The sequence below is a fragment of the Carassius gibelio genome, chromosome B18, assembly GCF_023724105.1.
Source record: "Carassius gibelio isolate Cgi1373 ecotype wild population from Czech Republic chromosome B18, carGib1.2-hapl.c, whole genome shotgun sequence".
NCBI classification, from domain to species: domain Eukaryota; kingdom Metazoa; phylum Chordata; class Actinopteri; order Cypriniformes; family Cyprinidae; genus Carassius; species Carassius gibelio.
Window position 1 is genome coordinate 23,853,549 of NC_068413.1, and position 144,179 is coordinate 23,997,727.

General features: G+C 36.8%; 3 protein-coding genes and 2 long non-coding RNA genes across 7 annotated transcripts; 2 read left to right on the forward strand and 3 right to left on the reverse strand.

Annotated features, from left to right (window-relative positions):
* Positions 1-18,645: 18,645 nt before the first annotated feature.
* On the reverse strand, positions 18,646-23,585 carry LOC127977294 (uncharacterized). Its single transcript, XR_008158170.1, has 2 exons — positions 23,508-23,585; positions 18,646-19,242 (listed from the first exon to the last, which is right to left on the reverse strand). It is a non-coding gene; the product is annotated as an uncharacterized LOC127977294 (long non-coding RNA).
* Positions 23,586-35,657: 12,072 nt separating this feature from the next.
* On the forward strand, positions 35,658-40,947 carry LOC127976921 (E3 ubiquitin-protein ligase TRIM16-like). The gene is made up of 6 exons (XM_052581501.1): positions 35,658-36,326; positions 36,994-37,089; positions 38,142-38,375; positions 38,549-38,696; positions 38,874-38,921; positions 39,566-40,947. The coding sequence occupies exons 1-6, from the start codon at positions 35,742-35,744 to the stop codon at positions 40,093-40,095; spliced, it is 1,641 nt and encodes a 546-aa protein (XP_052437461.1). The 5' UTR covers positions 35,658-35,741; the 3' UTR covers positions 40,096-40,947.
* LOC127976919 (unconventional myosin-Va) lies at positions 40,934-105,262 on the reverse strand. Of its 3 annotated transcripts, XM_052581496.1 has the most exons (42): positions 105,080-105,262; positions 95,413-95,523; positions 93,326-93,497; positions 93,084-93,228; positions 91,438-91,594; positions 89,238-89,381; positions 84,314-84,395; positions 82,829-82,936; positions 82,259-82,365; positions 80,999-81,264; positions 80,827-80,908; positions 80,571-80,711; positions 79,989-80,114; positions 75,651-75,734; positions 71,703-71,861; positions 71,451-71,548; positions 69,957-70,043; positions 69,751-69,859; positions 69,325-69,536; positions 68,764-68,920; positions 66,355-66,594; positions 63,764-64,012; positions 62,673-62,766; positions 61,641-61,789; positions 61,436-61,549; positions 61,121-61,258; positions 59,668-59,724; positions 59,175-59,402; positions 57,936-58,036; positions 57,157-57,213; positions 56,000-56,080; positions 53,749-53,947; positions 51,757-51,822; positions 51,143-51,236; positions 50,894-51,037; positions 50,559-50,713; positions 50,357-50,446; positions 48,608-48,758; positions 48,240-48,522; positions 47,104-47,278; positions 45,293-45,373; positions 40,934-45,203 (listed from the first exon to the last, which is right to left on the reverse strand). In XM_052581496.1, exons 1-42 carry the CDS (start codon positions 105,110-105,112, stop codon positions 45,051-45,053), a joined length of 5,679 nt encoding a protein of 1,892 aa, XP_052437456.1. In that variant the 5' UTR covers positions 105,113-105,262; the 3' UTR covers positions 40,934-45,050. The 3 variants fall into 3 exon arrangements, with proteins under 3 accessions (XP_052437456.1, XP_052437457.1, XP_052437458.1); XM_052581497.1 differs by lacking the exons at positions 56,000-56,080; positions 57,157-57,213 and having other exon boundaries at positions 105,080-105,261; XM_052581498.1 differs by lacking the exons at positions 51,757-51,822; positions 56,000-56,080; positions 57,157-57,213 and having other exon boundaries at positions 105,080-105,260.
* Positions 75,084-110,316, forward strand: LOC127976923 (uncharacterized). The gene is made up of 3 exons (XR_008158042.1): positions 75,084-75,306; positions 75,711-75,796; positions 109,996-110,316. It is a non-coding gene; the product is annotated as an uncharacterized LOC127976923 (long non-coding RNA).
* Positions 110,317-112,918: 2,602 nt separating this feature from the next.
* LOC127976922 (cAMP-regulated phosphoprotein 19) lies at positions 112,919-120,519 on the reverse strand. The gene is made up of 3 exons (XM_052581502.1): positions 120,352-120,519; positions 116,123-116,242; positions 112,919-114,752 (listed from the first exon to the last, which is right to left on the reverse strand). The coding sequence occupies exons 1-3, from the start codon at positions 120,394-120,396 to the stop codon at positions 114,582-114,584; spliced, it is 336 nt and encodes a 111-aa protein (XP_052437462.1). The 5' UTR covers positions 120,397-120,519; the 3' UTR covers positions 112,919-114,581.
* Between the last annotated feature and the right edge of the window lie 23,660 nt (positions 120,520-144,179).

Below are 144,179 nucleotides of genomic sequence, written 5' to 3' on the forward strand. Positions count from 1 at the left end.
TGGTGGCAGGTGACGTAAGCGGTGGCAGAATACGTAAACAGTTTCCAGCTCAACACACCCCTTGGCACGGGCTACCACGCCCTTGGCAGTATAAAACCATCTTGTTCCGTCAGAATTCGAGTCAGGAGTTGGAATTGCGAGTATTGAATACAACCAGGATAGACTATTATATTATTTATTTAGCATAGCATTTATATAGTTATTTTGATTATTTTGTGTATCCTATGTAGTTAATTAGCATAGTTGTTAGTGTAACGTTAGTATTGTTAGAAGCACAGTTAGTAAGTAGCATAGTATTGCATCAGTTAGGATAGCTTCAAGTTGGCGTAGATTTATCTGTATTTAGTACAGTGGTCAGGATGGTACGTAGGTGTAGTGTTGCTGGTTGCTAGTTTTCCAGCATACTTTAAAATTAGGTGCCAGTAGTTGCATGCACTTAGCCTGGAAGACCGCGAGTGTGCAAACTGCATTTTACGTGGGATTGCTTCTCCAATGCAATGGAGGTGGAAATGGGCTTCTCCACACAGCTCGAGCTGAAAAGCATGCCGATCGCGATGCGGGAGTAGTGTGACCATATGCACCGTTCATACGGGACACGTCCCAGCCAGGATTTTAATATTGCCTAAAATATCCAGGTTTTGGCTATTTGCACTGTGCAGGTTGATCGTTGTGTAACATTCATGAGAGCTATAAAGAGCAGAGCAGACGGCTCCTTATGCTTTCGAATCGCTTTCACGTGTTTTTTTCGTTCATGCCACACGCGCTCAGCCCCACCCTCGGTTCATTCCTTCTATCTCTGCTGTGCTCTGCCCACTTTTCAGCATTTTTCAAATATTGCCAGTGGGTGGAGTCAGGCTCTGACCAGGGGTTTAGTTTCCCTTTAATATGTTGGAACACCCTATACTGTACTGTTTGTCTCTTTCTCTCAAAACTTTCCCCTCCCTTTCTCATTCATCCAGCTATTCTCATCTTTCATGCTCTTAATCGCTCATCTACATAAGACGATACCCCTACTCTGAGTCTCACCGGGCCATCAAATCAACCAAACCATCCAGACGGTTGGATCAACTTGACCATCTTCCCATTCCCAATTCCTCTTCAACCGCTTCCTGCTAATCCTTAAAATTATATTTAACAAAGCTATTCCTAAGAGTTCTTCCAATTCCGAGTATGGGTTACCATACTTGGCAAATGTCACGACTTTCACTTTTCACTTTAACTTAATAAAAGTCCAAAACCTGACTTGAAATAACAAATCTATCGGGACTAAAGTGGTTTCATGAATGACAATTTAAGTTCAAATAATCAGTTAGACTTTTGTTTTGATAGTCCACTTTAGACATTCTACTTACTCTAATTAACTTTGTAACTACATGTCATCTACATGTCAACTAATTCTCATTAATTTGCAGCTAAATGTCTACTAACTCTCAGATAAGACTATTTAACTGTTGGGGTAGGTTTAGGGTTAGTGTTAGGGGTAGGTTTAGTGTTAGTTTAAGTTGACAATAAGTTGACAAAGAAAGTGTTAGAAGATATTAAGCAGAGAGTCTACTAATACTCCACTAGCTGCTAGTTGACATGTAGTTGCAAAGTTACTTACTGTTAGTAGAATGTCTAAAGTGGACTATCGAAATAAAATGTTACCACGCAACTCATTTCAATTCGATCCAAGTTCAATGAGTCAAAGTCCAAGTTCTTGGTTGTGATTGGAAAAACAGCAAATCAAGTTGGAATGTATTTTTCAGTATAATGTACTGTATAAAATATCTGAGAATCCTCAAATGATGTGTGTACTGTATGTTGTGTTATACATTTGTGTTGTGTTTTACTTTCTTTGTTTTATATTAATTTATTCAATAATTTATTCTTCAATAAAACATATGAGAGAATGTTTATGGAAACTCGAGGTTCATGGGCTGTTGTTGTGAAACAGTATGGTATAACAGTACTTGTTGAATCTGTGGCATTGGCATGATTTGGCATGATCTAACGTTAAAATCTCACAACAAATCTCTTGGGCAATCTGGGTTTCGTCATCAGTGGCATGGGGTTTAGGGAAATAAAATGTCAAAATGTTTGTTAAATACATAACCTATAACACACACACACACTTAAGATTTTCTAAGAAATTTGGTTTATGAGGACAGAGGTAGTGTTCAATTAACATTCATTTTATTAATTTAACTTTATTTAATTTCAATAATATTTTCCAAGTATACTTAAAAAAAGAAGCATTCTAATATCAGTGCAGGGCTATCAGCTTTTACTGATTAATTGTGAGACTCAGCATTTGACACTTGACAATTATCACACTTTATAATGACATGTTCTCATACTGTGTAAATGATGTGGCATCTGTCTGCATGAGTTCTTTTTTTTTTTTTCGCTTAAGATTCCTAAAGCACAATTAAAAAAAAAAAGTCTCACTTTGTCAAAACACTACACACAATTTACACATTTACACATCCATACCCAGAAATATCAGAATTAAAAAAAGAAGCATTCTAATATCAGTGCAGGGCTATCAGCTTTTACTGATTAATTGTGAGACTCAGCATTTGACACTTGACAATTATCACACTTTATAATGACATGTTCTCATACTGTGTAAATGATGTGGCATCTGTCTGCATGAGTTCTTTTTTTTTTTTTCGCTTAAGATTCCTAAAGCACAATTAAAAAAAAAAAGTCTCACTTTGTCAAAACACTACACACAATTTACACATCCATACCCAGAAATATCAGAATTAAAATTAGAATGCTTTATTGTCATTGTACACATAATAAAACAAAATTGCAGAGCTTCTGCGTAAGGTGCTTAGGTACATTAAAGAGACTAAAAAGAAATATACATAATACAGAGAGATGTACAAAAATATAATTAAACTCAGACTAGGAGAATAAAGATGGATTATAAAGAGAATGGATTATAAAAAAATGCTTGCAAATAAAAATAAATAAATAGAAAGTAATAGCTTGTTAAAATTATAATTTCACTGATATGAGGTACACTTCTGGCTCTGATTAGAAACATTTCACATTGCACTGAAGGAATGGGGATATAAAAACATTGCACTAAAAATATGATATATTACACTGGAATATAATGCTGCACTGCACTGAATGAATAAAGATATAGAAAACATTGCACTAATAAAAAAATATACATTGCACTGGAATAATACACAACAATACACATATTTCACTGAGTAAGATGGGGGGTGTGATTATTAGTGATTTAGTGATTAGTGAAGTGACATTCAGCCAAGTATGTTGACCCATACTCAGAATTTGTGCTCTGCATTTAACCCATCCGAAATGCACACACACAGAGCAGTGAACACACACACACACTGTGAGCACACACCCGGAGCAGTGGGCAGCCATTTATGCTGCGGCGCCCGGGGAGCAGTTGGGGGTTCGATGCCTTGCTCAAGGGCACCTAAGTCATGGTATTGAAGGTGGAGAGAGAACTGTACATGCACTCCCCCCACCCACAATTCCGTCCGGCCCGAGACTAGAACCCACAACCCTTCGATTGGGAGTCCAGCCCTCTAACCATTAGGCCACGACTTCCCCATTATAACATCTGGAAGATGCTTTGAAGAAGGTTGAACAGGTGGGAACCAGGGTGAGAGTGGATAATGGATGATGGTGCCAAGGAATTTGAATGTGTGAAACTGCAGGTGTGTTAGGGGAGTGCCAGATCTGTGAGTCTGCTGAAGAGCAAACTCAGACTGTATTACCGTATTTTCCAGACTATAAGTCACACTTTTTTCATAGTTTGGCTGGTCCTGCGACTTATAGGAAGGTGTGACTTATTTATAAAAATTTATTTGACAAGAACCAAGAGAAATAAACCAAGAGCAAACATTACTGTCTACAGCCGCGAGAGGACACTCTATGCTGCTCAGTTCTCCTGTAGTCTACCCTCGAAAAACATAGAGCGCCCTCTCGACTTATGTCCATTGTGTCCAGCGCAACTTATATATGTTTTTTCCCTATTCGTGATGTATTTTTGGACTGATGCGACTTATACTTAGGTGCAACTTATAGTCTGAAAAATATGGTATGTTATTGAAGGCTGAGCTGCAGTCAATAAAAAGCATCCTCACGTAGCACTCCTGATGTTCCAAAGGGCTTAGCACATCATGGAGAGCTATGGCTATTGCATCTTCAGTCAGTCTGTTAGCTCTGTAGGCAAACTGCTGTGCATCTAAGGGGGAAGGAAGGCAGGTCATCAGGTGGTGTAGGCCCAGGTTCTCGATGCACTTCATGATGATTGGCGTGGGGGCAATATTCATTGAGGCTATACGTGGCTGATTTCTTTGGTATGGGGATGAATGTGGAAGATTTGAGGTTGGTGAGGACTCCTGAGAATTGGTCTGCACATCCCTTAAGCAATTTCCCTGGGATGCCTTCAGGGTCTGGAGCTTTCCGTGTGTTCACTGTTCTGAGGGTTGGGGGTGCCGTGGCCTGGAGAAGGCTTAGGTTGTGTGGCTTTTTACTGCTTCGGTATGTCAAAACGAGTGAAAAAGCAGTTCAGCTCCTGCCTCTGAAGTTTGTTAGGTGCTGGAATTCCTGCCATACCTGTTGTGGTTTTCCATTTGTGAAGTGATGTAAGTGATATTCTACCTTCCTTTTTTAGTTTCACTTTGCATCCTTAAATAATTAATATAAAAAGCAATATAAAAAAGCTCAATCACCTGACCTAAAGGCAGCATTTCATTATTTGAGGAGCTTGTGGACTTGGCTGGTTATCCAGGGTTTCTGGCTGGAAAAAATTCTGATGAATTTATTCAGTGTGACATTGTCAATGCAGTACTTTGATGTAGGCCAATACTGCCTCAGTGTGAGCAGCCAGGTCATGATGTTCAAAGACTTCCCAGTCAGCATGTGTGAAACAGTCCTGGAGCTGTGAAAGTATATTTTCAGGCCATGTAGAAACAGTCTTTGTGAGTGTTGTTGTTCTACTTATGAGGGGAATATATGCAGGAGAAGGGAGCAGAGAGAGGTTGACTGGCCTAAGTGAGGGAGATTAATTGCTCTACAGTATATGCATGTTTATGAGCTCTCTCTATTTAAAAAAAATGGGCAGCATTTAATAGTCATGAATTCCAGGCCCAGAGAGCAGTGGCTATCTATGATTATACTGTTGTTTGACCAGTCATTGTGAACATACTGTTTATACACACAACATACACTCTGCTCTTACCAGAGTCTTTGTCTGTTTCTCAGCGGTTGAGAATGCAGCCTGCAAGCTGCACTGCAGCTTCAGGGATCCTTGGGTGAAGCCAGGTCTCAGAGACTATCATAATGCAGCAGTACCAGATTTAGCGGTGACATGTAGCTCCAGTTCATCCATTTTGTGTGCCATGGATCTTGCATTGGTAAGAAACATGCTTGGTAGATGAGGCTTGTGTGGTTGTTTACTGAGTCTCTCCAGAAGGCCGGCCCCACTTTTGTATTCTTCCCCGATGCCGTCTGCATCATCTTCAAGGGCTGAAAACAATCTACGGAGATCCTGGTGGTCTGACGATGTCCTTCAGAATATTGTGAGTGTGATGAAAGTCATGTGTGACTGTAATCTTCTGTTGAAATCCGATAGTCCTGGGCACTGTTTAGGGCAGCTATGGCCTAATGGTTAGAGACTTGGACTGGTTACCTGAAGGTTGCCGGTTCGAGTCTTGGTGCTGGCAGGAGTTGTGAGGGAGTGAACGAACAGCACTCTCTTCCACCCCCAATACTCATGGCTGAAGTGCCCTTGAGCAAGGCACTGAACCCCCAGTTGCTCCCTGGGCGCTGGATCTATATCTATAGCTGTAGTTATTGTGAAACACTACACACATTTTCTTACATTAGACACTTTGTTCAAAAATTAAATCATCTGTTATCATTTGGAAAACGCTCTGTTCAAAATGCAAAACTCATCTGGCAATTGTACAAGTAGGCACTTACATACAACCCTGAAAACACTTGGACAGAAAACAGAATCCCTATCAAACATTGTATAGATTTTAAAATATTGTTTATTAATTATAAAGCCCTGAATGATTTAGCACCTCAGTATTTGAATGAGCTCTTTTACATTATAATCCTCCATGTCCGCTGCGTTCTCAAAACTCATGCAATTTGATAATACGTAGAATATCAAAATCAACTGCGGGCAGCAGAACCATTTCATATTTGGCGCCTAAACTCTGGAATAATCTACCTAACATTGTTCAGGAGGCAGACATACTCTTGCAGTTTAAATCTAGATTAAAGACCCATCTCTTTAACCTGGCTTACACATAACACACTAATATGCTTCTAATATCCAAATCTGTTAAAGGATTTTGAGGCTGCATTAATTAGGTAAACCGGAACCGGAAACACTTCCCATAATACCCTATGTACTTGCTACATCATTAGAAGAATGGCATCTACGCTAATATTAGTCTGTTTCTCTCTTATTCCATGGTCACCGTAGCCACCAGATCTAGTCTGTATCCAGACTAGATGGATAAACACCTAGAGAGGACCTCTACAGCCCTGAAAGACAGCGAAGACCAGGACAACTAGATGAGCCCGAGATACAGATCCCCTGTAAAGATCTTGTCTCAGACGACCACCAGAAAAAGACCACAGGAACCAGTTGAGTCCTCTGCACAATCTGACTTTGCTGCAGCCTGGAATTTAACTGCTGGTTTCATCTGACCACAGGAGAACTGGCCCCTGACTGAGCCTGATTTCTCCCAAGGTTTTTTCTCCATTCTGTCACATATGTGCCATGTGCTCTCTCCCGACTTTTTGTCTATATTAGTCTATAGTTTATTCACATATACACATACATATATTCATATGCACTTAAGATGATCATGCATGTGAACTGGTCCCCAAAGAAGCTATCTAAAGCTTATACTAGGGGGCCATGACAAGCCAGGAAAAAAAAAATAAAAAATAACAAAAATGTGTGGCCTACATATAATACATTTCATACATCACATTCATACAACAAAAGGAAGGAGATCCCATTTAACAGATACAATTTTGTTTAACAGTTTATCTTGAGGTTGAAAAATTTATACTGACATACATGCAGAGTGAGAAATAGTACGTACATCAGGAAGATACAAGTTTAGTAATTGTTTCTTGAGGTTTTGTTTAAAAGAAGAAATAGAGCTTGAGTTTTTCAAATTTTCATCCAGCTCCTTCCAGATCTGCGGTCCCCGGCACACTACACTCATACCAGTGCTTTTTAATCTCCGTTTTTTACCAGTAATGATATGCGTGTTTCTAGGTAAGTGTAAATTCGAGGTAAGTGTGCCGGGGATAGCGGATGGGAACAAGCTCACATAGACTGTTATTCAAACAAAAGACCAACTGATATATAGTACATGCATTGTGAAATATATTATATTCAGTTAGTCTTAAAAGACCTTACCTAAAGAAAATAGAATGAGTTGAAGCATTGAAATCAGACCATGATATGGCACGAATGATTCTTTTTTTTTTTGTAGAATTTCTATTTTTTTTAGGTCAGTAGAATAAGTATTGCACCATATAATATTGCAGTAATTTAAATGTGGTTCAAAGAGGGTTTTATAAAGAGTAAGTAGTATTGCGTGGGGAAGCAGGTGTCTAAGCTTAAGGAACAGACCAACATATTTTGATAGCTTTTTGACAAGATATTCAATATGGTGTTTAAAGTTTAGGTGATCATCTATAAAGACACCCAAGAATTAAGTCGTCTTCACTCTTTTTAGTTCCTCTCCCCTTATTTTGATCTTGAAATTTGAATCCTCGAAATTAAGTTGTTTTTTATTTGGACAGAATATTATGTAGTTGGTTTTACTGACGTTTATGGATAGTTTATTTACTTTGAACCAGTTATCCACATTCTGAAGCTCTTTGTTGAGTAGTTGTTGAAGTTCAAATTCATTTTTGTGTGATAGGAACAAGTTAGTGTCATCTGCAAATATTACTTTGTGGAGGGTCTTTAAAGACATTTTCCAGGTCATTAATGTAAATAATAAAGAGGAGAGGACCTAATATGGATCCTTGTGGAACACCATATTTAATGTATTTGTTTTCTGATGTCTGTTTGTGGATAGTTACATATTGTTGCCTCAGGTGTGAGTAGCTCTTGAACCAATTCAGTGGTTGGCCTCTAATTCCATAATGGTGCAGTTTGTACAGTAGTATGGTGAAGTCGATGGTATCAAAGGGCTTTGAAAGGTCTAAGAATACACCAATACCATATTCCCCCTTTTCAACTGCATCATTGATCTTTTCAGTAAGATCAAGGATCGCCATACAGGTGGTGTGTTTTTTCCTAAAGCCATACTGGGATGGGTTGAGTATGTTCAGTGTATTGAGATAATTAATAAGTCTATTATAAACCACTCTTTACAATATTTTGGAAAGAGTTGGTAAGATGGATATGGGATGATAATTTGTTATGTCATTTTTATCACCTGATTTGAAAATCTGAATTATTTTTGCAATTTTTGTCATTTTGGGAACAGTTCCTGTAAGCAGTGAGAGATTAATACAGTGTGTAAGTGGTTTAATTATTTCCTTGGCAATACTTTTTAATATTTTACTGTTAATTTCATCTTCTCCAGCAGAATTTGAGCTCTTCAGAGCCATTATGATATTATGCAGTTCAGTGGTGTCTGTAGGCTTTAGGAAGAAGGAATTTGGATAGTTGCCTGACATATATTGTTTGTAAGAGACACTGTGTGGTTGAGTTATGTTTTTTGAGAGATTAGTGCCTATTGATACAAAGTAATTATTAAAATCATTTGCAAGATCAGTTTTATTCATTGTGTCTGGGAGCACAGTGTCTTTATGGCCCCTATTCAAAACATTATTAAGTTCCATCCTTAGTTCCAGTAGCTGGTGGAGCCAGATTGCATGGTTTGCTCATACCATTTCCACAATGGCGAGTTCATTCTGTAGAAAAATGCAACCACAAATTATTATTGGTTTGGTTACAACATCTTAATGGCACAGTGATACATACTATACTGTACTGTATGTTCCATAAAATTGAATGGATTTGTTACAAAAGGAGCACTAGCCAACTTGCAATACAGTACATGTGATACGGTACAGTACTATAAATACTGTAGACAATGTCTGGAGTGGAGAGTTTTTCCAGTCTAAATGTCCTAATGATGAATGTAACTGTGAAGCAGCTTAGATATGTGTGGACTCTCTTCCAGCTTCCCTCATTTTTGTAGGCCATGCTTTATCACTTGATCCACCAACATTGGTCTAATATCATTTTCACCCCAGAATTTTCTCTTAGTGCTGTCTAAGAGGCCCCTGCAACTGGCATCAAGGTCTCAAAGATCAATGTCACAGATGCATCAGAAGCTTCAGTCATGGCCACAGAGTCAGAGAGCATGATGAGCTCCTTTCTCCACTGTCTTGGATTCAGATATGCTGTCAGGGCTGCTAAAGAAATACCAGCTGCCTCAATGGTTCCTGCCAGTCTGCCACTGATGCATGAAAACCTCTGAACCTTCAAACTCTGCTCCAAAAGATCCTGTCACAAGCAACCAGATCCCAAAGATCCTGTCAGGGCAACTCCAGTGAATGCCATCCAAAAGATTCCTAACACCACCACAGAACCTCCTGATGTAAGAGGTAAGAGTTTACTTGATAGGGTACTTGTTCAGAACCAGATTTTTGTGTGCTGGCTTGAAGGTTCCTGCTGCTGCAGTCCCAAAAATCTGTGTCCCCAGAGCTGCTGTCCAAGCTGCTACAGTCCCAGAGCTCTGTTCTCAGCTTTTTTGGTCCCAGAGGTTCCTGCTAAAGACACTCAGGTCCAAGAATAACTGCTACATCAGGACTGTCCCCAGTTTTCCTGTAACTGGTAACTGCATAAATACAGTACATTACACGGATGTGCCTATTACAATACTTAAAATATAAAATACAGAAAACACAGTATATTATTTTAAAAAGTAAACATATCATATGGAAATAGGAACCATTCTTGCTTCAGTTCTAGAGGTGTTTGCCTCTAATTTAACCAATTTATATTTAACACTTTTAATATTAATTCATATGTAATGGGGTTGCAGGTTAATAGGTTAACGCACAGGAACCAACATTTGTACTTCTGTTTATTCACTTCTCTAAACTTCACACCACCGATGACAAAACAACATCCACAAACCCAAACTGTAAATTCTAAGTTAAGTCTGATTTGAGGAAATTCATTCCACCGGTTTAAACGGTTTTGGGTAATGGTGCCTAACTAAACTTTTATCACCTAATGTGGTCTTCCCATTGAATTAACACAAATATCAGTGAATCTTAAAGGGTAAGTTCAGCTAAACATTTAAATTCTTCATTCCTTCATGTCGTTCTATTTCCTTAAGAGCTCTGTTCGTCTTAGGAATACAACTGAAGATATTTTTGATGAAGTCTGAGACCTTTGTGACCCTCCCATAGACAGTAAAGTAATTTCCAACATCAAGGTCCAGAAACGTAGCAAGGAGATCGCTAAAATAATACATGTGACAATGGGGGTTCAACCGTAATTTTACGAAGCTACAAGAATACTTTTTGTAATATTATATTATTGGTAATATTAAATTTACTTGGTTTTTTTTTTCAAATTTTTATGTTATAAATGAGTGAGTTTAAAATATATATTAATTTTAATGAATTCATTTTGCCAAAGAAAAAAAATAAAATAAATGAAGAAAGCACAGCACATTCTGATTCTGGCAAAATATCAGTAGTGCATGGGGACCAACTGTTCTGCACCCCATATAGCAAAATGTCTTCTGGCCCAGATACGGGCCACACAATGACTTTTCCCTCGGCCCAAGTACCACAAAGAAAGACGGCCCGGAAGTAGCCCAGAAGTGGTTTAAAGACTCGGACACACGTGGGCCATAACCGGCCTGAATCTCAGCCAGTTAATCAGCCTTAGCTGGCCCTGATCTGTGCCAAAACAGGTTTTATCATTGGTGCCAATTCACAGCCTTAAGTAAACCAGAATCCCCAAATCTGAGCCACACCTGAGCCTTATATAGCCCAGACCCAATTTTAATATTTCATATTATTACCTTGTATATTAATATGATCACAATTATTAATTTTGTGACATGCTTTAATGTACACACAATCTATGCCAATAAAGTACATTAAACTTAATAGAAAATCAGACTTAAAACCACACATCATGTAACTGTACAATAAAAAATGTATTGCATTGGTTTTTCTATTTATTTTTATAAAGAACAAGTCAACCAATAAAGAGTGAGTGTATAAAGTATACAGTCTATAATAGAAACGTAACAGATAGAGACATGAAACTTAATCATAATCATTTATTACAGATGTGACAGAGCAGTACCACAGTAGTCCAAATGATGATGCATTGCAGTTGCCGTCCACTCTGGCAGAATATAATAGAAGTGCGAGGAGCAGGGCATAATTTAATTTGTTAAACTTTGTTTTCCTAATGAATGTTGTTCAGTTGCTTTGAAGCAAATGCATTTTGTTTAAAGCGCTATATAAATAAAGGTGACTTGACTTGACTTAAATGCTGAAAATACTATCCCGATCCACTTCCTCAAGGCGCACGTTTCTCATTCAAAACACGCATCACTAGAAGCCCAGCATGTCGCAATCTCTGATGAAACCGATGAGAGCCAATGAGCGTTTGATATCGCTGCCGTAAAACTTGTTGTAAAACTTCTTAACGGCACATTTTTAAATAGTTACTATAGCTACAGAGGAAGGAGATACATATTGCCAATGAATGTGGTTTGAATTTGGATCTGTTCCTCACACCAAGCATCACATGGATACAGGATTTAAATAAAAATAAAATACTTTCATGATAATTTTATTTAATGCTTGTGCATGACAGCATACTAATAAAAATGATGTGCCCCCACTCTCTCTTATAGATCAGTGTGTGCCCCATGGTAAACCAAATAAATATAACATGATAAAGGTTAAATACTCTGTCTCTCTCTTTCTTTTCATGTAATGATTCTAAGATTATTTGTACCAAGAATACTAATATAAAATGTAATAAAATTATAATTAAGTGCAGTTTAATGCACTTGACTGATTTACTTAATTTTTAAATGATAATGTTTCATTCTGTTTTGACTTGCCATTTCAAAGACTACATTTTAACAATACTACACTGTACATTAAAATGTATGTGATCATTTAACCATTATCATGCAATATTGTATTTATCTTGTTTATCATGGGTCACATGATATGCTGCCATATCACTGGACTGATCTGGGCCACACTCCTCCCACCAACAATCGGCCTTCATGTTGTTTGCCGGATCCCCGCCATTCTGTCATTGCCACACATGGCCTGAAAGGGTACATGCCATTGCCGACAGGAGGCCAGCAGTGCCACCTTGAGGCCACATGTGGGCCAAGTCCGTTTGCTATGTGGGACATTTTGTATGACTCCTTAATCTGTCAGTTCAGTACATGCATCTCTCTCCTAAATAACGACTCACAAAATGTGCAGAGCAGTTGATCCCCAGGAATGAAGATTGACATGCAGAGTCCCATAAGGCTCAATTCTTGCACCGCTCTTGGAAACAAGTTTTCAAGGTGAATGCATATCTTGACCCTAGGGGTCAAACAACTAAAAATCAAGTCAAGAATCTTGGTGTGATTCTGGAGTCAGACCTTAGTGTCATTAGTCATATCAAAGCAGTAACTAAATCAAGAAACTATCATCTCAAAAACATTGCAAGAATTAGATGTTTTGTTTCCAGTCGAGACTTGGAGAAATGTGTCCATGCCTTTATCACCAGCAGGGTGAACTATTGTAATTTAAGTCAGGGGGGTGTTAGCATCAATATGTTACTCTTAAAGTTACCTATAAGGCATTGTGCACCAAAACAGTGACAAAATTGGCATCTAGAAGATATAAGCATTCAAAGTTTGCAGTTTGTCTCTTCCACCAAAATGGCTCGTTTTATTTTTTTTGGCATCACATCATCCTTCATCTACTCATCAAATCTTCTGAAGAATCGAGAATGCTCGAGAATCCGAAGTGCAGCTTACTGCAATATAAATTTAGTTGCTGAAGCACCAGCTGAGAGTCACTTTTTCACAGTGTAGTATTTCCTGTACAGTGAATGGCTCGTAATGCACAATGTAGGTGACAAGGAATGATTCAGACAGTGTAAATATGCTTTTGAATGGTGTAAATGAGGTCTGGTTTCATGTTGTTTCACACAAACCACAGCAGTGCACATCCGTTTTTTTAGCTATGGTCCAGAGACATACGATCACACAGAGCAGATCATATACGTGAGTCAGAATTTATTAAAAACTTTTAAAACTAACTTACACAGCTTCAGCATGATCATGACCACAATTTTGTTTTACTAAGGATTTCATATTGAATCTAAGGGGAAATATATTAGACTGTGGCTGTCAAATGTGACTTTACCGAGCTCAATGGTTCTGGCCCGTGCAGATATAACCAAAATGCTATTGATTATTGACTATTTTAAAAAGGGGGTGGTGGTGATCTATACTGTATGTACCCCCCCCCCCCCCTCTCTTCCTGTTTCAGTTGAAATTACGTCACCACATAGAAATAGTGCTGCTTTTCTCAAGGCACTTCAGGGGACCTTTAAGATCGAGTCAGTTAGAAATACCAAGGGTTCATACAAAACAAGGGGAGTCTGTTTTTTGCTATTATGCCGCCCACAGTTGGAACCAGCTTCCAGAAATGATCAGATGTGCTAAAACTTTAGCCACATTTAAATCCAGACTCATCTGTTTAGCAGTGCATTTACTGAATGAGCACTGTGCTACCTCCCAACTGGATGCACTGTATTTTATATATAATCATTTTCTATTCTTAATCATTTTAATTCATTTTAAATAAATGTTTAAATCATTTGAAAAGTTTAAAAATTCCTTGCTTTTCTTGTTGTGATTATTTTTTGATTATTTTACTTCCGTTTATGTATTTTAGGAAAGAGAGGAGAAAAAAAACAACACCCTTTGGGAGCATAGTGTGAGAACAGGAAAAACACCTCAGCACAAAAGCAAATAATCAGTACACCATAAACACACGACTTTGCAACTAGGGACGGAAATTGGAGGGTCAAGGTAATCCAGTGCAGGCAATCAGTCAACCATGGTACTCATGCAAAAATATTAAATAAAATATGTTAAATGAATGTGAAAATATGTTTTCTTTGTTCGGTTAAGAAGCTGCATCTGGATCCCTTATTTGGAACTTAGAAAAGAGCTATTCCTCAAATGTGTTTATGAAATTTCATGATGATTATTCATTATACTTCAGTATACAGTACCATTATATATGTGGTACTGCTCTGTGACATATTTCATTTTATAAAAAATGTAAGCACATGCAAAATTTGATGGTGTACAGTAAAAAAATATATAATTATACAGATTTTAAAATGATAAATTATACTACATGATCTTTATGGATATATAAAAATGTAAAAAGTTTACTGTGATGGTAGGTTTAGGGTGTGATACTGTATAAAAATCATTAATATATTGTAAATATGATTATGAAAGGTTCTAAATATAATGTAGAAACTTAAATTTTCTGTGAAACGTCGTTGCAACATTTTGTTTTGTGAAAAAGTAAAAAAAATAATGTGAATTGAATTGTGCCTATGGTAAGCTTTCATAAAACATGACATGTTGGGATTCGATAGCCCTTATTGTTTGGCCTGTTAAAATAAAATATTACGACTTTTTATATTTTTAGTGATGACTAAAACTACTATAAATGTTTTGTGTTTCGATGTTGTTGAGCTTACCAGTGCTTTCTTTCTTTAAAGTGCTTTCTTTCATTCATTACATATCGATGAATGTAGCCAACCATTGATCTGGCCAAGGTTTTTGCTATCTCTTTTATAGATTTATGTCTCGGTTTTTTTTCACCTTGATGATAGCCTCCTTTACTTTCACTAAAATCTCCTCAAACAGCTTCCAAATGGCAATTTGATTCCTCATATCAACTCCCATTCAAACAGCAGCTTACTGTATAGCATCTCAAATAATGTGTGCAATGAGAGTAAGACTGCCTATAGATATGCAGTCCCGTCATTTTCTGCATCTCGGGCATTACACTGAGTCACACACAGAACACAAAACTGAAGGAAACTGCTCCAGTGCAGTGACTGGATCTAAAACCTTCAGATGATGCACAGCTTATTTATCTGTCAAAATAAATTACACAGTGAAACCACACATGAGCAGCTCTCTCACACTGTTCAGTTCATACAGCTTGTGTTTTCTGAGAATGTTGTTGTGAGTCCTGAAAATATATGGGAAAATATATGGGATCATAGAAAGTGCTTTTACATACTGCTTATTAACGCGCCATATTTTCAAGAATAAAGTTCAACATAATCATATACTATTTAAATACTAATACAGTGAGGTATATGCTTTTATCAGTGTTATATGACAAACGTGACTCGATACAACAGTGCAACTACAGTAAAAAAAAGCTTTTATCATTCTAAAAACACAGATTTGTGTCCATTATTGGAACTGAAAAGGTTCGTCTAACCAGGGACACATGTGATCTTAGTCATGTTGTAATTCTGGCCAATCGTGAAACAGCTGTGTCGTCATCAGCACTCCTGCGGTCGCTCAGGAGAAACTGCAGCGGTTGAGTCAGCCGTCTACTCTCGTAACACTCTCGCGGTACTTTGATGCAACACGTCAAGTCATGTGGCGTTGGCGCCATCTCAAGTCAGACAAAATTTCTAACCAGCATGCACTGCTTCAAGTCAGAGTGCGATCGGTTTGCGCAGTGCTACGTGAAGTCAAACGCACCTAATTTTTTCATAGAGTCTATGGTCAAAATGCCAAACTGCTGAAATCACTTGACTTTGCCGCTCCAAATCACTGATTTGAAACAAGAGATTCAAGTTCAATGTTCAAAGACATTGCTGTCTATAGAGGCCTCACTGAGCCCATGGATTTAATATAAAATATCTTAATTTCTGTTCCGAAGATGAACGGAGGTCTCACGGGTGTAGAACGACATGAGGGTGAGTAATAAACTACATTATTAACATTTTGTTGTGAACCAACCCTTCATCACCAGTCAGGAGGGATGTTATTAGATTCATGAGACTTCATCTTGTCATTAATGACACCCACATGTCATTGCAAACCTGTAAGACCTCCGTTCATCCTCGGAACACAGTTTAAGATATTTTAGATTTAGTCCAGGAGCTTTCTGTCCCTCCATTGAAAATGCATGTACGGTATACTGTCCATGTCCAGAAAGGTAATAAAAACATCATCAAAGTAGTCCATGTGACATCAGATGGGCAGTTGAATTTGTTGAAGCATCGAAAATACATTTTGGGTCAAAAAATAAAAATTACAACTTTATTCAGCATTGTCTTCTGTTCCGGGTCTGTTGTGTGTGCGTTCACAACGCTGGAGTGTAGTGATGTCCGGTTCCCGAAAGAATCATTCGATGTAACCGGTTCTTCTTGAACCAGTTCAACAAATCGAACTGAATCATTTGAAATGGTTTGCATCTACAAATAAGCATTAATCCACAAATAACTTAAGCTGTCAGAACTGTTTTAATGCAATTTAATGGAACTATTTTAACGTGGCTGACACTCCCTCTGAGTTAAAATAAACCAATATCCCGGAGTAGGGCTGTCACGATATTAGATTTTTCATATCACGGTTATTGTGGCCATAAGAATTCACGATGTCGATATATCGTGATATGTATAGAAACCTTGGGGTGGGGAAGATATCAGTCAAATTATTTTTTACTTTGTTTATTGAGTTTTCCTTTTTCACCCAACGAGCATAATATTGATACTGATAAACGCAGGGCACAAGACTCTGGCTTTCTCCGTCTTCTTTGAAGCTCTTATGAAATAACAAGAGAGAAAATACTGTCAAGTTCAACAGTATGATGAATAAATATTAATGGTAACACTTTACAATAAGATGCCATTTGTTAACATTAATGTATTAACGAACATGAATGAACAATGAACAATACATTTATTACACAATTTATTAATCTTTGTTAATGTTAATAAAAATCAAGTTATTCAATGTTCATGTTCATAGTACATTAATGTTTACAAACACAACTTGTGATTTTATCAATGCAGTAGTAAATGCTGAAATTAACATGAACTAAGATTAATAAATGCTGTGGAAATATTGTTCATTATTATTTATGTTATTTATATATGTTAACTAATGTAATTAACTAATGTTAACTAATGAACCTTATTGAAGTATGACCACAGATGAGGCATTAAGTGCATGGCACTGTGACCAACTTAACATTTTACAGAGTTTAATGTAGCAATGTGGTCGCTCAGTTTTTCAAGATCAGTTTTAATCGTGTAACTGTTCATAGATTTGAACATGAAGTTTGAACATCCAAGTCTCGACAAGAAATGAAGTGTTACTATGCACAAGGCCACATTGATTGCAAATACAAAAATAAGACGAGTAAAGAAAACGCGGTACTTATTAAAATAATCATCCTTTACTTAAATATATGAACCCAGAAAACAGCTGTTAATAGGTTATATAATATTTCCCAGTCTATGACTAGTAAAATAGTAACTTGAACACAGCTCTCCTCAGCTCTCGGAGTAGCTGCGAGTACTGCGTCTTCTTCTTGTGTGACATGTGTCAGAGTTAAGGCATGGTACTGCCACCTGGGCACTCAACCAGGTACTGTTACCAAGTATTTACATGTGGTGTCATCATAAGAGAACTATTCATTTTAAATATTGCGGTTATCACTAATACCGGTATATCCTCATACACTAAATTAACACGATATCGATAATTGTTTATTTGAATATCACGGTTATCGTCAATACCGGTATATTGCGACAGCCCTGTCCCGGAGTAATTCATTTACTCAAACAGTACACTGACTGAACTGCTGTGAAGAGAGAACTGAAGATGACACTGAGCCGAGCCAGATAACAGAATGAAAGATTCATTCTTGAGTCAAGAACCGGTTTCATCTGTTTTCAGATCACCGCACCGAGAACCGTTTCTGTCGGACGCATCCAATTCGAGAACTGAGGAGATGATACTGCGCATGCGTGATTCAGCGTGAAGCAGATTGACACAAAGCGCGTCTGAACTGAACTGGTTTATTTGGTGATTGATTCGGAACCGATTGTGTGCTAATGTTATGAGTGCGGATAAACCGAAGGCTTGAATGAAGGGCAATCGTTGCCAATGACGTCGAACGCAAAACAACCAGTGAACAGTTTTTTTTTTTCAACCGGTTTGTTGAACCGAACTGTCCGAAAGAACCAGTTTGAGGAAAAGAACCAAACTAACCATCACTGCTGGTGACCCGAAAACAGATGCAACCAGATCTTATAGTTTTTCCTCAATCGATTTGGTAGATTTCTCCATACTCTGGTAACAGCTCTAAAAACAGTTAACTAAACACTCTTATGCTTGCGAAACTGTTAAGCATTCACTGCATAATGAAATGCAGCATTTTATTCTAGTAATGAATGCATTTGTTAATTCAATATTAACATCCAAACTAAAAGAGTGTTCTCTGTTGATTTTATAACAAATTCAACTGAAGATACACAAAGAAATATGAAAATACAGGTTTTTCATCGAGTTCTTTAATGAGGAGTTAAGGTGTACTGTATAACAAGTTGTCACCCCACATACACAAATATAATGCAAATAAGTACATGGGTAAATAAAAAAAAAAATAAAGTGATAAATGTACTGCATTCATTGAATAAATTTCATGAAAGTCATGCATCGGGGGAAAAACGCCTTGAATGCTGTATCAATCCTTGACATACCCATGCCCCAATATCTCCACAGGCCTCTTCCATCACTTGAAAACTGACTTGGTTGTAAGGGTTGCGATCATGTACTTTCTATCTCCAAGAAAAGAATTCCTCAATTGGATTCAGGAAAGGAGAATATGGTGGAAGAAACACCATCCTGAATTGTGGGTTATTCTGAAAACCACTCTCGCTTGTATGGTCCCAAGAAAGCATTGTGTGCCACAACACCAGTTGTAGAAATTGCTGCACAGAGAGTGAGGTTGCCTCCTTGTTGTTCAGGGACATTGATTGTAGCACAATGGCCAAATCACATGTCTCTCTTTTTTTTGAAGATTGAAGCCTGCTTCATCAATATACAGGTACTCATAAGTTGCACTGCTATCAAACTCCAAGATTCTCTAGAGTAAAAAGAACACAAGATAAGATATAGTAAATTTGTGTTTTACAGTAATAACATTGATTGCAATCAATACTACTGTGCAATTGTTGCTTAAGTTTGAGTTCACACTTTGAAGCAGCAGTATACATAGAGATGCCTAAATCTTTTCACATATAGTATCATGGACACATACTTAATCAGGAAAAATATAGCTTTGAGTTGACAGTAAAATTGCAGTAATTGGGTTGCACGTACTTGAACAAACTGTAATTGCAACCCCATTCTAACGGAGTTCCTCTCATAGGGCACTTTGTATACTTCATTAGATAACATTTCTTCTTAGAATACGGTCAATTGTAGAGTGACTGCACCTTGGCCTCCTCTTCCTCCTTTTCCACTTCTTCTTATATTTTCTCTTCCCACTATACCATTGCCCTCCAATCTATCCATCTCTTCAATCTCTTCTTCTCTTCCTACATCCTCAGCCCTTCCTGCTCTTCCTCCTACATCTTCAGCTCTTTTTTCTCTATCTCTTCTTCCTCTTCTCTCTCTACCCTGGTCACCACCTCTCACTCTTAAACCTCTTCTGTTTCCACTGCTCATACTTCTTTTTTTTTGTCTTACTGTATCTCCTCATTTGTCTTTTGTTCTTTTTCTCTTCCGCTTTTGTAGTTGTTGTAATTACGTAAGACAGCTGTGTGAACAATTAGGAAATTGGCTTTTTTTGTGTGTTGAGTGGATTACTAACTCATCAGATAACAATTTGGCGTTAATTAAATAGTCAACTGACTATTTTACAATTCACAGAGTTTTGTTTGTTGTGTTTTGAAAATGGTACAAAAATGCTTGTGATCTTTATGAAGAACAATGAAAAGTTACAAATGTTTTTCATGATTTATTAAAGATTTTGTTGGCTGTATGAACTGCTGTGATAAGTTAGGGTTTTGATTTGTGATTTGTAGGAAATTATGCTTTTGATTTGTGATTTGTATGAAATGAAGGAGAATTTACTATCTGTTTAGGAGAATTAATAAAGTGTACTGATCACGGTGTTAACTGTTAACTGTTACCTGCTCTCAGATTGCTCCTGAATTGCTCTTAAGCTAAGCCTCATACATAGAAATTTTTAAGCTAAATTAGGAGCTCGATAGGATTCTTAGAATCTTTAAGAATATGGGCCAATATTTTTCATCTGCTTAATGTGTCTTGAAGTAACAAGAGAATGGACAGTGCACAATAAGAGCCAATTAACATCTTAGTCAACTGTCCAAATATTATTGAGCTCCTAAAAATTGATGTACTTTGCTTTAAATCGTGTTAATTCCTAAATGGTAAATGCCATATTTTTGTGGAACCGCTTAAAATAATGCTAAATGTCTGCATTTGAATCACACCTTGATTGATATATTTCAAATCTATTGTAGTTGTGATTAAAGGCAAAAGCACAAAATCTCAGTCAGTGTCTGATTACCTGACTGTCATCTACAATGCCTACTAAAATGAACTAATAAGTGAGCTAGATAAATGGATAGTAAACTATCAGAATACCTTAGTTAATTTGTAGTATAGATGCAAAACTAAAGAAAAATTGGATGTAATCTAGTGTGCTTGAAGTTTTTTGCTGTTACATTAAAGCAGCGGTTCTCGATTCCAGTGCTCGCGCCCCCAGCTCTGCACATTTTACATGTCTCTCTTTGTTAACAAACCTGATTCAGATAATCAGATCGTTAGAAGTGAGCTCCGTGCATGAACTGTGTTCTGATTGACATGCTCCCTACTCCCTGAGCAGGGGAAATTTGTTGAAGTTTACCTCACTTCGGAACATTCATTCATGGATTTGCACTGCACAATGTCTTCAAACAGGTGTGACATCATATACTTCTTTAAATAAATACAATTTAAATTCACGTCTCGCACGTCTCGCACACTTCAATACACTTTGAATGAAACATATACGTTCGCTTCATACTGGAATCATGGCGGAATATCCTCTGATGTTAACTTTGCAGGGCACTTACATTCAAATATAACAAATGTCTGAAGTGATAAGAGAAACATACAAAAAGTGCAGAGCATGGGGGAATGAGGACTGGAATTGAGAACATCTGCATTAAAGTACAGACTTAAAAGTTTATCTAGCCCCGAGAAGTACTGATATACATAAACAATACATTTACAATGATGCCAAATTTTGATTTCAGCTCCTACTCTCGCCACCAAAGGCTGAGCATTGTGATTCACCAATATAGGGTCTGACACTGGGTGCAAGGATTTCATCAAAATGCCTACCCTTACGAAAGGAAAATATATTTACCAATATATTTCTTTAAATATATTGTGATATATCATTTTCCTTTTTATTTTCTAATATTTTATATATTTGAATACATTTAATAATATATTGATGATACATATATTATATAATATATTGCAAAATATGATTGCCGCTTTCAATAGATTGCAATATATTGGAAAAAAATTAATATATATAAGAATATATGCCTAATATATTACATGATATTTTCCAATATACTGCAATATATTTTTGTTTCATAAGGGTAATGGCAGACAGGATGCCTTTGCCTATCCTGTAGAGGTCTGTGCTTCCCTCCAATCAATCAATCAATCAATCAATCAATCACCTTTATTTATATAGTGCTTTAAACAAAATACATTGCGTCAAAGCACTGAACAACATTCATTTGGAAAACAGTGTGTCAATAATGCAAAATGATAGTTAAAGGCAGTTCATCATTGAATTCAGTTATGTCATCTCTGTTCAGTTTAAATAGTGTCTGTGCATTTATTTGCAATCAAGTCAATGATATCGCTGTAGATGAAGTGACCCCAACTAAGCAAGTCAGAGGCAACAGCGGCAAGGAACCAAAACTCCATCGGTGACAGAATGGAGAAAAATACCTTGGGAGAAACCAGGCTCAAGTTGGGGGGCCAGTTCTCCTCTGACCAGACGAAACCAGCAGTTCAACTCCAGGCTGCAGCAAAGTCAGATTGTGCAGAAGAATCATCTGTTTCCTGTGGTCTTGTCCTGGTGGTCCTCTGAGACAAGGTATTTACAGGGGATCTGTATCTGGGGCTCTAGTTGTCCTGGTCTCCGCTGTCTTTCAGGGCAGTAGAGGTCCTTTCTAGATGCTGATCCACCATCATGTCTGGATACGTACTAGATCCGGGTGACTGCAGTGACCCTCTGGTCTGGATACAGACTGGATCTGGTGGCCACAGAGAGGATCCAGGGCTGGTAGTGCCATCAAAATTTGATTGATGAGGGTCATAAAAGCCATCTGTTCTAGACACCTGTTTGTACACCCCCTCCCCTCCCTGTACACCCCGGTGACCTAGATATGAACTTACGAACCTAAGAAGGAATTTCGGTGAGGGAGGGGAAAATGTGTTGGGATCTATGTGCTTTTTTGTTAAACTCTGAAAAGGGCGAAATCATGAAAATGGTATAAGGGAAGTTTTTATTAAGGTTTTAAGTACACAGTGCATTTCAAGAAAAAGGTTATAAACACAAACGAAATGGAAACGATGTAATGATCGTTTTCATAGTTGGAAAAGTGTAAAACGTTGTTATAGTTGTAACAAATAAAAAAAAAAACTAGGTTACTGATTATTTATCTAAAACAACTAAACAATTCAAAAACGAACAGATATGTTTTCGTTAAGCAACACGCGAAAAAGATGTGAGAGCTTGTAGTATTACAATTTAAAAAGGTGTTTTGTTACCAGCTAGAAAAGAAAGCATTTATCACTTATACCTTACCTCAAAACTAAAAAAGAAACGAATGTAAAGCGGCGATACAAACCAGAAACTTGGCGTTTTGTCACAATTTGAGAAAAAGTTAAAACAAAAGAAAAAAGATGGAAGGCATCTACGCTGATCTCAAAGAAAATACATCGGACCCCGTCTTTAAAACACCAGCACAAGATACTTGTCAAAACTATGCAATACTTTACCACTAATTATCATTTTAAAAATCGAGAGTGTTACTGACAGGGAGTAAAAAAAAAAAAAAAAAAAAAAAAGATCTCACAGCAAAGTGTTACGACGTCTCCGGTAACGTTAGATCGATTCAAACTGAAAAAAGAAACGAATGTAAAGAAACGATACAAACCAGAAAACTATGCGTTTGTCATAATGTGAGAAAAAGTTAAAACAAAAGAAAAAAGATGGAAGCCATCTACGCTGATCTCAAAGAAAATACATCGGACCCCGTCTTTAAAACACCAGCACAAGATACTTGTCAAAACTATGCAATACTTTACCAGAAAAAAAGATCCTCCGGCAGAGTTTGCGAAGCCTCCGGTAAAACGACCTCACAGCACAGCTGACACACTCAGAATGCTTACATCCGGTCCCACTCAAACCACTCCTTCTTCCTTTTACACGCAAAGGTTTAGGTGCATTTACCGCCACCTTCAGGGCAGGAGTGTGGAGCATTGACCTTAATGAAAACTAACTAAAACATTAAGAGATAAAAGAAATACAAAAATAAAATGAATGATAATAATAATAAACTTAGTAGTGATTCTTTAAATCCTGTTTATCAACTCTTTGAGATACTTAATCATTGAAACATTTCTATAGTCACATCTTTATTTAACATTTTCTAAAATGAGATCTGATTTATTTCTATAATAAGTGCTTGCGTAAGTTGTAATCTTTCCTTGTCATATCTTTTACATTTTATTAAAATAGGTTCAACTGATTCAGGAAGATCACATTTAACACAAAGTCCAGACACATTTTTTTCCTCTTATAAATAATGACTGATTAAGTGCAATGGATTCAATTCTATGACGAGATCTTCCTTTCTACCCCAAAAATGCTCCTTTCATTTCCAACTGTTCTTTGAATATTATATAAATGTCGTCCTTTATTCTCACCACCCCATTTAATTTGTCACGTATCTTTTTATTTTTTATTTATTTTTGTAATTAATCCTTTTATTTCATATTTTACTCATTGGAGTATTAAATACGATGTCTGACATTTTAATGCTTTTATCTGATCCACTATTCATTACCTTCTATTCCTATATGTGCAGGTATCTATACAAAATAAATATTTGTTTTTGCTTGTATTCTGAACAAACTGTAAAATGACTGACAAATTGTCTTGTTGAAGATTCGCCACACTTTAAACTTGATAGTACTGAAAATGAGTCTGAACATATGACTACTTTAGGTATATTAATGTGTTCAACCCACTGAAGATCCAAAAATATGACAATCATTTCTGTAGTATAAACAGATGGATGATTAGATGTTCTTTCAGGCATTCTATACCTACCCACTTGGAACATATGTGTCCTGTTTCAGGATCTTTAGATACATCTATGTACATGAGTTACTTTAAAACTATATGCTCTTTATTTTTCATCTAAACAAAAGTCCTTGATCTTTTATTTTATTTTAATAAGTCACTCACACTTACTTTAGTGGCCTAAATCATTGAATATGTCTTTTATTTTGTCAATATCAACTTCTGGCACGAAATTCTACATTCATAAATGTATGTTTCTCAAAAATCCCCACGTTTGGTGGTATTTAAAGAGGAATTTGTGATGTATTTGGAGACGTTAAAAGGAATGAAATGTCCCAAAGCAAGATTTTTGTATTCTTCATTAAAGGACTTTGGTTTTTCTTAATGTGAAAATCTGTTACTCCCCTACTTTTTCGTTCTTTATCTTTTTCTTCAGTGTTGTTTTATTTATTTTACATTTATTTTGTTTTATGATGTACAGAGTGTGAACGAAAATTGAATGTAATCTCAGACCGTATTTGTAAATCTACCAGTAAAGTACTCCTTTATGTTTTTAATGTTTAAAACTTTGAATAAAAAAGAAATAAAAAAACACCCACAAACACTTCCCCCTAACACTTCCCTAATAACGTTGGTCGCAAAGGTTTAAATGTATGTTAAAAGAATTTAAACAAAGTAACGTTTTTAATAAAAACACATCATTTCTTATTTGATTAAAATATTCGACATGGTTTCAATATTAGACCGATGCTTTTACTTTAAAATTAGGTTAACCTACACGATTAAATTTTTTCATCTCGACAAAAATTCCTTGTTGGAAAAAAGTGCTGTTTTATTTCATTTTAGTAAGTCACTCACACATACTTTAGTAGTCTAAATCCTTGAATACGTCTTTTATTTTGTCAATATTAACTTCTATCATTGCTATATCGTTGCTATATTAATTAAAACATGCGTTTAGGCATACAAATATTAATCAGGAATGAATTCAAGACAGGCTTTTCTTGCCAAAGAAACTTTAACAACATTACATGAAAGGCTAAATATATAATCTCAAGTAGTGCGTATAAACGCGTCTGGTGTTTGGCATCTGATGTCTGTGTGATTACTGTTACGACCATGTCAGCGAAGATTGTAAAACATCTAAAGGTTTTTGGGGTTTGCAACTCAACTGTAATCTAATTAGTTTTCCGGGGTTCTGGTGTTGTAAATGGTGTGCTGCAGGTCAGCTAAAGTAAAAAAAAAAAATGGTGTGTATTCACTGATCAAAGGGTGACAATTTCAACTTTATGGCTTAGGCCTGTGATCGTGAGGTTAGCTGAAAGTTCATTTACTGGTCAAAAGGATGTGAAATCTTTTAACAAGTCAGACCATAGAAAAATGTTGTTTAACAAAATATTGTTAACCTCAACATAGATGTACTGAGAATGCAAACAAGTACACAAACACAACCATACAATCATAAACACACACACACACACACAAATGTAAACATACAGAAAACATGAACATGTAACCAAACAAATACAAATATACACTCAAACAAGTACATATATACACAAGCAAACAAAATAGGTCACAAACACGAAAATGCCTATATAAGATTGAAAATGAGTTCAAAATCCTTCATCACTTAAATTAGGATTGTGATCATTTCAAACTCAAAAAAAAAATTACAAAAATAAATAAAAAATAAAAAGATACGTGACAAATGAGAATAAAGGAGAATAAAGCACGACATTTATATAAAATTCAAAGAACAGTTGGAAATGAAAGGAGCATTTTGGGGGTAGAAAGGAAGATCTCGTCATAGAATTGAACCCATTGCACTTAATCAGTCATTATTTATAAGAGGAAAAAAATGTGTCTGGACTTTGTGTTAAATGTGATCTTCCTGAATCAGTTGATCCTATTTTAATAAAATGTAAAAGATATGACAAGGAAAGATTACAACTTACGGAAGCACTTATTATAGAAATAAATCAGATCTCATTTTAGAAAATGTTAAATAAAGATGTGACTATAGAAATGTTTCAATGATTAAGTATCTCAAAGAGTTGATAAACAGGATTTAAAGAATCACTACTAAGTTTATTATTATTATCATTCATTTTATTTTTGTATTTCTTTTATCTCTTAATGTTTTAGTTAGTTTTCATTAAGGTCAATGCTCCACACTCCTGCCCTGAAGGTGGCAGTAAATGCACCTAAAGCTTTGCGTGAAAGAGGAAGAAGGAGTGGTTTGAGTGGTTACATCATTTCCATTTCGTATGTGTTTATAACCTGTTTCTTGAAATGCACTGTGTACTTAAAACCTTCATAAAAAATTCCTTATACCATTTTCATGATTTCGCCCTTTTCAGAGTTTAACAAAAAAGCACATAGATCCCATCACACCCCCCCCCCCCAACCAAAATTCCTTCTTAGGTTCGTAAGTTCATATCTAGGTCACCGGGGTGTACAGGGAGGGGAGGGGGTGTACAAACAGGTGTCCAGAACAGATGGCTTTTATGACCCTCATCAATCTAATTTTGATGGCACTACCAGCCCTGGATCCTTTCTGTGGTTTTTTTATGAAAGGCTTAATAACAGCCAGTTTGAAAGTTTTGGGGACATATCCTAATGACAATGAGGAATTAATAATAGTCAAAAGAGGACCTATGACTTCTAGAAGCACCTCTTTTAGGAGCTTAGATGGTATAGGGTCTAGCATACATGTTGTTGGTTTAGATGATTTATAAAAGTTTATACAATTCTTCCTCTCCTATAGTAGAGAATGAGTGGAACTGTTCCTCAGGGAGTCTATAGTGCACTGTCTGATGTGATACTGTAGTTGACGGCTGAATGGTTACAATTTTATCTCTAATAGTATCGATTTTAGAAGTAAAGTAGTTCATAAAGTCATTACTGCTGTGGTGTTGGGAAATGTCAATACTTGTTGAGGCTTTATTTTTCGTTAATTTAGCCACTGTATTGAATAAATACCTGGGGTTATGTTTGTTTTCTTCTAAAAGAGAAGAAAAGTAATCAGATCTAGCAGTTTTTAATGCTTTTCTGTAGGATATGTTACTTTCCCGCCAAGCAATACGAAATACCTCTAGTTTTGTTTTCCTCCAGCTGCGCTCCATTTTTCGGGCTGCTCTCTTTAGGGTGCGAGTATGCTCATTATACCATGGTGTCAAACTGTTTTACTTAACCTTACCTTAAGCGTAAAGGAGCAAGTGAATTTAAAGTGCTAGAAAAGAGAGAGTCCATAGTTTCTGTTACATCATCAAGTTGTTCTGAGGCTTTGGATATGCTAAGGAATTTGGATACATCAGGAAGATAACTTAAAAAGCAGTCTTTTGTGGTAGAAGTGATGGTTCTTCGATACTTAACAAGAAGTAGAATTATATTAGTGTGGGGGGGTGTAAGGTCCTGGGGATGTGGGATCTGGTGGTGGTGGTGGGGGGGGGGGGGGGGGGGGGGGGGTTCATAGTTCAGTGGTGCCTGGGGCAGAAGAGAGGAGGGGGGCAAGTTTGGGAGGGAGTTCAGCTTCCTGACAGCCTGATGGATGAAGCTGTCCTTCAGGCTGCTGGTCCTGGCCTGGAGACTCCGCAGTCTCCTCCCTGATGGAAGCAGGCTGAAGAAGCTGTGTGACGGGTGCGTGGGATCACCTGCGATGCAGAGGGCTTTGCGAGTGAGACCGGTTCTGTAAATGTGCTGGAGGGAGGGGAGAGACAACAATGATCTTCTCAGCTGCTCTCACTATGCGTTGCAGAGTCTTTCGGCAGGACGCATTGCAGGCGCCATACCACACAGTGATCCAGCTCGACAGGATGCTCTTGATGGTGCCTCTGTAGCAGGTGTACATGATGGGGGGTGGGGCTCTGGCTCTTTTCAGTTTGCGGAGGAAGTAGAGACACTGTTGTGATTTCTTGGCCAGTGCTGCTGTGTTTTCAGTCCAGGAGAGGTCCTCTGTGATGTGCACACCCAGGAACTTGGTGCTCCTCACTCTCTCCACAGTCGCACCGTTGATGGTCAGAGGAACATGCTGAGTGTGCGCTATCCGGAAGTCAACAACAATCTCCTTCGTCTTCTCCACATTCAGAGAGAGATTGTTGTCCCCTGCACCACCCGGCCAGGTGGCTCACCTCGCTCCTGTAGTTTGTCTCATCTTTGTTGCTAATGAGACCCACAACAGTCATGTCATCCGCAAACTTAATGAAGAGGTTGGAGTTTTGTGACAGTGTGCAGTCATGGGTCAGCAGAGTGAAGAGGAGGGGGCTCAGCACACATCCTTGGGGGGCCCCAGTGTTCAGTGTGATGGTGCTGGATGTGTTGCTGCCGACCTGTACTGCCTGAGGTCTTCCAGTCAGAAAGTCCAACAGCCAGTTGCACAGCGAAGTGTTGAGCCCCAGCTGGACCAGTTTGTAAATGAGCTGTTGAGGGATGATTGTGTTGAATGCTGAACTGAAGTCTATGAACAGCATTCTGGTGTATGAGTTATTTTCGTCTAGATGTGTGAGTGCTGAGTGGATGGCTGTGACGATGGCATCATCGGTCGACCGCTTGGACCGATATGCAAACTGGAAGGGGTCCAGGAATGTGGGTGGGGGGGTGGGCAGACTTGATGTGGTGCATGACTAGCCGTTCAAAGCACTTCATGAGGATGGGAGTAAGTGCAACAGGACGGTAGTCATTGAAGCAAGATGTAGATTTCTTCTTCGGAACTTGAAAGATTGTGGTAGTTTTGAAACATGTGGGAACAACAGCCTGACTCAGTTAGATGCACTATTGTGCAATGCATAGAAACATTTACATGTCTGTTTTTTTCTTGTTTTTTTTTCAGATGCTGATCCAATCCCACAAGAATTTATCTTCATAGATGAGGCTTGGTTTATCCTGACTAAAGTATAAAAAGAAGGAGAAATATAATTTAGCTATTTTGAATTTTGCCGTCCAATGTGGAGCAACATCACAATGTATGCTGCAATCTCACAGAATGGGGCCTTCCACCGGCATGCCAAGTCTTACAACAAAGCCCACACTCTCACATTTTTAGACCGACTACACAACACTGTAACAGAAGAAGAAAAAAATGGATGCAGATTGTCATGTGGGACAACCGATCTGCTCTGGTCCAAAACTGGTTTTGTGTCATCCACAATTTTCACTCCAATACCTCCCACCATACTCTCCCTTAAACCCATAGAAGAGTTTCTGTTGTTGTTGTTTTTACATGGTGGTGAAAGGTTTACAATCTCCAGCCTTATGTCAGGATAGCCCTCTTTAAAGCCATGGAGGAGGCCTGTGACCTAATGGATGCATGGTCTGTACAAGGATGGATTCGCCATTCATGAAGATTCTTCCTTCATTGTCTTGCGAGAGAGAACATCGCCTGTGATGTGGATGAAGTGCTATGGCCAGATCTAGCTAGGCGAAGAGATGAAGTGTAGGTGTGTATTGTTGTATGTGTGTGTGTGTGTGTGTGTGTGTGTTTGTTCATGCTTTTGTGTCCCTACAAATGTATTTGTTTGAAAATGCATGGATGAATTGAATGCGAGAAATAAAAATTTTCATCAATATGCAGTACTGGTCTTGCATTTATTGTTTGATCAATATTTTCATGTACATTACTCAAGCAATATCTCTGAAAAAAAAAAAAAATCTAACCCAGACTATCATTAGAAAATTAGAAATTTAAAGTGTTTAAGATTGAAAACAGCAATGTCTATATGAATCAAACTAAATCCCATTGTTTGTACCTTGTGTGATCCATACATTGTCAAAATTGTGTTTTGACTGAAGTTTTTCATTTGGCAAGAGAGATGACGCAGTACGGACGCAATGGCTTTCAGCTCTCGCTTTTGCTGCGTTTTTGTTTTCTCAAGTATTTTTCGTTTGTTGCATCTTTGATTTGAAGCATAATTATAGCCACCAGGGGTCTGTTTCAAAAAACAGGTTTACCAAATAAGCAAAGCTTTTTCAGTTAGTCTGAAATAGTCTGAGCTCCTCTAACACTGACCAATAGGGACATATTATCACTGACTCTCTCACATACAGTACAATTATTTTACTTTATTATGAGTCCAAAAATAAAAGTATACAGAAAATGCAAATAATCAAATAAATGACAAATAGGCTACAACAAACTAAATTTACAGGTTTTTTTTACAAATCGCTAATGACAATTTTTTCAATACTTTTATCAATTTAAAAAAAGTAATGTGAGCATGTGGTTGCATATACTTTCCACCGCCACGCTGAAAATAATTAATTGATTGCATTTAGAAAGGGGCTGTAAGGCGACAGGTATAATAGTGTGTAATGGTAATGGTAGTTGAACCAATCTCGGACCAGAGCAGCCCGGTGGAAACTAACATTAACCCAGATGACAACAAACCTTGGCTACTGTGGTCTGTTGCTGTAGTGCATCTAGAAATGCAATGATCTGTCCTGTATTGTAGGGACCTAGAGTGGCATGGTGATGCAGGACTCCTTGGACACTAATTGCAGCACAAAAGGTAATATTTCCTCCACGCTGCCCAGGGACATTTACAACAGCCCTTTGTCCAATTAGGTTACGGCCCCAATGCCTGGTTTTGGCCAGGCCTCATCCACATAGATGAACGTGGTATTTTGGTGGCAGCAAAATCCAGGACTGTCTGTAACAAAAAAATACTGAATAGCGGCAGAATAAACCCTCATTCCCAAATCACAACAGTATGTAAAGTAAAGTGACACATACCTGCACATAATCATTGCACAGATCCTTGTCCCTGACACTGTTCCTCTCAAATGGCATACAGCTGCTTCATTCTGAAATTAGGTTTCTGTAGGATCCGACTTAGTGTAGAAATGCTGACCCTGTTGATATTGTTGAATATATTTCTGTTTGCAATTATGCGTTGTTGCAACTCACAAAGTCGAATTGCATCATTTTCTCGCACCATTTTAATGATGGCAAGCTCTTGTTGTTGAGTGAAGAGCCATTCCCCTCCACCTCGAGGAGGTCGTCCGACCATTCATTTCTTTTTTGAACAAAGTGTCTAATGTAAGAAAACGTGTGTAGTGTTTCGCAATAAGTGTGTTACAGAATTGCAAACAAAGTGCAAAAGTTGACAATATGTTTACTCTATGGTTACACTGTGTTTAAGGCATGCTACAAGAAGTTGAGGTATTGAGGCTTTCTTTGGTCTAAGCAGCGCCGCTGCTCCCACCACGCGCATCACGCACTGTGCTTAGGGCACCAAGTGCTGAGGGGGCACCAAAAATAGCCTAATGATTTTAATTTTTTTTTAGAAAGCTGTATTATTTCATTAGCCTATAGAAATATTAGGCACATTTTAGCCATGTATATGTAACAAAAAAGGGGGAACAAGAAAGATATTTAATAATTGCTCTAGTCTAGTCTGGTCTAGTCTAGAAAGTAGGCTACAGGAAATGTGCTGCATGTGCCTGCTGCTGCTAATCGTAATGCGCATCGAACTTGCTGACGTTAATGTTAGCATTAGCAAACTATGTTATTATAACTTACAATGTAAAGACGTGTTTCCACGCGTCTGGAGGTCTCGCGGCACAGTAGACGCGAATTCAGAGCGTGTCTTCACAACAGCTGGACATATAGTGAATAAAAAACGCTCTTCTCTGGACCCCGAAAATTTTTATCGACTTGTTTTTCTGTCCAATAAATTTGTAATGGCCCTAGTTGCGCATTTCATTATGCCTGCCTAGTGCCGCCTAGCCTAAGTTTCGGTTACGTTCAATAAAAACACACACACACACACACACACACACATGGCCTGTTCTCAAGTCCATTTGAAGTTTTTTTTTTTTTTTTTTTTTTTTTTTACCGTTGTTTGAAATGGATAAAATCATTATTTAAAATAATCTTAGAGATTTTTGAATTGCCTAAATCATAAATGCAGCCAGGTTGAAGCCTGCAGTGATGTTTTTCTTTTGTAATGGCTGCCGTCTCCACTGCATATATATGTTTGTTATTCTGCACGAAACTTCATGCCAATAAATAAGAAATATTGCTGACTTGAGTTTTCCAGCTCTCTCTTTACGTTCGTCCGTTATTTGACGTTGAAAAAGGAAACGTCTTTTTTTAGACATGGAAAATCGATTTTACAATCGATTCAATGAACACTTATGTCTTAAAAATCGAAAAAAAAAAAAAATTCACAAAAGTGACAGCCCTAGTACTTATTGATAATTATTTAATTTAATTTATTCAAAGTGACATTGAATTTGCAAAATAACAAAAAAGTCTGGATTATTTTGATATTTTTTTTATTTTGCTATTCTGTTGACTGTTCACAAAGTCAGCAAAACTGTGAAGATTTTACTTTCTCTTTTTAGTGTTCTTAAGTTTTATACTGTGATGCTGCTATTGTGTGTTATTGGTACTGAGTTATGTTTGGTAATAAAAAGTTAAACTGGCAAATACAGTCTTTCTTTCTCGGGGTCGGGGTGGGGGGCATCATAAAGGAATTATGCTTTGGGCACCAAAATGGCTAGCAGCGGCACTGGGTCTAAGCATTCCGTTTTAGTGTGTTTATAATGGACAAAAACTTATTTATTTTTTAAGTGTGATGGCTATGTGAGTTTTTATATTATGCACAAATGATTAAGTGACTTCCTGATGTTCAGAGCTCGTTAACCGTCAGTTCCTGGATCCTGGATCAGTTTCCTGTTCCACCTCATCCAGAAGGAGACTTAGGTCTCTCCAGAGCAAAAGTGGGCGTTTATCACCATGTGGGTGTTTTCAAACTGCTGGGTGTTTCTGAATCATGCAATCTAAATGATCCCCCTTACCCAACCCCACCCCTAAACCTAACGTCACTATTACATCAACCTATCAGGTATCAAAACACCTTGATCTAGTAACTCCCATTGCTTTCATGCAGAGACCTATACTTGTCCAGAACACCAGAGCTACTTGTGCGTCTAGTAAGGATGAGGATGTAGCTCCATCGTGTGGTAGGTGGGTGTCAGTGACAGTGATTGGCCAGAATGGCCACACTCAATGTCTGGTGGTCATAAAAAAAAAATTAACAATACATTAAATTATTTAATAATATAACTTACGTGATTGATGTGGCCTAAAATATATAATACTAATACAAAGCCAGGATTTGTATTTTATTTTATTTTTATTTTTTTATATTATAATTTTTTTTAATTAATCTGAATTGAATTGAGGAAAGTGGTTGAAGACAGCAGTGGTCATGGCAGAAATATTAAAGTAAGTAGACCTTGGTGAAACAGGGTGGAGTACATCATTTTCCAGTACCTACTTGAGATACAACTATGGAGGCCAATTTTGAATATTATTGAAAGGGTTAAAATATCAGAAGAAAATATATGCCTAAACATGAAAAGTTAAGCTAAACCAATTTAAACAGTCGTCAAACTAATCATTTTTGAAGACCTTAAAAAACACCAGCTTGTCAAAACTGCAAATGCAGTGAGAATACAACCCAGACATGTGCAATGACACCTTTAAAAACTAATTACAAATGTTCTAATAAAAGTATTTAATCCATTAAATGTAATCTACAAATTAATTGATTATTATGACGTGTGTATATATGCAAGAGTTGCATTAAAACTGAAAATAAATAAATAAAAATAAATAAACTGACCGGAGATCAGTTAAAACCATGTCCCCTAATTGCAAACCATCAACATTTCTAAATGGTTTTATACTTTTTACATATTAAAATTTTATTTAATGTGAAATTACATGAGAAACAGTGAAGTTTATGGAGGCCCCAGTGCAACTTTTCCAGATGCCAGTAGTTACAGCATCAGCTGTATAAAATAGGATTAATATAAACTATTTAAAAGTTGATTCATTTTATATTACACAGCTGTAGCAGACATACTGCATAGACCTTTAGAGGAGTTTCAGGCTTGTTTAGTTATGCCATATTTTGAAATGTCTATGCGTTTATATATACATAAATAGACCCTAGGATTGTGTATTAATTCTGAATCTCCCTCCCATAGGTTCGCTCTCTCTCACATATTTTTCACAATTCAGTTTTTGCATTTGTTTTGGTCCATTGGCATTTCATACCCAAGCTGAAATTATTATCTTTCAACAAAGGCAGCATGCCATATTTCAAACCACAAGTTGATCGTAAGTAGATCTAAAATACCTGTCTTACAGGAAGTAGAGGTCCTGTGGGAAAGAACTGAAGCATGTGCAGGTAAAGCTAAAGTTACGAGTAGCCTATGCAAAACACACATTCACAGCATGTATTTTTATCTGCATGACAGCATTTTACATCATCATATATTTTCTGCATATAATGGTAAATATCCTTCCCCCAGTAATTACTGTTCATTATTATGAAAATTTAAACACTTTTCATCTATATCAAACATTCTTGTCTGCTGCTAAACAGTAAGCTTACCGCATAATTTATTTTGATGTGTTTAATTAAAATCTTAATAAACTAAAACTAACCCTCGATACATTAAACATATTAAAAAAATAACAAAAAAAGAAAAGAAAAACCTCAAATGACAAAAATACACATAACTGAAACTGTAACTCAAATTAAAATATGTATAAGTAATTTTGCAAGTATTTCAATTGATTCTACTAATCCTAGCCAAACAGTTTATTAATATTCTAATAAATGTAAATTGACATTGTTACAAAGTAGGACTACCATGGACTAATGTCAGGTAATTTCAAATTATTACCAAATAATAGTATCAGTGAACGGTGCTGTTAATAAATATGCATATGTAAATTCTCTCATTATTTACTCCCCTTAAATTTCCAGACCTGTATGAATTTGCTTTTTGTGTCAAACATAAAAGAAGATATTTTGATCAATCGCTAGTCCCCATTGACTTCCACACAATACAAAATAATTAAATAAATAAATTATTTAAAAAATCCATGGAAGTGAATGGAGATCAACAATTGTTTGGTTACTCGCATTCTTTGAAATATCTTCTCTTATGTTATAACACACACACACACACACACACACACACACTAAGTATATGTTGATGCCAGAATTGTAATTTTTGAGTGAACTATCCCTTTAAATCTGTGAATGTACAGATTAAATAACAAGTGAATCACAGTTTCCAGACACACCTTTTCTGCACACTACACACAAGCAAAGAACCAGGAAACCTTTCAGTTCTGAGATAACGAAACGTATCGGGCGAAGTTGCTGCACTCTTATGTGTTTCTTCTGTTTCTGTGTACATGTGGTGAAATGGCAGAAGCCAGCATTTTATGGACTCGGGAGCAGTTCATTTGTCCAGTGTGTCTTGATCTTCTAAAGAATCCAGTGACCATTCCCTGCGGACACAATTACTGTATGACATGTATTTCGGACTGCTGGGATCATCAGGATCAGAAGATTTTCTACATCTGCCCACAATGCCGACAGAAGTTCACTCCAAGACCTGCTTTAAATAAAAACACCATGCTGGCTGAAGTGGTGGAGAAACTCAAGGAGACTCAAATAAAAGCTGCAGTTCCCACTGACACTGGACCTAGAGATGTAAAGTGTGACGTCTGTAGTGAAACAAAACTCAAAGCCGTCAAGTCCTGTTTAGTATGTCTGAACTCTTACTGTCAAGGCCACCTTCAACAGCATGAGAGTTTTTTTAAGGATAAGGGACACTATTTGATGGATGCCACTGGACGACTTCAGGAGATGATCTGCCCTCAACATGGTCGACTGCTAGAGGTTTTCTGCCGCACTGACCAGCACTGTATTTGTATGCTGTGTACGATGTATAAACATAAAAACCATGACACTGTCTCAGCTGCAACAGAGAGATCGGAGAAAGAGGTATGAAATAAAATTACATATTAGTGCTTAAAAGGGACACTCCACCCAAAAATGAAAATTCATTTATCATTTACTCACACTGCCTCAAGCCATTTGGTTTTAGTTGCATCATTAACATTCACATTCTAGTGCTAGGCTAGTGCTTGCTGTAACAGTTGCAGTGCACTTTAGAAATCCTCCACCTTCCCTAGCTCCACCTGTATAGACCTGCTAAGCAGTGATTTTCATTCTATATATGGGAGTTATTTCATTATTTCAGTATTTTATATGCGCAGCAGCAGTATGTCTGTGGATGTATTGGCAGTAAGTCTCGGTATTGCTCTGCCACAGCAGCAGCAGTGTAGCAGATCTATTCCACCAAGACCAAACAAATTAACTTTGCCATGTATATTACCATTCTTAACTTTCAGAGCGTTTTCATGACAGAAATAAAGTAAGTTCACTCTACAAGTGATGATTTAAGTGTAGTAATCCCAGATTACCTAGAGAAGAGAACGGACATGCAGATAAATCAATGTCATATACAGTAGTTTTGGTAATTGTGCTTGATTCTCGTGCTTCAGGAATGTCCACCAATACTGTATAGAAGTCATACAAGATTTCACATGATGATTTTGTTATATTGAATTTCATGAAACATGTTTGCATTATGTTCTATGTCCTATAGAGACACTTGAAAAACACTCTGCTAAAGTACCAGCAGAGAATCTACGAGCGAGAAAAGGACATCCAGAAGCTTAGAGATGCTGTTGAGTCTCATAAGGTGAGTACTGAGAGGAGAAATCTTTCAGAGATTCAGTCCAAAAGCTTTCTGTCCCTTCATTGAAAATGTATGTACAGTATACTGTCCATGTGCGGGAAGGTAATAAAAACATCTTCAAAGTAGTCCAAGTGACATCAGAGGGTTAGTTAGAATTTTTTGAAGCATCGAAAATACATTTTGGTCCAAGAATAGCAAAAACTACGACTTTATTCAGCATTGTCTTCTCTTCTGTGTCTGTTGTGAGAGAGTTCAAAACACAACAGTTCAATGATATCCGGTTTGCGAACGAATCACTCGATGTAACCGGTTCTTCTTGAACACCGAGCCGAGCCAGATAACGAACAACAGACTGACTCGTTCTCGAGTCAAGAACCATTTCTGTCGGACGCGTCTGATTCGAGAACCGAGGAGCTGATGATACTGCTCATGTGAGATTCAGCATGAAGCAGACTGACACACAGAGCGTCTGAACCAAACTGATTCTTTTGGTGAATGATTCTGAACTGATTATGTGCTAATGTTATGAGTGTGGGTAAACCGAAGGCTTGAATGAAGGGCAATCATCGCCAATGATGCCATTACGTTGAGCGCAAAAGAACCGGTGGACCGTTTTCATCAAACGGTTTAAAACGATTCAGTTCGATTTGGTGAACTGGTTCAAGATGATCCGGTTACATCGAGTGATTCGCGAACCGGATATCATTTAACTGTTGTGTTTTGAACTCGCTCACAACAGACTTTTTTTTTTTTTTTTTTACCCAAATGTACCTAAAACCCTCTGATGTCACATGGACTACTTTGAAGATGTTTTAATTAGCTTAATGGACATATAGACAGTATACCGTGCACACAGTTTCAATGGAGGGACTGAGAGCTCTCGGACTAAATCTAAAATACTGTGTTTAAGATAGAAGGTGAACGTAGGTTTTACTGGTTTGGAACGACATGAGGGTGAGTTATTAATGACATAATTTTTTCAGTGAACTAACCCATGAATACCTTGCAGTCCCACTGAAACCCACTGGATCTGATTGTAATGTGTGTCCCAACAGCACTCTGCACAGGCAGCAGTGAAGGAAAGCGAGATGATCTTTTCTGAGCTGATCCGCTCTATTAAGAAAAACCGCTCTGATGTGACACGGCTGATCAGAGATCAGGAAAGGGCTGTGGTGAGTCAAGCTGAAGGACTCTTGGAGAAATTGGAGCAGGAGATTGCTGATCTGAGGAGGAAAAACGCTGAGCTGGAGCAACTTAGACATACAGATGATCACATCCATTTCCTGAAGGTCATCAGCATTGTGATACAGGACATTTTATATGATTTTCCTTGATAAGCAATTAAAGTAACTTAAATTGTCTTTTAATTAATGTTATAGTAGATTAGTGTGTTAAAGGCAAGTCACTGAAGGTAAGTCAACAAAAGCTACATATATTTGACACTTTTTTGTTTTGTTTGTAGGGATTTCAGTATCTGTCTGCACCTCTTGAACCGACAGAGAGAATTACTGTCACATCACCTCTCTCTGTTAACGATGTAAGACAATCTATCTGTCAAATGAGAGAGGTAATAGAAAAGTTTTGTAAAGAGGAAATCCAAAGGATTTCTGGTAGGTAAAGCATTAAACATTAGTTTACTGCCACAAAAAAAAGTTACATAATATCATTTTGAAAGTCTAACACATTAGAGATATATTTATCACAGATTGATCATTGGATGGACGTACAGTATAGCTGATAATGTCCTCTCATTTATGAAAATGACCCATTTCTATTAATTTTCACAGTTAAACACATCAACATTGTTCTGAGAACCAGAAAGGACTTCCTACAACGTGAGTTTCAAAGAAAACAAGCAAATATAATTTGAATCTGTTCATATTGTTAATAATCAAGATTTCACCACAATAAAAAGCACTTTCTTTAGAAACAATAACATAAAAGGCCCTCTTATTCAAATATGTTCTAAAAACATTTGGCTAACATTCTCATTATTAATTTCTGAAAGTGTCTGAATGTTCTCTGATTTAAAAATATTTTAGTATGGGAACATCACTTAATGATCTCTGGATCTTATAAAACAAGTTGTTACATTATACAAAATGTTAGACAAGCACCCAACTAAAATCTAACTTTGAGAAAAACTGCCAGATCATAAGCCACAGTTATGAGTTATTAATACACGTTAATTTAACAAAAGTAAATTATAGTGATTAATGAAATTTAATCATGAAGATATTTAGACCTGAGTGAATGTAATATTAATTTACTAAACCTTGCCCCTTTAGTTGTATTTATTTTCATTTTTTATCTGTTGGGCTCAAACTACTGACTCTGTACTAACCAACGTACTGTAAAGCATAATATAAATGGCCTTTAAATATTTTGATATAGTTCCAAACTATTCAGCTACAGTAAAACAAAAACGTTAAGATTGAAATGTTTCTTGATCACTCTGATATGTTTAATCTCCCATCAGATTCTCATCAGTTCACACTTGATCCAAACACAGTAAATAAACACATTCATCTGTCGGAGGGGAACAGATTGGCCATATACACGGACACAGTCCAGCGGTATCCTGATCATCCAAACAGATTTGATGTTTATTATCAAGTGCTGTGTGGAGAAGGTGTGTGTGGATGCTGTTATTGGGAGGTGGACTGTCAAGGTGATGTGGGTATATCAGTGTCATATGAACAAATCAGTCGCAAGGGAACAGATACAAAGTGCTTGTTTGGATGTAATGATCAGTCCTGGAGTTTGTTCTGCTCCTCTTCCAGATACTCATTCAGGAGCAATGATATGGAGACTGATCTGCCTGTTTTCTCCAGATACTCTAGAATAGGAGTGTTTGTGGATCACAAAGCAGGAACTCTGTCCTTCTATGGTGTCTCTGACACAATGACCCTCATCCAAAGAGTTCAGACCACATTCACTCAGCCTCTCTATCCTGGGTTTAGGCTGTACAGTGGATCAGCGGCAAAACTCTGTGATTTAACAATGTAGAATATTCCTACATGGCTTTAATCAGTAACAGTAAGATGTCATCGTGTTCACATTCATGAGATTTCCAAGGGCTCTCATTCATGAGGTCTGAGTTTTAACCTAGTTATTTTATTTACAAAAGTAAGAACATAGTAGCCTATGTACATGAGTATCAGGACTTTAAAATAAAGTGCTACCGATATTTTCGATGACCTAAAACCACCCACGCCTCCTTGAATGTGGTCACATCTCTTTCAGAATATACATTTCAACTTTAGCATGTTGCATTTGTGACACACCAATGCCACACAAAGCTAATGACATTTGACCCTGCGTTATGTTATCGACTGGGACTATGATTGAATTTCTGTCTGGTCCTCGCACAAACCAATATTTCTGGACCAAACCATATTTTTTTTATCCACTTGTTCCTTGTTTTATTGTTGAGAAGTAGTTACTGTAGGCATGCATAGGGTTTGGGTTATGTATTCAAAAGTATATCTAAATATCTGGAAGTAGAGTGGTGGAGGTGTGGATCTAGGTTAATTGCCGCTTTTATTCAAATGAACAAAGATGATCTGACAACTAAAGACACAGGATAGTGAGAAATTAACTAAACGTGCAATGTAAATAAACCTTAACCAAGGAAACGTAGTGGGAAACAATGGAACTACTTTAAATTAAGAGTCCTAGGGGGACACAGAATCACGTGGAACTTAAGAAATAATTGTGTAATGTAACAATTTATTTTGGCTGTTCAAACTGAAAATCATCAGCATGGAAATAAGTGTTTGTATGTACTGTATGTTTTTTTAAAATTTTATTCAATTTAAAATAAAAATAAAATAACTCATCCACATAGTGCTGAATTCATTTATTTGACTTGAACAGCTTTTGACATTAGTACAGTAAATCACTCCATGAAATTGCACTGATGAACACATGAAATAATTACAGCTACAGGAACTACAAACTCTCTGGTCCTTCAGTAACAGACCAAGGACCTCAATCAGCTCAATCCTGTACAGAAGGAGAAGCAAACATGAGATGTTCAACTGATCTGCATTACTACAGCAACTATCGATGTCTGCATAAGCTGTTTTTTTTACAAGCATGAGAGCAGGCTGATCTTGATACAATGAGCATCAGACTGTGGACTAGCTGATGTTAATGTGAAAGTCATTTTTTTACTAACCACTTTAGAACCTAGAGCTGAGACTAGAGACTAAAACAGGGCCGTTGGATCGGTGCAACAAATCTGAGTTTGTTTGTTTTTTTATGTGCAAATCAAAAAAAATTTAAGAGGCATTTGGAAATCTATACCCATTTCAACAGGAATTATACTGGTTTATACTTCACAAATGTCAATAAAGCAAATGAACAGAATATGAAACCCCACAGAGAAACAAAAGTGTTACATTGAGGTTGTCCATTCAGAGGTAAGGCTTTATCTAAAATATGACAATGTACTGTAAATAAAACCATGTACAAACATGTCAACATTCAATGATTTTTTTTTTTTTTTTTTTACATTTTCACTTGTGTTCCAGTACAACTTTGTTATTTTCAATTTGAAGTGATATGCATTTTTTTTAATCAAATTGCATTTGTAAATCTTTCAACCATTTTTATTTGAATTCGACAACAACTGGACTAACACAATAAAAAAAAGCAAAGGTCACACACATACACACACACACACACACACACACACACACACACACACACACACACACACACACTCATACACACAATGGTCCCATGATCATAAAACTCCTGAATGATTCCGTACACTGATGAGAACTGAGATGTTGAATGCTGAACTTGAATTCAGCTGTGCTCATCTGAACTGAACATAAATACGCTGCAAAACAGCAACAACAAAAACTAAAAAGCTGATCACTATTTTTGTCTTGTTTTCCAGTAAAAATATCCATATGACCAAAACATTCTAAAATGATGTAAACAAACTTCATTTAACTGAGAAATAAAATAAGACATTTTCAAATTATATTTTGAATTAACTTTCACCCCTTACCCCATTACGTTTTTGATTTTATTTTCAACTACATTTTTCCAAATGCTTAAAATTTGAAAAAGAAAATCACTAACGAGGTATGTAAAATAAATGTAATTCAAGAAAAAAAAAAAAAAACACTGGAAAACAATACAAAATTGATTATAAAAAAGGTCTTATATGTGCGCACACACATTGTTTTTTCTTGTGACATGCATAAACACTGATCTCCGTCAGAAAGCAGTTGAGACTGATAGAATGATACAGAAGCTCTGCGTGATACTGGATGGACTATAACTACAGTAAGGCATGATAAAATCTCAGTGCATTCTAGTGAAATGGCATGAGATTCTCTTTTTAGAACCAAAGCTGTGTGTTAATGGCCATTAACACACTGAACTAGTGAGGAAGATCATGCAGTAGACAGAGGAAACAAAGTATCAACATGCATCATATCCGACCCTAAAGCTTTTATAATATAATATAATATAATATAATATAATATAATATAATATAATATAATATAATATAATATAATATAATATAATATAATATAATTAGGGCTATGCAAAAAATCGAATGCGATTTTCATGCACATCTCATCAGTAAAGACGCTCCTGTAATTAGAAGTATATCTCCAGCACGTGCGTTCAGATCAGGGTTGCCAGGTTTTCACAACAAATCCTGCCCAGTTGCTTCTCAAAACTAGTCCAAAACTAGCCTCCATAACCGACAATTTAACCTCCTGGAAGCATTCGATTCGCATTCGATTTTTTGCACAGCCCTAAATATAATATAATATAATATAATAAAGGTGTGTGAATGTCTATGTGTGTGTGATGGAAAACATGGCTGCACTACAGTGGACTGCTTTAATTCCAGGAGTTACAGAACAAAAACAAATACAAGACAAATAATAGCTTTCCAATAAAAGCTGCCCGACACATTCAAGATAATACTGATATCCAGCCAGATGTGAACACAAAAGACAAACAGTGAAACAAAGCACGCGTGACAAAAAGAAATGTGTCTCTATATATTAACTCATCTGTCAGCACATGCCTTAAAATAAAAAAGCCGTGTCTAACCTTTAAAAACATATAATACTGAAATAAATAACAGCAAGTTTATGACAAACATCTTGGTGTGTTGAGAGTCAGTAGTTTGGGGTTTCGTTTAGCTCTGTTTGGGATATCCAGCGTGCTTTTGTGCATACAAGTCACCTCTATGAATCTAACAAAAACTATTTTCTTATTTATCTTTTCTTTAAAAAAAAAAAGAAAATTAAAGTGTATTAATGTATATACTGAGCAAAACTTTTTTTTTTAACTAAGCACAATTATTTCTCCATCAATTCTCAATACTGTAATACAACAATAATAAATTATGTTTTTGAAATTGTAAAGTACATAAGTAAGGATCACTAAATTACAATAGTGAGAATTTGGGATTAAAACCTGCTTAATTATCCTGAAAATAATGCAACAGTGCAATCATATTCTTCATAAAATAGGCTTAGTATTCTTTGTTATTTCATTTCATATTTCACTGGGACATTTCTTTATGTGATTCACCAAACAGTAGAACGGTGGAGGGCCCAAACCATCTGAAACTTCATTAAACCTCATTTAGGAGTCTAGATCTCGCCTGAACTAGCTCAAGCTCTGCTGAAACCTGTGGAACACGGATCTCATGCTCTTGATATGTTCGTATGATGAAAACCAAAGCAATCCCATCATGCACTGGGTCTGGACTGTACTATCTCTTTGGAAATGATTCCTGAAGATCAGAGATGTAAACTTGAGGAAGCTCTTGAGGAAGAAATAAGCTATGGGATGCAAAGTTTTCTTTCCGGTTACACCAGACATGACTTTTTACTAGCTAATCAACATCACCACACACTACTAACAAATAAACACCTACATTAATGAAGTCAGCTGACATTTTTTACTGAGACTAGGATATTAATCTGTTATGGATGAGAGTAGAGGATTAGAGTATGTTCCGCAACTGGATATCCATGTTAGCTAGCATCTGAGAGAAAAAAAAAAATAGATATATATCTGATAGGGTAAAGCAATAAATAAAATATCCTAGGATCATACATATTCATAGATATTTCTGTATATGATTATACAGCCCTGTGAACGTATTCTTGTTGTGCTCTGGAAAGGCATTATTGTTAGAATTAGTTATTTTGACCTTCATTCTTCCTTTCGTAATGTGAAACATTGCTGAAATATTCCAGTTTAAAAGGTGAATCTCACAGAGATATCCAGCTCCCACAATCTAAAGAAAATATTATAAGAATATACCTTCCATGAAGTAAATGAAGAACTTTATTATTATTATTATTATTTATTTGTAAGGTGCTGCTGTGGATATGTGTTTTGATCATTTCTGTTATTCTGTTCATTTAAAAATGACTTCGTTTTTATCCATAAAAAAAAAAAAATCACTATATTAATTATTAATTAATTCAATTATTTAATTTAATCCGCATATGTTAGCAAACACTGTACAATGTCAATAGTATATCGAGTTAAAAAAAGCATCAGAATTTTTCAGACGAGTTTGCATCAGAATTTTTCAGTAATCTGAATTTTGAGAGGAAGTGAATGAATGTCATTAAAATAGCACCACAATATCAAAATATGAATTGTCCAAATGAGCTTAATTTTCTTCAAGCAAAATAGTTTCTTGTGTTTCTTTTGATTGTGGGGTCAATTGTGATCTGAACACATACTGGACAGGTTTTGTGAGATTAACTCTTTTATTGAATAAATAAAATGATGAAGAAGTGCAAAAAGAAGGATTGATGGCATGAATGATTTAAATTGCATTCTCTTTAAGTGTGTGGGTTAATTACCTACAGTTTTATCATATTTTTCTTTTCATTTATATATTTTGGCTCCCTGTTCCTGCCGTGTGATTGGTTGAGGTGAGGTGATTGACAGGTCTACACACGAGTGAGGAAGCCCACATTGAGGCTGCTGGGTATCTGAATAGTTTCCAGGGCCAGGGAGGAGGGGTTAAATGGGAAGGTCACAGGGTAGATGAGTTTGGTGTCCATCAGCAGCTGAGGCGACTCCTTCCGATCCCGTAAACGTGTCTGGCAGAGGAAACACACAGACAAACATGAAGGAGATTGACTTAAAAAAACACAAGTATTGTGTTATAATGTTGAGTTATGAAACATACCTGTATTGTTCTTATGAACAGTACTGACACACGCTCTTCAAATGCGTTGACAGGTGTATACAAGTTCAGCACCTTCACAATCTGGATAAAAGAGAAGAAATGATGAAGAATGTGTGTGTCAGGGGTATGATAGACTGAAACTAAAACCAAACTAAAACATTTTCATAAAATAAAATGTTACCGAGGCAACATTTTCATTTCGTTAAATTTGCTGTAAAAAATTATAAAGACTATACAGACAACAAAAAAAAATACAAAAATTACGCAAAATCACAAAAACAACATAAACACAAACATTCAGACATGATTCTGTATCTGGTGTGTTTTCCTCTTATTTTGGAAATATTGCCACACTAAAACTTAAAGGGTTAGTTCACCCAAAAATGAAAATTATGTGATTAATGACTCACCCTCATGTCGTTCTAAACCCAGGAGACCTCCGTTTGTCTTCAGAACACAGTTTAAGATATTTTAGATTTAGTCCGAGAGCTTTCTGTCCCTCCATTGAAAATGTATGCAAGGTATACTTTTCATGTCCAGAAAGGTAAGAAAAACATCATCAAAATAGTCCATGTGACATCAGAGGGTCAGTTAGAATTTTTTGAAGCATCGAAAATACATTTTGGTCCAAAAATAACAGAAACTATGACTTTATTCAGCATTGTCTTCTCTCTTCTGTGTCTGTTGTGAGTGCGTTCAAGTGTAGTGATGTCTGGTTCATGAACGAATCATTAGATTTAACCGGACCTTGTTGAACCAGTTCACCGAATCGAACTGAATCTTTTGAAACGGTTCGCATCTCTAATAAGCATTAATCCACAAATGACTTAAGCTGTTAACTTTTTTTTTATGTGGCTGACACTCCCTCTGAGTCAAAATAAACCAATATCCTGGAGTAATTCATTTACTCAAACAGTACACTGACTGAACTGCTGTGAAGAGAGAACTGAAGATGAACACCGAGCCGAGCCAGATAACGAACGAAAGATTTACTCGTTCGCTATCTGGCTCAGCTCTGTGTTCATCTTCAGTTCTCTCTTCACAGCAGTTCAGTCATTACTCCAGGATATTGGTTTGTTTTAACTCAGAGGGAGTGTCAGCCACGTTAAAAAAGATAACAGCTTAAGTAATTTGTGGATTAATGCGTACTGGAGATGCGAACCATTTCAAACGATTCGGTTCGATTTGGTGAACTGGTTCAAAAAGAACCGGTTAAATCGAATGATTCGTTCGCGAACCGGACATCACTACACTGCAATGTTGTGAACATGCTCACAACAGACCCTGAAGAGAAGACAATGCTGAATAAAGTCGTAGTTTTTGTTATTTTTGGACCAAAATTTATTTTTGATGCTTCAACAAATTCTAACTGACCTTCTGATGTCACATGGACTACTTAGATTATGTTTTTATTACCATTCTGGACATGGACAGTATAAAGTACATACATTTTCAATGGAGGAACAGAAAGCTTTTTGACTAAATCAAAAATATCCTTAACTATGTTCCGAAGATGAATGAAGGTCTTACAGGTTTGGAACGACATGAGGGAGAGTCATTAATGACATCATTTTCATTTTTGGGTGAACTAACCCTTTAAATATAAAATATAAAATACATAAATAGCATTTTGATTGATAGTGTAATTATAGTCGTAATAATATATAGTCGTCATTTAAATAGTCATGAACACTGCACTAAAATATCTACTTACACAAATCAAATGGTAAACATGGAAAATGAATCAAGTGGTGTATAACAGATAAAAAGAAATCATGATCATCTGAAGTGCAGTCTGGTGTGTGTGTTACCTGTGCTGTAGAGAGGCTGTTACACATGGAGCAGATGGCCTCAGCATCCTCATCCGTCTTCTTCTTGACCTGCAGTAGTTGTGCAGCCTGAATCAACGGCTCCAGAGTCTCTTTCGCACCACATGTCATGAGGTTCTTATCTCTCAGCCACTCCTCCAGCTGACTCACGTTATACCTGAACACACACACACAACACATATAAACCCTTGTACTGGAGATAAGACGACTAAACTAAAATATGGCTAACTATCTTGATCTAACTGTACATAAAATGTAATCTACGAAAAGATTGGGGTCGGTAAGATTTTTTTAGTTTTGAAAGAACCAAAAAATTCCCCTGTATAAGTTTTTATAAGCAATAAGAGATACCACACGAGCATTATTACACGAGTGCTGATTTTGTCCTGAATATCACGTTTAAATGTGATTTATACAAGTTGATATTGTGTTATATTTTAAATGCAATATTATCTGAAAATATTACCTTTAAAACCATTGCAGAAATACTCTGCTTCTGTGAGCAACACTGCGGTGTTCAGTTTCTGAATGAATTCTCATTTTGAATGAATCTTGTGAACCAATGATTTAAAGGCCCATTCATAGAGGGAGCCGAATCGAATGAATGAATGACTCAAAGACATTTACCACCACCAGCTGGCAGATTCAGTTCCTTATTTGAAGAATAGTTTCATATTTATTATTATTCATAAATTATTCATAATGGAATTTCTTAATTTCAATAATAATAATAAAAATAATAATGATAACTAAAAAAATTAAAATGATAGTTCACCCTCTAACATTAACATCGCCTGTTTTAATATGTAATTTATTCCCATGATGGCAATGCTGAATTTTCAGTAGCCAATACTTCAGTCTTCAGAGTCACATTCATATTTAATATGCTGATTTACTATAAGATTTTAATATTTTTATTGTAACTCATTAGAATGAAATGTTAATATTTATTTTAATATAAAAAAGGATGTTCAATTGCCTTATATTTCTCAATGGTGTCAAAACGATTTTCATGAATTACTGGTATTGACTACTAAAATTTACTAGGAAAACCCTATGTGGTTACAATTGTATTTATCTGGTCTCCATATATTTTGCACTGCTTCATCTGCACACACCTGATCTGCATGCCCTTGCTCCAGGAGCACATGTCTTTACGCAGCAGCAGGTTGTTGAGGGTGACGGCGCCGATGATGTAGAACTGCTGCTTGACCACCTGTTTGATGAGCTCTGGGTCGGTTCCGTGCTGACACATGATGGAGTGGAAGGAGTTGAGCTGCCGGATGATGGAGTCCAACGTGTATGTCCCCTCATCAGCGATACTGGACGTCCTCTTACGGAGACCAGTGGGCTTCACCCCAGACACACCCTGGATGGTTTCATGCTCCAGCATGCCAGAGACTGCAGAGAGCAACATTCGGAGGATTAAATACACAGGAAGAGAGAAACAGATGGATAGAAAGGCACCCAGAGATCACATGCTCACCGATCATGGGCTGCAGGATGTTCTCCATACACTTGATGAGCTGCTGGTAGATCTGAATGGCCAGATCACTCAGAACCTGCCGGTACTCGGCCAGGTCAAAGTTGGAGAGACAGTGATCGTTCTGTTTAGTAGTGTTATGCTTCATGAATTGCTGGAGAGAGGAAGGACAAAGCGTTGATTCTGGTTGAAAAACACTGGCGACAGAGAGAAATTGTGGCCACATATACAACGAAGATGAAGGTCATCACTGGGTAATATACAGGATTCACAGTTTTTAATGACTTTTCCCAGACACTTCCAGCTGTTTGTGATTAAAAAACGGTGGATTGACTAATTCATTCAGTCTGTCTGCTATATTTCTGTTTAGACCAATGCGAAAATCAGACCAAATGTTTGTTGTAAATCTTAATGGTCAATGGAAAATAGACAACCTTGTTATCAGAAGTTGAGTAGACCACAATGTCAGCTGTTCTGACTTACAGTCTGTAAGTACATTTACATATTTCAAGGATTTGCCACTAATGATTTAAATGCAAGTTTTCAGCAGTGTAGAGTTGTTGTTTGTAATTTCTCTGTTCACAAATGCAGACATGGTTTTATGTTACGCGGCACGATGCAACGCAATGCATAAAAAGTCAGTATAAGTCATTATAATTTGTGATTATGTCACCACTGGATACAACAAATGCCTCGTTTGTAATGTGTTTTATGTATTTTGTCTTTGCGCGCTGGTGTTATGACAATTTGTGGTACACTGTCATTAAAAGAGATGGTAGCATAATTTAGAAGCAAAATCCATTATTAACATGTATACCTATCCCAGTGGTTCCCAATTCCAGTACTCGTACCCCCCAGCTCTGCAAATTTTGCATCTCTCTCTTTGTTAACAAACCTGATTCAGATAATCAGCTCATTAGAAATGAGCTCCGTGCATGAACTGTGTTCCCATTTACATGGTCCCTACACAGTGTTCAATGCTCCCTACTCCCTGAGCAGGGGAAATCTGTTGAAGTTTACTTCACTTCAGAACATTCATTCACGCTGACCTACAGTAGGATAAATACAGTGTTGGTAGCATAATCTGATAGGTAGCATTATTTGTTAGAACACCTGGTATGTTAAGGAGCGTAACATTTCTGTCACATGCTTGAGGTATTCGACCAATCACAACGCACTGAATAGCTGGCCAATCAGAGCACACCTCGCTTTTCAGAACGATGAGCATTGTTTCAGAAAAGGCGGGCATAGAGGAGAAACAATGATGTACTGTACATTATGTGAAAAAAAAAAAACTAATTTCATTACACCAAATACACAAAATTATGTTATTTAGCTACATCCTATGACCCCTTTAAAAAAAGTGTGAATAATGAATATGTGATAATTTGATTAAAACAAATGGTCAAAACTTTATTTGAACATGTATGCTTGTCAGTAGATAATATTTTTAGTTAGTTTAAAGTCCATCTTTTTTTATGTTTTTATTTCACTGTTTATGCAAACAAAAAGTGAATATGCGCACATTTTTATTTGTGGGCTATAGTCATAAAACTTGTTAAAATGATTTCAGTGTGTGTATAAGTACTTTTCCAGCACATTTTAACAATGCCGTGTATAACAGTTTGGATTTATATTTAAGAGATTTAAGTATTGTACAACATTGGTACCTCTCAGCTGCATTAATTTTAAAAAAGTTGCCCCCGAATGACATAAGGTTGGAGACCCTTGTTCTAAGGTGTGATATCTTACCTCGTCACCACTGTACTGTTTCAGGCAGTGCAGGAAACGACATGTATTAGACAACCAGAAGGAAACAGTCTCAAAGTCATCACCTCTTTTCTGTAGAAAAACAAAACATTAATGAGAAAGGAAGATAGTATGCCTTTTTAAGAATATTATGAAAACACAGTTATGTTAAGTTATAACATTTTAAAGGTGAATGGTTTGTGACCTTGAGGATCTTCTTGATGCTGTTGATGACGGAGGTAAGTAGAGATCGGACTTTCTGGTCATCATTAATGTAGTCGGCATGACGCAGACACATGAAGAGGATGTATGCCGGCAGACCCGGTATCAGATTCACTGCCACTCCACGAGGCTTTAGCTCTGACAAAAACATACATGCACAAACCAGAGTCACAGTCTGCTTTTTTATTATTATTTTATTTATTATTATTAAACAGAACCAGGAATTGGGTAAGTTGAAGTCAAACTAATGAAATCATTTAATAGATGTTAGATAGATAGATTTAATAGATTTTACAGTTATAGGACTATGTGTCTTACCAAGTATGAGGTTTTTGACCAGTTTGAGTTCATCCTCTTTCTTGTATTCCAGCATTCCCTGGAAGTCTTTCTCCCTGCGTGGAATATTCACTGGATGAACAGGCTCATCAGTCGTCTGTCCTGGAGACACATCCATCTGGCCACCTTCAATACACAGACAAACATCAACGGATATAATCATTAAGGATCGTAAATGTAAATTTAAGATGTTCCTGAACAGAGTCATTAAAGACAGCCTGTGACACGTACCTTCAAGGTCATTGATCTTCTTTGCGAAGACTTTAAGCTGTTTCTTCAGTTTGCGGACGGTCTTGTCCTGTTTCTCTAGTTGCTCCATAAGATCCTGTCACAACAGAGACAGACATCATCATCAGACAATCACAGCAACACTATGACAAATGAGTCTCTTTGGCAGAAGGGTGAAAAATATTGAAATAAAGGGTTTATTTTTAGAGAATCGGGACAAAGCAGGTCAACCGAGCATCTTTAAGCTCTGCAACAATCTGAAGATATCAGCTGACTTTCATCTGTCCATGCAACTCATTAAACAGAGAGAAAAAATAGAGAAATAGTAACAAAGGTGGGGGGTGATCTCACAAAGAAAAGTCACATACCACCTCATCAAAAAAAAAAAAAGGTGTAAAGCATTTTGTTTTTTTTGGGTTTGGGATCACTTTTTTGTGAGATTCACCCAGATATTGAGAGAGAAACATATAAAAAAAAGTGTATTGATTCACACTGTTGTGGGTTAAACACACAGTTAGAGTTCAACGCAGCTCAGATTCTTTGCAACACACACTAGTGGCAGTTAGTTTTCTGATACATGCGCACACACACACTCGTACACACACGATCCTACATACAACCATCCTGCGTAACATGCTGATTCTGTAGGCTTTATACTCCTTTGGATCATCAGAGTGAAGCTCCTGTGAATGAAACATCTCCACATCAGATGCAGAGCACTCAGACCAAAATCACACTCCACGGTTTCATGAGTGAGTAAATCTGAAATCATTTATTTAGAATCACATAAAACAAAAGGGTGAGCAGCAGGATTTCTAAACTTGTTTTTCCAATGTAAATACCACTTTTGATGCTCATATATATTCCCAGTGAAAAAAGGCATCTACATCTGCAGCCACTAACACATATCATATCATATCATATCATATCATATCTATCTATCTATCTATCTATCTATCTATCTATCTATCTATCTATCTATCTATCTATCTATCTATCTATCTATCTATCTATCTATCTATCTATCTATCTAATCTATCTATCTATCTATCTGCTATTCCACTCGCCTCTAAATGTGCTTTCAGCTTATACAGTTTTTAGTTTGAAATGACATCTGTAGTTGGGTCAGGCCCATCCTTCTCATAATTAAAGACACAATAAATTGGTTTGACAAAAGTTTTCTTTTTGGTGTTTATGTTTATGTAGACCAATTCAATGACTTTTTGTGGACTGAGCCTATCTGGTGGCAGAAAATAACAATATCAAGTAGCGATCAATGGAAACCACAGAATAAACAAATAAAAAAAGGTAAATTTGAGTTTATATTTCAAAATTCTGACTTGATATTCGCAATTCTGAGATTATATCTCTGATAAGGAAAAACAAATATTCATTCTTTATGTTCCCCTCAGCTCAGAATATAAATTCATATCCTGACTTCTGGCTTTTTTTCCTCTGAATTGACAAAAACACTACTGTTCAGTTAAATCGAGTTATAATGTCCAAACTAGGAGATATAAACTTGCATTGTGAGAAAGAAAAAAAAGTCAGAAGTCAGAATTGTGAGATAAAATGTTATGTAAAATGTTAATAGTAATAGGTTTAAACAGTATTAAATATCATTCTTATTCTAGAAAAAATATATATAAATCAAGATTCTGTGTATGATTCTTTGTATGCAAATGCAACCCATGTCTGCATTATCTGCAGCAGCACCCCCCCCCAACAAACTTGTTAACCAGAGGGTGAAAAACAATACTAAATAAAAATCACTAAATCTGTGGCCAGAAAAAAAATCACTGTGTAACTGTCCAGCTGCTGCACTGCTGTGTATTCCACGGTAAATGCACAGAGATAGAATCAACCTTAATTAGATAAAAAAATGATCTATTTTAAGAATAGATAATTCTATTCTTAAAACCCGCTAAGAATACTATAAAACTATTATGATAACTATATCAGCGTATACACCAATAGTAATATGTAATTTATGTTTATTATAAGTGGAGCTGCTACTTTAAATGCTCACTTTAATAAATAACTGGTTGGTTTAAAGGCAAAGCACACCAAAGTGCCTCAAATGTCACCATTAAAAAAAACACAACAACAACAAAACACACAGTTTTTACACACCGCAAAAAAATTTGACAGTGTCAAAAATAATTTATATATTAAATAATAAACATTAAAAAAATCGAATATCTGGCTAGTTTTGCCAACTCACTGTACAGGAGAACACTCAAACCTAATATGCAGGGACTAAAAGTCATAATACTACATTTATCATATCACATGATCTAGGACTGTTTCAGACTGTGAGGAGCTTTTTGCTGAGGGCCATCATTCATGAACTCATTCTGTAAAAGGAAGTGGTTCTCAAACTTTTTGCTCATTTGACCACTTTAAGGAACAAAAACAAGGTTGCATACAATTTCATCTTGAAAATGACTGATTCATAATTAATAACTAACAATGAAAAACAGGCAATAACACTACTCTAATTATCAATTGACTTTTATGGGACACCTAATGCTATTGAAAGGAAAAGGAAAGGATGTAGGTTGAGAACCACTGGTAAAGGAAAGTGTTGGTAGTGTGTTTGTACTGACCAGGTTCTCGTTGGTCAGGCGCGTGATCTCGTGCTGTAGACTGGCCTCGATTCGGGCCTCTGGAGGAAGCTGCAGGTTCTGAGCTAACAGCTGCTGCTGACGGTTATTCTCCTCTTTAACACTCTGCAATTCTCCACGCAAAACCTCCACCTCGTTCTCATGAGACCGACGCTGAGCTTGCAACTGAGACTCCAACAACCTACACATAGAGGGAGCAAATAACCAGAAACACAGTTCTTCATTAGAACAGCTTTTGAATCTGTTTTGAGTTTCCTGTTGTGAGGCGTTAAAGGAACAGTTCATCCAAAGATAAAAATGCTGTCATTATTTGCTAATGATCATCATTTTAAACCTAAATATTGGAAAGACAATTTCCAGTGTTTTTGATGCAGCATCTCCACACAATAATATTACACCATAAAAATAAAAAAAATGCAATACATGTGCTATATTCCAGGTCATCTGAAGTCACATAACAGACAGCTTTTATATATATATTATATATTAAATATATATTAAATATATTAAATTATATATTAAAGTTTGTTAAAGTTTTAGTAATTTTTCGTGTTTCTGTAATTTTTTAATTTCTACATAGTTTTATATTTATTTTTATTTCAGTTTTAATTATTTTACTACATCCGGTTAAATTAAAATTAGTAATGTTAAGTAATCTGGGAAAAACAGACAAACAAACAAATAAATACATGTATTTTTAGTTTTTTTATATTTTATTTCAGAGCTGCAAAAAAAAAAAAATCTTTTGTTAAATCAAGAAGAATATTCTAGAACTAGAACTAGAACTATTAAACATTGTCATGTTTTTAGAAAGAAATTGTCAAGATTTTGCTTAGAACAGGCTAAAAAAAATCTGACAATTGGGTAAGCAAAATAATCTTATTTCCAACAGAAAACAAGATTATTTGGCTTGTTTTTTTTTTTTTTTCAAGAAAAAACTCACTTAAAGGTACAGTTTGTAGGGCCTGCCATGAGAAGGCACACTACCAAAACAATAAAAATTGCGTGGTTTGAAGACGCTAAGAAGGAGTGTGGAATGATGGGATTTGTTGTCCTCTACCCAACCGCTGATGGTCATCAATCAGATGGAAAGATAAATGAAGGATTTAACGGATGAGGTAAAGTTTTTATAAATGTTGTGCTTGATGTCATAATTTTCAAACACGAGTTCAACGATTTGCGCGAGTAGATTACATAAAAAGTCAATGCAAAGACGCGATCAGACTATGGATCAGACGCGATGCCCCATGTTTGGCCTGTATGCCCCATAATACTAATCTTGTTGGTGGTTATAATAGCATACGTTTTCTGTAAAAATACGAATCAAACAACTCACCTGTTGAGTAAAACACAAGTTACGGGAGCTGTCCTTGTTGACAGAAACAGTGGCAGACGGTAAACAGTAATTATGTTCCGTACATAAGGAACACAATCCACTATAAAAAGTGCAAGAAGAAGTAAATAAGGAACTGCTTGAAGCTAGTGGTTTTCTGGACACTAGACACTACTTCCGCATTTGTCCACGACACTGTTGTCATGTGGTTTCTACGTCAGTGAAGGCGGTAACAAAGGGTAACTAACGTCATTGATAGGTGACTGCACTGCCCTGTGTCACTGTTTAGAATGGGAATTTTCTCATGATTTACAAGTAGTTGAAAACATTTGAGATATTGTTAGTAATCCACTGGACAAAATATATAACACTAGCTTAGTGGTTTTTGGATATTTTACTGCAAATATCTTACAAATAGTACCTTTAATATTGACTTGTTTTGTAGGTATTTCCACCTAGTTCTCACACAAAACTACTGAATGACTTCAGGCGATTTGGAATATCACACGTTTACAGACTAGTTTTGTAGTTTTTGATATTGTGATTTTGCCATAATGGTGTGGAAGAACATTATTCTTGACATTCAGAACAAGATTTATTATAATGGGCAGATTTTTATTTTTGAGTGAACCATTCCCAACTAAGGCTGAGAAACCGGCCCATTGTTTCTCGCAGTGAAGCAGCATTCACCTTTATCTATAGCTCCTTTATGGCCGTTGTGACTATATGCTGTTTTAAAATAAGAGTTTCCCTATTTCATTTTTGTTAGTCCAGTATTACCACTTTACAACGAATACTTTCTTGCAGGTTTTGATACAAATATGTTAAGGAGAGCATTCTGCAGGCACTAGTGTTAAGTATCACACATTACTACATGCTCTTATCTCTCTGCACTTTAACCTGTTAGTTTCCTTTAACCCTTCATAAACCAGCCACAGTTCTCCATCCTCATTCAGCTTATGATAGTCAGGGAATGGGGATCTGATGGGGTGGAACAAAAATAGAAAAAGTAAAGAAATGGTAACATGGAGGAACGGAAGAAAGATGAGTAAATGATGACAGAATTTTCATTCTTGAGTGAACTATTGTCTGGTTTGGGCGAATATTAATATGGATTATTCTGATTCAATGACTTGTTTAAGATAATCAAAGAAACAAACAAACAATTGGCTAATTCAAGTATTAAGTAAAACAGCTGAAAGATGAAATGCAAACACAATAAATGATCAAATAATTAAGACAAAGAATACTGCAAATGTAGCAAACATTGAAAAATGTAAAAAAGCATTTAGTTTGTCATCTGTCAATTTGCTTTAATTACTGTAGCTATTTGTCCACTGCATTATAAGTAATAATCAGCATCTAAAGCAGTCAGCCAGAAGCCATGTGTAGGTTCATTCATCCAACACACTGAGTCACATGACCAAGCGTTGTCATCGCAGCCTGTTCAAAACTGCAAAGCAATCACCTAAATCTAATAGGCTGAATTTGTTGTTTTGCATCTATTTGGCAGGGTCGATAAAGCCAAGCCCTCATTACTCTTACTCAAATTTTTGAGAAGGCAGCATGGCATTAGTTCAGCCTCAGACACTTGCCCACAGACCAACATAGTGCTGACAATCAGATGCATAATGCACACAAAACTACAAAATTTGTTTTGGTTTTTACCTTTGGACGGACAAAATATCTGATCAAAATGACATCACATAATGCAATTTTTTGGGCTTGTTCTGTAGAATGGTTTGCAAAAATTGCTGCACTGTTATATTGCCATGCTATAAACTATTTCAAATAAACTTTCTTCTAAAACCTTTTCCTGACTAAGAGGGTGGTGCCTGGCAGTAATAAGCTGTAAAGTGGACCAGACTTTCTACCGATAGCCAAAGGTCTGGCTATGTGAAATAATTCCTTTATATTAGAGTTGAAGCCTGGAATTGGACTTTGTTTTATGTTTTGTTGTCTATGTATGGGCTCTGGAATGAGGCTGATTCGCCTCTCTGCTCTGAGCTGCACACACATGCAGTGAGAGCGGCCCATCATGCCCGTCCATCTGTTACCTCAACCTGCTCACAAGCTCGTTCACTTCAGTCGGTCTGCGTGTAAACCTTGGTGATCTGCGCAGGACAGAGATGAGCCATCAACAGACAGACACAGACAGAGGGCTGATCCAAACAGGAAGGTAGGGTAGGGTAAACACACAGGCTTGTGAAAGAAATGTGAGAGTGATAAGTCATCATTTCCTTGGTAGGAGATAGATGTGACACTACTGGGTCTGTGCGAAAAGCTGCAAAGAATTTAACCAGCAGCAAATATTAAAACAAAGATCCACTGCAGAACAGAGGTTCTCAAAATGAGCATATTTTGCTAGAACCTTTAAAAGAATCAAAACAATATGTGACACTGGAGCACAAAACCAGTCAAAAAGGTAAATTGTGAAATCTGAAATCTATATAAATAAGCTTTCCATCGATGTATGGTTTGTTAGGATAGGATAATATTTGGGCGAGATAAAACAATTTGAAAATCTAGAATCTGAGGGTGCAAAAAAATATTTCCTTGACATTTTTCAAAATCTTTAAAAAAGAAAATAATAAAAAATAATAATTCTACCACAAGTAAATACATTGTGACATGAGAAGCATTATCTTTCTGAGGGATGCAAGATTAAGAACCTCTGTTGTAAAAAAGATGGAGGACAGAGGACATCAGACAACATACAGTAAGAGTAGCTCCCAGGTGAGGGACACATTCAGTAGACTCGGGAATGGATTTCATGTTTTGTGATTCAGCATGTGATTGACTGACAGTGAAATAAATGTAAAAAGAAGTAATGTACCTGTTGGTGTCTTTAAGGCCCATGTAGGCCTGGGAGATCTCCTTGGCATCAGTCAGCTTCTGCACATCCTCAATATACGGCAAAGGCTCAGTCATAGTCTCCTAAACACACACAGGAGGTTCACCTTCACAAGTTATAAATCACAGCATCCATCAACTAACTTTGACTTTTATAATACATTTAAACATCAGACAAAACACAAGACTTGTATCTAGTATATCACTTTACGTCATTCTCAATTAATAAAAGTAAAATGTAAATTTTGTAATAAAAAAAAAAAAAAAAAAAAAAAACATTAAAATTGTAAAGTAAACATGAGGACAAATACGTGAAAACATATGACATTTTGATATATGTTTTAACCACAATGCTAATTTTGCACTAGCTCTGCGCCACTTCATGCATTACATAACCATAGTGGAAAGGTCATGCGTAGTTAGTACTACAACTGTGTACTTTGCTTCAAAAAGGTAGGGTAGGGCGAAAAACTCTATCATAAAATCTAATTTTCTCTAACTTCAAAATCATCCAACATCGTTGTTTTACCTTTTTTATAAAGGGTGTTTGACATTTTGTTTTGGCATGTTTGCTTTGTAAACATTGGACAGTGACCTTTCCAATGTGACTACGCAATGCATGAGGTCAAGCTAGTGCACAACAAGCATTTGTGGTTAAAAAGTATATACAATTTTATTTTCTTTGAGAAAAAGTCTAGATAAGACCCTTATTCCTCATCTGGGATTGTGCAGACCCCTTTGAAGCTGCAATGAAATTGCAATTTGGGCCTATGGCCCATTGATCCCCATTGAAGTCCACTATATGTAGAAAAATACTGGAATGTTTTCTTCAAAAACCTTAATTTGTTTTTGAACATCTTGGATGATATGGGAGTAAATTATCAAGGACATTTTTATTCTGGAAACTAAGTAAAGACCATCTTGGCAAGTATGTTTCAAAGTAACTTCTTCAACGTATTTTAGAGGCCAAAACAGAGGTGAAGTGAAATGATTGTTATGCTGTCTGACCAACATACCTTCTCATCCTGATATGAGCGCAACATAGGACAAAAGGAGAAATTAAGTTACAGATGTTAACAAGACTTAATGAAGTCAAATAATGTAAATAACAGATACTGTATTATGCACTAAAAGTGCATAATACACTGAGGTGTCCACATGTTTAGAAACATCTGGAAATCCTGATATATTTGATGTAAGAATGAAAGGTTTTGTTTCTGACCTTGTGTTGCATGGCTTCTTTCTGACTGACGAGTTGAGAGCGCAGGATGAGCACCTCCTCCTTCCGCACCTCCAGCTCCTCATTGGAGGCGTTCAGCTGATCCAGCAGGACCGTGTACGCAGGAGAACCCGGAGCAGCAGAACCAGCCTCAGCGCTGCCTCTCAGAGACTGACGCATCTCATTCAAATCATGTTTTAGCTTTTTGTTCTCGGACTCCAACTCCTGACGCTGAATACACGAGAGAGAGAGAGAGAGATCAATATATGGCTTTATTTACCTCATCATTTATCTAGCTTTATGGTGGAGGCAAAATTCTAGGTGTTTTAACAACTGTGAGCTTGGAGAGAGTTCAGTGAGTTTAATGAAGAATTTTCAAGCAAAAAAGCAACCACTGCTTTTCAAATAACCCAATCAATTCTAAAGACTGCAAACTGAAGTGGTTTGCCACAATGCAGGAAAAAAAAAAATGAAATAAAAGACAGTGTGTGTTTACCTTGAGTGATTCATATTCCAGCTCAGCACTACGAGCTTTCTTGTGTTCCTCATCGTCCTGGTCAATAAAAACAAACAAACAAACAAACAAACAAACAAAAAACACACATTATCAGTAACACAGTATACCAAAAATACAATGCACCTCTTTTTTCACATTTAAAAAATAAAATACAATTGTGTCTACAATTTAAGTAAATATGACAAAATCTCTTATTAGGATGTCCTTAAAAAAATCAATATACTTTTAGTATTTGGGTTGCGGAGAGTCATAACATTTAACCAGAGCCGGCCCAAGGCATAAGCAAACTAAGCGGCTGCTTAGGCCCCCGTGGAAAGTAGAAGAAATGGCTTGAATTTTTTAATAAACAAGAAAGCATAAAACAAACTCCAATTCCAGGCATTAACTCTAATGGGGATTATCTTACATACAGTAGCCAGGCCTTTCTTGTTGGCGAAGGCTATTTACATTAACTGTGAATCGCCTAGTGAACAATTCAAAATACATTTTTTCTCCCTTCTCAAATTCCACATCACATCTGAAAAGCATTTATTTTCAATTAAAATTAAGGATACAATCAAAAAGTTACAATAAAGAATCGGGTAGGGTTAGGGTAGATGTAGGGAGGGATTTATTGTCCCAATAAGGTAGCATTCCATTTAATAATTTAAATTAAAATGATCATTTACACTCAATACGTTATTACTGCATGCTGTTTTATAATGTACTATAATACTGAGGTGCAGATAACTGCCACTTTTTTCAATAAGTAGTATAAATAGTATTTGTCTTCTGTGTAAAAATAACTTTCCTGGGTAGGCTATTTATTTTTGTAATAAACAATTCTGTTTCATAAACTTGGTACTAATAATAGCTTAACATGATTTACCTTTGCCTACCTTTGGGGTCGTTGCTAGTATACTCCAATATCATTACGCCTCAGTTAGCTATAGATTAAGAGTTGTTGTTTTTTAATGTACAGATGGCTTGCTGCTGTTTATAATAATTTATGTTGTGAAAATAACATTATTTTCTTTAAATGCATTGTCTGCTGGTTTATTTAGCTACTTTTCAGTGCACCACATTATATAACACTTAGTACTGTAAGACTGAAGGTTAAAGTGCAAATTAAAACCTGAGCGCTCTTGTGTGTTTGCCACTGTTACAATTAAAAATTACAGAAGGGTAAAAACATTGGTGTGATGTAATGATATAACGAATAAAACTGATAATGGGTGAGTTAGATTTATAGTGTTTGAATAATCAAGCATTGACAATAATCAGTTTTACTGGCGACAACAAGGGGCCCCCAAATAAAATCTGCTTAGGGCCCCATAAAGACTTGGGCTGGCTCTGCATTTAACAGATGGAAAACGATAACAATAAAAACAGATGGAATATCATCATTTAAAAAGTAAATACTGTAAGTGTGTGTGGGTGTGTGTGTGTATACCCTAGCTCTAGCCCGCTGAAACTGCTCTTCTCTCCGATCGAGTTCGTTCTGTAGTGACTGTTTCTCTTGCTCCAGCTCTGAAACTCTCTTCTGCAGCTTTAGGAACAAGGACATATCCAGTATCCCCTTGATAGCGTCCTGAATATAGATGAACATCATCCCATAATTACACATGCAATATATGCTATTTTATGACACTTTTATATTTATGATCTTTGAAAGAGCCAAAGAAAGAAGTGGAATTTAAATTATATCAAAGACATAGATATAGTATAATGTGAATGATTTGAATGATATTCCAAATTCTAATCTCACCTCCCCTCCACGGGTCCCGTCCTCGGACTCGGCAAACTCTGAATTGTAGGTACATTCTGATTCGTTGCTGCTGTGTGTGGAGTCTGTGCGTCTGTGACCAGGTTTTGGTATATTCTAGAAAAAAAAAAAGATTTTTCTACTATTTGAGTAGTCATTCAGAAAACCCACCTGGAGATTTACAATCCGTGAATAAGTGCATACTCACTACAGCAAGTGTGATCTCCTCTTTCAAATCGTCGTATTTCTCTTCTAGTCGGAGGTGTTCGGTAAGAAGGTTCTGGTAGCGAGAGCGTTCCTCGTTTAAATCGTTTTCCAACTGCTCGGTTTCCTCCTTCAGTGCCCTCTGCATTTTCTCTGCAAAACACACACATACATATTATATGTACACCACTAACACACATTCCCACAGCGCAGTCAACCAATATTGAATTACTCAGTCATCTGACACATAATGTTGACATTGTAACAGGACAGGGACGAACAAAAAAATTACAGAAAATGTTCATATTATATTTGGATTTGTTTTTCTGTTTAAGATCTAAGTTGGTCTGGGCATCAGACAGTATATTAAAGTGCCCCTATTATGGATATTTTAAAATGACCTTTCATGCAGTGTGTAACACAGCTCTAAGTGAATGAAAACATTCTGCAAAGTTTTCAATCTGGAAGTGCACGTGTATAAAATTATTGTCTCTCAAAAGAAAGAGTCGACTCTGAATCATTGAAATTAGTCCAATTAATCCCAAGCCATTTTTATTTTGATGCCAACATGAAACATTAACATATTGATGGACTTTTCTCATTGGTCTGAATGAAAATGCTAATTCTTTTCTTTGCCACTAGGTGCTGCTTTTGGAGCGGTAAAAATAGCGGTTTCTCCGGTAAAGCTGTTCACAAAGCAGCACTGCGCTCACAAATGCTGCTTTATTATGCATTACAGGCAAGTTGAAATAAAAATGAGACCAATCGGACCAATCACGTAAAGGAAGGAAAAATTTGATGATTCGTTGAATGAATCATTTGGGAGTAAGTAAGACAATATTGTAAGACAATATAAGTTTTTTTTTTTTTTTTACCTTGCATGCATGTCAACCTGTTACTAGGGACCCCCAAAACCAAAATATGAACGTTTCATTACCCATAACAGGGGCAATTTAATGGGCAATATATTCCACTGTTGTTTTAACATTATTTATAACATAGTGAGTTTTGTGAAAAAAAAATAAAAATAAATTACCTTTCCACTGCTGGCTCTGTTCTTGGATCAGTCGGTTCAGGTCGTTTTTCTCGTTCTTCAGCAGGTGGTTTTGCTCCTTTAGTTCTGAGATCATCTGTTTCACAAATTCACAAAAAATTCACCATTTCACAAACATAATCATTATGACATATTAAACTTTAATGGTTATATTAAAAAATAAACAACATTTTTTTATGTCAAAGATGCTTTGGAACATTGTTTTAACTGCTGAGAAATATGATATTATATACACAACAACACACACCCAGTACTGTGTTTATTTTGGCTTCGTGAATCGTTCTAGTCCTCTACCACCCTAAAACTACAACTACATCTAACATCTTAGCTGAGTTCTAGTCTCTATCTCTCTCACCTGTGTCAATGAACAGATCTCTTCTTTTCCCTGGTTTAAGGCAGTTTGCAGGTCTCTCTAATCCCTGAATATGGAGACACAGAGTATATCTGTGTCTTTAGAGGGTTTTACAATCTAGGAGGACTGTCTAAGGGAGTGAAGGTAACCTATGGGTCTAACTTTACTTTTTTGGGGGATCTGCTGTGGAAATTTGATAATGTAATGCCACATGTTTAGTGAGGTTTTGTATGAACACTCAACACACATATCGAAAACACACTAACTGTACGAGTCCTACACTAATAATTTGGAACATGTTGTTAGAAATGATTCTGTTATGTTCAAAGATTTTGCAAAGTAGTATGAGAGAACTTTGGTGCATTAGAACTATGAATGTGTGTGGAAAATTTAATTAATCACTTTTTTGACTGTCGATATGAGCCATTCAAATGAACTGACTGACTCAGACAACCTTTCAAATGGACCATCTTTAAAGGAACACCAATGGGAGATGACTCTAATGCATCAGCGAATCAGTTCCCTGTTCAAATGAATTGCCTTCTTAGGAACATAACTGGGTGATGACTCATTGAATAAATAAATCTGTTCATTTTTATCAGTTTTTTCAGTGACACAAACAAACTGAATTGTGAATCGCCCTCGACTTTTTGTAAAGTGCTTTGTGAAGCCCGCACCAGTGCAGGCACATCACGTCTGCTACATATCTAACTAACAGCACCTGTTCCATCTCGTCCTGGTAGGTTCGTGCCCAGTCCTCGATTGCTTTCTTCTCCTTCTGTGTGTTCTGCAGGTCTTTGCGCAGTCGCTCCACCTCTTCCAGAAGAGACGTAACTTTGTTGGCGTTGTTTTTGGCGTCCTCTTCTGCCCCTCGCAGACGCGTCAATTCTACACGCAGACGCTCTGACTCTGCAGCATGGCTCACCTCTAAACTGTTCAAACGCTCGCTGAGACCACGGTTCTCCTTGTTCTAGAGTAAAAGCAAAACAGAACATCAATAAATTGTATTTAACCCTACGAAGCCTAGGGCATCATACTGCATTTGATACAACAGTTATTAAGGCCTATAAATTATAAACAGAATCAAAACCTTCTACACTCTGATTGACAGTTCATTCTTTTTAGTATGTAAAATGTAATTTTAACAATCTTTCTTAAAGGGGGGGGGGGGGGTGAAATGCTTTTTCATGCATACTGAGTTTTTTACACTGTTAAAGAGTTGGATTCCCATGCTAAACATGGACAAAGTTTCAAAAATTAAGTTGTACTTTTGAAGGAGTATTTTTGTTCCAAAAATACTCCTTCCGGTTTGTCACAAGTTTCGGAAAGTTTTTTTTGAGTATGGCTCAGTGTGACGTTAGATGAAGCGGAATTTCCTTATATGGGTCCTAAGACACTTCTGCCGGAAGAGCGCGCGCTCCGTATAGCGAGGCTGAGCACAGACATTTCACTGATCAGATCGATTCACTGATCAGAGCGAGAGCGTCGTGAAAAGTCACAAAAGAAGTGTGTTTTTGGTTGCCAGGGCAAGACAACCCTGCACAGATTACCAAAAAAAAAACAGCATTAAGGGACCAGTGGATGGAGTTTATTTTTACAGAGCATCAACGGAGTTGTGCAAGTGTTTTTGTTTGTTCCCTGCATTTCGAAGATGATTGTTCACAAGGCCCAGTTTGACGACGGATTTGCATATCGTTTATTTCTTAAGGATGATGCAATCCCAAGGAAAAAGGGTCACGATCGTGTGTTGGAACCGCATGCGGTGAGTAAAACTGCTTCATATATCTCTGCCTTCTTGTTAGTGCGTCCCCTCCCATTCCAGAGACCCGGGTTCGAGCCCCGCTCGGAGCGAGTCGTTGCTGCTGCTGCTCTCGTTCAGTTTCAGCCTCGGGATCTGATTCTGGATCATAAATAAACGGCTGAATCTGACTGTAAGCCATGGTTTGTTTTGGATGATGGGTTTTCCCTCACGGTAATGTCACAGCTTCCACATGCTCTCAACGCAAAAGCCTACTCGTGCTCGTGATTCTTTAGCTCCGCCCACACGTCACGCCTCCAGCTGGTCGTGTTTTTCCGGGAAAAATCAGTACAAACTATCTTTCTCTTATGAATATAATAAAACTAAAGACTTTTTGGAGTTATGAAGGATGCAGTACTACTCTATAGGTACTCAAGATTAACAGGATATTGAGTGAAAACGAGCATTTCACCCCCCCTTTAAAAAAAAAAAGTTCACTTTCAGGTTGTTGTTCTGTGAAATGTTTACTTATTTTTATAAGGTAATCTTATGTATAAAGTACATAAGATAACTTTTATATATTTAGTTATATTTCAAGATTAACATTTCCATGATCGAAGAAAGTTAGGTTTAGTTGATTGAAAAGTCATGTTAAAAACACAAGTATAACATGATATTTGATACAGGCTTGAACAGGCTTTTGAGTAACATTTATTTATTGATTTATTTACAATCATCATTGTACTGTGTTGCCTCCCACAAAAAAAAACACAGAGCTCTGCTCACAAAACTAAGCACACATATTACATATTACTAAGACATATTATTGTAAAATTACAACTATGCATTTAATGGAACTACTCTGCTATACAATAATCGATCAGCAATTCATCTTAATTTTTAGCCATATACATAAAAACATCTGACCAAATTGCATTATTTTGCCCAGTTTGGGCCTTTAAATTAGAAATTAAATGAAAAAAAATGTCCCCTCCTCATGTGTGAGCTAAATGTTCTCACTATATTATAATATGCAAGCTATAAAAGCCTGATGTATCAAAACATAAAATGCATATGCAAAAACAAAACAAAGCACATGTTTCCAATGTATATATAAAATAAATATACAAAGGATTTTTTTAGACTAAGTATTATTAAGTATTAAGTATTATTTTGGGGAATCTGATCAATAAATCTTAAATATTTCTTTCTCATTTATATTTGCTGTTTTGCATTTTTCAATTCCAAAAGCATGTTTTCAATGTGGATTTAGACTTTTGAATCCCACTGCACAACTCATTTGAATTTGCATTGCTCCTACATACTGTAACAATTACACTTGTCTTTCAAATCAAGTATTATACCGACAGCTACATACATATACACAAAGATTCTGCCCAGGAAAGCCAAGATCTAGATGATGTGATCATGTCCTGCAAATTGATTCTGACTCATTCTAAAGGAATCTAGTTAAAACTGCATGCTTGCAACCTGTTTCTCTTCCATAACTTGAGATACCAATACTTTTTAATGAGGCACAACAAGCCACAGCATCTTAGTGTGAAGTGTGGTACCTGTTCGTCTATCCTGCGCTGCAGTTGCATGATCTTGTTCTCCATGCCAATGTTGAGTTTCTTGAAATGTTCCACCGAACGGGCTTCGATCTTGAGCTTCTTGAGTTCTCGCTTGGCTCGCATGCGGCGGATGCAGCACTGCAGGTAAACGATGGCTCTGAGTGACCGCTTGAACCACTGGCGCGCCAACCAGCCTCGGACCATCTTCTGGATGATGATGGCCTTATGCTCACGCAGAAGCTAAACACAAACACATACAACATGATAAACAGGAAAAAGACAATACACACAAGAGCTAAGAAGAAGAATGCTATGCAAAGTAGAGATCAGTCCAGTGATTGTTTTCAAATCGCTTTTTTCCTCTCACACCTTCTGCCTTTTTAATTTGCAGATATTACACATCCTGCCTCGATAATCCACTGCTGATCAACAGAGCTCTGACGGCAGGAAAAGAGAGGAGAGTAATAATACAGCCGCAGCTGCTGCGGTCCGTCAGTGGGACAGTCCCTACACTGGGACATCCTGCTCCTTGGTTGACTGTACCTTTAACACCATTCAGTTCTCTAAGGGGTGCAGTTAGCAGCTTTCACTGGTCATGTGTCTCATGCCTGAAATAATTCACTTGTTTCCAGTGTGTTAATTATAAACCACCCCGCCAGCATCATATTTTACTCTGATGTAAATCAATATGTAACCCGTGTCAGTGTTACTTTAAATGTTAAGATCAGAACTAAATTGGAAATACAAAAAAAAGATACATGTAAAAAAGCTGTAATGAGACCAGATGAGCAGTGTTTGTGAGTCATGTGTTTTTGACTGCTGCCAATTAGGGATGTTCATTTTAACCGGTAAACCGTTTACCGACCGTTAAGACTTTTGATCGATTAATACAATCAGTTAAATGGTTAAAAAAGTTATTTATTTATTTCCAGGAATTTATCAAAATATTTAAATAGGCTTGCTGCATGGTTAAAATCGGCCAATGCTATGCATATTTTAAAAAGGTGTTTTTAGAGAGAGAGGGGAAAAAAAACCTAAGTCACGTTTTATTATTTCATTCAGAAATAGGCCTAAAGGCCCGTTCACACCAAGCAAGATAACTATAAAGATAACGATAAAGATATAGTTCTAAAAATCGTTCTCAATATTAAAAGAATAGCGGAGTCCACACCACAACTATAACGATAAAGGCACAGAGAAACGATATCGTTGGAATCACTATCAGAATGATTTTTCTTTTCTGATGAACAATAAAAACATTGCCAACCAAACAGACAATCCTGCTTTAATGAGCTCGAGAATTTAAAGCAGCAGATGCGCGTCCACTTAGAATACACAAACAATTTTGTTCGCTGGTGTGAAAGCTAAAATCGTTATCTTTATAGTTATCTTTATAGTTATCTTTCTTGGTGTGAACGGGCCTTAATGCCTACGCGGAAAATGTTTACAAACATTATACCCTAATAAACACTGTAAATATAGCTAGGCTATTTTAGTTACCCTCACTCTACAAAAATACTTTCAATTAACAGCATTCAGAAAAGAACAAGAATTAAAAATATAATAAGTTATAGCAACATAACGACAAGCCAAAACAAATTCATTTAGGCTAAAACAAAACTGAAACCAATGTTGGGTCTCTCATTTGACACAAAATCTAACATTTCCGTATTTGCGATGTATTTGAATGCCAAATTATTATTTATTATAGCTTCACCTGTGTTTCAATATCCATGTAAAACAAAATGTTTTGCATAACATCAGGGCGGTACAGTGATAACACTTAACGGCACAGGTTTTACTACAAATTTAAACAAAGCAGTTTTTTTTTTTTTTATGTTTGACTGACGGTATTTTATTATGATAATGAACAGGCTGAACTGTCAAAGTAGCAAAGCTTAACTATGTGTGCATGCTGCGTCAGCGGAATCACTATTTTTTTCCCCCAGTGAAAGCAACTACTCCTTTTAGTCAAAAAGATAATCTGAATTGTAAACGGTTTGTCTTTATTTGTGTACATTCACAATAAAAGCAAATCTTTATGCTTAAAATAAGCCAAAAAATAAAATAAAATAGGATGCCGCTTTCTGCCGTCTTCCACGAACCGAAACTCTGCATACTAGGCTACTTGTTGCACAGTTTTTGTTCATTCTATTAATTTATTATTTAAGTAAAATATATTTATCATATAGGCCTTTTTAACGGGTCACCGACATTTATCCATTATAATTTAATTCAATTCTAATTTAAAATAACCTTGTTGGTTAACGGTTAAAATAATATAATACTAATAATCGGTTGACGAGCGTCAGATGTCGATTAGGAAAAATAACCAAAATGAACATCCCTACTGCCAATATATCTATAAATGTAAGAAGAGTGTATTAGTATGTCTGGTTTCTTCCTCACCGATTTGTACAGCTGTCTGGCCATGTACGCCCTGAGGATGCACTGCATGGCCAGAGCGGCAGCCTGCTTGCGTTTGTAACATGTTCTCTGGACATACATGCGCTGGTACTTCTGAATGATGATCGCAGCACGTGTGCGACGCAGGAATTTCGCAAGACTGTGGGGAAGAAAGAACAGCTCAGAGGTAACTACTGTACTTGCACAACTGCTCACATAAAAACAGTGCAAAAGTTTGGTTACGGAAATTAAAATCTCTTTGAGCTTCTCAGCAGGGAAACTGATTTTTACCAATAACTTACAAACCCTGAAAAGGTGGATATGCTGTCTGAGCGCCAAGGTTCACATTTTTTCAACCTGTTTTTCAAAAGAATCATGTCTAACGGAGTAATTCTCGGTCAAAAACTACATTCTCAAGATTCTGCAAATCTACATTACCCACAATTCCACCATTTAGAAATATGCAATGACCAAATTGTGCCAAAAGAAAGACCAACTACTTTAATATTTTTCAAAACCTTAGCCAGGCCCCACCCACTATGGGATTAGTCCCCTCCCCCTCACCAGCGGGCCTGGTATCCACGGACGTATCTCTGGATGGTTGTTGCAGCATGTTTCATGCGCAGGTACTTCTTGCGTGCCAGCCAGCAACGGATGGTCTTCTGGATGCGGATACAGGCAGCACGCAGCTTATCTGCACGCAGTTTCTCCAAATACGCAACCTGCCCGGCGCGGAAAAAGATCTTGGTCTTGCCAAACTGGTACTTATCTGGATCCTATTAGGAGGACAAAAAAGTTATCATTATTAAGTCAGCATTAAGTCAAACTTTACTTTCAACTAAATTTTCTACAGAAAATGTGAGTAGTGCCAAATTCTGCTAAGTGACCGAGTAGTTTTAGTTTAACAGCCTGTTATATTATGGTCTTTGCACAAAGTCTATCCAGAGTACCAGTATGATTTCATGAGATGACTTAATTGGCTTGTTGTACCTGCACCAGTTTCTCCAGAACATTCTTACAGGTCATCTTCCTGTCTGTCAAAACATCTTTTTGTTTCATCAGGACACGATACCTGCTAAAGAACTCCTGATACGTCCACCTGACAAGCAAAAGCAGTCACACAAACACAAATATACAGTCAGGTAGTGTTTGACAAAAGGGAGTGCAGTTTGTCAATGTAAAGAACTTCACAGTACCTAGATGGGAAACCAGCTGCAGAGATGCGGATTGTTTCCAAAACTCCACATGCACGCAGTTGCTGCACTGCCCTCTTTGGGTCAAACCTATTAAATGGCAGAAATTAGGTATCAACCTCGCAACACTGTGTTCCTAATTTCATTACTTGAAATAACTTGAACAAAGTACATATACTAACTTAATTGTTGTAATTTATGAACCTAAGGTTGGTATCTTTTAAAAAAGAAAATCAGCAGATTATTTCAAAAGTTTCAAATAATTTAAATATCAAAAAGTTTAAAGATTACTGTAAAGCAAATGCACTCTACTAATTTTATTTTCTATATAATAAATATTTTACGTAACAGGTTTTATTCTAAAATTGGTATAAAATTAAAGCCATATGTCTAAATAAGTTATGTTACAAATTTGAGGTTGATATGAAAAAAAAAATAGGTACTGTGAGATTTTATTTAGGGCGTTTATAGAGATTTTATCACAAACCGCCACCGAGTGAATTCATATTTTTTTAATGAATTTTTCTGTCTCAAATATCTAGATTTCACTGTCAATATTATTTTGATGGAATCCTGAGACTCAGACATTTCCAATGATATGTCTTGTTTTGTCAGTGGGTTGATTCTAGAAGACCATTATACATTGTGTAATATGACACTCAACACATCCCTCTAAGGGGGAGGAGACCGCTAAAATACCTGCAATAATACATGCAATAATAAAAGTACCATTTCCATAGTAATGCAATGTCCGATTTCAAAATGGTTTTTTACAAGATAAATCTTAGGTTTCTAAGGTTTCAAATGATATATAATTTGATGATTACTAAAATATCTGAGAGAAAAAGGACAACAACAACAAAGAAACGCCAAGCTTCCACAGGTGGGACGGTGACCGTTAACGGGTTTTAAAGCTTGCATTCTGATAAAAACCGAGTGTGCCGTGATTGGTCAGCTGGCCCAGCAAGTTGAATGTCTATAATTACAGCATCTCTTAATTTTTTTTTTTTTTTTTTTGCTACGTCTCCTTAACAGGAGAATCACAACAATTTCCACACTATAAGGCACACTTTAATGCCTTTAATTTTCTCAAAAAAACGACTTATAATCGTGCGCCTTATAATCCGGAGCGCCTTATATATGGATCAAAGCGCTAGGTCAAAATGTTGCCATTCCCTTTAGCACAGCTCCATCTAGTGGATGCATAACGCAAACCCAGTCAAACGTTTGACTGCAGTATTTTCTATTCTATGCGCCTTATAGTCCGGTGCGCCCTATATATGAAAACAGTTCTAAAATAGGCTATTTATTGAAGGTGCGCCTTACAGTGCAGAAAATACGGTATTTTTTGAGGGCAGGCCTAATCTACATATTAGAAAACTGACAATTAAAAAAGATCAGCGAATCTCAACTTGTGATCACAGCATGTGTATGCTTAGAGAAAGAGAGAGAGAGAGACACACAGATAGTTCAATTAAAAACAGTAGAAGAACTGACGTGAAGGCATATTTGTAATCGTTGGGTTTGATGCAGCGAACGTAATGTGGTGTAGTCGCATTCAGTGTCTCCATCAGCAGCTGCAGAGAGTTACGGAACTACAGAGAAAGAGAAATGGACACATTCATTTAAATTAGTCTCTTTTGAATCTCATCCACTGTTGGTGCTTATCAGTTTACTTAATGCAAAAATACAAATCATAAAGATATTCAGTAAAAGTTAAAATAAGTAAAGACGAGAGCAGTCTTTCACCTGCAGTCCAACTGTCTTCTTGTGTTCTTTGCTGGCTTGGCCGGGTTTGTTCTTGTCTGGTTTGACGCTGAGGCGAGTGCGTCCTCCTGTAGCAGGAGCAGCACCAGTCGGACTTGTGGCTTTCTCCTCATCCCGGAACAGTTCCACCAGCAGGTCAAACTGAGAATTACAGCCAAGGTAGACTTAACATACAAGCCACGACAAGTGTTCAGATGATCGACCAGAGGCACATTTTGACATAATTAAACTCTATGTTATTTTAATTAAGCTACAATTAAATCTAGTTGTCACTAGAGTTCTTAACAGTGTACTATACATTTAGTTGTTTATGGAAATGGCAACTACATTTTACTAAATCTATAAATCCAAAAAGCCATGGTTTACAGTGGGAAAAACTCCTGATAATGTAAATTCCTGTTAAAATAACTGCATTCCACCCGCAAAATAGCACAGGGCAATGGTAAATGTGACTGAAATACCCTTAGCTTTATAAAAACGCTGTAAACTATGGCTTCACAGGATTGCTGTTATAAAATGGCTGGTAACTACATTTACCTGGCAAGGTTTCATAAAATAAATGTACAAACACAATAATACTGAGGTAGTGATGTCACGAGTATGTGTTTATAGAGTATTTTACAACGGCTTTGAATGCAGCTCAGCCAGGGTTTCACTCCAGAAAAATTCAAGTAAATACAATTAAATTCTCAACCGAACTGTGTTAAACGGTTAGCATTCATGCTTTTGTACATGCATGAGACACTGGAGCATTTATCACTCCCAAAACTGAGCAAGGTGTTGTGGCCTGAATTAAATATCTGCACTCAAAGAATCACTTTTATTTCAGATTAACCACATAGAAAATAACGCTAAGCAATTTTGTTATAATTAAGAATAATGCACATCAAGAGAAGCAAATGGTATTAAGTGGGATAGTAATGAACAGAAAAGTCTATGCGCTCAGATAATGTCCCGAGTCTAGTTTACATTGAATGCCAAGAGAACTAAGGGACGCTAGTGCTGGTAGTAAGCAGCATGCAGCCTAAGCATAAAATAAGAGTCCTTATAGGACCGACAATTTAAACATCAAATCCCAACTCGCAGCAAACAAACAAACTCCAACTCTGTGTTAATTCTGCACTTTTTGGTCTATGTGTAGTACATATCGATGTCTTCAACTGTTGAATTTTTAGGAACAGTTCACCTTAAAATTTAAATTCTGTCATTATTTATTGTCCATCAGATTGTTCTAAACTTAAATGTTGTTATTTTTCAGTGTTTCCCATTAATTACCTAAATTTCATCCAAAAATATTTATATGCTTCACAAGATTCCCAACACAGTGCTTTGCACTATTTCTTTAACAAAGCATCTGTCAATCAAACTAGAAGCTTGACATTTAATTTAATCAGTGCTGTAAAGCTCATCTCAGAGTAAAGTGTGGCACAGTGTACAAATTTATTTTGCATTTGGGAATGCAATTTCCAACATTTTGTGGGCAGATGATTACAACCTAATTTTACAGAAACATAAATAAAAAAATAAAAGGTTTAACAAAGACTTTTAGTAAATAATGACAGAATATTTATTTCTAGGTTAACTGTCCTTTTAAGAAAAAGTACTAAAATGACAGTCCAGCTGATGTCAAACAGATGTTTCATTTTGATGGGGTGGTTGAGTTTGTTTGGATGGTGTTTGGAGACTCTAGAGCTGAAGCGGGATTTATTTTCCAATAGTCGATGCAGTGCTGAGATTGTGTCCTGCACAGCAGAAAGCAAGAGACTGAACATGCTGATACACTCACACACACACACCTCATACACACACACATTCAATCCAACATGCATCCAATCTTAATTTTCAAATAGCAGGACAGCAGTAATTTTGGAGAGAGAGAGAGAGAGAGCGCTAAAGAGACAGAGCTAAATTTTACCTTCTGCAGGGGTACAGGTTGTCATGTTCACAAACAGCACATAGACAACATGACACGATGAGAAAATAGAAACAGAATTAACAAATGCAGAAAATACAGATACATCAGACAGATGTATATAATGTACTAGGTGAACAGCAAAACAGCCCCAGACACCAGCTCTGAAGAATATTGTTATCTCGGCTCCTATTTAATAAACTAGATTTAGCTTGTTTTCTAAATTCCGAACCTATGACTGAACTGCCTAAACAGAATTCCTCTTAGGCTAAGTCCACCTTATCCAAAAAATTGAAAAAGGCCAAATTAATGCTAAATAATTTTGAAATCGAATGCAATTTAAAAAAATATATATATATATATATATATATATATATATATATATGTTTAGCTGGTGCCTGGCTTTATTTCTAACTCGTATGAAAATATAAATGTATACATGATAGATGGTAAGCAAATACACACATGATGATATGAACAGACGCAATGATCAATGACATGAATGTAAATCAAAATGAATATGGTAAAACCAGCTGACCTGTGGAACAAGTGAAGTGAAGGATTTGGATTAATCACTAACAGACTGATCTGGATAAGCACCAGAGAGCCGAGCCTATTACTGATATGAATTGTTAATAACTTTTTAAATAATAGTTGACTTGACTCAGTTTGAGGCATTATTATTATTCTCAGGCAGTCTGGATTAGTACAGCATGTGTTTGCTCTTACCACACACATTTACTGCCTCACGCTGAGGAGAAAAAGCATCAGACAGCATTCAGAAACCCCCAAATACAGAAGAAAACGATTTTACAAGAAGCAAAATCCACTTAAAGTCCACTCACATTATCAAATAATTTTAGTGAATATAAGTCTTGGATTCTAATCATTTCAGTTAATTAATTTCCATGTCTTTGTGCTAGTTTATGAGCCATTTTATTTATTATTTTCAGATAATAAAAAAGGTAAAGCTTGAAACAAGGTAAAAAAAATAAAATAAAATAATAGCATTCTAGGATATACATTGGAGCACAAAGTAAACACCATGGCAAATAAATACTGAAATAATTTAGTGCCATGGTTTTTATCAAAATGTTATGATATTACAGTTTGATATTTTCAGTGCAACACATCATGTGGCCATAAGTTGTAAGAGGTTGGGAAACTATGATCTATGGAGGCTTTCATTCAGCATACCTTCGGCTGCCTTGCCTGTGTCTCGATTACCAAATGTGTTTGAATGAATACCCTCCTGAAAAATCCACAAAACACACCCCTGACCCTGAAGGCACAGCTGATGGCGTGAGGACTGATTTCATAACAGGCAGGGTATGCAGTGGTGTTCTGTCTGAACCTGCCTCATTAAAGAGCAGTCAGAGCACAGAGCTGCTGAGTCATGCTAGAGCTTCAAAACAGCTCTGATCTACAGATAATGCGACTCAAGACTGCGGTGAACTAGGACAGGTCAAGGATATGTCAGAATCCAAACAACTAGAAATATGAACATATACTCCGATGAGTTTTGCAGATATCATGTTGGAACTGTGGCAGTGGACTGCACTAATGCGCCTTGACCAGCAGATGGCATCCTTCCATTGACCTTCTCAGACATTAAGCCTCATTTAAGGTCAAAAATCTTGGACGAAAACACCCTGGCTTCAGCCAACACTGAAGGTTTGTTTGTCTCACCATACAGGAAATAACTTCACTAAAACCTTCTAATGTCAGGTTTATAAACAGTTACATTACAAAGACAATTTGACCCTTCCTGTGCATTTTTTTTACCTAATCATTGCAGCCCTTGTTCATAAGCTTATAGAATCAGTTTATACATGTTATTTGTAATAAAAAAAGAAAATCAAGTGCCTGCACTAGCTACACAATGTGACAAACATACAATGGGAACAGAATGCCAGTAAACTGAATTGCACTGCCTTGGTTTCGTTTTGTTGTTAAGGACATTATTTTTCTGTGAAAATTGACCAATGGCGACATCAGACTGACAGATATGCACTCACCTTACTGGCTTTCAGAACATGTATCTGCTCCTCATTCACTGTGTCTTTATTCTTCTCCAGAAAGCCATCACACTGATACTCCACCTGACAGACACAGACAGACAGACATGTGAGGTTATCCTATAAGAAAGAAAATCCATGAACTGGTATCTGAATAAACTCACAATTCTGAGAACACATCAGTCGTTTTCCACTTCAGGGTTGGAAATTTATAACTTGTTGTGTTATAAAGTTTATATCTCACAATTTTGAGCAAAAAAAGTCAGAATTGTAAGATCACACATGTGAGGAAAAGAGTCAGAATAGGGAGTTTTCATCTTGCAATTTTTACTTTATTTCTCACAATTGCAAGTTTATATCCCACTATTCTGAGGAAAAAAAGTGAGAATTGTGAGTTTGTATTATGAAATTATTAAAAAAGTCAGAATTGTGAGATTAAAAAGAAACAATTACCTTTTATTTATTTTGCTATTCAGTGGCAGAATTGGGCTTCCATAGTAATTACATGGAAAGCAAACAACAACAATAATAAATACTACTCTATTCTTCTTAAATTTTGCCCAAGTCTTTATATTGTAAAATTTGAGAAAAGCTTTACAATAAGGTTTTATACCTACTGTTTTTTTTTATTATTATTAATTATTGATATAAGATTTAGTCAGTCAACATAGCTGACTGATATGAAATAGAAATTAACAATAATGCAGTTTACACCACTTGTTAACCTAGGTTAATGTTAACTTCTAAATATATTAATAAAATTTTACATTTCAAGTACAAGACTGAATAAAACATTAAAGGAATCATATGATGCGATTACAATTTGCTTTTCTTCTTTGGAGAGTTACAAGCTCTTGGTGCATAAAGAAGATCTGTGAAGTTGCAAAGACTTAAGTTTTAAATCATAAGAGATATTCTTTATAAAAGTTAAGAGTCAACCACTCTAACACAACCCCATGTCTACTTCATTATGTGTGAAGATTTGAATAATGCCCAAATGTTCACACAAAGAAAGAAGGCGTAACTTTTATTCTCGCTGTGGCCGCCGCTGCCATTTTGCAGAGACAGTGTGTGTTTTGTAAAAGTGAAACTACTTTCTTTGGCCTTCCAAAAGAGGACACAACTAGTAATCAGCTGTATTACAACACTGTTCCAGAACAGTTCAACCCAAATATTCAGTTATGTGCAGCACATTTTACAGAGGACAAGAACTGTTTCCTGTGAGAGTAGCCTACACTGTACTAGCCTGACTGTTTCTATAAAGTGGGGCATTTCCAAGGACAGTCTGTTACTTATGACTCAGTCTGTAAGTACGTTTTTATATGTTAAAGATTTGCTATTGATGATTCAAACATGAGTTTCGAGCAGTTTGGAGTAGCGCTTGTTATTTGACATTTCTCCGATCAAAAATGCAGACATGTTTACACAGCGTGATATGCAGCGCAATACGCAATGAAACGCAACTCGAAGAAAGACAGTATGTCATTATAATCATTAATTATGTCCCCTCTGGATGCAACAAATGCCTTGTTTATAACTGGTTTTAATGTTTTTGTCTTGTCACTCCGGAACACAGCATCACAATATGGTAAGGGGCGTAACATTTCTGTCACATGCTTGAGGAATTCGGCCAATCACAACTCACTGAGCAACTGGCCAATCAGCGTGCACCTCGCTTTTCACAAAGACGAGCTTTGTAAAAAACAATACATGGATTTCAGAAAGGCAGGGCATAGAGGAGCAACAATAATGTACATTATCTGGAAAATAATGTGCTTTTTGAAGCTTAAACCACAAACACATTGGATTACACTAAATACACAAAATAATGTTCTTTTTAGCAACATCATATGACCCCTTTAACATTGTTAAATCAACAATATATTCTTATTTTTATGTAGTGTTTTTGTAGTGTTTTTATAGATGATTAATTTGTGCATAGCATTATATATATTTTAAACACGTGCAATAATATGGAAAAATATTATCACAAATGTAATTCTTTGCCAACTTAAATGCTGCAAAAAAATCTAAATCATGATATAGTAACTGATTATACAACTTTAATCCACTGAATTGTACTGTTAAGTGTTACCAAGATTTATTTATACTTCTGTAACCTGTTTTATTTCAGAACAAACCTCTGAGATCAATTAGTCATTGTACTTAAATTAAAGCGAAGAGCTCCAGTATTCTATTACATTTAAATGATTCAAACTTTCATTTATATTAGTAATGCAGATTAGAGACTGAAGTTATTTAACCCTGAGGATGTTTGGGAAAGCACCTACTAATGCTCAAACCCTGATCCAACAGTGTGTGTTTACTGAATGTCTATCACACACTCTAAATGTGTCTCATTACACCCACCCCCTTCTCCATCAGTGCTTCCACACAGATATTGAACACCACTTCTAAAAACAGATTCTGTAGCCATCATGAGCTCATGCGAGGACGTATGCAGCAGTTGCTGTGTCATACAAAGACCCGACTTCTGGTGTTAGCATGCTGCTAAGCTAACAAAATTTACTCTAATATCATTTTTAGAAATATTTTATATGTATTAGTGTTTATTGTCTTTAAGTGGTAGGCCTGTTTCACATACAATATAACAGTGGCCCATCTGACAGAGCTTACGCAGAGTTATTACAAACTTAATAATATTATGCGATTTCAATTTCTCCTTTCTCTTTGGAGTATTACAAGCTCTTGGTGAATGAAGAAGATCTGTAAAGTTGCAAAAACTAAAGCCTCAAATCCAAAGAGATATTCTTTTTCAAAGTTAAGACTCTGCCATGCCCCTCAAAGCGGCTCGTTCTAACACGCCTCCATATGTCTACATCACTATGTGGAAATATTTGCGTAATGCCGCCCAAATGTTCACGCAAAGAAAGAAGGCGTGGATTCACTAACTGCAGTTAGTTGTTGAAGCAGCCATGTCAGGGAGATTCTGTGTGTATCTAGGCGAAAGCAAAAGCACTTTATTTTGTGCTTGTGAAAGTAGATGCATTATATACATGTACCGTATTTTCCTTACTATAAGTCACACTTTTTTTCATAGTTTGGCTGGTCCTGTGACTTATAGTCAGGTGCGACCTATTTATCAAAATTAATTTGACATGAACCAAGAGAAATTAACTAAGAGAAATAAACCAAGAGAAAACATTACCGTCTACAGCCGTGAGAGGGCGCTCCATGCTGCTCAGTGCTCCTGTAGCCTACACTAAAAACATAGAGCGCCCTCTCGCGGCTGTAGACGGTAAAGTTTTCTCTTGGTTCTTGGTTCTAAAAAAATGCGACTTATTGTCCAGTGCGACTTTTATATTTTTATACAGTACCATCTTCATCACGGTGTCTGTCACACGACTCTGTTCCCCTTTCAGGCTTGAAATGATGGTAAAACTAAAGACATTTTTAACTGTCGTTACATTTATTTTGAAAGATAAAGCTCGCGAATATGGAGAGGGGCGTTACATTTCCAACTAGTGCTTGCGGTGTTCGGCCAATCACAATGTACTGAGCCAGTTGGCCAATCAGAGCAGACTGCGCTTGTCAGAAGGAGGGACTTTGTAGAAAACAACGCGTTTGAGAGAGGCCTAGGCCACAGAGGACCTACAATAATGTACAGTATTTGAAAAATAATGTGTTTCTTGAACATTAAAGCATGTCAACATATTCCATTCCATCAAATACACAAAATAATGATCTTTAAAAAAGCATCATAAGACCCCTTTAAATATTGTGATCTATTTTATATAGGTTGATAACATGTAAATTCAAATGGTTATCTTTCTCCAAATGAAATGAATAACTCACCTGGATTCAGTCAGATTTACTGAACAGGAAGCATTTGTCTACCTGTTACTGTGCATGAATTTTGACAATGCATGAGTAAATTGGTCCACAATCGTATATTGCTTTATATTACTAAAAAAAAAAAAAAAATATATATATATATATATATATATATATATATATATATATATATATATATATATATATACATAGTTTTAAAGTGCATTGTCATTATTTCCTGCTGAGTTTAGCTTGTGTCACATAGCAAAAAGCTCTTAACTCTCATTGTCATGTCTAGGACACTTCAGGGACACAGCGGCATGTGACTTATGCAAGCGGTGAATGCTGTTAATCTGTTAATATGTTGAAATGATTATGCACTGTTTAGATGAAGCAAGTGTGAGGCGGCTCATTAGGTTTTATGGAACAGAAATAAAGTAGGTCTCTGTTTAGACATTGATATATGAAATATCATACACTGTGTATATCACAGTTGATCATAAATGCTGAACCAGCCCACGTGTGAGGTGTGTGTGTGAATACCTTATCTGCAAAGTGCTGTATAATGAAAGCTTTATTGGACATCCGTGGTTTTTCAAAAAGTGCACACGTCTTCAAATGAGTGTTATACAGTTTCTGAGCCCAGGAGTCATCAGAGCCCTTCGGCATCTAAGAGAAAGAGAAACATAGACGGAGTACAGTATGTGAAGTCTCAATCAGGATTATGCAATTACTGTAAAAACAACAAACAGATACAGTGTTGTGTAACTGTAATGTACACTACCATTTAGAAGTTTGGGGTCAGTATGCTTTTTAAAGCAACAATACACACAAAACAATACTAATACTAATATATATATATATAAACACACACGCTGAAGGATTTAAGATTACACTTAAAGATTTGAAAATCATTATGCATGCAATCAAGTACCTGGTTTATCGACATTACATGGTTATGACAGAAATACTGGATTTAAATGTACAAATACCAGTTTGATGCTAGTCTCATGTTTGACTTATTATTTTAGTGCATGCACCTCTCATATTTAATTAATTTGCAAATTGTCACATATCTGTGCAAAAAGCTATGTAGAGTGAGCCAATAACATTGTGAAGATATACCTTGCACTCTTCATCCAGCAGGTCCAGGATGCCCATCTTGGCCTCGATGAGGTTGATACATGGCTGATTATCATAGAAATCAATGAGAGTCCAGGGGATCTGCTCTTTCATATACTCTTCCTGCTCCAACTTAAACACATGCTGCATGGAAGAAGACAGGAGAAAAGAAGATACAACACAATTTACTATCAGAATTTATAATCAAACATGAACTGACGAGATCTGGTGTCATGTGGAGCGGCTCAGATGGGCTCACCATGTTGAACTGTTGCTGTAGTTTCTCATTGGCATAATTAATACAGAACTGTTCAAAACTGTTGATTTCAAAAGTCTCGAACCTGGAATAATAAAATAAAACAAAACAAAACATCACAATTCACTTCTGTAAATCTAAACTGAAGATCTTTAAGAGGAAATGTAGTCTGTACCCGTAAATGTCTAGGACTCCAATGAACGAGTGCTGTTTGACCGTTGAATGCAGCGCTTTATTCACATGGTCCACGATCCAGTTGAAGAGTTTGGCGTAGATATGTTTGGCGAGAGCATCGCGGGCGTTTATGGCCTGTAGTTTGGGAACAGGCTTAATGTATGTCTCAGTCGCCGTCTTCAGCTTCTTATGACACAGCCAATGAGACATGTCTTGATACGTCACTCCCATCAATTCACAAAACACACTCAGGTGACCATTATTTGGCTGAAGGGAAAAAGAGAAAGAGAATTACATCGTTGCAACATGTTCAAATTACAGGTTCTGGAGTATTTGGGTAAAATTATTCCTGTATATGTAAACAATGTAATAAATTATCAAATTTGTTCAATTCAAATTTTAAATAAACCACAGTGTTGTAACAAAAATTGATCTATCTATCTATCTATCTATCTATCTATCTATCTATCTATCTATCTATATATATATATATATATATATATATTAGATACTATTAATTGTGATTAATCATTTGACAGCACTGACTTTGTAACAATGTGTATTAAAAATGGTGCTATACAAATACATTTTATTAGATTTTTTTTTTTTTTTCATAAAATGCATACACTGACAAAACAGCATTGAACTTCAAGACATTTATTCAGTTATTTGGTTTATATTTTCACCATGTAACAATAGAACCACAAAACCAGTCATAAGGGTCCTTTTTTTAAAATTGAGAGTTTTAAATTGAGATTTGTACATCACTGATGTATGGTTTGTTGGGATAGGAAAATATTTGGCCAAGATACAACTATTTGAGAATCTGAGGGTGAAAAAAAAATGTAAAAGGCAACTGTTATTTTAGAACGTTTCCCCTTACTGTTTCCATGGCGATGTGTCATGCTTGTCACGTGACACACTGCGGCCACAATAACACTGTATGACCGATGGATCGCATTTATAAAAAATTATTTTATTAAATATTCATAAACTTGCGTACCATTACATGAAAAATCTGATATTCCGATTCACAAAGTGTTTAAATGAGTGTGTTCTGTCATCTAAAAATTTGCGGTAGAACGTTTACAAAATATCTTCAAGGAACATGATCTTTACTTAATATCCTAATGATTTTTGGTTTAAAAGAAAAATCGATTATTTTGACCCATACAATGAATTTTTGGCAATTGCTACAAATATGACTGGTTTTGTGCTCCAGGGTCACATATCTGAACTTTAAAGTCAACATGAAACTCACTGGAATAATACTACTGTCCGAGTCTCTATCCTTCACTTCCACGTTCCCCAGGTGCAGAATTGAAGCCAGAATCTGAAACAAGCCCAACTGATAGGACTCGTTTATGCCTGAAGAGACACATCAACAAATTACCAATATGAAAAATCCAGAAACCAGCTCAGTGCATTGTGGACTATGCAATCCGTGATCAGGGGCTTCATGCATCTAGTTTTTGTGAGTGGGCACCAGTGACAGTTCTTGCACTTCTTTCTAAGTCTTCCTGAGTCTATTCTGAGTCATGATAAATCTAGTAACATTGTTTGTGTTTCATGGGAATAAACCCAAACCCAAATAAAAATAACTATGATATGGTTTATAATCAAAGTTGATTATCAGGTGTAATATGTCTTTTGTCAATTTCATTCACAATCCACGTGCAGATAATAAAAATACATTTAAAATAAACAGATTTTAGACAGGACTGACAAGAACTAATCTGTCTACTTTTAGATACTATAATCTAATCTAAGATGGTTATTTTGCCCATTAAACTCTCCACTACATGAGAAATGGTTGATCTTTCAGTCTGACCTAGCAGTGTAAAGGCGTTTCTGGTGGTCGACATCTCCTTGGCATCATCCACTCCATCTATCACTGGGTTCTTGCCCTGTTTGGTGTAGTGAAATTCCCCAGCCTTTCCTGTGGGGGAACACACACACACATTTATTACACCATGCAAATACACAATTAGCAGACCTTCTCAAGGATCTATCCCAAGGACAATATGTTCATCAATTAAGATATAATTGTACAAGAAACTCCCCCATCATTAATGAACAGGAACTTAGTCATTAGTACTAAGAAAATCTGCATGAATAAAAAATGTCTTATTCACAGACAAACCCTAAAATACAAAACCCTGTTCATAGATTTAATGAACGGTACACTGTTGCTTGGCAACAAAGACCTTATTGAGAGGTCACACACAAACCCTCACATTAACGGGGCGTCAGCTGAGCAGGCGAACAGCAGGAGAGTGTACAGAGCTAGCAGTGTGTATGTTTCAGAGCAAGTGAGTGAAGCAAATATGGAAGAGGTGATAAGGAGAGGTGTGTGTGGAACTGAACTACAGTAGATAGCTACAGTATTCATACGTGGTTGTGTGTGTGCGTGTGTGTGTGTGTGCACGCGTGTGTGTGTGCGCGTTTGCATAGCATGCATGTGTATTTAGACCTGCACAGTCCGCCTCTCAGTAGGGCAGCTCTGATAGCCGCTCTCCATGCTGTGCCGACACGAACACACTCTAATAAGACACGTTACCCACAAAAACACACGTTTACTTGGGCCCTATGAAATTCTGTCTTACTTTTTATTATTATTATTATTGGCAAAGATTGTGGTAATCAAATAAAGCATAACACATTCAAAATGTAATATATAATCAAATGAAGATTAATTATTCCTTTAATTTTTGGCAAACAAAGTATATACATAACTGCATTGTTATTCTGTTATTTTATTACATTATAACCATTAGTAAGATGTATTGATAATTAATGTTATTATTAAATAATATAAATATTATATTATTTACTTCACAACTTATTAAAGTTAACCAAACTTTTATTTGGATGGGCTGTCATGAACTTTGCATTTCTGTGTGCATTTAATAACAAGATATTTAAATGCTATTGAATTATTTAAATTGTACAACCTTACTTTTGATTTATTAATTCAATATTTGCCAACTTACTTGACATTCTGAAATTTACTGGTAATTCTTTAATTTAATAAGAAAATGTATGAGTGGATTCTGCTATCCAGCTTTCTGCGCATCGCAGAAATCATAGGGCCCTTAGGCTTAGTTATCAATTGTATTTAAATGGAAACATGCCATAGACTTTATTCCAATATTTGTATTATTATTTTTTTACAAATTATTACTACTACAGACCAGGGGTGATGAACATTGGTATATATATATATATATATATATATTTTTTTTTTTTTTTTTTTTTTTTTTTTTTTTGTAGGATTCAAACTTTTTGTCAAAACAGCATTGTATGTTTGGCTCACCGAGTTTCAGGGCTTTGAACTCCGGGAGGTGAGCAGATGCACAGAGCTGATAGAAGATATGATAATTCCTCTCCTCATCCGCCTTAAAAACGAAGGATGCAAGAAAAACATATGTAAGAATATTTCAAATCAACAGCTGGTTTCATCTGCATATTTTCTTTTTTTGGCCACAAGAAACATAAAAGGATCCTACATAAAATGAAACACACATACACACATGACATACCAATTACTGCTCATTTAGCCACATTTACTCACTTAACGTGTTTGATATTATATAACCCTGAAGTCTAAATATTGTGTAAGGTGTTTTTTAACTTCATTAAAAAGCGTATGGCAAAAATATGTTGGTTGTAGCTTTGATGATGATCAGTTGGATGTTGTATACAGTACAAGTGTGTATATTTCTCATTCTCAAGTAACAAAATAATGGAACATAATTACAAATGTATTAAAAGAATATACATGACCTCAGTTCACCTTAGTAAGACATATTGGTGCTTCTCTTTGGTGCAAGTGCAAATGCATGTATATATTTAAGAAAAATATGTAACAGAAGACAAATAAGGGCACCATTATGCAAATATTTTGGAACTGTGAAAAACTAGATACTGTATATGAGTTCTCTGTGATGGTCCTGGGGAAGAAGTATCACAAGACTTCAAAAAACAAAAAACAAAGTTATTGTCATTAATGACTAACCCTCATGTCGTTCCAACCCTGTAAGACCTCCATTCATCTTCGGAGATATTTTAGATTTAGAAAATACATTTTGGTCCAAAAATAGCAAAAACTACGACTTTATTCAGCATTGTCTTCTCTTCCGGGTCTGTTGTGAGCAAGTTAAAAACACTGCAGTTTAGCGATATCCTAATATCAGACCCTTTATATATCAAAAGGGTACAGTAGGTCTGATCTCTTTTACATCAAGTAATATCATATCTATATCACAATCAAGAAATCTGTTCTATTAAACTTGAAAAAGGAACAACTTCCAACATTTTAATTACTTAAAAAAAAACATATTATTAAAACCAATTACTTAATAAACCTAGAATGAACCCTTTGACTTGTGCTTATTTAACTTAAATATCCATTGTTATCACACTGACCATTCATGTGGTATCATTTGATTTCCATTTGAATTTGTAAAAAATGTATTTGATGATGTATGTTTTCATATTTGTATACTCCGATTTATTTTTATCATTTTGAATGTTGTAATATTGTAAACTGAAAAAAAAAAAAGAACTACTAAATATTTTTTCAAAGGACTGCACTTACTATAGGAACGTTCTTACATTCTCCTTAGAATTTACCATAAGAAATTTCTTGTCTTTTGAGATGATTTTCATGAATCCAGCCTCGAACCCATAAAGACATTTTCCAGAAATAATAAAAAACAATAACTCAATATTAAATGCCCTCTGCCTCAAACAAACTAAACCATCAAAATATATGTCAACTTTAGGAGGAAAATACAAGAGGTTAATTCCTTAAGAATGGATTGCACTCTCTAGTGTATTTTTATTTTTTTATTAGATTACATTTGATGCTCAAACGCAAACTTGCCAGGCAAATAACACTGACTTATGTGAATAATATATGTAAAATAAACCTAATTCATAGCATTCACACCGAAAAGAAGACTAATTACATAATTTAAATATACGGCACAATAACAGTACAGACTCTAGGTGATTAGTAAATAAGATGTAGGTTTTTGTGATGAAACAGCACACTCAAAAGTGATAAAACATGTTACTGTCACAGTAATTTATTTTAAGTATGAACTGTACAACAAGCTTGCAAAATAACATTAAAGTTAGCATTTACATTAAAATATATTTCTAGTCAAATTCTGCCTCTAACACAATCACACACTTAAATCATTTGGAATTCCCCTAAACACAAGAGTATTCTGTAAGGGTATGTTACATAACACTGAAAAGACATGTTTAACTCTATTATCCTCATTCCTCTCCAGTTTAGGGGCCAATAATACAGGTGCCACCCTGGATAACAGTCTTCAAATATAGATTTCAGATTTTGGCAAGCAAAGGTCCTAAAACAGTGTCAGTGCACTATTTAATAGTGATGCACCGAAAATGTTTAATTGAATGCGAAATGAAAGGTATCCAAGAAGGCAGAATCATATTAGTTGATAACTTCACACTAGAGTCTTGGAAGTGTAGAAGGACACAGAAGCCTTCAAGGAATGAAAATAGCCCGGTGAATTAAATCCCTGAGGTATCTGAGAGGAGCTAAAATTAGAGCTGACATAAGCAGGAAGTGCGGTGTGCATCAGAGGGCTGCTCCTGTATGTGTACACACACTGTCTTATGCCATTCCTTGAAGTCGTTTCAATTTCTAGTCCCAATTCATATTGCAGGATTGCTGATTCAGTCTTTTCGTTTTCTGAATGATAAAGACACCACACAACACGTAAACACTACATAAACGGTAGATATAATTTATAACAAAAGCTCACCCAAAAGGTGACAATTCTATATCTGTTATGTGATGAGTTGTTTCAATTCAGTCTTTTAGTAGTTCATTCAACGTGCACTACATTCCATGTGTACTATATTGAATAGGACTGTACAATTAACTCCTTAACTGTCACCCCCCCCATTTTTTAAATAGGCATTAAAGTGCACTATCCAAACTAAAATTGCTGTAATTTATGAACACTTTGGAATATAAACATAAGGTTGGTCTCTTTTTAAAGAAGAAAATTAGCAGATTTTGGCAAAAGTGGAATTCTTTCAAAAAAAGAAGTATCAAAAAGTTATAGAAGTTTAAATGTACTGTAAATAATATGCGCTATATTAATTTTATTTTATTTTATTTATTATAAATATTTTACATAACAGTTTTAATTCTAAAATTGGTATAAAATTAAAGCCTTGTGTCTAAATAAGTTATGTTATAAATTTGAAGTTGATATGAAAAAAATTGAGGTTCCTGTGAGATTTTATTTAGGGCGTCATACCACACACAGCCACTGGGAGTCATCAAAACTATTTTGAATTTTGCTTAATGAATTTTTCTATAGATTTCTCTGTGTATTTTACTTCTATGTCAAAATAACCACCAAATATGAAATCCTGAGACTCAGACCTTTCCAATGATATGTTTGTTGCCAAGATTATAAAAAGTTTTGGTTCTAGAAGACCGTAATGCATTATATTTTATGACACTTGGCCCTGCCCACTAAGGGGGAGGTGACCGCCATTAGATTTTAAAGTACCATTTCCATGGTAAAGCAATGTCCGATTTCAAAATGGTTTTCACAGGATGAATCTTGGGCTTCTAAGCTTTCAAATGATATGTGATTTATGATGATTACTAAAAGATTTTATAGAGAAAAAAACAATAACAAAAAAAAGTGCCAAGCGTCCCACAGGTGGGACGGTGACAGTTCAAAATTTTGTTGCGATTTCGGCCTTAAACGATTATGAAAATACAGTAATCGAGATAAAACAATTATTGCGCTCCATTTCACCCCCTTTCCAAAGGTGCTTTTTCGTTCCTCCATAAAAGCCCAATTTCACATGCAAATCAATAATATCATGTAGCGAGACTTTTGCAAAATGGGACGTGCTTGATTTATTTAATTTAGTTAGATTTATTTTTAGTTTTTGAAGCGTGAAAGAGAACTTGCGCTTCCTCGGCAAGATTATTGTGTATGCGCTCAGAGACAGAACACAACAAAGACATGTAAAGTCTTTTAACGCCTTTAAACATTGAAATGCACACAAGTGCTTAGTTATTATTCACATAAACCCTCCCGTAAAGAGTTTAGAATGAAAATACTAAAGTAACAGTAAATTGGATCCTTGCGGCTCTCAAAGTGTGATGACTTTCAAAGCCCTGTCTGGAATCCGATTGGTTTCGCAATGAAAACCTTTTTGGACATATTAAAAACCATTACAAAGATTTAAAAGTGCACAGTTAATCTTTGGATCACTAAGTGTTTGATAACATCTGGAGCAAATTATGAAACACAGCAGGCTTTTAGTTTAAGACTCAACAGAAGAAACCACACATTCATTCAGTTTTCCAAAAAAAAAAAAAAAAAAAAAACCTGGCATGGAAAATCACATATGAGGGCAAAGAGAGAAATTAGCATTTCCATCTGAAAGGCACAGACATTTCCATGGTCTTCCCACTACCATATTCTAGATTGATTTTTAAACCTTCATATGTGTACCTTTGTTAAATGGATTTGCTTTGCTTTTTTAAAAAGAAAAAGAGCTCTACCATTCATTCAAAATGAAAATCCAACACCCCCAGTCTATAAAAAAAACTCCACAAAAGCAATTGAGAAATTGTCAATAAGTTATCATATGACCACCCAAATTTACATATCAATAGTATTTAATTCTGCATTTTATACCAAAGGCACAATTACTCATTTGATCATATATATATATATATATATATATATATATATATATATATATATATAATATTCAGAGTTATTAGGTCATGTTTTCTCCCTTTTTTCCAAAACGTGACAAACCGCAGTCTCCGCTTTTTGCATGGCATGGCAAAGATGAATGCACTTTTGGAAGTTGGATGTAAGGGAAATGTGATTTTGGAATTTCTGTGTTCTAATGTGAGATTGTTGTTCATGGTCTTAATCATGATGAAATTTTGATATATTGATGCATACATATTGATGCAATGGATTTATTGCATTTTGCAGAAAAAGTAATAACATTTTATAATCATAACCTTTTTTTATGTTATTATAACCTAATTATGCTTTGTGAAAGTTTGAAACAGAAATTAGTGGTTTTCATCTTAGCACTTTCTTTGTAAAGAAAACTACTTTTTACTCAAATTAATCAAAATGGATTAATAGAATTTTGGTACCAAACTATTAATTTATATATTATGCATGCTTGTTCCTTACCTGAAATACGACACGTGATTTCTCCAAGAGATATGTCCTCATGTTCGCACCAATGATGCGATACTTTTTATCAAAGCCAATCTCAATGTACTTCCCAAAACGACTGCTATTGTCATTCCTGGTGGTCTTGGCATTACCAATGGACTGGAAATGAGAGGAGAAAAGACATCAGTTTGAGTCCAAGTACTGGACTGACCTATGTTTTTTTTTTTTTCATAGAACTGGACAGGGTTAACAATTTAAGGGGCACACAGAGAGATTATTGATTAAAAAACACAGGAACAGCAATATCATGTATGTGGGAGACAACACATAGTGTTGCATCTTATGGTCTCTACAGCAGGTCAGGAAGTTGATACCAACCCCCAAAGAGCAGAAACCTGGTGACGAACACTATCAGAATCAGCAAGTAGTGAGCTTCTGAATGAGCAGCATCCTTATAAGGCACAAATACATTAAATCTGACTACATAAGCTTAGATCATATATCAAGAAACTTAATGATAATATGGAACAAACTTTGCTTTAAGTGACTGCTTTGATATTATGAAAATAATGATTTTATTAGGTATTTGTACCACCTCACATTTATATGACATGTAAAAAAATAAGTAAATAAATAAACAAACTTTCATTATATATTTCACCACAAAATGTATTGCTCGATCAGTGGTCAATAAGACAATACATATACAATTAAGGGAGTAATAAAAGACGGATTTCCCTTAAAGGGGTCATGAAATAAGAAACCAAATAATGATAAAAAATCCTGTAGGTTTCAGAACTGAGAACTTTCTTGTCAGTCTAAAAATAGCTTATACTGAAGCCAGTCTGCTAAAACGACAACTTTTGAAATGTACTACTTTAGGTTGTAATAGTGTGGCTAAACATCGCCTCAGCAGAAGAAGATCAACGCCTGCTTCTACATCACTGCCTGATTAGCCCCGCCCACCGATTCGCACATGTAGTGTAAATAATGAGATGAGAAAACCTAGGTCTACACAGAAACCAAACGATAAAGAAGACTCTGAAGACAAGGTGCTATGCAGTGCCAAGCTGTGGAAAAACAGTTTTTGCATTGCCTTCCTTCTATTAACAATATTAAGAAAGATTGGATGAACTTTATTTTTAATCTAGTTTCAGACTGCGTCAGTTTGAACTTGGTCCCAAATTTGTTTACAAACAAAGCACAATTCAATGCAGGCATTTCAGTAAGTTTGGAACTAAAAGACCATGATGTGCCGCCTATATTGGATCTGACAGTAATGTTGCGAGACACAACTGTGAGTAACTGTTTTTGTCTCACAGCAGTGTCCTTCTGTGAGGAATGTAAACTGTAAAACATACACAATGTTAACCAATTATAGCAGTCGACATTTACTTCCAAATCTACAATTGGCCACGCCAATTCAAACAGAGCGTCCTGATGGACGTTTTGATGCAAAAATCTATATTGACATTATAAGTGGACCTCAGAGAATAGTACACAATAGAAAAAAAAACAAAAAACAAAAGGCAGTTCATGCACCATTTAAAGTGTGCCTTTAGCCCATTTTTACCATATTCTAATGAGCTGAAAATTGCATAGCACACATAAAAAGACATAAAACCGCCAATTTGTAACATTTTGAAACTTTTCAGTATGGAATGAATAATTTGACTGTTTAATCAGCACTTTTTCTGCTTTTGCCTGTGAATGATATATGGAATTCTGCCATAAAAACAAAGTAATCAATTATGTGCATTCACATCTGGAGTACCAATGATGCTTTAGAATGCAAAAATTTATATGAGGCAGCTAGTATCTGAAAAAGTGATTGTGTATGTCTTTAAGTATGCTGAAAAAAAACAACAACAGTAAATGAGTTGAGGACAGCAGAGAAGGTCATGAGCTTTCATGCTAACACTTAATTTACACTAATACATATACGAGCACTAATACTCATACACACTCTCTCTGCTGCTGTTCAGAGGGAAATGAGCCCAGGGGAGGTGAAAACCATGCAGTGAAGGGCAAATATAACGCTCTGAACAAGACACTCATTTTCAGCCAGTGAGCTTTTAGTCTCTCAGCCCAAGGGGTTTGGCTCTCTGAGATATGAATGTCTGTATTATTAAAGCCCTTTATAAAAACAAACAGCCCAAGTTTCAGTACTGAGTTCATATTGGCGCACTGATCTACCGATGCAGGAAAAACCCACCTCCATGATGGGGTTGGATGCCAGAACTTTTTCTTCCACATTGGCTTCACTGGCAGAGCCACTGACCGTAGCAAAGTAACGCATGGCGTATTTGGCTGAGACAGTTTTCCCTGCTCCGGATTCTCCGCTCACAATGATGGACTGATTCCTCTCATCCCTGCATAATGTGGACAATATATAAGATAAATGCAAGGAAAAAAGAATAAGTATTACTTTTTTTTTTTAAAGGAGAAGAAGAAAATGTGATTGGAGTTTGTCCATCTAAAACTATTGTTTCTACACAATGATAGGGCATTCCTGGGGGTTACTAGGGTTTCTGGATTGGTGTCACTAAGCTGCTAAGTGTTGTGAGTGGTTCCTATGGTTTTCTGGGGTTGTAGGACTGAGGAAAGACACAAGGCTTTGAGCAAATGATGCTCCGTGTAAACTGCAGCTTTTGCTGCAACACAGGCATCCACTGATCAATGAAAATTTGAGACAGACAGGTCCAGTTGTGTAACCACTGCAGCCGCATTGAGAAGAAGCGAGAGAAACATTACCTTGGCTGGTCTATTTTTGGCCGGACTGCAGTAAGCAACACCCTGACCTACAAACCTTCTCTTCAGATTGAGCAGTAAAGCATATACTCACACACTTGACAACTGACATTAAAGCCAGAGACACACTCTGTGCAAACAGCGAATGCTTTGCTAATGCAATGCAAGCTTAGTTTCACTGAACATACTGTTCCTAAACAGACAGTTCTCCTAAAATTTAAAAGTCTGTCATTTAACCAACCTTGTGTCTTTCCAAGCCTGTATGATTTTATTCGGTGGAGCGCAGAAAAAGGTATTATGCAAAATGCTTCAGGTTTTTAAGTCCATACAATGAAACTTGGTGGTTTAACATACTTTAAATCTTTTGTGTTCCAAAGAATAAAGAAATTTATGTTTGGATCACAATACCCAGTGGTTCAAACTGCAGTTGGTCTATGATAATAACAGACACATACTGGGGAGCTGCTTTACAGCTGAAAATGGAGTTTCTAAGACATTTGCTGCTCTGTGTCAGAAGCACCGTATGCAGATATCTCAGATCAAACGGTAAACAACGTATCCGCATACATATGTTTTTTAGATACTCTCCAAAATGGCGAGACGAGTTGTTGAATAAAGTCATTATTTTTGTTTTCTTTGCACACAAAAAGTATTCTTATAGCTTCATAAAATGATCGTGTCCGGATCCTTGATGTCTTTGGAAGGTTTAGAGTGCTCTCGGAATTCATTAAAAATATTTTCATTTGTGTTCCAAAGATGAACGAAGCTCTTACAGGTTTGGAACAACATGAGGGTGAGTAATTAATGACAGAATTTTCATTTTTGGGTGAACTATGCCAAGGAATCCACACGATCAAGAATTCTGTGTGAAATTCGCATCCGCTTCAATCATGACCCACAGAAAGCTGCTTGGTTTGAAACTGACTTTCGTTTGAAATGTGCTTGATATATATCTACACTATTGATAATAGACATAGGACCATTTTTGTCAAATAAACTGTTAATGTTTTTACCGCTGAGAAAAGAATGAAAACTGAACTTCACTATGAGTATATTAGGGCCTTATTCAGGTAGCATCAGTTTAATTAACTTTAATTTGCTAAACCCCACCTGGCCATCTGTTTGTAAGCTTCTTCTGCAACTGCAAAGATGTGAGGGTCCATGTCACCCATATTCTGCCCACTGTACGCGTAAATGATGTCAGTTCCATAGATGGGTAGTGTCTCATATGGGTTTATAGCGACTAGAACAATACCTGGGTCAAACAATAAAAAAACAATAATTAGAGCTCAATAATTCTAGACATATTAAGTATATATGTCTAGAGTGTGTGTGTGTGTGTGTGTGTTTACCGCAGTATGTGTAGATGAGTTTGGAATCAGTGAAGCGCACTTTCAGATTGTGTAACACAGCGGGCTCGTGAAGGTAACTGAGAGCTGTCAGGTCATTTTCTCCCACCAGGATATCAGGGTTACGGAGGTGTGGCAAGTTGTTTGTCTTGGGGTCCAATTTATACTCCAGTTCCTGAATAGCACAATTCACAGCACAATAAATTATGTCAGTCTGGGTTTTAAGGGGAAGGCAGCATCATCTGAAGTCAGACGATTGGTTTCTGTGGGGAACAGATTGAGAAACTCATTCAAGTTTCAGCATTTTCAAACCTGACTTGTTGTGATCGGTCACAAGCCAAAAGATAATCAATGTGATATGACATTACCGACCTCTGATGCTATCATAATATGGAAATGATCTATCAAAAATCCACGAAACATCTAATTTGGAATTTAAAAAATTCTATGATGTACAGTATACAAATTAAACTGATTTGAAATGACACGGCTGCCTTTTTAAATAACACATTAACTAGTTCTCTCAATCTATATATAAATATTTAGAGTTTAGAGTTGAAATTCAGTGCAATTAGCTACTAAAATCATCAGATAAATACATTACATTAATAGAAATGACTACAAAGCAGGTCAGAAATGAATGGTGCTTGAAACAAAAATAGCACCAAAATTAACAAACATAGCCTGTAAATTGAAAATCAAGTTTAATGTCAATTGCATTAGATTTCTATTTTGCACAGATTACTTTTTACAATTTGTTTGCAGCACCGAACAGGATAACCAATCAATCACAGGTGTTTCGGTTTGTCACTTGTTTAGTGTGCATGCTCACTGACTGAATTCTGAATTATCATTTTCAAATTCTCTCATCATCATAAACTGTATGTGCAGAAATGATGTAAGTAAGAGATTAATTTTGCAATGTACACATTGAATATAATGGGAGATTCTGTGAAAGCGCACAACTTACATTAAAGTCATGGACCGCTTTAGTGTTCTTTGCTTGCTTTTTTATATACATTATTCTAAGTTTAAATAGATATTTTGTTTTTCAAGCAACTAAAACAACATTTCCTAATCAGTAAAAAGTAATAAACTAGCCTAATTCATAAAACATTCTTGGCTTGTTTTGTCTGAAGCCAGAATCTGATGTGGTATTTCCACAAAAACAAAAATATTTTTATTACTCAACATTAACAATCATGTTTACAATATCAAGAGCAATACTCAACAATATTTTTTTAGTTGGCCATTAATTTATAGCCCATTTACCTTATGCTAATGTTGTATAAATATATGATCAGTATGCCACCTTTGAACAGCATTAAACAGACATAAATAAAAATAAAGCTTCAGATAAAGCTTCTGTTCCACCTTTGCAGTATAAAGATTACTTTTGTTGATGTTGAAAAACAACAACAGTCTATATTATTGTGATTTATGTAGTTGGTTAAATTGAAATATTTCACATAAACACAAATACATTTGCCATAAAAACTGCCTTTACAAAGTTTATAAATGCCCCAGGAAATCTGCCCATGAGGGCAAATATTGCCTCTTAATAGAAAAGATAATTTCTTACCCTGCTACAAAGATCATAAAAATACTCCCACCACCACTTTTACTGCCGTTAACCCACTAGAGATCACTGTACAGAAATAGTTATGACTCATTTAGACCTGAAGTCATCAGTAGTGTTTTGTGCATTGTTTTAAAATGGACAAAAATTTAATTGACACTAAAGAAGGTCAAAAAGTCAGGGTTATAGTCTCATATTAACAAATGTAATGTTTTAATGATTTCATTGTAATTCCATGTGCTTGACTGCTAAGGGTGTATTAATACATTTACTGTAAGAGCAATTCCCAAATGCTTTTACAAACTCGTGTTTACACGATAGTCTAAAGTATTCGGACAGTGTGACTGGCAGTGGTACGTTTAAGCTAATGCTTAATTATCTGCTTGATTGCTAACACAAAGGCCTTGGACCAATCCCAATAAAATGTAAGTACTCCAGTAAATCTATCGTACTGTGAGTAATGCTAATGAAAAGGCTTATAAACACTCATTGCTCTAATACACACACTGACCTTTCCATCCTCCAGCTGCAGCTGCAGTACACCATCTCCATGTCTGTAGTCCTTGGTGAGCTCTGCTGACTTCCACACTTCCTCTACATCCGGGATCCAGACCCGTGCATACTGTACAGACAGAATTATCAGTTAATATCTCTTGCTCACACAATGTTCATTGAATATTTAATTTTAGTTAATACAGATTTAAGGCATTGTGATAAATCATACAGGAATGTGATTGAGAATGGAAAAGAAAAACATTCTGCTGCTAACCATGTCAAGCTAATGCAGACAAACATTTAATCACATGACACTGGATCTCAAAAACAGGCCAAAGATATTCAGAGGGTTATGTAAATTACATAAATATTTACATTATATTATATAAATATTTATTTGCAATTAATTCAAATCAAAAGAATCATGTCATGTCATACAGAATGCATTCATTACAACAGAAGACAACGAGTACAGTTCATCTGAGAGGACAACTAGATCCAACCAATAATCCTGATTATACATGATTTACTGACCCTAATAAACATGAGCAAAGAAAGAAACAAAGAAACCACAAAAATAAAGTGTAGCATTCGCATTTATGACAAGTAAGTGAGGAGCACATTTAGAACTTCAGACTGTGATATATAATATAAATATTAGAGGTGGGCATAGATTAATCTCACTGTGATCTTGAAATTAATCTATATTAATCTACATTAAAATTCTGACGAAGGCATTCAGAATATGTGTGTAACCCAAATTAAATTGACAAACAGTAAATCTTTGAGAAGGGGTTTATCAAGCTAGATGGTGCATTAGAAAAGGGGATTATCTCCTGTTTCCAAAATGCATCACAAAGTGCTTGAAAAAGCTGTAAACTAATTCCACATTGCAAAAGGTGCAAACAACCTTACACCTTTTTCACACATACTCCGTCTGCAGTGCGTATGCACCCATGTTAACGGATTCCAGTTGTGTTCCAGGAGCGTTGCGTCTGCAGCAGTGCAGCGATCTTTTACGTACCGAGTAGTGGACTTACTTTTTGACATATTTCGTACGTATTTGTCGGCACAAGAGCAAAAATAAGCAAATTCGATGTTCAAGTGTTTTGAGGCTTAAAAACATGTGAAAAAGATAAGCTTTCGTGACGATGCACAGCAGTGGCCCGTCAACTGTCCTGAGCATCTTTTTAGGCTGGCCTCAGCCAGTCGGTTATATAAAATATCAAGGTGAAAGTCATCATAGCTTGTTTAGTATAGACCCAGCTCCCAACCCAAATTTGAGAAAAGATTTGGCGATATTTTTTTTAATCGCCCGATAAGAGTCTCCCGTTAACGCAGCACGTTAACGCCGATAACGGCCCACCACCAATTAATAAATAAATATATATATATACGTGTCTGAGGCTCACACAGACACACTGGCACACACTAGGACTGGGCAATATATCTAACGGTATGATCACGCGCATCTAGACAGTAAATCTGGTTCTGTGATTTCCACTAAATCGTCATCACCTACTTTCAAATGGAGCGGCATTTAATAGACAGAGCCGTAGATCACTGACAAGCTTGATTTTTCAGTAGAATGCACGTAGCCTACTACTACGACTACTAAAAGGAAACAAACATAATTTTTAACCACACCATATTTCTTCCATGTTTTAATTTTAATATAGCAAATCCCATTTCTTTGGAAAAAATAAGTTAGCTTAATTTTCAGTAATTAAAAGATAAATGAAATTAATGTTTAATGCCTTTACTACTAGAATGGTTCAGTATGTTTTTCTTTTTTTTTTTGTACTATAAAAAAACTATAAAATTTTGTTCAGAATCTATTTAAAAACTATCGGCTAATTAATCGGTATCGGCCAGTGTGGTCCAACCTAGCTATCGGTATCGGCAAAATCCACTAATGGTCGACCTCTTATTAATACTACGAGATATACAAGAGAGCAGCAGGTCTCTTAGGCTGAATGTGCACTGCAAGGCCTGATACATCGATCCAATATGGTGCACTTGTCCTGCATCTTATCTTCACAAATCAATTGTGTTCACATTATTACCTCACTGGGTGGGCATTTTGACAAGAATGTCTTATGCATAGCCACATTACCTCAAACGGAATTCACAAGCTCACAAATACACACTCACATGTACGACAAAGGACTAAAATAAGTCTTGTACCACAGTAAAGTGGCTTTTACTTGTGATGCTTGACTAATGTGCTTTCATTGTCATCAGCCAAATCCAGATAGCCGTAACTTTTGTTACGTTCAAGCTATCGACACACTTTCTCTTTCCATTTGGTTTTAACACTGAACATTAAATTCATTTATGCCAAAAATTAAACTTATGTCCGTTTGGTGATTAAATAAACTGTTATAGGCTGCTGCTCAAGTTGAATGCAACGCGTCCAGTGTGTGATATCTGGGAGTTGTCTGTGCCGCGCTACACTTTTGCCTGGTGTATAACTAACATATTCTGTTACTAGATTAGATAATCATCAAGTGTCCTAACACAGAAGGAAATCAAGTGTAAGAGTACACATACAATATCCATATGTATGTAATTTCAATGCTATGGCCTTTGTGTAGATATTTAAAGATGGTCATTTTTAAGCATGAATGTTGAAATTAAATAGTAACACTTTACAATAAGTGTCTTCTGTTAACATTAGTTATTAAACTATGAGCTAACTTTAACTATCAATATAATAATTAATATTTGTATTCATTGAAGTATGGTTCAATACAGTTTTTTTTTTTTTTTTTTCTGAGCATTTGATGAGCATTTGTGTGGTAAAAATTATATAATTTTGTATTTTTCTTAGAAAATGGCCGATCATTTCGCTAGATAAGACCCTTATTTCTTGGCAGGGATCACCTAGAGCCCTTTGAAGCAGCACTGCAGTTTGGACCTTTTCACCATTGGCCACCACTAAAGTTCACTATATAGAAAAAATTTCTGGAATGTTTTCCTCAAAAACATGATTCTTTTCGACTGAAGAAAGAAAGACAACAATATCCTGGACGACATGAGGGTGAGTAAATTATCAGGAATTTTTTATTCTGGAAGTGAACTGCTCCTTTATGGACAAAAACCTAACAAATATCTTGAAGTACAACACCTGAAAAAAATGTAATAAGGTTACTGCATTATAAGCATAATAACTGACTGCAGGCAGTGACTTCTAATAATTACAATGCTTTACATTATTAACAAAAGGCATAATTAGCACATTAAAAAAACTGGTTCAGAAACAAAACACACAACAGACAACCATCCATAGAAGCAGTGACGTATTCATTTGTTTAACCTGAATCTCTGAAGGAGACCATCCCAGAACTGAGCTCCTAGCAACAAAGATACAGGGACAGGAGGAGAGAGGGTAAAAATAGCATCTTAACACAATCTCTCTCTCACACACACATACAGACACACAGTCAAAAACACATTCACAGACACAACTTGCACCTACATCTCGCACACTTGGCCACATTCACACTTAAGTGACGATCACCCTTAATGCCAGAAAATTGAGAGTTACTGGATGGTGTGAAAAAAGCAAATGTGTGGTCTCAATACAGCTGAAAAAAAATCATGAGCTAATCCTCATGTGACACAACCACATGATTCAGCAGACAGAGACAGACATACACGCATACACGCACCTGACCCAGCAACCAATGAAAGGGCATCTGTAATGTGACATAACACATAAGCATTTGGCATGTTCTGCAAGAACACACACACACACACCCACACACACTCATATGAACTGATGTATCTATAAGGTTTCATTTCAAATATATGAAATGCTCGTACACACTGCTAAGTTTTGGAAGTGTATACAGAGCAAATTAAGACGCAGTAGTAATGGTTATAGTGATGTCTCTGTGTCTCAAGGTTGTAAGAAACATGAGTACTAAAACCTAGAATATATTCCAGTTTAATGCAAATTCTTAGTATGTACAGCCAAACGCATAGCCCTTATGCTCCATTTGATAGTGAGTCCATGTCATGTGCATTGAGACCTATCGTGAGAAAAAGATCACAGGATTTGACCAGGGTTTAGATGAGGTTAATCCCAACCAGGTGAACTACACCTCTGACTTATCTCCATTAACCTAATCTTCACCTTGCGTGACATCTCAATCCCATTCACTTGCAGTGTTTCAATGAAACCCAACTGTGATCTCATTGTGAGCCACGTGAAAGCTCATTTCCTGACCACGTCATTCACTGTTCATGTTCATGAAATTAAGTTGATTCAGAATTACTCATTCTTTCACTGGATTTTTTCTTGCCACCATGCATGCAGTCTCACAAATATCAGTAGCAATTATTAGTATTATTAGTATTATTAATGATTTTAAGTAGCAGCTAAAAACCTAAAAGTCTCTTGACTTAAAATTTTGACCCCAGCCCTTGTCCTCCTTGGTGTGTTCATGAGAGAAGTAGTGACGTAAAACTTTGAACCAAGAAGTTTTTGTGTGTGTATGTCAGATCATTCCAATAAAGCAGCTGATCTTCTGCTAAAAAAATAAAATTAAAATTAAAATATTGGAACAATTCAGTTAATAATTAAAGTGATTCAATGTCTCTGTGCTCAGTGGTTAACTGCTCTCTAGAAATTATAGATTAAAAACTTCTCAATCTACTCTGCTATTGCTGCAACACACAAACTTCCGTCGGTCTTAGAACAAGATGTAACTACAGCGACAAGTTTTAAAAAGGAAAAATATAAAAACTCTTTGGTCATTTTTGAGCGAGATGCTAACGGTCTAATCAGATTCAATGATCTATGCTAAGCTACGGTGCTACCGCCAGACCCAGAGATCGGCTGAACAGATTAAAAAACAGTAAAACTCAACTGTTTAACTCCAGGGAAGTTGAAAATTAGCCTATTTTTTAAAAATAGTGGACTTTTCCTTTAAACGATAGAATCAGATTTACTGGTGGAAACCTGTGCCAAAGATAAAATTCACACTATGTTCCCAATTAACAGTCAAAACCACATGAGCAATATGACCTCAGATAAAAAAGGAATGTGATTATTGTGTGTGTGATTTAGAAAGAAAGAAAGATGGGGGAGCGAGAGGGAACTTTACAAAGCATTTGTAAATCGGTTCACGGCCAAACAGAGATTATGGCATTAACCCTCAGCTTTCACTTTAGAAGTCATAACTCTTTCCTCACTCCACCTGTACTCTAAAGGAAGAAAGAACTCTATTTGTATCAAACAGGTTGATCATGATCACAACTTCATACAAAGAGGTCAGATTCAATCAAAGTGATTTGATTTTACCATAAACCTCCAAATACCCCTATTTCACTGGTTTCTGGTACAAACCTCTGCCTATTCAAAAACTCATAAAACACAGACACACTATAATCTCCCCCTCATTCTAGACAAGACACATGGCTATTTGTGTGAGAGCATGAAGATTACAGAATCAATTAAATGAACTACTTCTTCTGTATGACATTCACATCTCAGCTGACTACACTGTGTGAGAGACATTTATGTAATGGGAAAAGTCCAACCATAAGCCTACACTTCACAAAAATGTTTTAAAAATGTCCATGTTGCTCTTTTCCATGCAATCATAATGGTTATGATTTACATGAACAAGCTCAAAAATATGATCAGTAATCCATAAATCATGTACAGCATATGTTGTCTGTATAAAACAAGTGTGAAGAGTCAAAAGTCAAAAATCTGCTACTTTTTTTTTTTTTTTCACTATTGTTTAACATAGTTATATGCATTTCATTTTCATGGGTTTAAATAGAAGATTCTTGAACTGCATCAAAGCCACTCTGTTACTGTAAAACAATTTTTACTTGATTTTAAAGGTACAGGTTGTAGGACCTGCCACGAGAGGGCACACTACCAAAACAATAACAATCGCGTGGTTTGATGACGCTAAGAAGGAGTGTGGAATGATGGGATTTGTTGTCTTCTACCCAACCGCTGACGGCCATCAATCAGATGGAAAGATAAATCGTGAATTTAACGGATGAGCTAAAGTTTTATAAATGTTGTGTTTGATGTCATAATTTTAAAATACGAGTTCAACGATTTGCGCGAGTAGATTACATACAAAGTCAATGCAAAGACGCGATCAGACTATGGATCAGATGTGTCCTCGCGCTGGTCTAGAGACGCGATTCCTGTGCGTTTGGGGTGTATGCCCCATAATACTAATCTTGTTAATCGTTATAATAGCATATGTTTTCTGTAAAGATACGAAACAAAACAACTCACCTGTCGAATAAAACACAGGCGAGATCGGCATTTCTTTCTAGTTTAAGTTTGTCGCAAAGCTCTCTCCATCTAGAAAATGCAACACCGATACTGATCCTCGATCTTTCTCTCCTCTTGTCCCAAACTCTTATGGGGCATTTGGTTGGCCCATACGCTTATGTTAAGTAAGTAACATAAGTAACACAATCCAACATAAAACGTGCAAGAAGAAGTAAATAAAGAACTGCTTGAAGCAAGCTAGTGGTTTGCTGGACGCTAGACACTACTTCCGCGTTTGTCCACAATAGTGTTGTCACGGTACCAAAATTTCAGTATTCGGTACCGATACCAGTGAAAATCCACGGTTCTCGGTACCAATTTCAGTACAAAAGCAAAACACAAAAATATGCTAATTAATTTTTTTAAATTAAAATTAAAAAACTTTTTATCACTAAAAATAAAACCAATGCCATTCTTTATACTTATTTACAATTGTGTTTAAAGTTTTTCTACAAGTTATATAATTATGAAAAACAGTAAACAAGTTTCACCCAAATTTAATTTGTCTTTAAATTTATGAAATAAACACATTTTATTTTTGGTAAATAAAGGGGACAAATTTTTTGGTAAATTTGTTATTAAAATTAAAACATGGAAGAAATATTTTGTGATTTATTTCTTTAAAAAATAAAGTTTTATAATTTTTTTCAACAGTATTAGCAGTATCACATACATTTTACAAAATAATAGTAATACTTAGTAGCACAATGCCTTTATGTAAAAATGAAATTTTAATGAATGCATATTTGTCATTTTAACTGAACTTAAGACTGGTAGTTGCTTAAGATATTTTTGGTCATTGAATGTTTCTGTAAAAAAAAAAAAAAAAAAAAAAATTATCACGTTGTACGCGTTCGGTCAAACTGATTTGCTGAAATCAAAACAGGGACGTAATAGATGAACACCAGCCAATGAAATTGCCATATGCGGTATTAGCTCCGCCCACTACTGGAAAAACCGGCATATCTTCTTTTTGTTCGACTTCTGCTTCGCGGAAATCATAGCGATGAACCGGGTTTGAACGGAACCTTGGTACTACCGGTACTTAAAGAAACCTGGTACATTTTTTAAGTACCGACTTGGTACCAAAGACCTGGGTCTTTTGACAACACTAGTCCACGACACTGTTGTCATGTGGTTTCTACGTCAGTAAAGGCAATAACAAAGGGTAACTAACGTCATTGACAGGTGACTGCACTGCCCCGTGTCACTGTTTAAAATGGGAATTGTATCATGATTTATAAGTAGTTGAAAATATTAGAGATATTGTTAGTAATCAATTGAATAAAATATATAACACTAGCCTAGTGATGTTTGGATATTTTACTGCAAATATCTTAAAAATAGTACATTTAAAAGGCCCAAATTTTAAAAATTGTGACAGCTGAATGTAAAAAAAAAATTACCGGCCAAATATATCAGTCTCTGAGCAACATGATTTATTTTAGCCAAGATATAAACTTCAATCCATAAAATAATGTAACTACACAAAAGCATTTTAAACATCTCTAGCAAATTTCATAATTATCCAAAAATCAATCCTAGTTCACCCCTTTATCCACATCCGTCACATCCATCAAAGCTTTGCCTGGCTGTCAGTTGTAATACTACAGCTAAAAACATCAACATAACATACTCATGGACATTAATCACTTTACTGAATACTTGACAGCTACATCATACATAATGATTACCTTATAATTATTTTATTTTTTTTTCAAATCTATATAATTTAAATATTACAACATTAATGTCTGTCAAAAAATAATATGCATAAAAAATGGTAGTATTTACAAGAAGCAGGTCCAGGAAGTACACGAAATACACACTAAAACTAAATACCACTGTTTTGACGATCTAAATCAACACATTCCAAGAAGGAGAAAATGGTAGCCAGAGCAGATTCGATATGTCTGATATGTCTGATAATGATAATGTACCAAATACAGTACATAACACACGTTACGATAAATTTGTTCTACACTTGCTGAAATTTAATTGGAATGATCAGGGAACTGGCGGAAAAATTTGCACTGCATAAACACCAAAACTTTACTGTGTTAGTGAACGTTGTTGTATGCTATGTATTGACAAACTAAAATGTAGTTTAAAATACTGCATTCTAAATACTGAATTATATTTAATATACTATTTCATGGTCTTTTTGTGCCTGTTCACTTTCATGGAGGAAAAAACATTAAACATTCTATTTGGACATTCTGCTAAACTCGTTTTGGGTGAACTATCCCTTTAAATGTTACATATTGCTCTGGGCTTTGACCTCCCAGTTTAAAGGAGAAAACAAGGAAAAAGGGAGAGGGAAAGAGTAGAACAGACCATCACATGACAGACGCTCATGTGAAAATCTGCTGCCTGCTGTTTCCCAGTCTCCCTTCACCCACCAGACTGTTACTACTGACCAGCTCTCAAATACGCTTGCCAAAAATGTCTGAAATCCCACAAAATCTGTTTGCTGGAAAAATAACTACGTTGCACTTGATTACAGTTACTCAAAGCATTCCAAAGCCAGGTTACCCGGGATTCTCTGGGGCACAGAACAGTGTTAACACATATCCTGATGAATTACCAAGGCCAATATAGGATCTCATCCAAATGTAATGACGCAAGATTAAATTTAGTCAAAATAAATGGCGACGCGATGTTCACATGGACAATAAAATCCTATGATATGAGATCACGGACCATTTCCGATAGAGCATCTTCTTATAAGCATTATTGTTGTATGATTAGATCTTTATCAGCTTCACAATTATGTATACTGCATGACAATACTGAAAATGGAACGATTGGCAACAAATGGTATCTATACATTTCAGTTAAAAACTAGGATAAAAAAAATACTGTCAGTAAAAAAATAAAAAAATAAAAAAAATAATAAGGTTTTTAATGAACAATGAACTTAATGTTCTAATGTAGAGTTTTTCTAAATGTTTATGATGACCGGAAAATATATTATTCAAATTACATTTTATTTATGGAAAATAGTAAACATATTATTAGACAACAATATCAAATATTCAACAAATGTTTACATTACTATTATTATTGTTATTATTATTTTTAAATTATTTAATATAAACATTCAAAGCAACTACTAAACTGAAACTAACATTAACATTTATAACAGAATAATAAATGATTATGATTTACATAAGTCTCTTTCTGCAACAACTGGAAAATAATCAGAAAACGTAACGTCATATTCCAATTTAAAAAAAAAGTTAGACAACAATTTATTTTCTAGCCAATTTAGCTTGTCTCCAAAAACAAACAAACTGAGAAGTACCACAGTGAATATTGAAATTTCATATGCTCAAAACAGGCAAAAGAGTATTTAAGAGTTACTTACTTTAACAAACATAAAATCCAGCTCCTGGTTCATGTTTAAAGCACAACCTGCTCTATTTCATACTGTAGACAAGAAAAATGACGTCTGTCCTACTTCTGCCAGCGCTGGGAAACACGTTAGGGATCGCTCAATGCATCTGATTGGATCCCTGATCCCAGGTGGATATGTATTGATAACTGTGTCTGGGAGACGGTCTTCTGAGTGGCTGATGCTCGAGTCAGCAGAGAGAATTATTTGTCTGTATCCTCAGCTGTTCTCAGAACAGCCAAACCCTCTAGTGTCACATGAGCAAGAACAGACCTTTTTTTATTTTTTTTTATTGCATCATTCTGCAAAACTGTGGGACAGTCAGTGGACAGAGAGATAAGATAACTGGCATGTAAACATAACAGTTGCCACATGCAGATGCACCAGTAAATGGCTGAGCTCATTTAATTTACCCCATACAGAACTTATTTACTTCCTACTAGTAATGAAACACACATGTTGGCAATCAATGGATTGCCATTTAAGAAAGAACGAAGTCATTCACATACAGGTTTATTGGGCCGATAACATTATTACAGCAGAATGTCCAAGATAATAAAAAGATAAACATTCATGTTGGCATTTGGTAAAAAAAAAAAAAAAAAATTTTACACCATTTTAGCTAAAGTTGAAATTTGAGTCTAAAAAATATAGTGTGGTATAACAAAAACTATATTATAAAACAGATAGTTCCGGACCTTGATTCTGATTGGTTGAGCCGCCCTCGATGCTGTTGTAAATTAGACTACAAACATACACCTTTGTTAACTTCTGTGTGTTGCTCGGCAACCATTTGTTGGAAGCATAGATATTTATAGATGCCCCATTTGACAGCTCCAGGGACGTAGATGTGGCCGCCATCTTGGAACCGCCAACTTGACGTCATTCATCATACTGTAGGTTCTCACAGAGCTGTTAGCCATTCTGTGCTGGTTTGTGGCATATTTTGAATATTCAGTGAATACTATGATGAATCAAGTTGAACTTTATGGCAGACCGCTTACGTATAGCTGCCCATAGAAACAATCGCTAATGAGGCATCTACGTATTTACATTATATATATATATATATATATATATATATATATATGGAACCACTACTGTATCCGAGGAACTACATTTTTTGGTGGAAGAATACTGTTTTTATTTGTATCATTACACTTTATTTGCTCTGTTTTATTCTGTGAAACCTTACTACAGTCGTGGCCAAAAATATTGGCACCCTTGGTAAATATGACAAAGAAGGCTAAAATTAATCTGCATTGTTAATGCATTGTTTATTTAAAAAATTCACAAAACTTTATCCTTTCATTGGATAATAAGAATTTAAAATGGGGGGAAATATCATGAAATAAAGGTTTTTCTCAAATACTCTTTGGACCCAATTATTGGCACCCCTAGAAATTCTTCTAATATAAAATATGTAAAATATCTCTGAAGTATATTCCCATTCATATTCAAAATTTTGAGCACTCCAGCATGATTATAAACATAAAATCATCCAGCCATGGCTTCTGGTTTCACAGAAATATAAAGAGGAGGGAAAACAAAGCCCACATTCCCTTAATCATCCATCAAAATGAGAAAAACCAAAGAATATATTTCTTATATGCAGCAAAAGATAATTGAGCTTCACAAATTAGTGAAGTGGCTTTAAGAAAAGAGCTAGAGCAGTGAAAATTCCCATTTCCACCATCAGGGCAATAATTAAGAATTTCCAATCAACATAAAATGTTTTGAAACTGACGCGTGTCTATATCGTCCTAATGCACGGTGAGAACGAAAGTTTGAGTGGCTACAGACTCTCCAAGGATCACAGCTGGAGAATTGCATAAAATAGTTGAGTCTCGGGGTCAGAAAACCTTTTAAAAAATTGTCAAACAGAACCTACATCACCAAATGTTGTTTGGGAGGATTTCAAGGAAAATTCTCCTAGTTCATCCAAAAAAAAAACTAAAGCATATTCAGTTATCAGACATGACAGGAACTTCAAACGGGACTGGCTTGTATGTTGAGATGGAACTAAAAATGAGCTTTTTAGCAGCAATCACTCAAGATGGGTTTGGTGAACACAGAGACAAAAAGCACCCCATGTGTACAATGAAATATACTGCTGTATTTTTGATGTTGTGGGCCTATATTTCTGCTGGAGGTCCTGGACATCTTGTTTAGATACATGGCATCATGGATTCCATCAAATACCAACAGATAAAATATCAGTAAGTGACTGACTCTGTTAAAAATCTTATAATGGGCCATGTTTGGATCTTCCAACCTTACAATAATTCAAACACAAACCTCAAAAACAACACCGAAATGGGTCACTGAGCACAAAACCAAACTTCTGCTACGGCCATTCCAGTCCTCTGACCTGAACCCTTTAGACAATGAGAGGAGTGAACTGAAGAGAAGAAGCACCAACAAGGAGCTGGGAATATAAAGGGTCTGGAGTGATTCTGGATGAAGGAATTGTCTGTAATCTCCTGCCAAAGAGGTGTTCTCTTACCTCATCAGGCATTATCCGAGAAAATTCAGACCTGTTAAACTGGCAAATGGAGGTTTCAAAAAGTATTAAATAAAAGGGGGACGATAATTGTTGCCAATGTGTAATAGAAAAAAAACTTTTTTTCACAATGATATTTTCCCCCATTTTAAATTCTTATTATCCAATGAAAGGATACATTTTTGTGATTTTTTTAAAATAAAAGATCAAAAGGATAAACAATGCAGATGAATTTCCACTTTTTATTTACCAAGGGTGCCAATATTTTTGGCCACGACTGTATATGGAATAACCGTTTAATAAAATCAATAAGACCCATGAAGCCGTGGTTTGCACTGAAATTATAATAGCTAAGGGGCGAAGCCCTCCCTTCTTGGAGCTTATTGCTTTATTGTATTTTTCTTACACCTTAAGTATGTTTCCACACCCTAATCATTATCTTCAACATATATATATATATAGAAAAGTATTTATTAATTCACAAATATTGTATCGTTTAGGCAGGTTGTACAGAACGTTTCTGTATGTTGGCCACACATTGTAATTTTTATTTGGCATAAACACAAATATATATATATATATATATATATATATATATATATATATATTTGAACAAAACTGCTTTTCTGCTTTTAATAATAACAAAAGTTTATTCCAAACTACTTTTAAAGAATTTCATCCTCATAATGAAGCTTTTTCTGCATTAATTTCCTCACCTCCATGTTGTTCCAATCATGCAAGACTTCTTTGGAACACAAAAGAAGATATTTTGAAGAATGTTGGGGTGCAAAATCCATTGACTTTCATCTTTTGCATTTGTCATGCAATGTCAACCAAGCAGATGTCATGTATTTTTGTCCAATGTGTACCAAGTATGTTGCATCTGACATAAAATCTACAGCTTGTGTGTGAATGCATCATTTTAAATTGACCTTAACGAAAGAAATTAATAAAAAAAATCATACAACCTCTTTTAATACGGTTCTTTCAAAGATCAGAGTCTTTTAGCACAGCTTTGTGCCATGTGAGAGTGCAATTTCATCCTCTGTTATAAGGATCTGGTGATTCTGCAAAAAGTTGTTTCCATGAGATCTTTAAGCAGCAGCCTGTGGCAGAATTCCATGATACTAGCGAAGAGAACAGGCTATTCCCTGCATCAATGTGAGTTTTATCCAGAGAACATGAGCACACACAAAGACCTTCGTGTTCTCAGGGTTGCCTAGGAAATTGTGAATATGACTTCTTGCATTTAGTGACCTTTGAGAGAGGATAGAAAAATCTCATGCTGCCTGCAGACTGCCAAATAAAACATTTAGACATGACATCATAGCAGTTAATAATACTTTGATTGTCTAATCGAATGCATCACAATAACCAAGAGAAACACTACAAGACTAAACTGCATCAAAGAAACAGTTAATCCAAAAAATTTCTCACCCTCATGTTGTTTCAAATGCTTTGTTTCTTCTGTGGAACATGTAGGATATTATTAATAAAGTCAAATAATCAAGTCAAGTCAGTGTGGAGGTAGCATAAAATAATCATATTTTTACTGAAATCTGAGAGGTTCCTGTGCCTCCTTTGAATGTCAAACACAGAAGATCCAAAGAGGTCATAAAGACAAGTGACAGTGAAATGAATCCATATGAATTCAGCAGTTGAATCAAAAACTAGTGAAGAGAAACAATTTGTATTTGAGCTTCTGTGTTTATCAAACGTAACATGCTGTAAATAAAAGGCTAAATTAAATCTATTCATCATTTAAAGTGATCATAGCTTTTCAGTGATCATAAGACATTAAACCAGTCGATTCACATGGATTCATTTTACGATGCCTTTTTGACCTTTTTGGCTCCTTTAAGCTTCATTGGTTTGAAACAACACATAGGTGAGTAAATGATTAAAATTTTTAATTTTTGGGTGAACTATCCCTTTAACCATTTTAAATAAACAGGCTATATTGCATATGTGCTGACTAATAAACAAATAAACAAACAAAGACTAATAAACAAAACCATGGTACCTACATTAAATTGCAAAAGTATTATATAATATTATATATATATATATATATATATATATAGTATATATATATATAGTATATATTTAGTATTATAAATAACCCTTTGTCAAGCTTACTGTACATGTAAGCTTGAAGCAAAATAAATGTGCTGTGGTCTAGCAGCTCTCTAAAGGATCCGTCAGTGCATTTACAATAAGACAGCTGCATCATGGGGGAAGGGTGGGCCTCTCTCCTTCTCTCTCTCTCTCTTTTCAGTAAAAGCATCCAACCATTCGTCATCTGAGACATCATTATGACTACATATGTGATGATGTCATGTTTCGGCTGCTACGCAACAATATTCTGATAGATTTTTTTCCCAAGGAGACACGCCTTGATGTGTGCGGACCGGCCTACAGGCCGCAGCAGGGGACGCACGGATGCAGGTTGATGTTAGAGATGCTCGCATCAGCACCAGAGACGGTCGCATCATCCCATGCAGACAATGATGCTTGCATCAGCACCGCCGCGTCCCACTGGCTCTCTGCGGTCAGCCATCAACTACAACTGTGACCCATATCAATGCATCCCAGGCCTTTGAAAACCTCTCCTTGCATATCCAATACTATGAATCTTTGTTGTTTTCAAGGGTGCTGAAGGTATCTGCTTATCAACAGTCTATCTAATACTGTACATAAAATCTTTGCATGCATCACCTTTAATAAAAAATAACAAGCAATGCATGTGGTTTCATGCTCATTTCATTGTATTTATATAAATGCTGTGTTTTTATGCTGCTTTCCAAGGTTGCCAATTTAAAGGAAAAATCATGTGGTAATACAGACAAAAGAAAATCTCTAAAACACAACATATGATTGCAGTATAAAACATATCCTTGTATAAAATTAAACAATAGGTTGTTCATCTGCATAAGGCATTCGTGATGAATTACTTCATTCAAATAATCAGGGCAATAAACACAACATGCCCCATGTCTCCCAGAAATGCATACTAATCAACAATAATCCAACCTTCACACGCATGTACGCACTGACATTGCGGTAACACTTCGGCATTGCACTGACATTCGCATATGATCTTCACACTATGAGATGCCGAGTATGTTTACCTTTGTGTATAATTCAGACGCAGCCATGATGATGGTCGCACAATGTTCCTGCAATCACAGTCAGCTGAACGTCCGATCGGTCCCGAACATTCAAAGCTCTCCTGTAGATCTCACTCTGTGAAAGGCCTTTAGATGGATGTCATGAATCCAAAGGCACCGGCTCATTCCTCATGAATCTGGTCGTGTTTTGGCGTGTCTCTGCTCGTTCTGGGTGCGATCTATGCAGAGAATGACTGAATGAGTCAATGAAAACGCGCTTGCCATGACCGAGAAAAAAAAAAAATGACGCAAGAGTGCGCTCTGGTGGACAACACTGGACCACCATACACATCCAACCAGTTTTATCTATCCATCAGTTTATTTATCTACAAACAACAACAAAACTAATATACGGCACAGGAATGCTCACTTTACTATTATTTAGCACGATAACATTATAATTCACTCTTGAATGATACGGCATTTACTGCTCTTTTACATTTTAATAGTAAATTATTCAAATTCTAATTTAACTTTTATTTTATTTTTGCATTTACTAGAAACATGAGACAAAGAAAAAGGTGTAAACCACATAAATAGAGACAATAAAAATATGGCTATATTAGAAAAGTTCACTCAGAGAGTTCTGATACAATTTACTCACCTTTATGTCATTCCATTCCAACCGCAAATTACTTTGTTTTTATTTGTATTTATTATTATTTTCATTTAATTTTTTTTTGGCTCTTCTATTTGGTCTTGGCCATGTAGCCTAACAACTTAAGTTGTAATTTGCTATAAAACGCTCTCAAATCTCATTCATGCTTATGTTTTTCATGGCCGCTGCATATGCGTCATATAATGTTTTGAATTGAACTTTTAATAACTGTTTACACATATCAACTGTTTTCAATTTTAATATATTTTAAAATGCATTTTGTATTAATTACATTTACAAATATTTTAAAATAGAAAACAGCCATTTACAATTTCAATATTATTTTTTTTTATTATTATTATTAACGGCCTTGAAAAAAAAATCCAAACGTATTACACAGTATATTATTAGTGTCCACTCTGCCCTCTGCTGGTGCGTTTCTCATTCTAAGGCACAAAAGCGGTCATTTTAATTTATGAAACACTCTCCGATAAGATTTTGAGTTGTCAGCCCAGATCTTTAAAACCCACATTTTCCAAAGTGTTTTCTTAAACTTGTTTACAGATCTTTAAAACCCACATTTTCCAAAGTGTTTTCTTAAACTTGTTTACAATCTCTTAACATGCCTCTGCTCAGATCCTCACGCTGGCTATATCTGCTAGAATTCAAATAAGGACACTGGCTGACAGTGGTCTGATTTATGTTTTTCTCCACTCCTACTGGAATGTTTACTGTTCCTCTTCACGATGCCAGCTTTGCATGGAAGCCCGTTTCCGTAACTAAATAAAAAAGAAAAACAAGGTAATAGCGACTTTTTGTCTCACAATTCGTACTTTTTTCTCAGAAATGTGAGTTATAAAACCAGATATAAACTCGCAATTCCGAGATTTTGTTTTTTAACTAAAAACTTATATAAATAAAGTTTATTTATAACTCGCAATTGCGTGTTATAAAGTCAATAACTCGCAATTCTGCCAAAAATTCCGAATTGTGGGATAAAAGGTCGCAATTACCTTGTTTTATTTTTTATTCAGTGGCGGAAACGTGCTTCTATACACATTTCCTCAAAACCCAACAACACATATTAAATTAAATAATAAGACTTGGAGAAATTAAATTTTCTTGCACATTTTGTTACTAAAAGGGCAAGATTTTATTATAAACAGTATTTTGTGGTAACACTCAATAAGGTTCCATTTGCTCCCATTAGTTCCCTAATTCAGTTAATATTACCAATGAAAAATACTTCTAGAGCATTTATTAACCTTTAAGTTATTTCAACATTTGTCATCCAAGACATCAAAATTAAAAGTTGGATCTCATAATATTATTTAATGGACCGGAGCGAACATGAATAGCAGAATGTATAATATCTAACACTAACAAACAAATACATTGCTTTTTAAGTTCACTTTAGTTAATGTACTAGTGTTGCCATATTTGTAATTGAATATGCACTTATTTTTTGGGGTTATTTGAGATATGGAAATAAGACAAATAGGCCTAGATAATGTCAAATACAAAATAGACACAAAATCACAGAAGGTTTGCAAAACTATTTTATTTACAAGTCAAAATGGCTCAAAAGCGGCCACAGTTTATGCTCATGCGAACCGTGGACAGTTTACTGTAGTGCGACGATGTGGTGTGAGAAGCCGACTGTATCTCTCCTCTGCATAGAAGACAACATACAGAAGATCACATGGAGTTTATTATACACCAGAAAGTGGAGAAGCATCCTCACTGCCTGGAGTCTACCACCAGACACAAATGATGTGTGATATTTTAGAACTGCTTGCCAATCTGTGCATTGGCACTACATCTTTATAAGGCTTTAAGCTCTATGGTACAAGGCAAGATGACAGCAGTCTCAGAGATCTGCATTTCATGCTATCAAACATGACTAACCAAGTGTCCTCCAATTAAAGCTGAAACATGACAAAAAGAAACAAGCGTTCTCATGAAAGAAACGGTGCAGATCAACCACATTATTAGAAGTTACTTTCAATTCATTATCGATTCAAGCACTTAACTCCATGATTAATGGAAAAGCTCACCCCGAAAAGAAAATTCTGGCACAGTTTACTCATTCCAGCCACACATGATTTTCTTTAGATCTCAGTCTTCTGAAGCTATGTGCTAACTTAAGTTGTAATTTGCTAAAAATTCTCCCAAAACTCATTTATGCTTATGCATATTCAAACATACATGTTATGGTGCTTTTGCATCAGCGTCAAATGCAACTGCAACAATTACTCGTGACTGATTTTAATTTGTCATTTGAAGGTTTTGAATTGAAACAAGTACTACTGACACTTCAAAACAAAAACACAAAGTTAACATATGGCTTCAGAACTCAAGATACACAGTTGTCAAATATCAAGTGCTGACCTAGTTACATCTCACTTTTTGTCCATTAAAACTGAATAATGCTGGAATTCACACTCGTCTTCTTTAACCAGTAACAGTAATGCCTACTCTGATTTGATTGGCCATCCAAGTCATTTGGACACTGATGAGCACTATTCAGCTCATATAAGAAAGTCCGATAGCTTGGCATTGTACAACATCAACTATTATAAGGCAACTTTTATAATACACCTCAAATAGGTCCGCATCTGGTGGACCTCAATGGTTGTTAGAACAACGGATTGAATCTGTGCGGACAACTCATAGTACAGTTGCTTTGTAATTACTGGAGCTCTACTTTAATTTCCCTTTACAGACTTTCTTTGTTTGAAGCCAAAAAAAAAAAAAAAAACAGCTTTGACATTCCGCTGAACTTCTCCTTTTGCGCTCAACAGAGGAAACAAAGTCCTACGCAATGATTAAATGACAGAATTTTCATTTTTGGGTGACCTAGTCCTCTAAGCAGTGGGTAATTCAGGAATGATTACAATGATGCAAAACATCTCCTAAAACGCCGTTTGCCCTCACTCACTAGCAAATATGTACACTTTCAACTACATACTACGACACATTAAAATATCAGAAGACTTCTGAGAACTTCACCCCCTTTGGAGCCACGACCCAATCCATCTCACAGTGCGGCAGTACAGCTCTGTAACATCTGCAACCCTTGAATATTCAGTGTATTTTCAGAGGACAGGAAACGATAAAGGATGAGGGCAGGAATGCAGGATCAGAGATAAATGGAGGAAGAGACAGGAAGTGGGAGTGTGGAGTGAAGGACAGCAGCAGGTATCAGCCAGCCAGTTTGCTGGCCACCAGAGAGGGTTTCCTCTGAGGCAGGTCCTGAGGAGTGGGGATGTGGTCTCCGGTGATCTCGGTCTTCTCTGTCTGCGCCGCTGGAAGCTGCTTGTTCTTGATCTTGGCCTTCGCCATGTTGTAGTCACCCGAGTCAAAGTACTTTGGCTAGGAAAGGAAGCAGTTCAGAGGAACCGTTTTGTCATGAGTAAATTATAGCACAGTAAATGTGTTCAATCTGTTCCAAAGCAAACATCTTGTCTGACTATTTATATACATGAATATATTTGAGCCACTGAATGGGAATGAAAAAAAATGTAAAACAAAAACAACACTGCCAAATATTAAATAATATGAAATAGCAAATACAAATATATCATATTAAATAGTTTCTTAATACGCGTTTAAACCCTCGATCCAACAAGTTGAATGTTTTGATGTCCATGTTCTTGTTCAGAGAATGACAGTTGTTGTAGCATTTCTATCATAAAGAAGTGGCTAAATATTTAAGATTAAGTGGACATTTTAATTGTTTAGTTAAAGGTCCCATGACATGGATTATTTCCTTTTTTTTTTAATGCTTTTTTTTTATGTTTCCTTAGGTGTACTTATATTGTTAGTATGATTTTTACATTTAAAATTTAGAAATATAAAGCATTTTTATATCCTGACATTAGCCCTCTGGCTTGATCGCTCTGTTTGAAGGGGCGTGTCTGCTGTGAGACTCCGAGTAAACGACAACTGTTGTGATTGGCTGACATCTTTGCATTCGAAATGCATATTACATGTGGAACCCCTCTAAAATATTATATATATAAAAGACATTAAGGAAATAAGAGATATGGACTATAAATGCTATTTGTGCCATACACGTTTTACAAAAGTAAAACAAAAGTTTTCAGATTTATAAAACAATGCGTACGCCAGAACCTGCATACGTGCGTACCTGCATCTCCACCTTGACTCCTCCCCGAAATCACCATATACGGAGCTTACAAAGCCTAGTTTTAGTATGCCTCAACCTCATCATTTCCATGCGAATTCCCATGTGCGTGACACCATGTTTAACACAGAAACAGTATGGAAATAGTATCCTTGCTATTCTTTGAATAAATATATGAATAATATAATTGTTGTTTGTAAAATTATGTAATTTCAGTGTTAATCTCCTTTAATGCGAGCGGAATATTTAATGAAAATGTGTATATCGACATGAGAACAGAGTTTAAAATTGTTTACTTCATTACTTTTCACACTCCATGAAAAAGAGTCATTAACGCCAAGTTTACTTTTTTATAAATCATGATATGTGCATGGAAAATTGCGTATGGATATATTATGCCCATTTTGTGCATACGCAACATTTATAAATGAGACCCCAGAACTCGTGTCTGTTGTCTCACAATACTAATGCCATCTGTGGCTCATGATTCAGTCACATGATGCTGTGATGAAGCCCTGTGATCTGTATCTCCTCTTCTAACAGTTATTCACCCTACCAAATTGAGTGGTAGAAAGAGAGTGTGAATGAATCTCACCCCCTTCTGCAGTCTTTTTCGGAGCAGATCGGATCCTCCGGGTTTATTACCTAAGTGAGGGTATTTGGCCTTCAGTTTGGCTTCCTCCAGTTTCTCTGGATAGACCTTATTCTCCTCATCCTGAGAGAAAACATTCACATCACACACACAAATTAATGTCACATTTGAGCCACACCGGCACCATTTAAACTGATAATCTCTCAAAAGATTAGCAAAGGGAGTTTTCCCAAAAGTCTCTGAAATAAAAAAGCAGATATGGTCTTATTACGAGGAGACACCAACCTAGGCAGCTCTTAAATTGGAGAAAGCATAATGTTCAACATGGACCACGTGCGCTTTGAATGAAAATTTGTCCATATTATACTCACACTCTTAGCATCCTAGCTGTATGTGACTTTCCTCTTTCAGAATAATCTAATCGAAGTTATATAAAAAATTGTCCTTGCTCTTCCAAGCCTTTTAGTGGGGTAAGCGGGTGTTTGTAGTGAACTGTTCAGGAGACGTGAAATAAAGTGTGCACAGCTGTAATAAAACGTCCCTCACATGGCTCCGGGGGGTGTATAAAGTCCCCCTGACATGCAGGCGGAAGAATGAAGATGTAATGCATCGCACACGCACCTCTGGGAAATGTAGGAGCAAAGGAAACAAAGTTTCCGTACTTTAGCAAAGGAAAACCAAATCTTGGCTTATTTCGAAATCCTCCGATGTTTTTCTTTGCAAATCCTTGTTTAGTGCTTCTAATTTGTGATCAGCATTTTGTTTTGTTCATTTGTCCGGAAGGGATATGTTGGTATAAAATGTTCATTTTGCAATTAATTGCTAATGCTTTTATCACGGTATGCAGTATTATCACAGTATTGCAATTTAGTTTAAAAAAAGCAGTCATAATACAGTATAAGAGGTTTAATAACTTTTTTTCTTTAAACAAAAATAACTATGCAATAAAGCAATACAGAAGAATATATAAAGTTAAAAGTTTTACACAGATTAAAGTGCAAAAGAACTATAAAGACCAATAGGTATCACTTTACAATAAGATCTCATTAGTTAAACTTAGTTAATGCATTAACATTCACAATGAGAAATAGTTAAATTTGCTTCAGAAGTTATTGATCTCCAACTCTTAGTTCATGTTAGCTCATTAAATGACACAGTTTCAACTTTTGATTTTAACAACATGTTATTTATTGGAACACCTAAAATGAATGGATGTTCAGAAGAATTTTTAATTCACCTTTTTTTTTAAATAATGAATTAACTAATGTTAATTAATGAAGCCCTGATGTAAAGTGTGCCTGAACAATAAAGAATCAAAACACTTTCAAACAATATCTAGGGGCATGTTGTAGTCCAGATTAAAATGTAAAAAAAAAAAAAAAATTGAAAATGAATAGCCTATTAAAGCTGCAGTAGGGAACTTTTGACGCTCTAGCGGTTAATAAACAGAACTGCTTGCGTCTTGCGGAAGAACATTGTAGCCGGAGCTACTTCTCTCTGTTTATGTCTATGAAGAATCACAAAGGTACTGGGTTACTCCGCCGCGGTATCCCCGAAGCAATCTAAAATAGTCCGAATATAAACACTTATTATAGGTGTACCCTAGTGATTCAGGACAAGCTAAAAACACGGTTTGGAAAATGGATCCATGGTGTACTCACTTATTATGTAAATTTTTCTACATTTTGAACACAAACAAAGTTACGTACCGCAGCTCTGATTGGTTGTTTTTTACCAGGAGCGCATGACTTTCTGCAAATGGCAATAGGACCACTGGGAGGAGCCAGAGGAGCTTGATTTTTTTCGCAGATTATCTGTCTCATATTCTACTGTCAGGACATAATGACAGGTTTAATAAATATGTAAAAAATATTTTTTTACAAAAGTCCCCTACAGCACCTTTAAGTCTTTAAATATTTAAGTATTTGGCACGGTGATGAACAACACAGCAAATCCACAAATCTTAATGGCTATTTAAATATGTTTTAGAAAGTAGAGCAGCTGCTTTATTTATGGGGTTTCCAGTGTAATGGCTGGATTTTCTGCAGTTTAGTGCCATTTGCTGTCAGAGAGTGAATGTGCTTCTCATGCGTGCTTGTTTACATCAAAGCATGTTCCGGTTTCCCAGTCAGCAGAAGTGGGGGAAAAAATAAAGAAGTGTTTATTACATTTGAAATCTGGATATTTATCTTACAAAAAACACATGAAATCACCATGGGGGGCTTTATTCACCCCCCGGAGCAGTGCGAGGGACGTTTATTAACAGATGAGTGCACTTTATTTCATGTCTTCTGAACTGTTGACAACAAACACCCGCTTTACCCCATTGAAATGCTTGAAAGAGCAAGGAACATTTTTTATGTAACTTCGATTAGATTATTTTGAAAGAGGAAAGCCACATAAACCTAGGATCCTTCAAGGGTGAGTAGAAGATGAAAAATAATAAAATCAATCCACAATGATTTTTTACTGTCAAATATGCTTAATATTAGCTGATAGGCTGTCAATTAATTAAATCTGCAGTCCATAAGTTTTGCCTCTTTGTCATCATCTCTGTCTGAAAAACTGCAATTGCAGCTGTTTGTGGAATTATCCTCCTTGTGTGGGTTGTGCACCGGCACGGCTCCAGCTTGAATTAATCTAATGTTTTGAGGAGTATCTGTGGACGTCAGTCACCAGTGTGGATATTTACTGTACTCCACAATCACAAATTCTAGCCTACGTCTTGACCCAAACAAGAATTTTCACCGTGTACTGTCATCTGATCAAGAACGTAACAAGTCGGCCACGTTTGTTCTTACCAACAGAGGAAAAAAGCATTACAACAAATCATGCTATATGGTGATTTAATCTAAAGATCAGTTAGCTCATATCACATCAACTATGGCTGCACGATTAATCGTATGCGATTGTCATGGGTGTCTTTTCAGTAAAGCTGATTCTGTGATCTTTGCCTTATAGTAGCAAATGTCCATCACCTGGTTTCAAATGGAGCAGCACTTACTACAAAGAGCCGTAGTTCACTGACAAGATACACGATCACATCATAATCACAGATGAATCGCATTTGCTTATGAACACGATAATCGTGCAGCACTACATCAAACCTATTAAAGATTCTTCAAATTAAGAAATTATTTTAACCCAAAAAGCTAATTATGCTCCCTTTGAACGGGTTGTCTTTAAAATACAAATCTTGTGTAATCCCATGCTATCAGTAATCAGAAGCACATTTAAAACTGCAATATAATTTAATATCATTCACATGTGTTTCATAAACACACATAATCCTTTCTGGATTACAATCCATCGTCAAAATTAATTATTCTCTCTGCTGTGAGAAAAGGCTATAAAATGATCTCTACCTACAGGATATTCACATGATATAGCCCAGTAGCCGGGACAACTTCTTTATGTTTTTCTTTATGTTTATATTCAAAACAACAGTTTGTGTCAATATGCTTAATTGTCAAATAATGGATTATATTTAAATATTATTACTAAATTAAATCAATATCTGCCATGAAAAAGTGCTAAAACGTTTCAATTTCACATCATTTCATTTGTAGGGCGACATTAACTGGAACTTTGTGGGAACATAGGAATTTATTCCTTATTTACAATGGAATCATGTTGTTCTTTTGTTTATTGTATGGTGCTTCAAATTCAATTTTTTTAGTTCTAAGCTCTTTATGTAAATCCATACGGACCTCCCTCAGCTGATGTACACAGACTTAAACGAGATGCAGGTTATAAAACACATTAAAAGCTCAGAACATTAAATGCTGTTCAACAGTAAACTTAGCTTCAAATGCTAAACTGCTAGCTAACAGAATCACAACTCAATCCAGAAAAAAAAACACACCAACTGCAGCATTATTACTTATCACATCTCAACATATATGTCTATTTATCTATCAAATTATTTAACAAGATGGTGTTTTCAACGATTAGATCAGAATATTGGTATTTCACGGTAGAAGGCCTTTATATATCTATGGATATCAGCAGCGCTTTGACAATATTCAAAAACACTAACGAAACAGAACATGAAGCAATCATCAGATCTACCAAGGATATTACAGCATGTTTTATGCGAAAATCGCTTTTTTTGCGATGGGTCTTCGATTCGATCTGACTTACAGTATGTGTAACGTCACACTGGTAATGTTATATAGCGGATATTTGACTCACTGCAACGGTTTGATTTCATAATCTTCAAATATACTCACTTTCTGCTCTTCCACATTCGTCTCCTCAGGCCTTGTATCCTCCATTTTTATCCTAATATAATGGGTCTGTGTTTATTATTAGTTTATAAATAACAACCTAAAATACTGTTCTGCAGACTATTCTAGTATAGCCCGCCCACGAATGCATTAATCCTACTATGGTGAAGGAGAGGTCATGAATATTAATCACGTAAGGTGACGTTCTCCCAATGTTGTTAAGGTGCAGGCAATGTTTATGAATAATAATTGCGTAACGTGCAGTTTATTGGACGAGCATACACACGTGATTTAATTGCGTCCAAAGGCTGAAAAATTAAGGCTGCTTCCTTGACCAGCAGTACTTTTAAGGATTTCAGTTTAGAGTTCTTTTCCGCATTAAACGAAAGAATGAAGAATGAGATGGTCTGTCAAATCTGTATGACAGTGTCATGGAGGGTTTTTTTCCCCCCACGGTCACGACGTTAATAATATAATATCAAATAATATTTAAAAAATAATTTTGTGCAAAAAATTTATAAAATAAATATTACATGATATATATATATATATATATATATATATATATATATATATATATAATTTTTTTTAATCTATATAGTGTCTCACTTCCTTTTAAAACTCTGTCACTAAATGAAGTGAAAGTGACATTCAGCCAAGAATGTTGACCCATACTCAGAATTCGTATGCTGTGGCACCCGAGGAGCAGTTGTGGGTTCGGTGCCTTGCTCAAGGGCACCTAAGTCTTGGTATTGCCGGCCAGAGACTTGAACCCACAACCCTAGGGTTAGGAGTCAAACTCTCTCCAGTGGTTTACTTTAAAGACTGTTATGTGATTAACTGCTGGCATACAGCAAAATAAAATAGGCCTTCATCTCATTAAGTGAACTTATTTATTTTATTTTATTTTAATTGGACAAACCATGATTGTGTGCTTGTGATTGCGTCTGCGGTGGTTTGGGTGGGACCTTGATAACGCAGCTCCACCTCACATCACTGAAATTAATGAATATTCATTATTGTTTGACTTTAAAGGATGTTATCTTGTATTATGAAAACAAAAGAAATAAAGATCTAGAATGTATTATTAGCATTTTTATTTTAATGGAAACATTTAACATACATAAACAAAAATATCTTCATTCATCTCCTAAGTTTGTTTTTATGTTTATAATTTGCATTGTTATTATTTGTATGTTCCTGTTCTTTGTAATACAAATATCTGGGATATTTTGGTCTATTTTTTCTTGGCTTCATTAGGGAGGAAATTGAGACGCACGTCCACGTTTTCCTCCAATTCTTATTTTGTGAATTGGAATGTGTTCAAAGGATTGTGGAGGATTAAGGAGCACAAATTATACACTTGATGCATACTTGCAATACACACACACACACACACACACACACACACACACACACACACACAATGAGTTGGTCTGTACGTATACTGACAAAATATAGGTACTGGGGTGCCTCAGGGATCAGTTCTTAAACCACTTCTCTTCTCTGTTGATGTGGCATCACTAGGTTCTGTCATTCAGAAACTTGAATTTTTTTATATCACTGCTATGCTGATGACACTCAACTCTACCTCTCATTCCATCTCGCACTGTATAACAGAAATTTCTTGCTGGATGAAGGACTATCACCCTGCCAAGACAAAACTGCTTGTGGTTCCAATAAACCCATCACTTTATCACAATTTCACCATCCAGTTTGGCACATCAACCAGATTTCTACAATTAATATGGAACATGGCTGCAAGATTAATCTTTAATAAGGCGACAAGAATGCATGTCAAACCTCTGTTTATCAATTTGCACTGGGTACCTATAGCTGCTCATGTAAAATTCAGGGCATTGATGTTTTCCTACAAAACCACCACTGGCTCTGAATTCTTTTATCTAAATTCACCACTTTAGACTTATGCATCCTTCAGAAGCTTGCGTCCTGCAAGTGAATGGTGCATTACTGTGCCATCCCAAAGAGGCACAAAATCACTTTCACAGACTTTTACATTAACTGTTCCCTCCCAGTGGAATGACCTGCCCAACTTATTTGAGGAGCTAAGTCCTGAGCCAAGAAACAGTCAAAAGTTTGGCTGAGAGAGATTGGGCACATGTGAATAACTGTGTCTGTGCATCTCTCAGCAGTGTTCGGCAGAAGCATCTCTACTAACAGTAAATCATTTAAGTTGAACTGCTTCAAGAACCTCACAACTGAGAAAGATCATGTAGTTCCCTTTCATGGGAACTTCGAACTGCATCCAAGAGGGTCTGGCTGCAGACTTACACTTGCACTCTCAGACTTGCACTCTCAGACACTTGCACTTCCGCTAGCGACGTCACTTGCAGTCTTTATTTTTTATTTTATTGATTTTTTTTTTTTTTTTTTACGTTTTGTTTGAATTTCCCAACATTTTATAACAGTAGCCAGGTGGCGAAGACAAGAAAAAATAAACTAAATTACAATTTCACTTGCAATCGCTACTTTCACTCTCTGCTACCTGTGACACTTGCAATCGACACAAATCGTGCGTGTTGCCAATAGAGACAAGAAGCTGTGGTGCATAAAGCTACACGCAAAGTTTCACGTTAAGCATTTTTCCATATAGAATAAACTGTCTACAACTTGTTTATATCACTGTCTTTTTACATTAAGCTACATTATGTGTTTTATTTATAATGATTTTCTATAGGAGGAAAAAGTTTAATGTACAATTTAACGCACTGCGTTCTGTACTCGTCTGCTTGCCTGTACGGAGCTGATCATTTTAAAATCACTTAATGCATTTCATAATGCACGTTCATATTTGCTGGTCTGTATATACTTTGAGTCAACAACAAGACATATAGGCTATGCCTACTGAATTGTCTTTATCATCTTAGTCTGTTATTAGGCCACATTAAGTGTTGCATTGTGTTCATAGCCATCTGCTTGCCTTATTAATTAAATAATAACTATATATCGAATTTGGTCTTTTAATTGAACTTAACGTATCCTAATACATTATGCCATATTAAGTGTTTGTTTTTTCTACATGAGGAAAATGCTTAACGAAAAACTTTGTGTATAGTAGTGGGCCTACTAATTTAGTTTTAATCGTTTAAATCACCACCACAGCGTCTTGTCTCCATTGGCAACATGCACGATTTGTGTTGATTGCAAGTGACGTCACAGGTAGCGGAGAGTGTAAGTAGCGATTGCAAGTTACATTGTAATTTAGTTTCTTTTTTTCTTGTCTTCACCACCTGTTCTAAAATGTTGAAAGATTCAAACAAAAAGTTATCAATAAATAGAAATAACAATAATAATAATAACTAGAATTAAAAGTTAGTGAACTAACTTTGATGTTGGCTTGGCCATCTTGGCCATGGGGCAAAAGAGCCACAGTACTTGTGTGCCCAACATTCTTGAGTTGTCCCGCTGCAAAAAAAATACCATAAAAAAATACACCTGCAACAGTGTTTTTCCATGGTCCCTTGCCGTTTTCTTTTTTAATAAAAAGCCTAGGCTATGATAACAGTTACGACAGGGTTGTCTAGCTGAATGCGAAATAAGTCATGCAAAAACCATAATCTCCTAAATACCTCCTAATAAATAAATATTTCATAAAACTGAAACTTAAATATATTATTTCTATAGACTATACAAAACAGAAAAGAAAAAAGACTAAATAATAAGGCTAAATAAGCTGCATGCTAAATGGTGGTTGCTTGTCTATGAATGGTACACCCCTCTAAGCTCACAGAAGTGGTTTGACCCAAGTCCTCAGCAGCCAATCACATTCACCTCTTCAAACTGATTTTTAACGTGTACTTCACGTGTATTTCACGTGTATTTAACACGTGAAATACACGTTAAATACCCGCTGATTTGTCACATGTAAACAACACGTATTTAAAGCGTTAAATAATATTGGATATAATATCGGAGTAATATAGTATTTTAAAAAGCTCTTAAAAATATATATAAATGACTTCACCATGTTGTGCAGCGCCGATAAATAAATAATATTAAATACGTGTTGTCTACGCATGAAATACACGTATTTAACGTGTTGTTGACGCATTAAAATTCACATGTATTTGACCCTCTTGGCCTTCCATACACATTAGACGTGAAAAAAAGGACATTGCGTTGTTTTGATATGGATTACTTTATCACAGAATATTTGTTCGGCAGTACTTATTTGGTTTAAAAGTAGACATGTCAAGCTTTCTATAGATATATCTCTCATGTCTCTTCCTTGAGTATTCATGGAGTTACAGTTCATTTTAATGACGCGTTTGTAAATGAAGATCAGGGCAGACCAAGGCTGCAGACAGCACACCTTGTTTGTTATCTTTATTTTATAAGTGCCCAAAGTTTTGTTGTTATTATGTTTGTATCCAAAAAAAAATAGACCCTTTACAGAGACACGTTAAAATTAACGTGTATATTTGACCCTCTTGGCCTTCCATACACATTAGACGTGAAAAAAGGATATCGCGTTGTTTTGATATGTATTACTTCATCACAGAATATTTGTTCGGCAGCACTTGTTTGGTTTAAAAGTAGACATGTCAAGCTTGCTATAGATATATATCTCATGTCTCTTCATTGAGTATTCATGGAGTTAAAGTTCATTTTAATGACGTGTTTGTAAATGAAGATCAGTGCAGACCAAGGCTGGAGACAGCACACCTTGTTTGTTATCTTTATTTTATAAGTGCACAAAGTTTTGTTGTTATTATGTTTTTATACAAAAAAGTGGACCCTTTACAGATTCGATTGATGTATTGCTCTTATCTGTACGATTAAAACTGAAAATGTAATTTAAGTAATTGTCAGGGTTATCAGCAGAAAATGACTCAAAACGCGTATATGCGTTAATCGACTCCAGAGTTAAAAGGCTGTCGTGACTTTTTTCCTTCCAGTATTCATAAGCTGTATCACGCTGTCAAATTATATGTCATTTTGCACACATAAACATATCAAAAACACCTCAATTCTGCTCTTGTTGTGTTCTAATGGGTGGATTAGTGCTGTGATATTATTTTTGGAATCTCTTGAAGCCAACTTGATGTGTTGAATGCTCGGAGCACGTTATAAAACGTATTCTTAAAATACACATTTCTGTTTTAATAAATGCTCATATTAAATCATAGCATAACACATAAGCAGGTACAAAAATAATCAGTGATGCATATGCGATCATTTTTGTCGCAGTGTAGCTCCCTGCTTTACCATGTCATGCAACGCTGAGCAATCGCTGTGACGTTCAGTCCGACAGAGAACATCTCATAAGCACATATAAACACTCATTTTCATGTGTATAATATATTATTCTAATTGTTTTGTGCCGTTTCGCTGCAGTGTTTTAATGTGAAAGGCTGTAATTTCTCTGTGGACTTCCAAGTGTTCAGAGAAATACATCGCGAGCTCGCGGGCAGCTGCCGCGAATATATCATGTTATTACTTTAAACAGTTCAGAAACATCTGAATTTAGCTGTTGGTGTGTTCTAACGTGTGGATTGCGTGCAATCGCCGTTTTAAAAGGTCTTAAATAAGAATGAATTCGCTCGTTGTGAGCTCCGTGGAGACAATGACTGAGCTGATCAGCCATGATTCTTCTCTAGTCTTTCTGACTGCTCTTCTGCCCAGAAATAAATTATTAATGAGCCCTGACCCCTGTAATAATCAGATATGTTGGATTAGCTTGTCAGTTTGAAGGAAATTGTATTATTTACGAAATTTCTGACCGATTTAAAAGTGAAAGTAAACCGAATTCGCTGGTTGTGAGCTCCGTGGAGACAGCAGCAGTGATTCTTCTCTCATCTTTCTGACTGCTCTCTGCCCAGAAATCAATTATTAATGAGCCCTGACCCCTGTAATAATCAGATATGTTGGTTTAGCTTGTCAGTTTGAGGGAAATTGTATTATTTACTTGGTATTTTTAACCGGTTTAAAAGTGAAACGAAACCCGGCCGACTCCTCCCTTAATCTCGGGTATTGCAACTAGGGGCGCAATTTTTCTCAGATAATGTAAGTCTATGGGTAATGTATTTTGACATTTAAAAATTAATAAAAAAAAAACTTTAAGTCTGATCAGTCTGAAAAGATATAGCAACCAGCACCGCTCTATCCCGCAGGTGTATGCCGAGTTTGGGGCTTGTGGCTTTAAAGCCCTAGGAGGAGTAGCGTTCAGAATTTCTGTCAGAAAAATAATAATAAGAAAAAGAAGAAGAAGAAGAAGAAGAAGAAGAAGTTTAAATAGCATAACAGTATGTTGGCTTGTTGCCAAGCCAACATAATAAAGACTGCAAGTGACGTCGCTAGAAGAAGCACAAGTGTCTGGGAGTGCAAGTCTGAGAATGCAAGTCTGCAAGTGCAAGTCTGCAGCCAGACCCTTCTCACTGCATCCTCTAGGGGGCACTATGGGGAACACCTCGTCGTGCCTGTGTCTGAAGCATACATTGAAAAAACACCAACGAGTTGGCCGGCGACAGCTTCTGACGTCACTATCAGCACGACTATAAACAGGCACCGGGAGAACGCGTCATTCTCTTCTTTGTCTTCACTGACTATTCTGTTTGAAGTGTGCATCTGAAAGAATCGGTAAAAGCGATCTTAGATAGGTCTATCATGGCAACTACTAGCAAGCGTTTAGTCAATGTGTGCATACGTGTCAGCGTTATTTGACACCCGATGACACACGCGATCTTTGCGTCATTTGTTTGGATGAAAAGCATGCAGGGGATGTCTTTGAGGAGGCAATCTGTGTGCATTGTGTTTTTTCAATGAAAAAGCTCTGCTCTTGTTCATCTCTCTTTCTGAGGAAAAAAAGGCGGATCCGCCACTGCTGAGGCACGGTGGAGAATGAGCTCGTGAGAATTTCAGGTGGATCTGTCTGAATGTTAAGAGAGGAACTTTCCCTTTCGTGCTCGTAATGACGGCAGACGAGAGAGAGCCTCTGGAGGATGATGTTATATCTTTAACACTTTCTGATATACTGAGGTTAGTGCTCTGTGGGGTTTTTACCCAGGAAAAGCAGGATATATTTGAGGATGGTGAAGAAGCTAAGGCTGAGCCTTCTCAATCCTCCTGCCCTGCATATTTAGAGCTGTTGGAGGTTATGGATCACGCCACAGCAAAGTTGGACTTGCCATGAGAGTGCGCTAACAAGGTGACGCCATGAGGCTGCCTTGATGAGCGTTATCTTTCTGACCATAGCCCTCCAGCTCAGTTGAGCCTTCCATTTCTGCCTGATCTCCATACAGAGATAAAAAAAATAATGAAAGAGGCTGTTTTCTTCTTGCATCCATTGGTTTCAGCATTAGAGTTGTGCTGGCACCGAGGCAACGCGCGAAAGCGGCTATGAGAGGATGACCCCTGTAGAAAGAGCAAAAAAAAATAAAAAATCCAGGTAGCTGAGCTGCACTGCACCACAGATCTCTCTCCAGGCTACCAAGCAAGCCGCCACCACCATGGGCAGGACTATGGCCATGGTGGTAGCGGAGAGACATCTGTGGATGAACCTGGGAGACATTGGGAAGAAAGAAAAGGCTTTTTTCTTGATGCTCAGGTTTCGCCTTCTGAACTTTTCAGTATTTCCGTTGAAACAGTGATCGGGAAGTTCAGGGAGATGAAGGCGCGCTCCGCTGCTTTCAGATCCTTCATTCCACAAAGGTCCAGGTCTGAGCCCGAACAACATAGGGGTCCTGGCCTGCCTCAATCTGAGGATCAAAGACAGGCACAGAAGGCTAGTGTCGCGACTCGTGCTCCTCCCCCACCTGCAGGCAGGGGTAAGAGGAAACGTGGGTCACAAGGAGGTAAGCAGAACCCAAGGGATGTGATCCAGATGAGGCAGCGTTCTTGTCCTAATCAGAGCCATACTTAGATATCTACTCGTTCCCTTTGGGGATTTTTTAACTTCTGCTTTTATTGTCCTCTTCCTAATTCCCCTGTAACGACCAGCTCTCTGGCTGATCGAGGTTAGGTGGAAACCTCTCGCATAACAGTCTCCTATGCTGGACCTATAATGTTTTTAGCTGGTTCTGTTCATGGCAACTACCTTACTGATGATCCGGAATAAAAGGAGGCACCCTTTGAGCAGGGCTCCAACGCAGGAGGGTGGGTGAGTATGTAACCCTTCTTGTATATACTTGTGTATTAAATTGCTGGTGGCTTCAAGCATAACTTCTTTCAACATGAGGGGCTATTTGGGTGATTCTCGTGGTAGTTTAGCAGCGCTCCCCTTTTCCAAGAAGGAACTCTGAATTTGGAGTTCTCCTCTCATATGAGACTGAGTTCTCTGTTTTTCCCCAGAGCGCTCCAGCATTATTTCCACAGATCGAGTTGATGACTCTCAAACATACAGTTTTGAGATGCACTATTCCAGCTACTCTATCAGTGTTCCACGAGAGTCCCTCCTTAGAACAGCATTTGAAAATCCATGCTATGGTAAGTGTGATATGTGAGCACTTTCTGAAATCCACACTGTGGTTGATTCGTACACTAGTATTCTGCATTCTTTCAAAAAAACGTATTTGGTGAAGGCTTCGCGCGGCTGTTTCATGCCCTTTCTTGAGTTGGTAAAAGCCCCATTCATCTTGGGCGCCAACCCACCTATGTATCCTCAGATACCTATCTAAATAGGGTGTAGTTACTAGGGATCTGTGGAGACAGCTCCTTCAGCAAGCTTATGCGAAAGCAAGCGGTAGCCCCGTCTTAACATCCCAGGGGCAACTCCCATGGAAATGGTAGAGTTGGTACTTAGTGCTCAACATGATCCTGGCCAGCATTCCCCTCACCATGGCGGCGTGGGTATACTGTTCCCCATAGTGCCCCCTAGAGGATGCAGTTCAAAGTTACCTTGAAAGGGAACATCTCAGGTTACGAATTTAACCATGGTTCCCTGAGTAGGAAATGAGACACTGTGTCCTCTAGCTCCCTACCATGCTTCGGACGCAAGCTTCAGACGAAGAAGTGAATGACATGTTCTCCCGGTGCCTGTTTATAGTCACGCCGTTAGTGACGTCAGACGGTGTTTTTTCAATGTATGCATCAGACACGGGTCACGACGAGGTGTTCCCCATTGTGCCTCCCCATAGTGCCCCCTAGAGGACGCAGTGTTTCGTTCACTACTCAGGAAACCATGGTTAAATTCATAACCCGAGACATTTTTTAGCTGCTAAACTATTTTATTGATAAATTCGCAGGACAACTCTGGCAACAAATATCTGTGTGTGCCTCCATGTGTGTGCACAAGTGCATGTCTGTACTGTGTGTGAGTTTGCTAGAGAGAACAGGAAATTGTGATTTTCATCATTTTTCATCCTATTGTCTGTTATATTTATATGCTCAATGTCTTTTGAGGTTTTGGTTCTTTTACTGTTGTAGATAGCCACCCATAGTATAAAAAGTGCCTTTACTTTTAAGTACTGAATAATATTGATTAACTACATATATTATTATATAGTAACAATTACTTGCATGCAAATAGGCATATGCATGAATAATTGTTATTACAACAGTAAGTACATGTATAACAAAGAAACCTTAAAATAATGTTACCCAAAAGTATTATATATCTCTTCACTGTAGTTGAAGAGACATCTTCATGTCTCATCTATCTTTTTATTTTAACTTTTAAAAATAATTTAAGGATGAAAGAACCTCAGATACTTTGATATCCTGAGAAATAGATAATACAATCATACATGGGCATCTTCGAGACACCCCACAGAGTGGAGGTGCAGGAAATACCTCTCTCACATATCAGTTCCTTCTCATCCTCCCTCCACTTGGTTCACTCAAAACGGTCAATAGTATAATGTACTACATGAATGTTAGTAATATTTACAGTCATATTTGGTATAATATGGTCTCAATCTTACAAAAGTAGACTAACATATAGTACAGATCCTAAGAGTTAAACTTACTGTAATGGGAGTAGCCTTTTCCAGGGTCTTCTATGTAAATAACCTTCTATTCCCTTTGAGGTGTAAATTACCACGGTCTCGGACCTGGGTTAATGCATATTCCAATTGTTTATAAATGCCTACATTTGGGGGATGTTTTTATCTTGTTGTTGTATTTAAAGGATTGCAGCAAAAGGATCGGGGAGATTCTGTAGCCAGAAAGCCCATAGTGTGGTGTGTGTCTCTGCACTCCATACAATGTATTTTCCTGAAATCCGGTATGCATCCTTTAATTTTATTTTCCCTTGAGAAGTTGATGGCTTGTATTGATTTGATAGCTTGAATTGGCATTATACAGATTTACCTGACTGATAATAAATTGTTATATTTGATTCTGTTCTTCTTTACTCTGTAATTATTGACTCTAGTAGATTACGCTGTATCCTTGTTACTGCATTTCCTGTGTCAGGTTAGTAACAGACTAAAATTTAGTTGAGATGGAACATAGGTATCTTTAGAGATCAGGCTAACACTTGGTATTAGTTCAAGTGAACTTAGATTGTAAGGGCTTATAGGGAATTTCCGTTTAGGTCAACTGGATGTTGTTCAACCAACCTAAATAGGATGAACCAAACCTCTGTTTATTATAATATTAATCTAGCTAAGTGTAAGTGGGAAACCATGGCATGACCATACCAAAACTACTATCAGGGAAAGTAATGTTCGTTGGCTTATATCTTTACTAGTGTTCGTGACCTCTGACTAGAAATAATATTGCTTTATTCAAGTGTGTACAAATCTATGGGGGCTAATTAAAAGTACATTTAGAATGAGCAAGCATAGGAGTGACCATCTAAAGTATTAGAAAATTACCTTGGTCTAATAACCAAGACTGATGAATGTGACAGTAAAATACGTTAAGACCAAATCTATATTTTTGAGCAACGTGAGCACCCGACTGAATGAGTACAAAAATATATTAAAGAATAAATAAAGGTGCTCCTCAGTAAATTATAATGTAGAGGAAAAGTTAATTTCTTTCAGTAATTCAACCCAAATTATGAAACTCATTTATTAAATAAACTCAATGCACACAGACTGAAGTAGTCTAAGTTTTAGTTTTTTTTTTAATTGTGATTATTTTGACTCACATTTAACAAAAACCCACCAATTTACAATCTCAACAAATTAGAAATTATGGTGACATGCCAATCAGCTAATCAACTCAAAACACCTGCAAAGGTTTCTTGAGACTTCAAAATGGTCTGACAATCATTGACACCTTTCACAAGGAGTGTAAGTCACAAAAATCAATTGACAATAAGCTGGCTGTTCACAGAGTGCTGTATCTAAGCATATTAACAGAAAGTGTAGTGGAACGAAAAAATGTGGAAGAAAAAGATGCACAACCAACCGAAAAAAACCCTGCAGCCTTATGAGGATTGTCAAGCAAACTGGATTCAAGAATTTTAGAGAACTTCACAAGGAATGCAGTGAGGCTGGGGTCAAGGCATCAAGAGCCACCACACACAGAAGTGTCACGGAATATGGCTACAGTTGTCGTATTACTCTTGTTAAGTGACTCCTGTACCACAGACAACGTCAGAGGTGTCTTACCTGGGCTAAGGAGAAGAAGAACTGAACTATTGCCCAGTGGTCTAAAGTCCTTTTTTCAGATGATAGCAAGTTTTGTATTTCATTTGAAAACCGAGGTCCTAGAGGCGGTGCTGACAGTCTGTGCTGATTTGGGATGCAATGTCATCTGCTGTTGTTGGTCTATTGTGTTTTTTGAAAACCAAAGTCACTAGACTCGTTTACCAAGATATCTTGGGGCACTTCATGCTTCCTACAGCTGAACAGTTTTATGAAGATGCTGATTAAATTTTCCAGCAGGAGTTTGCACCTACCCACACTGCCAAAAGCACCAAAAGTTGGTTAAATGACCATGGTATTGGCAGTGTTGGGCAGTAGCGTCGCTACAAGTAGCGAAGCTACTAGTTTAACTACATTTCTCAGTAGCTTGGTCGTAGCTTTGCTACTTTCTGAATCAAATAGCTTTTCAGTAGCGAAGCTCTTTTTTTTAACCAAGTAGCGCGGCAGCTTCCACACAAGCTACATTTTCGCAAGCATTTCTGAAGCTCAAACTCAAATCGGGAAATACAACTGCTAAGATAGCTGATCCTGGATCAGTAGTGACGTGACGGCGCTTCTTCATCTTGTTCATGTTCACGGTGGATAGCAACCAACCATCTTTATGATGCATTACCGCCACCTTCTGCTCCGGATGGTACCACTCCTTGGCCAGTCAGGCAAAAAAATTATTTGATGAAATGATGGCATAGGATGAGGTCGGAGAACAGTTAATCACGAGGAGTGAGTCGCCGTCGCCGTACCTCGACAAGTACATGGCACTGACCGAGATAACTGAGAGAAAATATGTTTTCAGATGCGGCTTGTAAAAATTATCAGGGTCCGCCCTTACGAAAGGAAAATATGTTTACCAATATATTTCTTAAAATATATTGTGATATATTGTAATATATTATTTTCCCTTTTTATTTATAATATTTTATATATTTAAATACATTTAATAATATATATATAAGAATATATGCCTAATATATTACATGATATTTTCCAATATACTGCAATATATTTATAAGGCCCAGCCTGGCCATTTTTTTTTTGTACTATTTGGAGGTCTTGCATTTTGTTCTGCAAAGTCCTACAGTATATTAAGCATGCCCATGCAACAGGTGCATACACTTACTTGTGCGCACATTGTTAATTACATGTATTTTGATTGTTTTTGTTGCCAAATTGATAAGGAACACAAAAAAACTATTAAACTAATTACACCTGCCTATCTGTTTGACTGGCAGTTTTGAGCACTGAGATAGCATTGACTTGTAATAAAACGTGTTCAACATACATATTTAGTTTTAAAAGTAGCTTAGATGTAGCAAGCTACTGTTGATGTAGCTTAGCTTACTACATTTCCCAGGGGGTAGCTTCAGTGTAGTGAAGCTTCATTTACTGTAGAGTAACTGGTAGCTTAGCTCACTACATTTTCCAAGTAGCTTGCCCAACACTGGGTATTGGTGTGCTTGACTGGCCAGCACCCAGTACAATCCGCCGTGCATGCTTAAGGAGATCAGAGGACAGAGCCCGCCAGATCCCATTCTCTATCTGGTTGCTGCTGCTACATTCAGTGAGACACTTTCTACTTTATGTTCCATCATGTAAACATCAGTGCTTACGGCTGCTTCTCTGTTATTTACTTTTGGACAGTTATCTCTCATTATTAAAGAGACAATTATTGCATTTAGCTTTTGGGTCCAATGTTTCTTCATAACAGAATATTCTGGCTAGACATGGTCCTGGAGGATTATAATGATTTGCGAGTGGTCTTCAGTCATTCACTGGCCACTTCATTCCCCCCTCATCGTCGCTACGATTGCAGTATTGACCTCCTTCCCGGTACCACTCAATCCCATTGTAGACTTTTCTCCTTGTCTGCGGCCGGCGCAGGTTTTTTCTTTGTTAAAAAGAAGGATGGCTCTTTGAGTCCTTGTATCGACTATGAGGGCTTAATGACATAACCATTAAGAATCGTTATCCCTTGCTGATTGTGTCATCTGCCTTTGAGTTGTTACAGGGGGCAAGAGTCTTCACTAAGTTAGATCTGCACAACGCTTACCATCTCATTCGCGTCAAAGAGGGGGACTAGTGGAAGACCGCGTTTAATACTCTGTTAGGTCACTTCGAATATCACGTTCTTCCATTCAGGCTCGTAAACACTCCTGCTGTATTTCAAGCTTTAATCAATGACGTCCTGCGAGATATGATCAATATATTCTTCTTTGTATATCTTGAGGATATCTTGATCTTCTCTCTCACATACATCGGTTCACGTACGTGATGTACGCCGAGTCCTTCAGCGCCTGTTAGAGAATTGTCTCTTTGTTAAGGCAGAGAAAAGTACCTTACACGCATGATCCGTCTCCTTTCTTGGTTACGTTATTTCGGCTGAGGGCATTGGTATGCTACTAAGGTTCAGGCGGTTGCCGATTGGCCAGTTCCTGTCACTCGTGTGGCCCTGCAGCGCTTCCTTGATTTTGCGTATTTCTATCGCCGGTTCATACGAAACTTCAGTCAAGTAGTTGCACCCCTTATAGCGCTCACCTCAGTCAAGTCGAACTTTAAATGGTCAGAGTCTGCCCAAAAGGCTTTCGATCATTTAAAGTCCCTATTTACTTCTGCTCCCGTTCTTGTGACGCCAGATGTTACAAAACAATTTATAGTCAAGGTTGACACGTCTGAGGTGGGCGTTGGAGCCATCCTTTCCCAGCGCTCTCCTACTGACGACAAGATTCACCATTGCGTCTTTCGCCCGTGGAACTTAACTACGATGCTGGGAATCGAGAGCTGCTGGCTATCCGATTGGCTTTGGGTGAGTGGCAGCAGTGGTTAGAGGGTTCTACCATTCCATTCATCGTCTGGACTGACCATAGAAATTCAGAATATATCCACTCCGCAAAGCAACTAAACACACGTCAGGCTCGCTGGGCTTTGTTTTTTGGTCGTTTTAACTTCACGATTTCTTTTCGCCCAGGCTCTCAGAAAATTAAAACCGAAGGCTCTCTCTCATCTCTTTAATCCCACATATGCTTCCTCGACCCCCGAGGATATCATCTCGCCCGGTCGTATCATCGGTGTGGCTATCTGGGGAATCTAAAGATTAGTTAAGTGAGCCCTTTCCCACTCCGTCGTTCCACGTAACGTTCCTAGAAATCGTCTGTTTGTACCCGTTACAGCACGTTTAGCGGTACTTCAGTGGGCCCACAGCTCTAAACTGATGGCCCATTCTTGGGTTAGGGGCACACTCTCTGTTGTTAGTCAACGATTTTGGTGGCCCAGTCTGGAATAAGATGTGCGGCCCTTTATTGCCTCGTGCACCGTTTGCGCGCAGAAAAAGTCTAGTAATTCTCCACCCGCTGGTCTCCTTAGACCTTTACCCATTCCGTCTCTTCCGTGGTCTCATGTCGCCCTTGCCTTTATTACAGGTCTCTCTTCGTCGGCTGGTAATACCGTCATTTTGACTGTCGTGGATCGATTTTCTAATGCCGCACATTTTATTCCCCTCACTAAACTTCCCTCTGCCAAAGAAACGGCCCAGATTATGGTCACTCACGTGTTCAAGATTCACTGTCTTCCCTCAGACGTCATTTCTGATAGGGGACCTCAGTTCATGTCCCAGTTCTGGAGGGAATTTTGCCACCAGATCGGTGCATCTCTCAGCCTTTCCTCTGGTTTTCAGCCCCAGACTAACGGGCAGGCTGAGCGCACCAACATAACCCCTCTTCCTGGGGAGAGCAACTGCCCTGGGAAGAATATGCCCATAATTCTCTGCCTATGTCCGCCACCGGTCTTTCTCCATTTCACTGTTGCTTGGGGTATCAGCCCCCTCTATTTTCCTCTCAGGAGGCTGATTCCAATTTACCCTCATTTAAGGCTTTCATTTGGCGCTGTAATTGCACCTGGAGAAGGGTTAGGTCAGCCCTATGTCGTTCTAAGACAAGTTTTCAAAGAACCGCTAACAAACGTCGTGTCAAGAGCCCTAGATATATTTGTGGCCAGATAGTGTGGCATTCCACCCTCAATTTGCCTCTCCTGGCTACTACTCATAAGCTGGCTCCCCGCTTCATCGGCCCTTTTCAAATTTCTAAGGTCATCAGCCCTGTCGCTGTCAAATTGAGACTCCCCCCTTATCTCCGCTGTATTCATCCCGATTTTCATGTCTCATGCAACAAACCAGTCGTGCAGGCCCCTCCTCGTTTTCCCCCTCCTCTCCCGGTTCGTGTCAAGGGAGCACCCACTTACAACATTCTCAAGCTCCTTGATATGGGTCATGCTGGACATCAGTTCCTTGTGGACTGGGAGGGGTACGGTCAGCTGTGGCGCTACCATTGGGCCCGGGTGGGCCTGGGCCCACCCATTTAAGGTCCTGGCCCACCCATTTTGGCCCAGGCCTATGAGTAGTGAGTGATTTTCATTCTAGCGGTTCATCCAATAAGCAGCCCAAGAAGCTTTGAGTGAAAGCTTCTCAGCCAATCAGCGGCTTCTACCCCGCCAGCAAGTGATCCAATGAAATTAATGACGTTGGCAGACGTCATTCATTCAAGACAGACACAGACAGTTTTGCCGATATGAAACGTAAAACAAAACAAAGCAGCTTATTTTATTTTAAATTCAGCAAGAAATGCTCAGAGGAACAGCAGGAGGAAACTCCTGCAATTTTAAGTTGCGACTTACCATTCTGCTCGGCCGCCCTCTCCCCATCAAGTCCTCCCGTAGTAGCCACACCCTCACACCAGCAAGGCAAGTATAGGCTGCTAAAAGTTAGGCTAACGATAACGTTAGTGTCTGGCCGTCTATATGCACATTTTCTGGAGGGAAAATAATATTGGCAGTAGGCAGAGCAGAGGTAACTTATGATAGCGTTTGATGTGTTATAGGAGGAGATAGGGTTCAGCAGCATAGCACAAACGCCGTTCCCCAAGAAGACCTGTCACGACCTCCACTAGACCTGTCATCAATAGATGAGGCTGCAAGCCAGCCCAAACTCTGTACAGTCCCAGCCACACACATAATCGCAGAAAGATAGGAGTTTTTCTGACAGGTGGTACTCAAAATTTCCGTGGCTGGAATACAGCATCTCAAGAGATGCTGTTTTTTGTAAGTCTTGTCGTCATTTCCCTGAAGCAGCTTATGAGGATAGATTCATTAATACAGGCTTCAAAGACTGGAAACATTTTTCTGAGGGTTGTGGCAAACATGAAGCCAGCAGGGCACATGCTGCAGCGCTGGGGAAAATGGATGGTTTCAAGCAAAGTCACCAGCCAGGACATGGAAATATTATTAACCAGCTGAACAACGCTGCCAGCGACAAATCCTTAATTGATAGACATAGACAGCACATCATGATGGTTAAAGATCTCGTCCTGTTCTGTGCAAAACAAGAAATCTCATTGTGTGGGCATCGGGAAAACCCAGATGCGCTAAACAAGGGTAACTTTTTGGAACTACTTGACCTGGTTTCTAAATATGATCCAGAAATAAAAAGGCGACTGGATGAATTCCCCAAGAATGAAAAACTACTCCACCATGCTATACAAAATGAGATAATGGAAATTGCAACATCACTCCTTGCCTTGCCTTGCCTTGTAAAGGCAGATTTGCATGATGAGCCGGACACATATTATGCGATTTTAGCAGATGAGTGCAAAGACTTGTCAAAACGAGAGCTAGTGGCAGTATGCATCAGATACCTGAACAACGGCACCTTGAAAGAACGGGCTGTAGGATTTGTGGAAACGGACAACATGAAGGCAGATGCTATATCAGTTAAGATTTTGGAAGTGCTGGAGCCATTGCAGCTGGACCCGGGCCTGTGCGTCAGATTTGGGTTTGACGGCGCATCAGTCATGTCGGGGAACAGAGGAGGGGTACATGTGATACTGAAGAAGACGTTTCCCCACGCTTTATATGCGCATTGTAACTCACATAAACTTAACCTTGTCCTGTGCACAGCAGCTAAAGTGTCCCCTGGCATTTCAAAGTTTTTCGGTATTATAAACAGCTTGCATAACTTTATGACTTGGGCACACAGACATGCCAAATTTCTGGAAATTCAAAAGCAGATGCGACCAGAGCAAAAAACACTGGAGCTGGAGAGATCCTGTGATGTGAGGTGGAGCTCATGGTCAAATGCAGTCAGTAAAGTGTTGACGCTCCTGGGACCTATTTTGGAGACCCTCGCCACATTCTCAGAAAGTTCTGGCCAAACAAAAATTGAAGCTGACTCCCTACTGCACCAAATGCAAAAAAAAAGTTTTTGTTTCTGCTTGTCACATTCAACCAGTTATTTGAAGTCAGCGACTACGCCACTAAGGGCTTGCAATCTTCCACACTATCAGTTACAGATTGTATTGATCTGATTGAAGGGCTCAAGGATAGCTACACACAATTCAGGAATGTAAATTATGCATTTGATAAAGTAATGGCACTGACAGATGAGCTGATGAATAAACATGAGATTGTGCGCTGGGATATCAGTGGATCACGCAAGAGGAAGTTGCCGGCCAGGTTAGCCAATACATACGTTGATTCTACTCTGGGTAAATCATCACCTGTACAGCAAAACTCCGACCTACAGAAATTATGAAATGACATACTGGACAAGCAGATGATGGAGCTGAACACTCGTTTCAAGCCCGACACATATGGCTTTATGAGTGCCGCTTCTGCCTGCTTTCCATGGTCAGACACCTTTGGTGACAAGGCTCTCATCCGGCCCACCTGCGTGCACTTTTCCATTCCCGTGGCAGAAGAGGAGCACACTGTGTTTGTGCAGCAGCTAAAAAGAAAGGCAAAGGCCAACAAGATCACAAACAAGAAAAAAGAAACACTCGTAGAAGTGCTCGACTCATGCCCTTGTGATATTTTCCCCAACATGAACAGTCTCCTGCGCGCCCTCCTCACATTGCCCATGACGACATGTACTGTGGAGAGACTCTTTTCAGCTGTCAATCGGATAAAAACAGGCACCAGGGCAACAATGTTGACAGACAGACTGAACTCTTTGTCCCTGCTTTCATTTGAAAGGGAATTGACTGATTCACTGGAACATCAAGACATTCTTGCTGTGTTCAGCACGAAACCCCGCCGTCTCCTGCTGTAACAAGCCCCAAGTCCCACAAGCAAGTTTGAATTGAATTGTGTGCATGTGTGATAATTTATTAGCTATCTCGCTTTGTTATATAGTTGTTTATATGGTTAGATATGTTATTCATTTAATTATTCTGAAGAAATAAGCTACAGGAGAAATAATTCAGTATCTTTTTCCTGCTTTTTGTGTTTAGAAGCTGTGTTAGATTCAATGCTGCTGTTATTTCATGTCGATTCAGTTCTTCTTGTCATTCTGAATTTATAAGAAACAATTAAATAATTGTGGACCATTCCCTGCCCGCCGTGTTGTGTAAATAAACGGAGAGAGAAACAGAACCTCCAAAGATATAATTCCGTTTCAGTCTTTTTGTGTATTGAACGTTCATAGGAGATAAATGAAGTTAGCTTACTGCCAACAATTAAGGTGTATTTCTTTGTCCGCTTGCCTTCAGCACTAAGATGAGGACAGCGATACAAGTTGCTGTCCTCCTCAGTGCCGCAGAAAAGCGCTGGAACGGAGATGAAGGGAAACCCTTTTTTTGGGGGGGGGTGGGGGGGGGTCTTATTTTAACTGGCCCATCCAGTTTTCTGGAGGCCCACCTACAATAAAAATCCTGGCGCCCCTACTGGTACGGTCCTGAGGAGAGAAGCTGGATTCTCTCCCGGGACATTCTGGACTGCTCGCTCATTCATGACTTCCTCTGTTCCCACCATTAAAATGGAGTCAGATCAGATTATAAAATCATGTCAGTTGTCATGTTAAATCAAGTTAAACTCAAAATTAATAACTTTGCACACTGAAAAGACTGAACATGCAGAAAACCTTCATCCAGCACTGGATACCTACCTTGGGGTAAGTGCATGGGCCTTACAATAATAATAATAATAAAAAAGACATTTTATTATATTTGAAAGTGCAATGTTTACTAATCCCTCAATCTAATTTTTATTTCTGTCCCTTTGTAATAAAAAGCTTTGGCACCTCTGATTTAATATTCATCAGGATTTTTAAAAAAGTTTGGTGATGTTTCACTTCTTTCGTTTTCATTTCAATGCTCATTTGAAACTTTTCATGGTGCTGCAGTTTCCTACATGTCATGTGATTGATGTGAAAAGATGACTGATTTGCATACAACTATTTAAGACCTCCGCAAACTGTGCAGTGTTCTTTCATCAGTTGGGATTTTCTAGAACACAAGGCAAAACTGTTGTATGATATTAATCATTTAATTTGCTTTCATTTGTACTTTGGGATTCAAATTCACTTCAGGTTTGTCAGATTTTACATTCTTACATTTATTGAATTTAATTATACAAATGTACAATGCATGTAGAATATGATTGTTTATTGTTAGTTCATGTTAGGTCATTATGCATTAATAATGAATGTTAACATTTAGTAAATGTATTAGTATTTATTGAAATTAACATTAATCAAACTTAATGTTAAGATGTTAATTGTGAAGTTGACTACAATGTTGATTTTTTTTGTAATAGTGATGTTTAAAAACTTAAAATACTAATTGTATATATATATAAAAACATTGTAGAAAATCCTGCTGTGATCTGATTGGCTGACTGTGTCTTGATAAAGAGCACCTGTGGCCCTTACTAATTATGTTTCAGTCTCCTTTTGTTTGAACCAAAAGCTGTTGTTCAGACATGGCTTGTGTGGAATCGTTGCGTTGTTGACTATGTAAGTTTCCTTCTTGATTTGTTTTAGTTTAAATGATTGTGTTTGATATGATATTGAATTCTAGTTATGTTTAGTAGCTCTTTAATGTTATACTCATTTGATTGTTAAAGCTGATTTCAGATGTATGATTTAAGGTTTGCTATTGTGTTTGTATTTTATTAATGGTTTTGTTTATGGGTTTTAGAAACCAACAATTACCATCACTGCCATCTGTGAAATGTCTACTCCTATATGTCAGCACAAATAAACTGGGAAAAGTACTTGATGACTGAATGAGTTTTAATGGACCCACCATTCCAGTAGCAACAGCCAAATCAGCCTAAATTTCTACATGGTCCTTCGAGCCGGAGAGGCAACTGGAATGGAGACTGAGGTTGACTGTGTGAAACCTAAACATTCATCAAGGATTGTAAAACCTCCACGATGGCACGAATATTATATGATGACTCAGTTAAATCCTTCAATGCATCCAGCTGGACAATTGGCACACCAGCCAGAAGATTTGAGCCATTTGGTTGCATCACAGGGAGCTTCCATTACTGCTACTCAAAATGAGGTGAAGTCTTTGTCTGAGGAGATTAAACAAATGAAAGGAATGTTGTTGGATGTGGGACACATGATGAAGGATATGCAAAGGAAAAGAAGTTCTTCATTTTCTACTGGTTCTGAATGCAGTTCTATTCAAGCATCCCCTGGTCATATCCCCATACAAGCAAACCAGCAAGATGAGATCCAGCAAAATGAGATGAACGCCAGAGATTCGATTGTGGATGAGTTGAGTGAATGTATGCGACGACATCAAACCAAGCAGGATAATGTGCTTTCTACACCATCAAAAGTTCAGAGACAAAATACTTTGCCCCCATCTCAGTATGTGCCATCTACCTCCTCAATGCCTACTTCCTCAGCAGTCACCACTAGAGGGCCATCAGAGAGACAACACCAGCATCTTTCTGATCCATGTTCGCCTATTAGGCTCTCAGTTCCACTCCCAGATAACCTCAGGCCACCTTTAATGCATCCAAATGTAATGGGTGAAGGCTTAACTCAGCAACAACGTAATGGTCTTTCATCTTCAGTCAGTCATCATCAAATGAATCCCAGTTTTTATCCCAGTGATCAACAAGTAGGAAGGGACCAAAGCCTTTGGCCACTTGATCAAATGCAGGGAAATGCATTCTGTATGCCTGGTCACCAGTGGATGCCTCCAAGTTGGCCAACTTTCCCTCCAAATGGAGGATTTTTAAGGCCTCCATATCTACCTGATTATTCGTATCCAGCATTATATCCAGCTCATATCCAGAATGTTCTGCCAGTTCCTTCAAGGGTTGCAACATTGCCTCCTAGAGATTTATCAGCTGGATTTACTTATGCTTCTCTTGGTCATTCACATCAAACTTCTTTAGAACAGCAGACAACTAGTACTGTACCGCAGCAAGATAATCCTTCTATTATGTCTCATCAGAATCCTTTGATACCCAGAGTTATAACCACTGCATCAGCACCTCTGGAGCAGGGGCAGCAAAGAGATGTAAATCCAATAACTGCATTATCCCCAATTGGAATGCAAATGATGGTCCCTAACCAGCATATGTCTATTCATTCACCCGTGAATGTGCCCCACGCAAGTATGACAGCTGTACATCCCTCCAGGTCGGCCCGTATTGAAAGACTTTAATTTCCACATTTGAAGAGTGATGACCCCCATGAGTTTGCCATGCTGAATATGGCTTTAAAGAATTTGTTACCCTCAGAGGAAACTGAGCGATACAAGTATCATATTCTTCTTGATCATTTGAAGTTGGAGGCAGCTCGACTTCTGGCCTTGGCTTATGCCCATCATTCCCAGCCTTATACTACTGCCTTAAAAGCTCTTCAGAAAAGATATGGGCAACCTCACCAGTTGGTGCTGCGAGAGATTGCTACAATTAAAGCTTACCCGCTGTACGTTCAGGAGATTCTGGTGGATTCAGTGACTTTGCTGTACGAGTTCAAGCTCTTGTGGGAATGCTTCAATCCTGGGATCATGAAGAAGGAGCAAAGGTATTATCCTGTGCATCACATGTCCATCAGTTACTCAGTAAACTTCCAGCACATCAGGTTGCTAGTTTTGCAAGATATGCCAAAACCACCCGACCAGACCAGTCCTACAACTTGGTGAATTTTTCAGTTTGGTTGGAAGAAGAATCAGATTGTCAGAATCTAGCTACCCAAGTGTTTGAACAGTCTAAAGGTATGAAAAAGTATCAGGTAAGAGAAGCAAGGCCTACCAAGTCCCAATATCACACAGCTACATTTCTTCATGGCATAAGTCAAGAAGTTGATCCAACTCAAAAAAGGAACTCTGAAACTGCAAACCACGAAATTCTGTGACACGGCAAGAAGGAGGGCCTTAAACCGTCATGTGCAAGCTGTGGCAGTAATGATCATCATCTCAGTCATTGTCCTGAATTTCAGAGCTTCGATACGGCAGCCAAACGGAAATGGATTATTGACAATAATCATTGTTGGAGATGTGGTTGGGCCCATAGATCATCTAAGTGTGACTTAACAGGAAAATGTCCATTGTGTCAAGATCGTCACTTAGGAGTACTGCATGAAGTAAATGTTTGCAAACCAGATTCTAGGATATTTTATTTGAGCCGATCAAGTGGTCCGAACTCTGTTCTTCTGAAAATTGTGAGGGTAGTTCTGAGCCACAAAGGAAAGACTCTGGAGACGTATGCTATCCTAGATGATGGTTCTGAGAGAACTATGCTCATGTCTTCTGCAGCAGAGAGTTTAAGTCTTCATGGGGCGGCAGAATCATTGGTTCTTCGAACCATTCGGCAAGACACAGAGAAAATTGAAGGTGCAACGGTTTCCTTTACCATATCTCCAGCTTCTCACAAGCAAAGTAAATACCAGATACAAGGTGCATTTACTGCTCAAATGATTGACTTACCTGAACAAACTTATCCTGTGCAAGTCCTACAGAGACGCTACCAACATCTAAGAGGCCTCCCTCTGGAGGAGTTTCAGAGAGTTAAACCTTTGTTACTAGTGGGATCTGATCAGGCCCGTCGCAACAAGGCAGGCAAACCAAGCAATTGCTTGGGGCCCCGAGCTGACCTGGGGCCCCAAGACAACGACTGGTTAAGAATAAAATGCAACGACACTGTGTGACCGCCCCTTTGATCGTCAATGCAGTAACATGTAATGACACTGTTATCGGGATCCCCCTCAAGGGGGCCCCTCTCAGTTGTCGCTGACAGCAGCAGGCCAACCAAGTCAAGTGATCTCTGCTTTTTTTTTTTTTTCGAACGGAAGGAATATGGTTACTGTAATATGTTTTTTTTTTAACGGGATAAGGAAAACGCAGATCAGAAATCGCAGACTGCAAGGAGTCAGCAGTGTTTTGATTTGAGGGCTCAGGCAAACATAAAGAGAACGTCGTGGCGTGTTTCGATTGCAAGAATCGCGGAATCCAGTCATAAAAACGGAATTTACAGTTTAACGCA

Bases quoted from the DNA above. Each gene is read 5' to 3' on its own strand.
- LOC127976921 (XM_052581501.1), top strand. From the start codon at position 35,742: ATGGCAGAAGCCAGCATTTTATGGACTCGGGAGCAGTTCATTTGTCCA. The intron at 36,327-36,993 runs GTATGAAATAAA...TATGTCCTATAG, and splicing joins CAGAGAGATCGGAGAAAGAG to AGACACTTGAAAAACACTCT. The intron at 37,090-38,141 runs GTGAGTACTGAG...GTGTCCCAACAG, and splicing joins ATGCTGTTGAGTCTCATAAG to CACTCTGCACAGGCAGCAGT.
- LOC127976922 (XM_052581502.1), bottom strand. From the start codon at position 120,396: ATGGAGGATACAAGGCCTGAGGAGACGAATGTGGAAGAGCAGAAA. The intron at 116,243-120,351 runs GTGAGTATATTT...GTTTTCTCTCAG, and splicing joins CGAATGTGGAAGAGCAGAAA to GATGAGGAGAATAAGGTCTA. The intron at 114,753-116,122 runs GTGAGATTCATT...TTCCTTTCCTAG, and splicing joins GAAAAAGACTGCAGAAGGGG to CCAAAGTACTTTGACTCGGG.
- LOC127976919 (XM_052581496.1), bottom strand. From the start codon at position 105,112: ATGAACCAGGAGCTGGATTTTATGTTTGTTAAA. The intron at 95,524-105,079 runs GTAAGTAACTCT...CTGTCTGTACAG, and splicing joins TGGATTTTATGTTTGTTAAA to TATGCACGGGTCTGGATCCC. The intron at 80,712-80,826 runs GTGAGCCCATCT...TCTTCCATGCAG, and splicing joins TACAGCAACAGTTCAACATG to CATGTGTTTAAGTTGGAGCA.